This window comes from Rhinoderma darwinii, chromosome 2, assembly GCF_050947455.1.
Source record: "Rhinoderma darwinii isolate aRhiDar2 chromosome 2, aRhiDar2.hap1, whole genome shotgun sequence".
In the NCBI taxonomy this organism is placed as follows: Eukaryota; Metazoa; Chordata; class Amphibia; order Anura; family Rhinodermatidae; genus Rhinoderma; species Rhinoderma darwinii.
Window position 1 is genome coordinate 429,838,120 of NC_134688.1, and position 117,225 is coordinate 429,955,344.

At 41.0% G+C, this 117,225-nt stretch overlaps 2 protein-coding genes across 3 annotated transcripts; one reads left to right on the plus strand and one right to left on the minus strand.

Annotated features, from left to right (window-relative positions):
* The first annotated feature begins 50,582 nt into the window (after positions 1–50,582).
* TRPV3 (transient receptor potential cation channel subfamily V member 3) lies at positions 50,583–78,536 on the plus strand. Its single transcript, XM_075850877.1, has 18 exons — positions 50,583–50,617; positions 53,990–54,094; positions 58,932–59,015; positions 61,360–61,443; positions 62,855–63,006; positions 63,510–63,686; positions 64,484–64,624; positions 67,465–67,745; positions 67,863–68,039; positions 68,733–68,891; positions 70,244–70,342; positions 72,159–72,232; positions 72,782–72,947; positions 73,743–73,809; positions 74,596–74,867; positions 76,265–76,377; positions 76,735–76,814; positions 78,421–78,536. The coding sequence occupies exons 1-18, from the start codon at positions 50,583–50,585 to the stop codon at positions 78,534–78,536; spliced, it is 2,382 nt and encodes a 793-aa protein (XP_075706992.1).
* Positions 78,537–80,875: 2,339 nt separating this feature from the next.
* On the minus strand, positions 80,876–108,168 carry ASPA (aspartoacylase). Of its 2 annotated transcripts, none has more exons than XM_075854394.1 (7): positions 108,100–108,168; positions 102,922–103,162; positions 96,857–97,052; positions 95,593–95,686; positions 88,763–88,870; positions 85,948–86,057; positions 80,876–84,350 (listed from the first exon to the last, which is right to left on the minus strand). In XM_075854394.1, exons 2-7 carry the CDS (start codon positions 103,152–103,154, stop codon positions 84,153–84,155), a joined length of 939 nt encoding a protein of 312 aa, XP_075710509.1. In that variant the 5' UTR covers positions 103,155–103,162; positions 108,100–108,168; the 3' UTR covers positions 80,876–84,152. The 2 variants fall into 2 exon arrangements, with proteins under 2 accessions (XP_075710509.1, XP_075710510.1); XM_075854395.1 differs by lacking the exon at positions 108,100–108,168 and adding an exon at positions 107,488–107,878.
* Positions 108,169–117,225: the final 9,057 nt, after the last annotated feature.

Sequence of the window (117,225 nt, forward strand, 5' to 3'; positions counted from 1 at the left end):
CTAATAAACTCACATGTACCCCAAAATAGTACCATTAAACATGAAGAGTCATTCTACAAAAAAATAAGCCTTCACACCGCTCAATCGACGAAAAAATAAAAAAGTTATGGCACTCAGAATATGGCAACACAAAACAAATTTAATTTTCAACAATTAGTTTCTGCCTTGTAATAGTAGTAAAACATTAAAAAAAACAATATATATTTGTTATCGCCATAATCGTTTCGACCCACAGTATAACGTATTTTTTGTTGTTCGGTAAACTGTTTTTTTTTTCCCATTCCACCGGACAAAGAATTTTTTTCCAGTTCCCTAGTGCATTATATCATACAATAAATGGAGCCATGAAATCTTACACCTCGTCCCACAAAAATCAAGTCCTCATACGGCTTTATCGATGGAAAAATAAAAAAGTTATGGCTTTTGGAAGGTGGGGAGGAAAAAATAAATAAATTTTAATCCAAAAAATGGCTGCAGCGGGAATATTGTGGAGTGTCCGATCTGCAATGTTTCTTGCTACAGAAATGGTAAAAGGTAATTTTATTATTATAGTCATAGTCTAGCAAAAAATCTTAAATCAATAAATAAGTAGCTCAGATGTTCACCCTGATACTGAATTGTTAATATCTCATTCTGACTAAAGACTGATTGGAATAGTTATGTCCCCTAATTCCTCTGTACACAAGCTTAATGTGCCTGACTCCCAAAGGATTTCACAATTCAGTATTCTTATAGAGATCATAGGGTTAAGATCAAAGTGATTTCATTTGTGAGGCAGCTATGTCTTGACTTTATTTTAGAGACATTATTCTGTGATGGGAATGCCAGGGCTTGACTGCTGCCAGGATGTATATCCCTTCTCAGTTGTTAGCACAGTGCCAGGACAGCCTGAGTTAAACAGCCGAGTCACTTGAGACAGACTAGTTGTTGGCATACACAGCATGCCAGCTACAGCCATTTATATTGAGGTGTTAGTCAGCCAAAAAGTCTACCTCATATTGCTCAGGTCGAATCGATATCCCAAGTGGTACTAAGGTGAAAGCAGAGGAGCAGTGAAGTTTGACAATACATAAAGGGGTTGTCTGGTGAAGATAGCCCATTTTAAAACAGCCTACTAGAAACTCGAGAGTCTCTACAAAGAACATTTCTTGCTCTGGAGGACCTGGTATGTCCAAACATTACACAAACAGCACATTGCTTTCAGTTGGAACAGTGTTTTGCCAATGTTCCCCTGTGGTGGTGCTGCAGGGAAATTGAATACTTGCATACGAGATCCGTCACAGATTAGAGCTGATTGCTGGACACAATGTGATCAGAATTTTTGTTGAGGGACCATTCTAAAAAACAGACAACCCCTTTTAACAACTCTGTTAGTTATGAGGAAAAATTAAAATAATTAAATGTATTTAGTCTTGAGAAGAGAGGTCTGAGGAGGCACATGATAAATCTATATCAGTATATCAATGGCCCTAAAGAGGACTTGTCATATCTTCTGACATGGCTGTTTTAGTAAATAATTGTATTCCCAATGAAATAACAATTCTGGAGCATGTTTTCTCCACGTTTTCCGTTCCTCTGTTATTCCTCCTAGAAATGTATTTATAAACTGACTACTGGGTGTTAGCAGTTGGGGGTGTGTCCCTATACATAATGGCAATGTCCAATCAGTGCTGAGAGAGTGAGACTGTGTAGGGACACGCCCCTGTGACAAGGGAAATGGTAACACCATTTATTCATAAATTTCTTGGAGGAATAACAAAGGAACAGCACAACGCAGAGTTCTAAGAAAGTAGATTCCAGAATTGTTATTTCATGGGGAATACAAGTATTTACTTGAAAAGACATGTCAGGAGAGGTGACAAGTCTTCTTTACCAAAAACATGGTGAAAAGCTGTTCCATGTCAAATACCCTCAAAAGATAAGGGGAATCCTTCTCCAGACACGACAAGCCTTCTTTACCGTAAGAGCAGTGAATCAGTGGAATTGTCATCTCAGCAACTGGTTTTAGCAGAAACAGTTGATGGTTTCAAGAATGGCCTAGATATTTTCTTAGAACAAAATAAAATAATCGCTAATATATTGTATATGTATGCAATTTTAAATACTTCTGTGTCAAAAAAGACAAAAGTATAGTAGGTATGATACCTTTATTGGCTAACCGTATCATACCTACTATACTTTTGTCTTTTTTGACACAGAAGTTATAATGTCGGGGTAGGGAGACAGACAGGTGAGCCCTAATCTACCCGCCACTCAGTCCCTGCCTACTTGCACGGCCCGTCCTAGGCGACGGCGTACAACTGGGCGACGGTAACTACGCTCAATAAGTGCACGACAGACAAACAGACAAGTGTACACATTAGCTAAGGGAAATGGGGCAGTTGCCCACGGCAACACCGTGAGCAACAAGAGTAGTGAATGAGCCGAGTCAAACCAGGAGTGTACGAGATACCAAACGCAGAGCAGGAGAGTAGTCAGTAAAGCCAGGGTCAATATGAAGCAGAGGTCAATAGTACTAGCAGGAACAGCAGAGCCAGGAAACCAGACAGAATCACAGGCAAAGGAAGAGCAGGAAATGAAGGTATAAATAGACCGAGGCCGGGAGCTAGCTCCGTCTGGCCAGGCTGTGATAGGTTCTCCCACTCCTCAGCCTACCAGCCTGAGTGGTAGCACATTGAGTCACTCTATCAGACCTAGGAGCAGATGCAGACTGATTAACCACGGGCGTCGACACATAAGCTGTGTCTGGCAGATCCTTTATAGAAGTATTTAACATTGCATATTATTTCTAGCTAACACGGTACTACACTATTTTTTATAGTATATGTATAGAATTTTTAAGTGTTGATCGCCACTTGGTATCAGTAAGGAAATGTTTCTCTTTTACGACAGATTGGCACTTGAAGTATGGCATTATTTTTGCTTACCTCTTAATCAATCTGGAGAAGCAAAGTTATAAAATTTACCGCCACCCCTGTCCTTCACCCATCTCTTGGTTGAACTTTAGGGACATGCTACAGTATGTAACTATGAAACCACACTTTTCTCTGTATCTTGCTGATATATTAAATTATAAGAAAATAGATTACATGAAGAACATCTGAAAACACACATGATGAGACCAGATGAAAGTGGTGAGGTTGAGAACTATGAGATTGTGAAAATAAAACCACAGCAAAAACAACATGTTTAATAAGCGCTTCTTCTGTGATTGTGGCGGTGTTAATTATTCATAGAAACAGTTCTGGGAAAGTGGAGTTCTATATAAATGCTCTAGACAACGCTCTTTAGTCAGACCCACGAGTTCTTACGATACACCGATAACAGTTATATAAATGCTCTAGACAGCCGTCTTGTAGTCAGAGCCATGAGATCTCGTGAGAACTAGCGAGGTCTCGCGGCTCTGACACTGTTTACTCCATTAGCGGACACAGACAGCTCGGGGCCCCCATGTAAAAACAGTATATGGGAGCCTTTCTCTCCAATATCTTCTCATAGATAACCACCTTATGTCGATCTAATCCATCAGTAATTGTTAGCCATGTAATGTATTACCTAAGGCATTTACATGCAATCTAATAGACAGAGGAAAGCTACTATAAGGTGACGGTGGGCCCCTTACCTTCTGGGCTCCTGTGCAGATGTACAGGTTGTACTAATGGTATGTCCGCCCCTTGCCTAGAATTTCGGACTTTATTTGAATAATGTCCGTGCCACATGTAAAGTATTTTTAGAACACATTTTTTAGTAAGATGTATTTAGAAAGTAATTTATTTTTCTGGGGATAACATTTTTGTTTAAAAATAAAATCGATAGAGTGAACGTGGTGATAGGTCCTCTATATTCTTTATAGACTTTCGTTATGGAAATTAGTGATTGTCCGAGATCACAGACGTCACTGATGGGGTTCTATTCATATGAATATATGACACATCAGAGGATCACTTCATCACTCGACTGTTTATCTATCTCCTACAGACTTCAATGAACGGGGACTGCTCTCGTGTGACCTACTCTCCTCCAGGAATAATATGTTATAAAACTTAAAAGCCATTTAAGTCTTCACTTGTGCCACAACCAAACTCCTGTACGTTTTGTAGGCACATGCGCAGCGTAAGTGTAGGTGTGACAATCTGCCCGTGCTGTGCTTGTCCTGGAACCCTACAGAGGACAAGCTAGGATACATTCTTTTCTATTTACAGGCATGTTATGAGTGATTCATGAATGCATGGAGTCCTCCGCTGTCATGTATATGGGAAGGTAAAGTTCAGGAAGCATGGAACATGACCTAATAAAAACACAGAATGTTATATTTACACCCTGTCTCTGGCTGTAGATGACTATTTATCTACATATTTTAATAACATAATCACAAAATAATTAAAAATAGAATTGCGAAACCAAAAATAATTTTATGCAATGATATCTTGTAAAGTATATATATGTACCGTAGTTTCAGGTTAGTCAAGTTTAATATGTTAATTGTGTGGACAAATTGGATAAATGTAAACAATTTTTTTTTTTGCAATATGTAAATTAAGCACACAACATGGTTTTCTTAAAAGCGGCTATTTACAGAGCTCACTTCCACCACACAGCCAAAAAGCAAGATGGTTAAAGCCTCTGTCATGCAATTTTTTGCAAATCAAATTACCATGTAACCAATCTGCATGAATATTTAATCCCTGTTTTTATAAAGTGTTACTTCTTCTAAAAGGGCGCATAAAACTCAATTTTTCAGCCTCTTTGGTGATTTTGTAAGAAAATGTGCATGTAGATATAGGGATAAGCAGGACGTATGAACTCATCACATCTTAGCATTTACTTTTAGGAGGTCTTGTGCATTTAAGGCTCTTCTTGGGACAGACTTTTAGTATAAAACTTAAATTTTCATCCATTTTTATAGAAAATCTCTGTTTGATGCCAAATTGCAAGACTGTAAAGTGCCTGGCGGCATTTTAACTATGTGCCGTGTCTACTCTGAGAGGATTTACTGTAGGGTTATGTGTTTATAATATGATTTTTTTTAAGTTTTCTTTTGGACAGTAGTCAAAACTGTCCAAGCTACCAGAAGTGCAAAATGTTTATAAGCCCCTGGCAGTTAAATGGTTAAAGTTTTTTAGTTTTTTTTTTACAATTTGAATAAAGGTCCTTTTACACTAGCCCATTTTGGCTGGTACAATGAGCGCCGATCAACGAGACAACTTATTGATCGGCGCTCGTTTGCTCCTTTCACAAGGTGCTAGATAGTATGGGGACGAGCGGTCGTTACACCGATCGATCGTCCCCATACATTTCTATCATGTCGGCAGTGCGTCTCCCTGTTTACACAGGGAGATGCGCTGTCGACAATGATAATATTTTAGGAATTTAAAACTAGACAAACAGCCGATGAATGAGCGTTTGCTCGTTCATCGGCTGATTGTTGCCCTGTTTACACAGGGGAATTAACGGGAACAAGTGTTCTGTGAACGCACATTTGCCCGATAATTGACCTATGAAAAGGGGCCCTAAGTTTTCATTAGATATTTGAGCACAAAAAAAAAGCTAAAGAGAACAATGCAGAAATCTGCATAGATTAGTAAACTAAAGTACAAGCCTGATCAACAAAACATTGAGAACAGTAGCTAGTGTAACTATATAGTGTGAAGAGCACTCTAAACATGAAGGGCAAAAAAAACATCATTAGGGAAATATAAATGAATAAAGTATGTCGAAGTAAAAAAGAAAAAAACAAAATGAAAAGAAAAAGGGGAGGAAAGTAGAAGAAAGTTGTGTGTGTGTGTGTGTGTGGGGGGGGGGGGGGCGGTGTTAGGGGAAGGAGATGTGATTGATCCCCCTCCTCTACAGGCCTAAAGGAGCCTCACATCTGAAGGTGACTGATTTATGGGTCCTGAACTTTGCCAAAGTGCTGCTCCTTGCTATCAATGAAAGGATTTTTGTAACAAGGACATTTTGTAGGTCCCAAAAATGGTTTATAGTATTGGTTGCCAAAAGACTACCAAAAAAACTCAAAGAACCAGTAATTGGGGGGCCGAATCCGTGTCTGACAACCAGCTGAAAAGTACATTAGTGAGGAGTATTGTTGTCTGTTAGTCGGCTACTTGCCATAAATCATCATTGGCAGAAGTTTTCTCAGCAGTGAAGACAGGATCTCTTCACTATGCTCCTTTTCAGCTGGAAGCCAAAGTATACAGCCCCCCAAACTTTGGTTTTGGGAATTGTATAGTGGTAGCTATTAGTATGATTCAGTTTAACCATTTATGAGCATTTTACAGATGCCTTCGTTTAGAATTCCTCTGTCTTAAAGGGCATACCTCTCAACTTTCCAGTATTGCAAAGAGGGACAACTTGTTTGCTGTTATGCCACGCCTCAATCCTACCCAATCCCCGCTCATACACACCCAGTTCAGCCCACACAGTATAATGCCCCCATAGAACCCCCTACACAGCATAATGACCCCATAGTGCCTCCCACAGAGTATAATGCCCCATAGTGCCCCCCACACTGTATAATGCCCCCATAGCTGCCCCCCACACAGTATAATGCCGTCATAGTGCCCCACACACAGTATGATAGCTCATAGTGCCTCTCACACAGTATAATGCTCACAGAGATGCCTCCATACAATATAATGCTCACAGAGATGCCTCTCAGACAGTATAATGCTCACAGAGATGCCTCTCAGACAGTATAATGCTCACAGAGATGCCTCTCAGACATTATAATGCTCAAAGAGATGCCTCTCACACAGTATAATGCTCACAGAGATGCCTCCATACAGTATAATGCTCACAGAGATGCCTCTCAGACAGTATAATGCTCAAAGAGATGCATCTCACACAGTATAATGCTCACAGAGATGCCTCCATACAGTATAATGCTCACAGAGATGCCTCTCACACAGTATAATGCTCACAGAGATGCCTCCATACAGTATAATGCTCACAGAGATGCCTCTCAGACAGTATAATGCTCAAAGAGATGCGTCTCACACAGTATAATGCTCACAGAGATGCTTCCATACAGTATGATTCTCACAGAGATGCCTCTCACACAGTATAATGCTCACATAGATGCCTCCATACAGTATAATACCCACACAGATGCCCCCAAAAAGTATAATGCCCCAGTGCTGCACCCATACAGTATAATACCCCTAATAACATTTTTTATTTTTTTTAAATACTCACCTAGCCCCGTTCCCACAACAATTAGAGAAGATCCCTCTGCTCCTCCGGTCTGTGCTATTTGTGGCTTCACACAAACAGGTGTAATGACATCACTGCACTGTCTGTGCCGAGCCCCTAACGGCCGACGTTACATAGTGAATTCAGAAGTAGGGAGCAGACAGCTCACTGCTCCACCTGAAGACGTATATACTGTTTAAACTGGGACATGCCACCACCAGCCCGGGACACCATCTGGAATTCCACCATCTGGAATCCGGGACTGTCCTTCTGGATCCGGGATGGCAACTGAAAAATACCGGACTCCTATGAGGTCGTAAAAAAATATACTGGCACTGACCTTAAAAATACCGGTCAGACCGGTAGAATATCGGCCGGATGGCATCCTTAGTATGTGTGTCTGATCTTGGCCTTATAGTGAAATCCCCTTACTTTTTGAAATATTCGTCCTTTGCCTTAGTGCAGCAGCCATTTTTTTCCCTGTCTTCTCTATCAGGAAGCTCTGATTTCATTGCTTTGTTAGTGCTATTGCTTTGTACTGTGTGAATGGATGAAAGGATGCAGTATTACTCTCCACAAAAGGAGGATGTAGTATTTGTAATTTCACCCGCTGTAAATATGATATATTTTGATAAAAAATATGGGGACCATAAACTTTTAAAGCCTCTGGTTCTCACAATGGTACATTACCTGGACCATATGCAAGATATTTATTTATAGGTTACTCTACACTGATATTTTCATCAATAAAACAGGTTGTCACAATTCATAAATATAAATGGAACTCAACTACTGATGCTATCTGAATATATTTTTCAGGAAAATGCTCTCCCGGTTTCGATGTGCGATGCGACAATAGTGGTTTTGTTAAAGCTCGGGAAAATCCCAGAGGATTGTGGGTCCTACAGACCAATATCGCTCTTAACGGTAGACTAGAAAATACTAAGTTGTTAGCTAATCGTTTATGTAAAGTGATACATGATATTATACACCTAGACCAATGTGGGTTAATGCCCGGTAAGTCCACCTCTGACAATATAAGATAAGTACAGGTTGCATCGCAGATCTGATGGGGAAGCAGCAAGACTGGGCCTTGGCCTCCTTAGATGCGGCCGAGGCACTTGATTCAGTTAAATTTGGATTTGGGGATTTTTTCATTAAATCGGTATCTATGTTATATCAGTTTCCCAGGGCGCAGGTGCTGATGAATGGGCTACTGTCCCCTTCCTTCGGCCTCCATACAGGCACAAGGCAGGGGTGTCCCCTTTCGCCACTCCTTTTTGCGATTGCAATGGAACCATTGGCTCTTCAAATTAGTCAAGACGCTGCATATCTAGGCATTCGAATAGGTCCTCGTGAGGATCGCATAGGTCTATATGCGAACGACATGGCACTTTTCCTGGCTAATACCACTGCTACCCTTCCTAGGGCTATATCAATTATTAATACCTTTGGGAAATACTCGGGTCTGTTGATTAATTGGCAGAAATCTTTCTTAATGCCACTGCATAGAGATAACAGTGGTTGGAACTCGGAATTCTGCGGTTTGAAGGTGACACCTGACTTTAACCCCTTAAAGACGCAGCCTGGTTTTGGCCTTAAGGCTCAGAGCCAATTTTTAAAATCTGGAAAGAAAAAAATTTACACAGCGCCACATAGTGCAAGATAAACCTGATAGGTAGGGTAATTATAGTAATGGTAAGTAATTGCACTCACCTAAGGTAGTTTGTACTGGTAAGTACAACTTAATGAAGTAGGCATTAGTAAAAATGGTTGCAGCTTTCAATATCCAGATGCCGGCATCAAATATGTAGTGCCCCGAGAAATAGCAATTTTAAAAGGTATATGCTTTTGAAAAACACAGAACGTTTCAACACAGAATCTGCGTCTTCATCAAAGGTCTTTTTTTTTGGCCTGATGAAGATGCAGGTTCTGTGTTGAAATGCGTTGCCCTTTTTTGCAAAATTAATCTACTCATTATTATCACCCTGCTTATCCTTTCTTTTTGAGTAGCGCTTTCCTCTTATATCCATTTTTAATATATATATATATATTTTTCAAAAATATATACCTTTTAAAATTGCTATTTTTCAAATCTGACATATTTCAACTTATGTGGTAATAACTTCAGAATGCTTAAACCTATCCATGCGATTCTGAGATTGTTTTCTCGTGACACATTGGGCTTTATTTTAGTGGTAAAATGTGGTCTATATATTCTGTGTTTATTTGTGAAAAATAGCAACATTTTGAGAAAATTTGAAAAAAAAAATATATTTTTCTGACTTTAAATGCATCTGCTTGTAAGACAGAGGGTTATACCACCCAAAATAGTTAATAGTTCACATTTCCCATGTGTCTACTATATGTTGTTATCATATTTTGAACATTCTTTTTTTTTCCTAGGACGTTACACGGCTTAGAACATAAGCAGCAATTTCTCACATTTTGAATAAAATTCCAAAAGCCTTTTTTTTTTAGGTTCCAGTTCAGTTCTGAAGTGGCTTTGAGGGGCTTATATATTAGAAACTCCCATAAATCATTTTAGAAACTAGACCCCCCAAAGTATTTAAAACAGCATTTAGAAAGCTTATTAACCCTTTAGGTGTTTCACAGGAATTTAAAGCAAAGTAGAGGTAAAATTTACAAATTTCATTTTTTTTGTCTGAAAATCCTTTTTATTCAATTTTTTTTCTGTAAAACAGAAGGTTTTACCAGAGAAATGCAACCTAATATTTATTGTCCAGATTCTGCCGTCTTTAGAAACATGCCACATGTGGTTCTAGTGTGGTAATGGACTGAAGCACAAGCCTCCGAAGCAAAGGAGCACCTAGTGGATTTTGATGCTTCCTTTTTATTAGGCACCATGTCCGGTTTGAAGAGGTCTTGTGGTGCCAAAACAGTGGAAACCCCCCAAATGTGACCCTATTTGGAGAACTACACCCCTCAAGGAACTTATCGAGGGGTATAGTGGGCATTTAGATCCCACAGGTTTTTTGCTGCAATTTGTGGAATTAGGTTGTGCAATTGAAAATCAAATTTTTCCAATAAAAGGTACGAATTTTTAATTTTGACAAGGAATAAAGGAGAAAAAGCACCCCAACATTTGTAAAGCAATTTCTCCCGATTACGGCAATACCCCACATGTGGTCATACACTGCTGGTTGGACAAACAGCAGGGCTCCATGTAGATTTTGCTGGATTGGTTTCTGGGCACTATGTCGCATTTTCAGTGCTTCTGAGGTACCAGAAAAGGGGAAACCCCTTAAAAGTCACCCCATTCTAGAAACAATATGCAGTGTTAAATACTTTTGTGTCAAAAAAGACAAAAGTATTGCAGGTTTGATACTTTTATTGGCTAACCATAAAAATTATATATGCGGCTTTCAGAGCCCAAAGGCTCCTTCTTCAGGCAGTTTACAAATGAATGACTTAGAAAAAAGCACAACATTTAAGATGTATAGGGGTAATGACTTAGGAGTTAAGGGATCTGGAGTCAGTCTGATGGGGATGTGACTTGTGTCCTGTTTCGTGTTTGGTATGTGGATGGTGTTTGATGACAAGATGTTGGTACAGGTCTTACATTTTCTACTGTTGCAAGGAAAAGTGCCAGTCTCTGATGGTGATGAGAGGACACTTCTGACCAGGAGATTCCTTAGGTTTGGCGGCTGTTTGTATGCAAGGAGAGGTAAATCCGGGAATATTTCCTTCAGTTTATTGTCTTTGTTAAATATAGGTTGGAGATCAGCAGCAATTTCCCTCTAAATGTTCATTTGAGGGTTGTATATGACCACTAGTGGCACCCTGCTGTTGTCTTCCTTCTTTTTGTACTCCAGAAGATTACTCCTTGGAATTCTTGTTGCTCTGTAGATCTGATCATCTATAATTCTTGGATGGTATCCCAGTTGTAAGAATGTATTCCTCAGTGATAGCAGGTGTTGTTTTCTGTTTTCACTGTCTGAACAGATCTGTATGTACCGCAGAGCCTGGCTGTAGATTATGGATTTTTTTATGTGTCTCGGATGAAAGCTGTTCCATCTCAGATATGCTGGACGGCCTGTAGGATCATGGTAGATAGTTGTTTGTATGGTATTGTCTCATGTATATGAGACAATACTCATGTCCAGGAAATGTATTTGAGATTTTTTTTTTCCAAACTCTTTATTTGGTAAACAAGACATAACAAATCAGTAGACATTCCCACATATCGGGAGCATATATCTCTACGTAGAGCTTTGATAACATTCTCAAAAGAAAACATAGTGATAAAGGTTCATTTCTATACAGATGTTGCGAGAGTATCTCATCTTATCTAAAACATTGTTATATCAATACTGCAAATGATATTTATGAGTACAGTGTAACAATAAAATACTAACAACAAGTAAACCAAAATCTACCAAACATGGTGCAGCTATCCATAGTAAAGAGTCTATTTCTGTCCTAAACTGATGTGTCCTCCAAACTAACAGAGGGCTTTAAGCGATTTCTATGAGGTCCAACTGATCCACTGGGCTTCACATTGTGGTAATCTGTTTTCCAGAATACTAATTAATTTCTCAAATTGGTGTATTTCCTTAATTTTGTTCAGCGTCCTTGGGAATGGGATAGATAGTGATTTCCAGCTAATGGCTACCGTCCATTTGGCTGCTGATAAAATATGCGAGATTAATTTTCTATTTATTTTGGGTACATCAGGAATTTCTGCATTCAGTATCGCTGACCAAGGTGTTAATTTGATTATACCTGTAATTTAGAATTGATAAGGCGCTCAATTCGTTTCCAATGAGCCTGTACTACTGGACAGAACCACCAGATATGAGCCATAGTGCCCCTCTCCCCACAGTTTCTGAAACAAGCATCTGAACTACCTGGAAACAATTTTGCTAATTTGTCCGGAGTAAGATACCACCTCATTAGAATTTTATACGATGTTTCTTTAATATTATTCGATTGAGATACTTTAGCTGTGTTATTATATATTTGTTGCCACGAGGTCGAATCTGGTATATTTCCCAGCTCACGTTCCCAAGCCATCATATATGACGTAGGACCATTATACGTTTCACTTCTGAATTGGGAGTACAAAACTGAAATCAGCCCTTTCCCCCTTGGGGAGTCTCGACAATTAGCCTCATAGAAGGTTATACTAGTGTCGCTTGGTAAAAAGACAGATCCCAAGAGAAGATGGTGTATTTGTAGATATCTAAAATATTCCCTGAGCGGGATTTGAGAATCCTGACGTAGGGCCTCAAAAGAAAGGGATTTACCATCTTTGCACAAATTAAGTAATGAAGTGAAGCTTAATGAGGTCCACCACTGGAAGGCCTCCGGGTGTAATCCCGGCGGAAAGTCAGGATTAAGCAATAATGGTTGTAATGCGGATGGTTTAGACATAAGTTTAAACTTTTCCCGACATATAAACCAAAGTGTGAGGGAGTGTTTGATAATGCTATTTTTGATGCCAGCAATGTGAGATCTTAAAACCGGAGACCACATCAGTGCCTTTAGTGAGGATGGAGATGTAGTAAGGGATTCAAACAAAACCCATCTTACGGTGCTGGGGTCACAGTTCCATGCTGCGATCTGTGAGATTTGTGCCATGTATTTGAGATTTTGAGTAGTTGAGAGTGAGTTTGATGGTAGGATGGAACTTGTTTTTATGGAAAGATAGCAGTTCATGTTCAGAGCCTGTCCAGATTATCAACAGGTCATCAATGTACCGGAAATATGCTCGAGGTTCAGTTGCACAGGTTGATAAAAAAAACTCCTCCTCTAGTTTGGCCATGAACAGGTTAGCATACTGTGGTCATAGCGCTTCCCATACGCTGCAGATATATGCCTTTGTCAAATAAAAAATAATTGTGATGGAGTACGAACCTGATGAGTTGTAGGGCTGGCTCTGTCGCTAGATTGTACTTATGAAAAAAGTGTTGGCATGTGGCTATGCCATCCTCATGGGGGATTTTAAAATACAGAGACTCCACATCCATAGTTGCCAATGTTGTTCCCTCCGGTAGTGGACCTAGGGCTGAGAGTTTGCAGAGGACATCTGTGGTGTCCTGGGTGTAACTGGTATTAACTTTGTTTAACATTATTCTTATGTTTTTGTACTCTTGACCCTGTTGTTTTACTTTTCAATAAATCAATAAAAAAATATATATATATATAAATGGAAACTAAAAAAAACTGGCTGCTAAGATAAACCACAGATAAAGAATCAAAGTAAACACTAAGAGTATGTGTTAGGGAATTACAATTTTATAAATGATAACTTAATTTAATCTATTAGCCTGTTTATGTATACACAAAATATGCCTTGACCTAGTTAATAGTATGATAGAATACACAAAACAAATTATGTTCTGTGTGTCATGTCATCTTTGGCAAGGTATCTATCCCATTCAGTTAATGCAAGCCAATCTCATTAGGTGTGGAGGAAGCATACTTATTTAAGAAAATCTCTATCATTCCTTTTTAGGTCAACAAATGGGAGTTTACTAACAACAAATACTTTTTGTATCTCTTCTATAAAATGGAGAAATATTAGGACTCTTGTGCTTTAAAGATACACTAACTAAGTTACTGCTACTAGGTGTCTTTCTTCTTATAATCTGCTGTCCACCCCCTGTTGTCAAGCAAAATCTGTCTTTAGTTACAGAGCAGAGGAGACGGACTTCAGAAAGTGGAGGGGGTTGTTGATGCCAATGCACACTCCAGTATCTTTACAGCCTTCCTATAGTAGTCTATGAAGAGGGGAGGGAGGAGCAGGAGGAGGGAGCAGAGAACAGACACAGATGCTGCAGCCCATAAAAGTCTATGGAGAGTATAGCAGGAGCAGAGAGAGAGACTGACACTGTTGCCCATAGAAGTCTATAGAGATGGGAGGGATAGCAGGAGGAGTGAGCAGAGAGAGAGAGCGACACAGACGTTGACCATAGAAGTCTATGTGGGGGGAGGAGGGAGCAGGAGCAGAGAGAAATACAGACACGCTTAACATAGAAGTATATGCAGGGGGGCAGGAGGAAGGAACAGGAGCATAGAGAGTGAGAGAGCGAGGCAGATGCTTATGCCCATAGAAATCTATGAGGAAATGGGGGGGGGGGCAGGAGGAAAAAGCAGAATGAGAGACACAGACACAGATGCAGGCCACAGAAGTCTATGGAGAAAGGAACGAGGAGCATGGAGAGAGAGAGAGAGACACACACACACACACACACACACACACACACACACACAGGTTGCTGGTAAGTGTTATATGTCACCCCAGTTCTGGATTCTCAACTACACTGCTCATTACTGCTGTATAATCCACTCCATGTTGCTTAAAGAGGCTCTGTCACCAGATTATCAAATCCCTATCTCCTATTGCATGTGATCGGCGCTGCAATGTAGATAACAGTAAAGTTGTTTTTTTTTAAAAATGTTAATTTTTGGCCAAGTTATGAGCTATTATATATATATGCAAATGAGCTTTGAAATGGACAACTGGGCGTTTTTTTTTCGTTATGTCCAACTGGGCGTGTATTGTGTTTTTAACTGGGCGTGTTTACGTGTATGACGCTGACCAATGAATGACCAGTCTGCGTCATACACTCATCTCCATTGATTTACACAGCAGCGATCTGCAGCCACATACACAGAGATTAACGTTAATCGAGTGTCCTGATAATGAATACACATGAAATCCAGCCTGGACGTCATGTGTATTCAGAATCCTGACACTTCTGAATCTTTTCTGTGAGATTCCCGCAAGCCACGCGCAATCTCGCGAGATTACGGAGGTAAACGAGATATCGTTTCCCTTGCTGGAAATCTCAAAGAAAAGAGTCAGAAGTGTCAGGATTCTGAATACACATGACGTCCAGGCTGGATTTCATGTGTATTCATTATCAGGACACTCGATTAACATTAATCTCTGTGTATGTGGCTGCAGATCGCTGCTGTGTAAATCAATGGAGATGAGTGTATGACGCTGACTGGTCATTGATTGGTCAGCGTCATACACGTAAACACGCCCAGTTAAAAACACAATAAACGCCCAGTTGGACATAACGAAAAAAAAACAAACGCCCAATTGTCCATTTCAAAGCTCATTTGCATATATAAAATAGCTCATAACTTGGCCAAAAATGAACGTTTAAAAAAAAAGAAAAGAAACGTTACTGTTATCTACATTGCAGCGCCGATCCCATGCAATAGGAGATAGGGATTTGAGAATCTGGTGACAGAGCCTCTTTAAGTAACAATAATTAAAAGTATGGATAATAGTGGCATGTATCAGAGAATCCACATAGTAGTGCTAGACAGCAGAAAGCCACCAACTTCTTACCTCCCCCCCCCTGCAAAAAGGAACAATGTTCTTGCCCCTGGGTGGACCTCCTTGACCTCTGGGCCCCATTGCAGCTGCTGTGATTGCTATGACTATAGATACGCCCATGATGATAGCAGTTAGGCTCCACCCACTAGTTCAGAAAACACTGAGAATTAAACAGAGAGCATGCAGAGGGGAAAACTGCTAAAAATGCTTGCTACAAGTCATACAATGGGCAGAAATTTTATTATTTCTCATGTAAACACATATGACGGCTTGTTCTGAAAAGTCTCCTGTTAGGTATACTTTAAAGTGAAATTATATAATAACAGCTCTATTTCACTGCTAGTGGCCCAGATAAGGTTAGATAGTAACACGATGGTTGCCAACATCTGAAATTTTTTTCAGGGACACTAAGGGTGTGGCTTCTTTGGTGGTTGTGTCCCTTGTAGTTGGTTCTCCACATTGCCCTGAGTAGATAATGCCACACTCTTGACCCTGTAGATATTACCACACACTGCTTCCTGTAGATAATGCCACAGTGCCCACTGTACATAGTGCCACACACCCTCCCTGTAGATAGAGCAACACAGCCCCCTGTAGATGGTGCCATACACCTCCTGTAGATAGCACCACACACCCCCTGTAGATGGTGCCATACACCTCCTGTAGATAGCACCACATACCCCCTGTAGATTGTGCCATACACCCCCTGTAGATAGTGCTACACCCCTGTCCCTGTAGTCCCTGCTCCATTGGGGCTCCCTCTAGGAGTAGAATCCCCTGCCAGAGCATTGCCAATGAACTGACAGAGGATTCCTCTCCTGGAGGAGCCCCTGACGTCACTGTCCATATACAGTGAGGGTATGTTCACACGATTAACAAAATACGTCTGAAAATACGGAGCTGTTTTCAAGGGAAAACAGCTCCTGATTTTCACATGTTTTTTGAGCAACTCGCGTTTTTCGCGGCGTTTTTCGCTGTGTTTTTAAGGCCGTTTTTGGAGCTGCTTTCAATAGAGTCTATGAGAAAACGGCTCCAAAAACGTCCCACGAAGTGTCCTGCACTTCTTTTGACGAGCCGTCATTTTACGCGCCGTATTTTGACAGCGACGCGTAAAATGACAGCTAGTCTGCATAGAAAATCGTAAGACCCATTGCAAGCAATGAGCAGATGTTTGCAGACGTATTGGGGCCGTCTTTTCAGGCGTAATCCGAGGCGTAAAACGCCTCCATTACGTCTGAAAAGAGGTCGTGTGCACATACCCTTAGGGTATGCTACATATTAAAGAGATGTAATTCCTAAACCCTTCCTCAAATTAGGATCTGAATCCCTCCAAATTAAAGCTGAGAGTCTGCACTTTAAGCTCATATTGATTATATAACTATATATTCAATATGTTTTGGTAAACAGCTAAAATGCCAAAAATTGTGTCACTGTCCAAATAATTCTGGACCTAACTGTATTGACAGTGACGTCAGGGGCCACCTAAAGGAGCGGAATCCCCGACCAGAGCTCTGGTTGTGGATTCCACTCCATTAGAAGCCCATGACATCGCAGATACAATTGAATAAGGCAGTTGCCGGGACACGTCTGGGACAGTAATTTAAAAGACTGTCTCTGTAAATTCGGGACAGTTGTGGCAAATGCCGTACTGTTGACAACTATGTAACACTATACACTACACCGTGTTCCAAATTATTATGCACATTGGATTTAAGTGTCATAAACATTTAATTATTAGTTTTTCAATGAAACTCATGGATGGTATTGTGTCTTAGGGCTCTTTGGATCATTGTAATCAATCTCAGACACCTGTGATAATTAGTTTGCCAGGTGTGCCCAATCAAAGGAAAACTACTTAAGAAGGATGTTCCACATTATTAAGCAGGCCACAGGTTTCAAGCAATATGGGAAAGAAAAGCTGGCGAAAAGCGTGAAATAGTGCAATACCTTGGACAAGGTATGAAAACATTGGATATTTCAAGAAAACTTAAGCGTGATCATCGTACTGTGAAAATAATTGTGGCTGATTCAGAGCACAGACGAGTTCGTTCAGATAAGGGCATAATGAGGAAGGTTTCTGCCAGACAAATTAATAGGATTAAGAGAACAGCTGCTAAAATGCCATTGCAAAGCAGCGAACCTCAAGGTGTAGGATCCTCCAGAGGTTTGCAAGTGTGCATAAAGCTATTATTCGGCCACCCCTAAACAATGCTCACAAGCAGAAACGGTTGCAGTGGGCTCAGAAATACATGAAGGCTAATTTTCAAACCGTGTTGTTTACTAATGAGTGCCGTGCAACCCTGGATGGTCCAGATGGATGGAGTAGTGGATGGTTGGTGAATGGCCACCATGTCCCAACAAGGCTGCGACGTCAGCAAGGAGGTGGCGGAGTCATGTTTTGGGCTGGAATCATGGGGAGAGAGCTGGTAGGCCCCTTTAGGGTCCCTGACGGTGTGAAAATGACCTCTGCAAAGTACGTAGAGTTTATGACTGACCACTTTCTTCCATGGTACAAAAAGAAGAACCGTGTTTCCGTAGCAAAATTATCCTCATGCATGACAATGCACCATCTCATGCTGAAAAGAATACCTCTGTGTCATTGGCTGCTATGGGCATAAATGGAGAGAAACTCATGGTGTGGCCCCCATGTTCCCCTGACCTCAACCCTATTGAGAACCTTTGGAGCATCCTCAAGCAAAATATCTATGAGGGTGGGAGGCAGTTCACATCAAAACAGAAGCTCTGGGAGGCTATTCTGACGTCCTGCAAAGATATTCAAGCAGAAACTGTCCAAATACTCACAAATTCAATGGATGCAAGAATTGTGAAGGTGATATCAAAGAAGGGGTCCTATGTTAACATGTAACTTGGCCTGTAGAGTTTTTTTTTGATTGAAAGAGCTTTTGATTTCTGTAAATATGACCTCCTGATGCTGCAAATTCAACAAATTACCATTTTAGTTCTCTTTATAACCTTTAAAATGTTTTGATCTCTGTTGTGCATAATTTGAAACAGTGCATTTTGAGTTTTTTACTTCTAAAAAAAAATCTGTTATCATTAGGAGATTTGTTCAATAAAATTTGCATTATACTCCAACGGTTGATGGCTTGAAGATTATACTGACTGTCATTTGCATCGACTATTTAGGAAAATCAGCGAAAAATGACATTTGCGTATTAATTTGGAACACGGTGTATACACACACAGATAAGTATGCGTATTCCCTGTCACTCCTTGCTCTCTTGGGAGTATATGAAATTTCTCTGCAAATTTACTACTATTCATTTCAGCTGCCATAAGAAAAAAAACATACACTCTGCTTTACTGTCCATACATATAATGCAGGAAGGAAGTGTGTACCTCTAATATGGTCGGGAAAGTTTTATAAACAAAAAATAAATAGCTACAGCATTCAAAAAACAAAAAAAACAGACACACCTATTGTTTCTCTTCTACCAACTAATTAATGAAACTAAAATAAATTACATGACACATTCCATTTAAGCCACCAAATCAAATGTAGACAGATTACAAAAGTAAATAAAGCGTGCTGCTAGATGTGAATAAGGGCCTGTTCACATCAGCATTGGCTTTCCGTTCCGGGGTTCCGTCAGGTGAACCCCACAAAGGAAAGTCATACTGAAACCACAGCTTCCGTTTCCGTCACTATTGATATCAATGGTGAGGGAAACATTGCTAATGGTTTCCGTTCGTCACCATTCCAGCAGGTTTCCGTTTTAATGACGGAATCAATAGCGCAGTCGACTGAGCTATTGATTCCGTCGGGAAAACAGAAACCTGCCGGAATGGTGACGAACGGAAACCATTAGTAATGTTTCCCTCACCATTGATATCAATAGTGACGGAAACGGAAGCTGTGGTTTCAGTATGACTTTCCTTTGTGGGGTTCACCTGACGGAACCCCGGAACGGAAAGCCAATGCTGATGTGAACAGGCCCTTAGTTATTCCATTGAGGAATGCTACAGTCGGACTCCCCCAGCGTACAATGATTTGTACATTGCCACCTATAAAGGAGGAGCTTAACAAGGGTCATAAAGGAGATATGGAAAACAGACAGGAGACATTTACACTGGAGCAAGACTGGCCAAATTAGCTAAGATTCAAATCCCGTCTTCCCCCCACATCACAATTTCTCTGGTGTGAGCAATAGCTCTCTGCCCAGTAACGTCATTACTGCCTGCTGGGGTCCTGTATCTAAGCTTAACATGTGGTAGGCTTAGATACAGGGTCCAACAGACAGCATCACACATGGGCCCTGTATCTAAGCCTACCACATAGTAGGTTTAGATACATGGCCATGTATGATACTGTCTGCTTGGCCCTGTATCTAAGCCTACCACATGGTAGGCTTAGATACATGGCCCATGTGTGATCCTGTCTGATGGGCCCTGTATCAAAGCCTACCACATAGTAGGCTTAGATACAGGGCCCCAGCAGACAGTAGGCTTATACAGTATATGATTACTGTCTGCTGGAGTCCTGTATCTAAGCCTGCTTTGTGGTAAGCTTAGATACATGGTCTAACAGACAGTATCACACATGGGCCCTGTATATAAGCCTACCACGTGTTACTAATGGGGTTTATTTTGTGTTTGTGTTTTTTTTACAGGTTCGGTTGTTGGACTACGTCGGATTAGGGGACTACTTCGATTACGGCTTTTTTTATTTTCAATAAAATGGTTAATGAGGGTTGTGTGGGGGTTTTTAATTTCAATAAAATAACGTTTCAACGCACAGCACACGGACAAGTATCACGCTTGTCTGAATGAGCCCTAAGTCTATCATGTGTGATACTGTCTGCTGAGACAATGCATCCAACTCTATCCAGCGGTGTAGATATAGGAGCCTTAGTCTATCTCCGATATGTATGTAAAAATGTATTGATTTTTTGGGGGGAGGGGGGCAGTGTAAATATATGTCTCGGGGCTTGGGCCTCTGATCTTTTAAGCAAAGCCCCTGACTACAACACAATTGACCATCTGATATCTATAACAGAGGTAGTTACAATACCCCATGAAAGTGCCAACTACAGTGCCCTGTGCCCTCATAAGAGTTCCAGTAACTGTGTCCTCGTAGTAGTGCCACCCACAGCCCTAAGAGTTTAAGCCACAGTGCTCACATATGAGTGCCTAAGGCTCTGTTTACATCTACATTGGAGCCTCCATCGCAGATTCTGGAAAAAATGCCGGAAAAAATAGCGCAGCATGATATTTTTTCAGGTAAAATGTAGGACACCATGACGGAAACCCAACAAACCCTGTTAAAGTCAATGGGGTCCATCAGTGCATTGATCCGTCACATCATTAAATTCGGTTTTTCTACTCCTATGATGGAATAGAAAAACGGAATTCATAATGGACCTGTCATTTTTTCTGACTTGTCTGGTTTAATAAATACTTGCATTCTGCATAAAAGAACAAATCTAAAGCATCTTTCCTTAGAACTTTGCATTTTGTTGCTCCTCTGTTACACCTCTTAGAAATGTTTGAATAAATTGACAACTGGGTTTCGCCATTCTCCTTGTCAATAGAGTGTATCCCAGCACAGTCTAATACTGGCAACATTGATGGGACAGTGTCAGAGTGACTTAAGGTATGTTTGATGACTTTCGCTATCTATGACCTTCCACCCCAAATCCCAATAAGAGACCACACATGAATTTTGGTGTAAAGGCCACAGCAGCCATTTATTAAACACACACCTTTTTATGCGATAAAATAGCATAACCATAAAACATCATAAAAAACACTCCATAATAAACATCCTGCTCTATTTCCAACATTCTCCAGATAAAGGATCCTTGAAGGCACTTCAGGCATTAAATAAAAAACTCCATCCTTTCCTTGTTAGGTCTGGACTTATTGCCCTACAGCCGTGCTGCACCTGACCCGAGGGCACCAACCATCTCCAAGACCTCTCTCTCCCTTCCTGGGGACCCTGCCCATTAGGAAATATGCAATATCAGCTGGGTAACCACTCCCCAGCCCCTCCAACACTATCCAGGGTTAAACGCCCCGAGTTCTCTTTCAACAATCTCCATTGTTGATTCTCCTTCTTGCCATTACGTGCCTCCAAAGACCCCTCCTCCTACCGCCACGACAATCATGTGTGACCCCTTACACATGATTGTCCCTCCACAACTGCAAGGTTTTTTCCATGCCTTCCTTGATGTCCAGGGTCCACATATCTAGACCCACCTCGTTCAAATGAACGCCATCCGCCCTAAGGAAACCGACCTCTCTGCCCTCCAACTCTTTATGTCGCACCACAACACCACCATTGCGCGCCACAAATCTGCCAACCACCTTGTTCACCTTCGCTCTGGCTTTATTTAGACTATGGACTGAATGGGCCTGACGCCACACCTTGCGAGCCACAATATCCGACCAGACGATCAGCAATCCAGGAAAAGACGACCACAACCACAACAGATCTATCTTTACATCCCGCACCAAATCCCTGGACGACCGTATGCCTAAATCGTTGCCACCAAGGTGCACTACCAGAATATCCGGCGCCCTGTGAAAACTGGAATTTTGACAAAGACAAACCATCTGAATGAACCAACAAGGATGCCGGCCCCTCCGGCCTCACTGCAACAAACTCCCGAAAACAGTGAACCGGGCACACCCGCTACCCTGGTAACTCATACAAACGCACCACAAAACCTCTCCCCTCCTGATCTGTCTTTGATCTACGAAGCAAACAAGATAGGCAGGAGCCATCCAATTCAACATCCACGTACAATAGACCCCCTGCCACACTCTTACTGGCCGACACCAACTCCGATATCCGGAACGCCCCAAAGAACGCCAAAGAAAAAGCCAGCGTAAATAACTGCGCTTCAAACGCCGAAACACAAACATCCCGCAATAAATCGCACATTTTTACCAAAATCTCAAATGACACCAGCTTCCTATGGTCCCTAACTGCGGAACCCCTCCTGAAACCCTTCATTGCCTGCCGAACCAGAAAGGACTTAGTCACGTCCTCTTCACCTTTTTTCTTGAACCAAAACGCCAAGGCCGACAAACTCCGAGCGACCGCTGCTGCAGACGCCCCCTCACTGTACGCATTTCCTATATAATACAACAAACACGCCGACCGATCTGAAATACCTGCCTGCGCATTTTCCAACAAAGCCTCCCATACCTGCCATACCGCACTGTACCTCTGCCACGTAACCGCACTAACAGACCTTTCCACGAGCGACATCGCCATTGTCACACCACCCTCCACAGATGCTCTGGACAAGGCAGGCCATGAGACTCCGCCCCCGGCGCCAGCAGACGAAACCTGTCCCACTGTTGACGAGAAAGGGAATCAGCCACAGAATTAAGCACCCCAGGAATATGTACTGCCACAAAATGTGCATTCAACATCAAATCTCTCAAAACTAAATGTCGCAATAGTCGCACGACTGGCGGAGAATTAGCTGTCTGCGCATTAACAGCCTGAACCACACCCAGATTGTCACATACAAAACGAACTCTCCGGTCCCGCAGACAATCCCCCCACAACTCCGCAGCCACCACAATCGGGAACAGTTCCAGCAGAGCCAAGTTTCTGACGAAACCGCATTCATGCCATGCATTTGGCCAAACTCCTACACACCACTGCCCCTGGAAATAAGCCCCGAATCCACATGCACCTGATGCATCAGTATACAGCTCCAAGTCCACACTAGACACCGGCTGATATATGAGCACCGACCGCCCATTGTAGCTCTGCAAAAACTCCTCCCACGCCAACAAATCAGCTTTCAACTCCAGCGACAACCTAATAAAATGATGGGGAGAATGAACCCCTGCGGTAGCACTTGCCAATCGCCTGCAAAACACCCGCCCCATGGGCATAATCCTACAAGCGAAATTCAAATAACCCAACAAGGATTGCAAGTCCTGCAACTGGATCTTCTTCCTGCGCAGCGCACTCGCCACCAACTCTCTCAACTCCAGCAACTTATCATCAGGCAAGCGACACTCCATGTTATCTGAATCAATCATGATTCCCAAAAACTTCATGACCGTCGTGGGTCCCTCAGTTTTGTCAGGTGCCAGAGGTACCCCAAAATCCTTTGCCACTCGCTCCATAGTATGTAGCAATCCTGCACACACATAGGTACCCGGCGGCCCGATAAACAGGAAATCATCCAAATAATGCAGCGCAGATTGCACCTGCGCCTCCCGACGGACCACCCACTCCAAAAACGTGCTAAACATCTCAAAATAAGCGCAAGAAATGGAGCAACCCATCGGGAGGCAACAATCCACAAAATATTCCTCCTGCCAATAACATCCCAGCAAACAAAAACTATCCGGATGCACCGGCAATAAACGAAAAGCGGCCTCAATGTCAGTTTTCGGTAACAGTGAGCCCTTCCCGTACTTGCGAACCCAAACAACCGCCGCATCAAAGGAAGTGTAACTGACCGCGCACAAGGCCGGATCAATGCCGTCATTCACCGACTCGCCTTAGGGATAAGACAAGTGATGAATAAGGCGGAATTTATTCACCTCCTTTTTAAGAACCAAACCTAACGGGGAAACCCGCAAATTAGGAACAGGCAGGGAGGAAAACGGACCCGCCATGCGGCCCAAAGCCACCTCCTTCAGCAGCTTATCCGTAACCAGATCAGGCCACGCCAAAGCAGACGACAAATTACGGACTACCCCATCACGTCCAGCCGACGTACAAGGAATCCGAAAACCATCTGAAAAACCTAAAAACAACAGCCTCTTTCTTATTTGGATACCCCCTTAAAAACGGGAGCATCCTTTCCACCCTCACCGGCGTCGCCCTTCTTCTGCTCAGCATCTCCCTGCCTGCCCTTATGCTTCTTGAAACATCTGGACAACGCATGGGCGCCTCCGCAACCGGAGCACTCGTGCTTATACCTGCAGTCTGGGCCAAACTTGCAATGCCTATTATACTGCCAGCAACACCCCTTTCCTGAGGAACCTGACCGACCCGCTGCTGACACCTGCCCGCCGGCCGCATCCCGAAAGGGCTGCTGCCCCTGTTTTGGAGCAGACATCAGACGCATCCACAAACTGATATCCTTGTGATCCCATCGCAACGACGGGCACACCGACTTCCGCTGACGAAACTGTTCGTCATACCGCAACCACGCATTACCACCGTATACACGATACGCCTCCCCTACTGAACCCATATAACAAAACAGCGCCGAACAATTCTCCGGCGCCTTCTCACCCACCACGTTAGCCAAAATAGCGAAGGCCTGCAGCCAATTCGCGAAAGTCCGAGGAATCAAGCGATAACGCCGCCGCACCTCCTCCTCCTTCTTACGTTCATCCGGTTTCCACCTGTCCAAATTAAACTTCTCCAAAGGCAATAAAGAAAAAATCTCCACATATTCATCTTTCCAGATCTTTTCCCTAATCTCAACCTTCAAATGCGCCTCCAGCGGGCCCTCAAAACACACATATACTTCCCCTTTTGCAGCGTCAGCCAAACGCACATCCTCCACCACTTTCTTAGTCGTACTAGCCGCCGCATCAACCACTTTTTCCACCGCCACTACAGCACCCACAACCGGCGCCACTTCACTAGCAACCACAATCGCTGCCGCAGCTGCACTAGAGCTCGCCTCGCTAGCAACCGCACTCCCTGCCGCACTAGCACTCGCCTCGCTAGCAGCACCCCATACCCTCGCTGGCGACTGCTCTACACCTGGCAAAACTCTCGCAAAATATTCCTGCATCCCTCTAAACAACAAATGCATTTGTGAAATAGACAACATCCCCCCCACATCCCCCCCACACATCCCCGGCACCACATCCGTGGTAGACTCACCCGGCCGTCCCTGAGGTGATCTCCCAGCGGACGCGTCCACCACTCCGGATGAGCACGGCATCGATCTAGGTGGTCCTGGGGAGTGGTGCTCCTGCACCCCACGCTCCCCGTAGCTCCCCGACCTTCCGGTAGCTGACGTCCTAGGCCCAGCTGAACGCGGCCCGTCCACGGTCCTGCCACCCGCTGCTGGCGTGGCATAATCCGAATGACAGCCCTGCCGTCCCAGTCCTTCTGCAGGGCTGTCAAAAATGAACCTCCTTCCTGATGCTGCATGGACAGCTGACCGCTGCCCCCCCCCCCCCGTCCGAATGGGGCCCGGCGTCACTCCCAGAAGCTACGCGGGTACTTCCGGTCGCTGCCGCCGCACGCCTCCCTGCTCCAGCAGGAGGCGATCTCGCTCCCCATCTGGAGCCCGCCCGCCTCTTCCTGCGGGTCGGGCCTGGTGTCCGTACCTCAGTTTGCAGAGCTCCTCCGGCACCTGGAACATCGGCGCCGGAGAAAGCCGTCACTTCCGGTCCTGCGCGCACATCCGGTCCAGCGCGGCCATCCGGTCTTGCGCGCGCATCCGGTCTTGCGCGCGCATCCGGTCCCGCCTCCACTTCCGGTCTTGTCGTTGAAGACAGGAGGGGGGAAGATGGCCGCCGTGGCCCCCCTCCTGTCACCACCAGTCTCGCCCGCCTAATGGGATTCCTCCCAGACCTCCGCAGACCGTCGCCAGGGTGCAGCTCCGGACAAGCAGGAGGAGAAGGGGCCCCTGGAGGGGCTCCCTCGGCGCCGACGAGACTGAGGCGTTACCTCTGGGGAAGGCAACTCCGGAGGCCTGGAACGCCCGCTGCTGCGTCCCTCCACGCTCTCCACTCCAGCCGCTGGAACCGGAGGAAGAGCCCCGGCAAACAGCTGATCAAGCCAGCCAGCACCGTGCTGCATCGCTGCATCCCGGATCCTGGCCATCGTGAGCTCCATCGCCGCATCCATTACAGGTAAGTGTAAAACAGTTTTTTTTTTTTTTAAACAGTTATAGTAATAGGACAATTATTTTCTCCTGTTGTCCAGCGGGAAAGAGGGCTGCCTCTTCCCCGCATGGACTTATATACATTATACTCCACCCACCACATATAGATACATTTGCCCCATGCCCCTTTCACTTAACCCTCTAATCCCTATAAAATAGCCTCAAACGTGGTAGCCTAAAACCCCAACACCTAGTCATGCGCTCCCTTCATTACAGCTGCGCCTACATTACGTTGGGCTTACTGACAATTTATTAATTCATACATTTCCAGGGAAAACAGCACAATGCAGAATACTAAGGCAAAACTCGGCAAAAAACGGCCCGAGAACGCCTCCCATTGATTTCGGCGACATGCCCTATCTTCGGGCGCTTCCGCCTCTGACCTCCCATTGACTTCAATGGGAGGCAGAGAAAGCGTATTTCGCGCTGTTTTATGCCCGCGGCGCTCAATGGCCGCGGGCAAAAAACGGCACGAAAATCGCCGCGAAAATCGGCGTGCAGGGAGAGGAAAATCTGCCTCAATGTTCCAAACGGAATTTTGAGGCAGATATTCCTCCCCCAAAATACTCCGTGTGAACATAAGGCTGGGTTCACACAGAGTTTTTTGCAGGAGGAAAATCTGCCTCAAAATTCCGTTTGGAATTTTGAGGTAGATTTTACTCTGCCTGCAGCGTTTTTCACCCACAGCCATTGAGCGTCAGAGGAACAGATGGACAGAAAGCCGAATGGAAACTATAGCTTCCGTTTGCATTACCATTGATTTCAATGGTAATGCTTCCATTTCCGTTGGTTTCCGATTATTTCCGTTCCGTAATTTATTTATTTTTTCACGGAAACAATAGCATAGTCGACTACGCTATTGTTTCCATTAAAAAAACTGAAACTTTACGGAACGAAAACAGTTGGAAGCCAACTGCAACGGAAGCATTATCATTGAAATCAGTGGTAATGCAAACGGAAGCTATAGTTTCCATTCGGCTTTCCGTCCATCTGTTCATCTGACGGAATGGATGAACGGAAACTTCGAACAGAACCCGATGCTGATGTGAACAGGCCATTAAAGGCAATTATTGGCCAGACAAGTGTTCATAGAACGCCCGTTGCCGATAATTGCCCTTGTAAACAGGGCAGCGATCAGCAGATGAATGAGCAAACGTTCGATCATCGGCTGGTCGTATCGTTTTTAAAAAAGTGAAATATTATCGTTGTCGGCAGCACATCTCCCTGTATAAACAGGGAAACGGGCTGCCGACATGATAATAATATATGGGGACGAGCGATCGTCCCCATACATAGCTCCTTGTGACAGGAGCATACGAGCGCCGATCAACGAGCTGTCTCATTGATCGGCGCTCGTTGCACCGGACAAAATTTGCAGGTGTAATAGGGCCTTTAAAGCGACATGTCAGGAGAGGTGACAGGTCTTATTTAAAAACACAAACAATAGAAGTGTTGGAACAGCCCCTCCAAAATAAATAGATAACCAATATATTGGCTTTGGTAAAGATTATCAGCATGTCATTAGTCATAATGTATACTTATCTACTCTATGCAGTCAAAATCTGCTGGCATGTAACTTCAAAATCTGCACTGATTCCTATGGTGGCACTGCTAACATGTCACTGAATTACATTCTGTCTTATCTATATCTGTTATTATCTTTCTTTATGATATTATAGCTTACATATAGTAATATTATCTTTCTGACTAGCAGTAGAACGGTGTGAGAGTCCTATTTATCAAGATAGTGCGGATTATTGAAATTACCCATTAATAGGAAAAAACAGTTATGCCCATGGCAACTGCCTCCTCTGCCTATTTTTTTTAATTTTTTTTTGTACTTGTGATGAAACACTAGTCAGGTGAATTATGGAGCATGACTGTGTGATACTTGATTATTTCTGAATCATTTATTGGGAGAAATACATATACGGTACATATTCTCTTGGCTTTGGCAATTGGTAAAAACATGTTAATGCTCATTTGATTAATGGGAACAAAATAATTGCTTTTCACAAGAAGGAAGCTAACTGAACGTGCAAGTCGAACACCTCAAATTATATCCTAATAGTGATAATAATAGAAATTGCTGGAGGGAATATGTACTGTAATATGTTAAACTGTAATGTCCCAATGAAAACGCGCGAATCATATAAGGCAGGGGTCTTAACAAAAATCAAATGTTAAAGTCCTCTACTGGGATTAAAAAAAGTAATAATGAAAAATAAATAAACTCAACGTAAATTAATGATAAAATAATTAAAAAATAATTAAATAAATATATATGTATATATAAGAATATATATATAAAATACTGTGCAATAGTTTTAGGCAGTTGTAGAAAAAAGCTGCGAAGTAAGAATGCTTTTAAAAATAGAAGTATTCACTTTTCTTTATCGATTAACAAAATACAAATTGATTTAACAGAAGTAGAATCTAAATCAAATCAATATTTGGTATGACCACCCTTTGCCTTCAAAACAGCATTGATTCTTCTAGGTACACTTGCACAGGCTCCTTGTTCTTCTTTACACTGAAGATAGTTCTTAATAACATTGGTTGCATGTTTGGGGTCTTTGTCCTGCTGCAGAATAAATTTAGAGCCAATCAGACGCCTCCCTGATGTTATTGCACGATGGAAGCATCTGCCTGTAATTCCCAGCATTGAGGACACCATTAATCCTGACCAAATTCCAAACTCCAAACTCCATTTGCTGAAATGCAGCCCCAAACTTGCAAGGAACCTCCACCATGCTTCACTGTTGCCTGCAGATTGTCATTATTGTACTGCTGTCCAGCCCTACGGTGAACAAACTGCCGTCTGTTACAGACAAATATTTTACATTTTGACTCATCAGTCCAGAGCACCAGCTGCAATTTTTCTGCACCCCAGTTCCTATGTTTTTGTTCATAGTTGAGTCGCTTGGCCTTGTTTCCACATAAAAGGTATGACTTTTTGGCCGCAATTCTTCCATGTATACCACTTCTGGCCAGACTTCTCTGAAAAGTAGATGGTTGTACCTGGGTCCTACAGGTTTCTGCCAGTGCTGAGCTGATGGCACTGCTGGACAACTTCCGATTTTGAAGGAAAGTAAGCATGATGTGTCTTTAATCTGCTGTACTAAGTTTCCTTGGCCGACCACTGCATCTACAGCCCTCAACGTTGCCCGTTTCTTTGTGCTTCTGCAAAAAAGCTTGAATAGCACATCTTGAATCCCCAGTCTGCTTTGAAATCTTTGCCTTTGAGAGACCTTGCTGATGCAGAATAACTACTTTGTGTCTTGTTGCTGTGCTCAGTCTTGCCATGGTGGACCTGTGACATGGAACTGTCTTCCACAACCTCACCTTTGTAGCAGAGTTTGGCTGTTCCTCACCCACTTTTATGCCTCCTACACAGCAGTTTCTGTTACAGTTAATGACTGTGTTTCAACCTACATATGAAAATGATGATCATTATCACCTGTTTGGTATAATTGGTTAATCATACACCTGACTATATTCCTACAAAATCCATGACTTTACCTAGTGTACCTAGAAGAACTGATGCTGTTTTGAAGGCAAAGAGTGGTCACACCAAATATTGATTTGATTTAGATTTATTCTTTATGAATTCACTTTGCATTTTGTTAATTGATAGAAAATACAATTAACACTTCTACTATTGAAAGCATTCTTACTTTGCAGCATTTTTCCACAACTGCCTAAAACTTTTGCACAGTACTGTAAATATCTTCTAGAAGGGGTGGTGACAGGACCAAGCTCCTGAAATGAAGGGAGCTACAATGGATAGGTATGCTCAATACTTTAAAACCTAAGGGTCTGAACGTGGACTTTGCATTGGGTGGTTTAGTGTAGATCCCCCAGACACTGGTCCTCATTGGTGATATGGGTTAACATCTTTTTCCGTATATTTGACATGATGACTGCACTTTACTTGATCGATACTAATAATTCTTTTTTATTATAGATGATGTCACATCTATCTGGATATCACTCCTGTGGACTCATTGAATCACTGCTTTGTATCTCCCATATGGCTGGTTACCCTGTGATGATGTTTTACTGTACTAATTACTTTTAATTCTGGATGCTATCTAACCCTGAGTGAGTAATAAGTTGGCTAGAGCCATATATATCCCTTGTGCCTGGACCCAATGTGACACATGTGCTCTCCAACAATGCTCCTTAGGGCGGGTTCACACATGGCGGAATTGCACTTAAATTCCGCTGCGGACACTCCGCAGCGTTAATCCGCAGCGGAGCCGTTTCTACATTGACTTTCACTTTAATTTAGCAGTGTTCGTTTACACGATGCGTACAATTCCGCTGCGGAGCATAGGCTGCGGAGCGGAATTTGGTGTCCGCAGCATGCTCTGTCTGTTGCGGAGCAGTGGCGGACTCATGGCGGAATTTCTCCATTGACTTCAATGGAGATTCAAAGTTCCGCAATGAAGTCCGCAGCTGTCATGCACATGTCATGTGTGCTGCGGATGCGTCTTGCTTTTTTTACTTGACATTTCTTCATTCTGGCTGGACCTATGTATTTCTAGGTCTACAGCCAGACTGAGGAAGTCAATGGGGCTCCCGTAATGACGGGAGCGTTGCTAGGAGACGTCAGTAAATAGTCACTGTCCAGGGTGCTGAAAGAGTTACGCGATCGGCAGTAACTGTTTCTGCACCCGGGACAGTGACTACCGATCCCAATATACATGTATCTGTAAAAAAAAATGAAGTTCGTACTTACCGAGAACTCCCTGTTTCTGTCTCCAGTCCGGCCTCCCAGGATGACGTTTCAGTGTAAGTGACGGCTGCAGCCAATCACAGGCCAAGCACAGGCTGCAGCGGTCACATGGACTGGCGCGTCATCCAGGGAGGTCGGGCTGGATGCCGAAGGAGGGACGCGTCATAAAGACAACGGGCGGTAAGTATGAATTTCTTTTACTTTCACTAGGGAAAGTGCTGTCCCTTCTCTCTATCCTGCACTGATAGGGAGAAGGGAAGCACTTTTCCCGCAGTCCGCAGCAGCTAGTCCGCATCAATTTTCTGCACATTTTGTGCAGATCCGCAGCCGTAATCCGCAACCCGGATTAGGTGCGGCATTGATGCGGACAGTTGCGGAGGAATTCCGCCATGTGTGGTCATGCCCTAACTGACGCTTACTGACATGACAGGGATGTTTGGGAGTGCACTATTACACATATGGGTGGTATCCACGCATACAAGTGTCAGTGCTATCCCTCAGTGGATGGTTAATAACTGCTTCTGCGTTTTTTTTACCTCCTCTCGTACCCTTTGCTTAATTAGTGTGATCTCACTTCATTGGATTGTAGCCGCTTTGTGCCCGGGTCCCGGTGACTTAAACGCTCCTGTGCCTGCCTCCCTATACCATCCTCAGTGGATACGCATTCGTCTCATGCTATTATAATCTTTCTAGAGCTATTGGTACTCACATAATGTTGCGTCGAGGCCCTTGCCCTCTTCTTTGCCATTTTCCAAGATTGCGACCGAAGTACCTACATGCAAAGTATGCATGCGCGAATTCGCGCCACACATCCGGGATACCGTAATATTCAGCCATTCTTCCGCGCATACGCAATAGCGCTTCGTGGACGCCGCCATTGCGGCATACTGATTTTGTCTCCTCAGGTGAAATCATTTTTAACAATGCTTTTGCACTTTTATCACACAGGTGTAGGTATCAAGGGTTATTGATACTTTACACTATCTGTACGTTCCTGTTGGATATGATTACACTCAATATTGTTCGGTCACTGGTACATTTATGGCGCTCTTTTGGGAGTTCATGATAAATGTAATTTTCACATTAAGTTTGTATTTTGACAATTTCTGTACTTAATTACCAATTTTGTACGCTTTGATTGGCACCTTGTTTTATACTGCTGTGTGTTCACATGTCTTTTGCTTGAGAAAAGCTCTAGTGTACAGAGCTGAAACGTCGCACATGGGGCAATAAAGTACCCTCTTTTTTTCACTCTAACTACGGTGTGCTGCCTGTTTTTTGGATTGCTGTATTACTGGGAACTTGGTCTGTTCCCATGGGCTTGCACCCACATCTCTAAAACCGGTGCTGCTGGATCTTATGTTTTGCTATATATATATATATATATATATATATATATATATATATATATATATATATATATATATATATATATATATATAAGACATAAAAAGAGACAGCTCTCCAAAGTAATGGATGAAAAGCGGTGATGTGTTTTAATCACCCCACAGGCAGGCAACGTTTCGATACGGCTTAATGGGATCTTTGTCAAGCTTAATGTGGTCTTTATATATGTATATATATAAAGCAAAAAATAAATGTCACAAAACATAAATGTTGATAGCACCATAGCTGTACATAAAATAAAGAGAATGGAGCAGATTTGTTAATACTGTCTAAGTTTTGGACAGCGTAAATTTAGACAAGGCAGTCAGAAAATTTATCAAAGTTGCGCACACTGTCAGATAAACTTGGCACATCTAGCTAGGCACTTTTATTTTCCTTAAACCACCTATTAGTTGGTTTAGTTTGTACCAGCTATTTGTGGCAACATTTTGGCGCATTTTTGGCGCACAATGGCACATTGTAAGCCACGCCGCTATTTCTAGACCACTCCCATTTCCCTGCTAAGCCACGCCGCTTGTCGAGCATATTGAAAAAAGTGGCTTAAACAGTTAATAAATGTGGCGCACAGAATGTACGCCAGAATTCTGCCTGAATTTGAGCCAAAAGTTTGACGCATTTTGAATCGTAACTCTGCCCAAATGTGTTATTACTGAAGAATGGCACATAAAAGTAAAATGTGTGAATGCTTTTTATTTGCATCCCCCCCAAAAAATGGAAACTAAACACTGACTAAATTTGTATCTACTAAAACATGAAGCAAAATACCAAGATCTCACACAGCTACGTTAACAAAAATTAAAAAAGTTATGGCTGTTGGATTGTGGGAAGGCAAAAGTGGAAATAATAAGGTGGTATTTAAGGATAAAAATGTGCGGATGCACACTCTGGACAATACCTACTTGTGGGAAAGGAACTGTGACAATAAGCTGATCAAAAACTGTCTGAGACCTCCAGAGATCAGCTGTATTTTGTGGAGAATCCTGGCAGTAAGTGGTCAAATTCCCTGCAGCGCCACCACATGGGAAATTAGCCATCACACTGTGCCTATTTAAATCAATTGTTTGTCAGTGTAATGCAGGACAGGACAGGTCCTCCAGAGTGAGAGAAGCTCTTTGTAAGGGCAAAGCCCCACGTGGCGGAATTACTCTGGAATTTCGCTGCGGACACTCCGCAGCGTTAATCCGCAGCTGACCCATTTCTCCATTGCCTTCCACTTCTTTTTAGTAGGCTTCGTTTAGACGAGGCGGAAAATTCCGCTGCGGAGCATAGGCTGCGGTGCGGAATTTGGTGTCCGCAGCATACAATGGATGTTGCGGACCAGTGGCGGACTGGTTGCGGACTCATTGACTTCAATGGAGATTCTAAATTCCGCAATGAAGTCCGCAGCTGTCATGCACATGTTATGTGTGCTGCGGATGCGTATTGCTTTTTTAACATGACATTTCTTCATTCTGGCTGGACCTATGTATTTCTAGGTCTACAGCCAGACTGAGGAAGTCAATGGGGCTCCCGTAATTACGGGTGACTATGTGTGTGCACCCGTAATTACGGGAGCGTTGCTAGGCGACGTCAGTAAATAGTCACTGTCCAGGGTGCTGAAAGAGTTTAGCGATCGGCAGTCACTGTTTCAGCACCCTGGACAGTGACTACCGATCCCAATCTACAGCAACCTGTAAAAAAAATAGAAGTTCATACTTACCGAGAACTCCCTGCTTCTTTCTCCAGTCCGGCTTCCCAGGATGACGTTTCAGTCTAAGTGATGGCTGCAGCCAATCACAGGCTGCAGCGGTCACATGGACTGCCGCGTCATCCAGGGAGGTCGGGCTGGATGCCGAAAGAGGAATGCGTCACCAAGACAACGGCCGGTAAGTATGAAATTCTTTTACTTTCACTAGGGAAAGTGCTGTGCTCCTGCACTGATAGAGAGAAGGGAAGTACTTTCACCGCAGTCCGCAGCAGCTAGTCCGCATCAATTTACTGCACATTTTGGGCAGATCCGCCACAGAATCTGCAACGCAGATTCTGTGCGGCATTGATGCGGACTGTTGCGGAAGAAATACGCCACGTGGGGCCATGCCCTAACCGCTCTCGACTCTGACCATGAGATCAAGATCCAGAACAGAAGACCTCCGTCTATTAACTCAGAATTCCCTAATAGTGTATATGAAAATGAGTTTAGTAAACTAGGTAACCCCTTTAACTTGCAAACAAATTGCAAGCAGGCATACTGTACCCTAAAGCAAAGCGTGAACAGGGTCTTAAGATCAGAATAACATGTTGATTTACCAACTGATTTTATTACATTAGGTCATATTCACATGTTCAGGATTCTGTTAGGATTTTTACTCCCCATCTAAATCCTGACAGAATTCACTAGCAATTTTCCAGCAACAATTGTGGAGGAGTATTTCTTACTCTATTTACTAGCTAAGGAAAATATCTGTGCAAAATAATGTACGTGCTGCAGACAAAATTATGTGTATTGAGTTACAATAGTCCTCTGCAAGTTCCTCACTCTGGTGGGTGCAATGAGGAGGAACTGGGGACTCAGGACCTCTGTTCTAGTGATCAGTGGGGCTCCCAGGTGTAGGGCAGCCAGCAAGCAAACATTTAGCAGCTATCCTGTGGATATGTGAAATTTTTCAATTCCGTTAATAAACGTTTAATGCCCAAAATAGGCTTGTACTTTAGGTTCTAAAGGTGTTTTCCCATGAGGGACATTTGTGACATACCCACAGGATATGTCATACATGTCAGATAGATGTGTGTCCCTCCTCTGTGGCCCGCACCTATCTCTAGAATGGGTTCTCCTAAACCCCGTTCTATCTTTGTCTGTTCTCGCTGCCTCCCTGCCACTTCCTGGTTATATGGTCAAGAGTTACGAGAAGAGCGTAGCTCGCTAAGCTACTCTGTTTCCGTAACGCCCATAGTAGTGAAGTAGTGAACCCCTTTAATAATTTATAAAAATTATTTTTCTTAACGTCAGTTGGTAAATAAACATCTTGTGCTGTTTTTGGTGTCTCATACGCCAGTCTTAATATAAAGACCGTTGGAGTGAGATTTGCCTAATTTATTGAAAGGCGCATGCCTCTTAATAAATTAGGCACATCTGTGGCCGTCCGTGCGCCTGGTAGAAAAATCTGTGCCAGGTATTAGCTGGCGTAGATTTCCGATATAATTTACGCTAGCTTCTGGCTTAAATTATAGCAACTGTGTTGAGCTGTAACAGGTCATGCCCATTGACTAAGCCCCATCCACTATTTTTTACGCAAATTGCTACTCTTCTACACTAGAAATCTGTGGTAGAGTGTTTAATAAATCTGCCATATGATTTTATCTACTCTAGTCTTATTAGTGCAGACTATTCCAAATTCTCTAAAATGGAAATAACAACAACATGTGGTAACAGCAATGAGTTATTGTAATCATTCCTGCCTAAAATAAGAGGCTGATCAGGAATAACCGGTATTACTGCCTTGTTGTAGCTGCTCCACATCACCTGCAGTCACTTCTAGCATACGGTCTGTTCAGAAATGCACCCATGATATTGCAGTTAGGACAGATGTGTGATTCATTCTTATGGATTGTGTTTAAGAATGCGAAGACTCTTCATTAATTCCTTTATATGTGTCAGGATACACATGTGATGTACCACAGTACAGTACGTCTGTACCTGTAATCCGCACTGTACTGTACAAATGTGGAAAGCACAGTCCATCATTGTGCTGCATGTCAACTATAAGGAATAGTATGCTTCATTTAAAGAATAAACGGACCCCCAGCCTCTCAATTATAGTAATTCCAATATGTCCATGTGAACCACTAAATCACTATCAAATATCTCCATAAACATTCCCAGATGTATTGTACCTGCAATTAGTAAGCTTTTGGCAATGGAGGTACTCCCAATAGATGGAGGGATGCAAGGGTCACCTTGCTAAGGCGCCCTGCACACGACCGTGCCAGTAATCACGTTCTGTGATTACGGGCACGGCCGGCTACTGATGGGCGCCTGCATTTGCGGGCCATGCTTCCATATAAAGTATGGGAGCACGGTCTGTAAAAAGCAAAAAATAGGACATGTATTATCATTTGCGGAGCCTTTCTACGGAACGGACACCTTCCCTTAAATATACGGGAAGGTGTCCGTCGGCCATAGAAATTAATGGGTTCATAATTACGGACCGTAATTACAGACGAAATCTACAGTTGATTGCATGGGTCCTTACTCAATGGATCAAGCAAACACAACACAGTCCTAAGTCCTGAGCAAATAGTTGCGTGACTGTAGAGGGTGCAGAGGATGGCGGTAGTCACTTTATGCTCTGTGCATGCCTATCCTGCTGAGCAGCTGGAATATCAGATATAAGGCCTAATACAGACGACTGTGGTGATTTTGCAGTCCTCAAAATCACAAATCCATTGTTTGTATTTGCGGTCCATTTGTCTGCATAAAAAACTTCTGTACTGCATCCATGTGTCATCAGTATTCACGGATCCGGAACAAAAAGGAAGACTGGAATTAATGTTATCAGTTTGTCCCAACCCCCTGAGTAGGTCACATTATCCACAATTACGGACTGTAAAATGACATGTCCTGAGTTTTTACAGCCAGGACTCGCGGCCCCCACACTGATCTGTGAACATCACGGTCGTGTGCATAGGCCGTATAAATGAATAGGTCAATGTGCTATGCACAAAAGTGCAGATAGCACACGGGCAAAATACCACAGTCATGTGCAATAGGCCTTAATTACATATTGTACATTATAAAACAAATCCCCTACTGTTGTTTGAATATTAAAATTTGAAAGCATAAGGCGATGTTCTCATGTGGCACATTTTTTACGGATACTGCACTGGAAATCGAAAATACAGTATAATACATGTGAATGGAGAGAACCCTATTCATACGTACGGTGGCTGAAAAAATCTACAACATTCTGTGGATTTCTTCCGGATTTTACTTCAGATTTGACTTATTCTATTGTGAGATGTGATATCCATGGAAAAATCTAAATACAAAACCGGCATCATGCAGATATATTGCAGATTGTACCACAGATTTTCATAGGGTTCTGATGCAGACTTTATGTGAACCCGGCCTAAGCAGATTTATACCACAGATTTGCTGCGCTTTTTAAATCTCACAACCGCAACATGAGCTCAAATCTGCATCTACCCTACTGCTGGATGTGCATTATATTTATAATAAACGAGATCACATCATAACTCAACACTATTTATACAGATATATATATATATATACAGGATAATATATGTACGACCCACTTGTTTATTGATACAATGTAAGAAACGTAATGTGACTTATAGAACTTCTTGAAGCAAAATTAATTTAAAGGAATTGTCAAAGGAAAGGTATTGATTGCATATCATTAGCATATCCCGTCAATGTCCAATTGGTGGGGGTCTGACTGCTGTGGTACCCATCAATTACTAGAACAAAGTGGCAGCGGCGCTATGAAAGTGCCATGCTTCTTTGTCTCCTGTCATCTTTATTTGGCTTTCTACGGAGACTGCATTGTTGGCCATCGACTTCAATTGGCCAATCATGTGGAATCTGGAGAAATCTGAGTAAAGCCGACAGGAGACGAAGAGGCATGGCACTTTCTTAGAGCCGCTGCCACTTTGTTGTAGCAATTGATGGGTACAACAGCAGTCAAACCTTCTAGCAATCCTAGATATATGCCATCAAACTCTGTCCTAAGACAACCCTTTTAACACATTTCTGCATTGTCCTCCTTAGGGCCTGTTCACATCAGCGTTGCCTTTCCGTTGAGGGGTTACGTCTCAGCTTTCCGTTGGGGGAACCCCTCAACGGAAAGGAAAACGGAAACCTTAGCTTCCGTTTGCATCACCATTTATCTCACTGGTGACGGAAACTTTGCTAATGGTTTCTGTTTGTCACCGTTGTGAACGGGTTCCGTTGTTTTGACGGAATCAATAGCACAGTCGACTCAAGGAAGGGCAGCTCTGATGTGAACAGGACCTTAGATGTTGCAAAAATAACCATGAAATAAAATTACCACAATAAAAAATTATTTATTCAGCTCTTTACAATTTTTCTGTATAATTTTTTTCAATATTTTGGTCCCCATTTTGATCTGTGGGACAACAAACAGGCAACTTTATAGCATTTAAATTGCTCTTTCTTCAAAAGTAAAGTATATACACCCAAAATTATATATATACCCAAAAAGTTGGGAATCAGCATCTACAAAAAATACAACATAAGGGCTTATTCACACGAACGTGGTTTGCATGCGCGTCGCACGGATCTATGTTAATGAATGGGGCCGTACAGACTGTCAGTGAATTTCACGCAGCGTATGTGCGCTGCGTGAAACTCATGACATGTCCTATATTTGCCCGTGTTTCGCGCTGCACGCAGCCATTGAAGTCAATGGGTGCGTGCAAATCGCGCTCGGCACATGGAAGCACATCCGGGTGCCGCGCGTGATTCGTGCAACAGCAGTCAAATAAATGAATGAAAACAGAAAAGCACCCCGTCCTTTTCTGTTTGCAAACATACAAACAGAGTGTCATAATGATGGCGGCTGCACGAAAATCACGCAGCCACGCATCATATGCTTAGGACACACAGACCTTTTGCGCGCGCAAAACGCATACGCTCTTGTGAATCCGGCCTAATGGTGTGAATTCACCTGTAGTCCGTCGTTTTTGTACCGCAACATGTGAATTCCTGCTGTGTAAAGTGTACTGTATTGCTGCAGAGGAGATATCACCATCTCCCATCATTGAAAAAAAAAAACGCAGCAAAATCCGCACCATTTTCTGCACTAAAAACGCAGGAAATGGTGCGTTTTTTCCGCAGCGGAATTTCTGCTACTTTCTGCGGAATTGCTGCAGAAATTTTCTGCAGCAATTCCGTTACGTGTCGACAAGCCCTTACAATCTCTATATGACCAACCATAGTGGTCTACACTTTTTACCCCCAGGGCAGTTTGGCTTACTTGCTGCATGATCTGCATGACCTTCTTGTGGCATTTGTGTCGGGTTATAGAGCAGTACCACATGGAATTATTCTTAATGTTTGTGTGGACGTTGCCTGTCTGCAGATGGTACTTGACATTGGATAAGATATTGACATTATGCACCTGTTCAGACATAGTGTTCTGCTGACATTCAGAAGGTTATATTAGACCCTAAAATTGCTGTAATTTTCAACCAGTGAAACCATCAAAGAATCAATAAAGATGTATGTTAAATAAACATGTACAAAATGATGCAAACATCACTGTGGTTTATGACACACACATACCAAATAAACAGTAAGTAGAATTATAAGAACGGGATCGGGGCTTTCTCAGTGTTTCTAAAGGAAATCTTTCACCTCCGAAAAAAACCCGAAATTATAGTTGTCAGTAAATAGCGTAAAGGGTAAAAAAACTTTCAAAAAACTTCTGATATGTCATACTGACATATCAAAAGTTTTGATCGGTGTGGGTCCAAGCACTGAGACCCCCACCGTTCACTAAAAAGAAGCGGCAGAAGCGCTTGGGTGAGTGATGAGCCACTTCGTTTCTCATCTGCTTTTTTCAGAAAGTCGAGCAATTGGTGTACGGTGCTCAATAGAAAGTCTATGAGCCCGTACATTAATTGCTCGGCTTTCTAAAAAAAGACTTTTAGAAGCGAAGCGGCTCAGCGCTTCTGCCACTTCGTTTTAGCGATCGGTGGAGGTCTTAGTGCTCAGATCCCCACCAATCAGAACTTCTGACATGTCACTATGTCAGAAGTTTGTTGAACGTTTGGCTACCCTTTAAAAGACGCTGATTCAAAATCTGTAATTTTATCTTTCTTCTCACTTGCATACCCCCCTATAAGCCTGCAAATGAGTGTCCTATCCATGATATCGTCGAGCTTAGGAGTCCTCTCTATCCATCAGTATGCAGCGCACGGCCCATTTCCAGACTTACAGCGGGGTAATTCAAGTAAGTAAAAAGCTAAAACTGATTCTGAATCAGCATCTTTTAAGCTATTTACTGATTGCTGTAGTTTGGGGGGTTTTCAGTGTTGACAGATTTTCTTTAATCCTGACCTTTCATTAAAAAGTTCCTGAGACTATCATGAAAAATGACACATTACATTAGAATCTTAGTAAGCTGAGCCTGTATGACAAGAAATGGAAAGGATGCATGGGAGGAGCGTTCTCCATACTATAACGCCACATATGTTATTAATTATATCATATTTAAGCTGGCCGCTTTGTCACCTGTCTTCATTATAGAGGAATATCCTCGGGATCACTGGAAGCAATCATTTCTCATTGGGATACTTGGAAGGAATACAATTACTTCAACTTGTATGGAAACACAACCACACTAGGTAAGCTTCACAGTTGTTTCTTCTTTATGTGTACCAAGCCTGTGCTGGTTATTGCTCTTATATTTTATGAAATATTAGCTGTTGATTATGACTTTTAACTTAACATATCTGTATTACATTAGATATATTGGTATAGATATAGGGATTGTTGTATACATAGATGGATATACAGTCTGATTCTATCATTTATGGTTAGTTCTGCTCTGTCCTGTTGTTTGTACAGTTTCTATTTTTTAGTAGATGAAGGATATAATTGTCTTTATAATGATTTTTTACATAGTAGACTTTTTTTTCAAGATAGAGAGTATAAAGCTAGACGAGACAGGCAAAAACGTATCTTATTTTCTATATAGAAAATTAACATGTTAGCTTTAAAAACGAAGTTTAGTAGTAAATATCTGGCCTATCAGTAGGACCTTTTTATTTATGTATATATATATATATATATATATATATATATACTGGGCTCAGGTAAATAGCTGAATAGTGCATAGATGCTGGCACTGATGTGGGTGCAGGTGCTGCCATTTATGAGGTCACTGTCTCTGGCGTACTCTATGTGGGGACAGTGGATACAAATCATAAGGACTCTGGCTGACACTTATGACAGCTCTTTTGGCTGACAATTAAGGGGCATTGTGGCACACTGTCTTATGGGGGCAGTGCGCGGGCATATGATTATGAAAATTCTGCCACAGTGTGCATGTGCGTATATTGTTGAGTACCTTTCTTTGTTGTATTGTTTGTTCATATGAGAAGTTACTGAGGTACATGCTGCCCTTCTTTTTTTGCTAATTTGGTTTGTTTTCAAGATGGGTAGCACATGGTTTGGATAATTGACATAAAGATTAATTTGTATATAACATAAAACCAGTTTTGAGTGCATAAGGTTAAAAAAAAAATCTTCAAAATACAGATGGGGTAGTGGACTACCAAAATTTGGCTTCGTTATGGACTCTTTTACTGGCAATGGAAACCACAGATTATTTTTTTTTATATCATGTCATTTAAGGGCGGGTTCACACATAGCGGAATTTCACTTAAATTCCGCTGCGGACACTCCGCAGCGTTAATCCGCAGCGGAGCCGTTTCTCCATTGACTTTCACTTTAATTTAGCAGTGTTCGTTTACACGATGCGTACAATTCCGCTGCGGAGCATAGGCTGCGGAGCGGAATTTGGTGTCCGCAGCATGCTCTGTCTGTTGCGGAGCAGTGGCGGACTGGTTGCGGACTCATGGCGGAATTTCTCCATTGACTTCAATGGAGAGTCAAAATTCCGCAATGAAGTCCGCAGATCTTATGTGTGCTGCGGAGCGTATTGTTTTTACTACCATGACATTTCTTCATTCTGGCTGGACCTATGTATTTCTAGGTCTACAGCCAGACTGAGGAAGTCAATGGGGCTCCCGTAATGACGGGAGCGTTGCTAGGAGACGTCTGTAAATAGTCACTGTCCAGGGTGCTGAAAGAGTTACGCGATCGGCAGTAACTGTTTCTGCACCCGGGACAGTGACTACCGATCTCAATATACATGTATCTGTAAAAAAAAATATAAGTTCATACTTACCGAGAACTCCCTGCGTCTGTCTCCAGTCCGGCCTCCCAGGATGACGTTTCAGTGTAAGTGACGGCTGCAGCCAATCACAGGCCAAGCACAGGCTGCAGCGGTCACATGGACTGGAGCGTCATCCAGGGAGGTCGGGCCGGATGCCGAAAGAGGGACGCGTCACCAAGACAACGGGCGGTAAGTATGAATTTCTTTGACTTTCACTAGGGAAAGTGCTGTCCCTTCTCTCTATCCTGCACTGAATAGGGAGAAGAGAAGCACTTTTCCTGCAGTCCGCAGCGGCCAGTCCGCATCAATTTTCTGCACATTTTGTGCAGATCCGCTGCAGAATCTGCAACGCAGATTCTGTGCGGCATTGATGCGGACAGTTGCGGAGGAATTCCGCCATGTGTGGTCATGCCCTAATGCTGAGCATCTGTACAAGGTATATAGTGAACATGCTGCTCTGTTTAATGTACAAGGTATCCATATACAGATAATGCTGAGTATATACACCTACACGCGAGAAGTTTATCGCAGTCAGTCTACAACAAGCCCGACTGCTTGTTTTCTCCCGCCTGCCTAGTTCTTTTTTAGTTTAAAATGGTCAATGTCCCGATGATTTCCAGATCTAGGTCCTAAAGAAATAACCCAGAAAGCATGAGAAGAAGAATTGCGAATAGTAAAAAAAAAAAGACACTTGCTGGATTGAATGAACATATGATATAAAACAGACAAAAACGGATAAAATTGAATTGGGAATAGAACAATTGTCAGATATTTTCTCATTTGTGATAATCCTGAATCAAACATAACAGAACAGAAGCCCTCTGTATTCTTCAGCTCGCATTACATCCTAATCTCATATATCAATTATTACTCTGGGTAATACTAAAACTCTGGGTGTCCAGGGTGGACTGACAAGTCCCTGGGGCCAGGTGTACTGTAGTAATGTCATTTAACTTTAGACACTCATTTGACTAATGATTCCTATTAGACGAGGACCCCCCTAATCTGTGTATAGTAGAAGGGGGAGCCCGAATTTTGATATTGTATGAATATCACGTCGCACTTTCTAGAATTTATAAAAAGCCCTACAAATATTAGTCATTTATTCAGAAAATTAAGTCACATAAAGTAACAATATAGAAATGTATTATCATATATTTGAAAGTATCCAATTACTTCTTCTTTAGTTCCTCCTGTCTGTACACAAAGTAACACATAATGTAGCAGTAAGTGACAAAGAATAAAATAAACTTTGTCATTTGTATTTTGTATTAAAACACAAGCTGATTAGCACATGGGCATGCATGCAGGTAGACATGTGACGGAATGACTGCAAGCTAGATATGACTGGCACACGAGTGGCACTGTCAGTAATTGCCATGCTTATAAATAGGCCTTTAATTATAGTCCTGTCTGGTTTATGCACATGGCACGAGTAACCATGAAAAGGGAGATCATGGCCGATGCAGTAACATAACCGGGGGAAGTTTTCTTGTAAGGCTGGGTTCACAATGTGCGTTTTTCTTGCATTTTTAAATGCAGCCTACAGAAATGCATCTGAAAAAAGACATGAGTTTTTTTAAATGTTTCAGCTGTAATGGGTTTCCAATGTAATGGTTACGGTATTACAGCTGAAACACTTTGAAACATGCATTTTTTTGATTCTTTAGACTGTTTTTAAAAACGCAACAAAAACACACAAAGTGAACCCAGCCTCAAAGTTTTTTTTGTTTTACTTATCATGTGATATGTACTTTGTAAGGCCTAGTTCACACTGAGTATTTTGGAGGCAGAAAAAAGGCAAAAGATTTTATTTAAAAAAAAAGCATTTCCTGCCTCCCATTGTTTTCAATGGGAGAGCAGAGGCAGAACCGCGGCAAAGGACATGCCAGATTTTTTCCTCTGAGCGGCTTAAAGCCATTTGGGAAAAAAAGCAATTTTGGATGTTTTTTGGTGCTGATTCCAACGCAGTTTCCACGTCAAAATCAGTGCTGGAAAACTCTGTGTGAACTGGGCCTAACAGAATTGGGTCATGTATAAAACTAGTGCACAGGAATAACCAGTGGCTTCACCCATGACAACCAGAGGCTTGCATTGTTTTTCTAACCTCCACCTGTATAATGACAGCAGAATCTGACTAATTGGCAAAGGTGACACCATTGATGTTATTTATACATGACCCTGGTGTATTTAGTTTAAAGGGGAATTTCAATGTTATCACAATACAAAAATGGTACTATTTGAGCTATTTACATGAAGTATTTATTAGTGAATGTTCTTTTCCTTGGACTCTTAGGGTATGTGCACACACACTAATTACGTCCGTAATTAACGGACGTAATTCGGCCGCAAGTACCGGACCGAACACAGTGCAGGGAGCCGGACTCCTAGCATCGTACATAACTATGATGGTAGGAGCCCGGCTCCCTGCACTGTGTTCGGTCCGGGACTTGCGGCCGAAATACGTCCGTCAATTACGGACGTAATTAGTGTGTGTGCACATACCCTTAGGCCACGTTCATACATGGCAGAATTGCTGTTGAATTCCGCTGCGGACAGTCCATAGTGGAATTCTGCAGCAGCCATTTTTCCCACTTTTAGGAAACTTAGTTCAGACGTTGCGGAAAATAACTGCACGGAAATCAAGCTGCGGTGCAGATTTTTCCCTCCGCAGCATGCTCATTATGTTGCAGAGAAGCAGCGGAATTTCACTGCGGATTTCAGACTTTGCAATGCAAAAACTGAAATCTGTGGCAAGTCCGCTGTGATATCTGCAACGTCTGAATTACCTGTCAAATATGCAAATGTTGGTGCAGATACGTTGCGTAATTGCCCCAAATCTGCACCAACATTTGCAGCGGAAATATTCTGCCACGTGTGAACGTGGCCTTACTGTTGTCCTGATCCAAAGGGGTCATGGTACTCTCTGAGAAGTTATAACTCCTATGACACTTGGAAAATCTAACACATATCTGTATGACCAACTGGTCTAGCCAATAAGTTCTCAGCTTTCATATAGACACTGTCCCAAATTTATTATGTAGTCTACGCCACAGTGAGGTGCAACAAATTTGCGTTAAAATTTGCCATTTTTCACATATAGGTTGCACATTTTGGAAAGTTACGAGAAAATTGGATGTGGACTTCATGGAGACGTAGTTTAGGCCACATTTATTTAGAAAAATAGATACAAATGGCACAAATGTTTGCACAAATCATGCCTGCTCACGGTGTATTTTTTTTTTTCTGACTGTCAGACAGTACAAACAAATTTATTACCAAGTGTGGGCCAGGCTGCTCTATACATATACCGAACAATATATATATATATTCTGCGTGAAAGTGAGCAAAATATGTTTATGTGACTCCATTTTGTATGTGACTCTATCTGGTATGAATGTGACTCCATCTTGTATGAAAGAATTCATTTTGTGTTTGAAGGATCATCTGTTTCTTTAAAAGAAGTACATTCATGCTGGGATTCTCTGAACAATTACATGTTTTTCTGTTTCTTATCTGAGCCTGTTACAAGTATATATGTATTGACCTTGTAGCTACAGTGTTGTTATCGGGTGTTATGTTTTGTTTATAAACGCTTATGAGAAAGTTCTTTCATTAGAGTAAGCTTCCATAAGATTCCTTTCTTACCCGTGATTGGTTAACCTCAAGCCTACTCCCTTTTTGAAAGATTTTATTGTAATGAGATGTTGTCAATAAATGCAGAGAAGCATATTTTTGGGTATACAAAGCATTGTCTCTGTGTCTCTTACTTCTCTCCGATATATCGATATAAGTAATAGATTTGGATCTGGATAAGTGTACTGGACAGGTGTCAGTTGACACACCCACCCCTAAACCTTTAGTTGAATATATTTTGGCTAGGATTGCGTCAATATCTGTCTTATTTAATCTAATTGAATAAGATTATGTTTTGTACTGATATTTTTGTTTGGGTGGTGCATACACTACTTTTTGGGACTTTACATACTGAAGTGTCGGCTATTTTTAGAATTTTCTTTTTATGCTTGGTTGTCAAATAACATAGCATGGGTTCAAAGGTATCTGTACATTGGAGCTTAGAGCTGTAGCATTGATCAGGGACCATGAGCCAGGTCACAATTAAGAGTTAATGTGTCTATGGTTGAACTGCAGCAGTACAGATCTCAATCTGAGGCAGTGGCGTGGATCACTGGTGTGGTTCACTGTTTCTGCGTATTGTCCTTTATTATTATTCATTTTAGGCTCTGTTCACACTTTTGTCATGGTTTAGTTTAAAACGGAAACCACAATGCATTGTAAGTTCCGTCATACGACTGACACCAACACCCAATGTCCACCACTGACTTATAATAAGGTCTGTCGGGTTCCGTTGTGGTGTCCATTATTTTGATGCCAGGCAGCACTATTCCTTCCATCAAATCTAACGACTCTGCCGACGGAGGCTCCGAGCCCCTGACAGCAGTGTAAACATAGCTTTATACTTTTGGTCTGTATGAAGAACAATAGCGGTGTAGAGTGTAGATCTAGCCCTTTATAGCTGGAGGATAAGCATCCATTTGGGTCCAAGGTGGGTAACTTATTGTTCCCCAGTTTTTATAAAGCTCAAATTGTAAACATAGATTAAGCGACTGAAATACTGGATTCAACCTAAATCTGCCTGAATTTACTTAAGACAACATTATAGAGCTGGCTTCATCTGGCAAAAACGGAATGTCCACCCTTGAATACCAATTTGTATTTTTTATATAAACAGATAAACAAAAATTATAGTGATAGGAGCTCCCTTTATATGATGCAGAGCTATAACTCCCCTATATAGTCATAGAACTAAATTTTACAATTCCGGCTGGCTGCAATGGGGGGGGGGGGTGGTATCGGAGCTTACTGCATACAATTTATACAGGTGTATTGAACTTAATAATGAATCAGTACAAGGTAAGCTCCCCCTAGTGGTGGCTGCAAACAGCAGCAGAGAATTTGAAGCTCTGTATCAGAAAAGGTGAGCTCTGACCACTTTAAAGATATTATACAATTATCAGCACAGAATATAAATCCTAAAATGTGGACATTCACTTTAAGCCCACCAACTTTCCCCACATCCAGGGTTTACAGGGTTCTTCAACACAGTCAAATTTGAAGCAGTAATCATACATATTTACAATCATTTCTAATCATTTACCATAATTTATAATCCTACATATTTATCATAATTTATAATCCTACATATTTACCATCATTTATAATCCTACATATTTACCATTATTTATAATCCTACATATTTACCATTATTTATAATCCTACATATTTACCATCATTTATAATCCTACATATTTACCATCATTTATAATCCTACATATTTATCATCATTTATAATCCTACATATTTACCATAATTTATAATCCTACATATTTATCATCATTTATAATCCTACATATTTACCATTATTTATAATCCTACATATTAACCATCATTTATAATCCTACATATTTACCATCATTTATAATCCTACATATTTATCATCATTTATAATCCTACATATTTACCATCATTTATAATCCTACATATTTATCATCATTTATAATCCTACATATTTACCATCATTTATAATCCTACATATTTACCATCATTTATAATCCTACATATTTACCATCATTTATAATCCTACATATTTATCATCATTTATAATCCTACATATTTACCATAATTTATAATCCTACATATTTATCATCATTTATAATCCTACATATTTACCATTATTTATAATCCTACATATTAACCATCATTTATAATCCTACATATTTACCATAATTTATAATCCTACATATTTATCATCATTTATAATCCTACATATTTACCATTATTTATAATCCTACATATTAACCATCATTTATAATCCTACATATTTACCATCATTTATAATCCTACATATTTACCATCATTTATAATCCTACATATTTATCATCATTTATAATCCTACATATTTACCATCATTTATAATCCTACATATTTATCATCATTTATAATCCTACATATTTACCATCATTTATAATCCTACATATTTACCATCATTTATAATCCTACATATTAACCATCATTTATAATCCTACATATTAACCATCATTTATAATCCTACATATTAACCATCATTTATAATCCTACATATTAACCATCATTTATAATCCTACATATTTACCATCATTTATAATCCTACATATTAACCATCATTTATAATCCTACATATTTACCATCATTTATAATCCTACATATTTATCATCATTTATAATCCTACATATTTACCATCATTTATAATCCTACATATTTATCATCATTTATAATCCTACATATTTACCATCATTTATAATCCTACATATTTACCATCATTTATAATCCTACATATTTACCATCATTTATAATCCTACATATTTACCATCATTTATAATCCTACATATTTACCATCATTTATAATCCTACATATTAACCATCATTTATAATCCTACATATTAACCATCATTTATAATCCTACATATTAACCATCATTTATAATCCTACATATTTATCATCATTTATAATCCTACATATTTATCATCATTTATAATCCTACATATTTACCATAATTTATAATCCTACATATTTACCATTATTTATAATCCTACATATTTACCATTATTTATAATCCTACATATTTACCATCATTTATAATCCTACATATTTACCATCATTTATAATCCTACATATTTACTATCATTTATAATCCTACATATTTATCATCATTTATAATCCTACATATTTACCATCATTTATAATCCTACATATTTACCATCATTTATAATCCTACATATTTACCATCATTTATAATCCTACATATTAACCATCATTTATAATCCTACATATTTACCATCATTTATAATCCTACATATTTACCATCATTTATAATCCTACATATTTACCATCATTTATAATCCTACATATTAACCATCATTTATAATCCTACATATTAACCATCATTTATAATCCTACATATTTATCATCATTTATAATCCTACATATTTACCATCATTTATAATCCAACATATTTACCATCATTTATAATCCTACATATTAACCATCATTTATAATCCTACATATTTACCATCATTTATAATCCTACATATTTATCATCATTTATAATCCTACATATTAACCATCATTTATAATCCTACATATTTACCATCATTTATAATCCTACATATTTATCATCATTTATAATCCTACATATTTACCATCATTTATAATCCTACATATTTATCATCATTTATAATCCTACATATTTACCATCATTTATAATCCTACATATTAACCATCATTTATAATCCTACATATTTACCATCATTTATAATCCTACATATTAACCATCATTTATAATCCTACATATTTACCATCATTTATAATCCTACATATTAACCATCATTTATAATCCTACATATTAACCATCATTTATAATCCTACATATTTATCATCATTTATAATCCTACATATTTACCATCATTTATAATCCTACATATTAACCATCATTTATAATCCTACATATTAACCATCATTTATAATCCTACATATTTACCATCATTTATAATCCTACATATTAACCATCATTTATAATCCTACATATTTACCATCATTTATAATCCTACATATTTACCATCATTTATAATCCTACATATTAACCATCATTTATAATCCTACATATTAACCATCATTTATAATCCTACATATTTATCATCATTTATAATCCTACATATTAACCATCATTTATAATCCTACATATTTACCATCATTTATAATCATACATATTAACCATCATTTATAATCCTACATATTAACCATCATTTATAATCCTACATATTAACCATCATTTATAATCCTACATATTTATCATCATTTATAATCCTACATATTTACCATCATTTATAATCCTACATATTTACCATCATTTATAATCCTACATATTTACCATCATTTATAATCCTACATATTTACCATCATTTATAATCCTACATATTAACCATCATTTATAATCCTACATATTTACCATCATTTATAATCCTACATATTAACCATTGCTCTAAACATTTGAAGAGAAGTGAATGGTTTTGTGTAGGATTCTGTGTAACATGTCATACATTGGCCAGTCTGATCTGACGACAAAGCTGTTTACTGTCTTGTTTGTTTCTTGCTCACAATGTGACGATGATCAGGGATTTAGCAGTGACTGCATGAAACTCGAGAAACAATTAAAGGTCATAAATATTTTGATGAGTAAAACGTCTCAATATAAAAAAACCTGCAGCTCTAACTCATTTTCACATAGTTTGTCTTGGCCGTATTCACACGAGCGTGTCCGATTTGCGTCCACATAAAACAGGCTGTTTTTCATTCATATGACACTCCGTGTTGCGTCAGTGTCGTTTCCCTGTGTCATCCATTTTTCTCGTCCGTGTTTCTCCTCTGCCAGCACTTCGAGCTTTTACTTTTCATTTTTTTCTCAGCATTTTTTTTAGCAACTCATTTGTGAAAAACAGACAGCACAAGGATGTCGTCCGTGTGCTGTTCGCTTTTTGATTTTTTATGCACCCATAGACCTCAATGGGTGAGTCTGATTCACAAAAATGGACTAAACACGGAAAAAACACGGATATAAGAATAGCCCCATTGAATTGCATATGTCAGTTAATTAAACGGACGTCAGATGGAGGTGAAATGTGTTTGTTTAAATAAGGCCTTATTCTCAGATGATACTAATCCAATAAAATCATGTTGTTATGGTTATCATTGTTTTTGCTTATAAATCATGGACCTTGGTACAATTTATGATGCAATTTACTATATATTATGTGACTGAATATTATAAGGAACACATAATACTTGACTACACATGGAAGGTAGAGGTCAGTTTAAATAGTCGGCATCGCCAGTGATATAATTCAATTAAAACAAAAAGGTCTGCAGCATCTGAGGAATTGATTATGTTGTTCTGCAGCAGCTGGGACACAGAGCTGTATAATACATACTGCAGCTGCTATGTGGGGAGCATTACACGTCAGTCAGACTGATACCATACCTTCCAACATTCAATCATTGTAAAGAGGGACAACTGATGCTTTGCGCGCAATGTCATATTTTTCTCCGTTAAGCCACGCCTCTAACCCTGCCCAATCCCCGCACATACACACCCAGTACAGACTACGCGGTATTATGCTCCCATAGTACCTCCCCACAGTATAATGCTTCATAGTGCCCCAACACAGTATAATTCCCCCATAATGCCCTCCCCAGTATAATGCCCCCATAGCTGCCCCACACAGTATAATGCCCCTATATTTCCCCCACACACACTATAATGCCCCTATAGCTGCCCCCACACATAGTGCCATGCCCCCATAGTGGCCCCCACACAGTATAATGCACCTATATTGCCCCACACAGTATAATACCCCTATAGCTGCCCCACACACATTATCATGTGCCACAGTTGCCCCCACACAGTATAATGCCTACTATAGCTGCCTCCACTGTATAATGCCCCTATAGCTGCCTCCACACAGTATAATGCCCCTATAGCTGCCTCCACAGTATAATGCTCCTATAGCTGCCCCCACACAGTATAATGCCCACTATAGCTGCCTCCACAGTATAATGCCCCTATAGCTGCCCCACACAATATAATGCCCCTATAGTTGCCTCCACACAGTATAATGCCCACTATAGCTGCCTCCACAGTATAATGCCCCTATAGTTGCCTCCACAGTATAATGCCCCTATAGCTGCCCCACACAATATAATGCCCCTATAGTTGCCTCCACAGTATAATGCCCCTATAGCTGCCTCCACACAGTATAATGCCCCTATAGCTGCCTCCACAGTATAATGCTCCTATAGCTGCCCCCACACAGTATAATGCCCCTATAGTTGCCTCCACAGTATAATGCCCCTATAGCTGCCTCCACACAGTATAATGCCCCTATAGCTGCCTCCACACAGTATAATGCCCCTATAGCTGCCTCCACACAGTATAATGCCCCTATAGCTGCCTCCACAGTATAATGCCCCTATTGCTGCCTCCACATAGTCTAATGAACCCATAGTGCATAATAAAAATAATAAAATAAATACTCACCTAACGCCGTTCCCACGACAAGTGGAGGAGATCCCTTTGCTCCTCCGGTCTGTGCTCTGTGTGGCTCGGCGCAGACAGGCGCGATGATGTCACTGTATCACACCTGTCTTACATAGTTAATGATGGAGCAGGGCGCTGACAGCCATAGGACGCAGATGCAGTTGACACAGGGACAAACCACGGGCCTCCTGGGATAGCGGGATTCGCAGAATCCGGGACTGTCCGGGAGGTATTATACTGCAGGAAGAGATAAGTCGTTTTATGCAGCACTGCTCATCTCTGTACACTTCAGGTTCTGAAATTAAAATGTGACGTTTATACAAATATGATTTACAGACATGTCCATAGGAAGTTTTCATTAACGTTTACTATAATGCTATAACACAAAATATAGGCCATTCAAGAAAATATATATGTAAGTGCTGTATATATATATATATATATATATATATATATATATATATATATATATGGTTGGTCAGTCAATGACAGCAACTACAACCACTGAACCAGTCATTCTGAGAGAATTTCCTCTCTGACATTTGTTACTGTTTCATTGTTCTTCTTCCATGGCTCTTTATCTGTCATTTCTCAGACGATACAATTACAGTAAATATTACTATGGAGCAGGATGCTGCTGTGTTGCATAACACGCTGTGTACCTGGTTCTCGGTATGTTGAATGTTGTGCCAGCGGTTGCATCACTCTCAGTAATCTCTGGAATGATTTAGTCATTGTTATTTTTTTTCTGTCAAAACTGTCACAACATCAACACCAATTGTGACCAGCGTGCTCTCAACGTCTGATGCTTTTACCTGTTCTCTGTAGCTAAATCCTGCATCTGTTTTGGCTGTATTTACCTGCCACACATCAAATATACCTATATGAACTGAATTCATTGAATATATATATATATATATATATATATATATATATATATATATATATATTATAACCATTTCAAAGTTTAAATGTAAAGAAAAGTCTAATGTATTTTATCTGTCACCTAATAATGAGATGTGAAAATTTATAGTATCAAAGGTTAGAAAAATCAACTCACAGGTGTATTAGTTAGAAATGCCTAATACATCATTATTTCCCCGTAATATACAATATGTACGTTAATATACAGGCAGACATTTTCCAACTTAATTTTACAAAATAAAGTCTACATATAGTTTTATTTAAATGTAAAAAGTGAAAATATATCCAGTTTTAACTGAGGAAATAATAATAATAATAATAATAATAATATATACAATATAAACTGTATAGTCATTGACATTTATCCCATTGTATAGATTTTTATACACTGTCTCAATATCTCTTACTATTTTGTCAGTCTCTTTGTGTTTTGATGTTATGTGTCATTAAACTAATGTGTTTTTTTCCTGTTTATTACAGAAAGATGAGTAAAAACGAAGGCGTGCCACTTCTGGCCAAGGAGAGAATTCCACCAGGAACGCCACCCAGGGCACATAAACTTCTAGATAATGGGCTGAAGAAGAGGTAAGCACATAGAAATACACATCATTTCACAATTTTACTCCTGGTTTCAGCTACCTACTTCTCTAGGCAGTCACCCATCTACATTTAGGGCTCATTCAGACGAGCGTAAAACTCGTCCGTGTGCTGTGCATGGAAATCACGCGCAGCACACGGACCCATTGATTTCAATTGGGCCGTTCACACATGCAGGAGTATTCATGCAGCGAGAGTCCGCTGCGTGAAACTCACTGCATGTCCTATATTGGTGCGTTCAATGGCTGTGTGAAAACCACGCCCCGCACACGGATGCACATCCGTGTACTGTGCGAGATTCGGGTATCAATTCAATTGAAAAAAACAAATGTGCTTTGCGTGTGCGGGAAAAACACATGCCACATGCAAAGCACAGATGCAATAACGCAACCCACAAGGACCATATTTACGTGCGTTTTTTTACACGCGTGAATCTGTCACGCTCATGTGAATGTAGCCTTATTTTTACAAAAATCAGAGGGCACATTCAGACGTGGCGGAATTGCTATTGAATTCCGCTCTGGACAGTCCGCAGTGGAATTCTGCAGCAGCTGTTTTTTACATTTCTTTCTATACATTTTTAGGAAAGTTGGTTCAGACGTTGCGGAAAATAACTGTGTGGAAATTAGCCAGCGGTGCAGATTTTCCCCTCCGCAGCTTGATCTTTACATTGCGGAGAAGAAGCGGAATTTCATGGCAGATTTCAGCCTTTGCAATGCAAAAACTTGAATCTGTGGCAAGTCCACTGTGATATCTGCAATGTCTGAATTACCTGTCAAATATGCAAATGTTGGCGCAGATACGTTGCATAATTGCCCCGAATCTGCACCAACATTTGCAGCGGAAAAATTCCGCCACGTCTGAACGTGCCCTAATTATTATGGAAGTAAGAGATAGAGAAGTGTGTGTAGTCTGAGTCATTCAAACCCCATAGAAACTATCCTGTCTTCAGCTCAATGAATACTGAACCCTGAGCTGAAGACCTAAATAATCAGACAGAACAGTTGCTAGGCATGTTTTGTCTGACAACCCAGCAAATCCCCAGCAACTAATCTGTCCCCTAGGCTCGGTCTCCACGTCGTGTCAACGCTGCAGAATTTCTGCAATGGAATTCTGTGTGTAAAATCCGCAGCATTTAGAGCAGAGGCAAAGTGTGTGAGATTTAAGTAAATCTCACCCACACGCTGCGGAAAAAAATCAGCTGAGAAAAACGTTCATAAATTGACATATGGTGCATTTTTTTAAAATCCGCAGCTCGTTAGTTTATGCTGCAGAATAATTGCACTTTTGTTGGAACCTTATTTTTTTTTCAATTTAATAAATAAGTCTACACTTAACCCGCTGGTGTTTTCATAGCGACATCGCTTTTCTTCTTAGCCGTTCTCTGTGCAGCCCCAGCCACTGGGATGACGTTTCATCTCACGGGTCTGCTGCAGCCGATCACAGACTGTAGCGTTCACATGGGTTGCAGCATCATCTCAGAAGGCCGGACTGCACAGAGAACAGAGGGCAACATCAGTGAGGTAAGTATTGTTTTTTTTCCTCCAGCTCTGTTTTCCGCAGCGGCGATTCCGGACGGAAATCTGCACCACAATTTATTGAGTTTTTTTTTACCAGAATTCCCTCCAGGTTCTAGTTCGAATACGCTGCGTACTTTTACACAGAGTAACTGACCTGTGGGAACAAACCCTTATAAATGTTCATCGCACCAATAGATTGACAACAAATAGAAAACAGCCGAATCATGCCATTCCCACCTTAGACTGCATTATACAAGGGTTGTATCAGGTTAGAAAAACATGGATGCTTTTTCCTGAAACAGCGCTACTTTTATCCGTGGGCTGTGTCTGGTATTACATCTGAGCCTCATTTACTTTCTAAAAGACATTTTATGTGGGAAAATGTTTACTGCACTATTCATTATGTGCTGTCACTTTAGTGTATAGAAATTACTAAATGACTGGCACATCCGAAGTCTCGATGTGGGTTATAGAACTAAGGCCTTATTCACACAAACGTGTTTAACATCCTTGATATGCGCGTTAAAATGACGCGCGTCGCACGGACCTATGTTACTCTATGGGGCCGTTCAGACATTCCGTGATTTTCACGCAGCGTGTGTCCGCTGCGTAAAACTCACGACATGTCCTATAGTTGGCCGTTTTTGGGTGCGTGAAAATCACGCGCGGCACACAGAAGCACTTCCGTGTGTCGCGCGTGATTTGTGCAACAGTAGATCAAGAAATGACGGGAAAAATAAAACCACCTCCTTCGTTTCTTTTTCTAAACATCAAAACCGCGTGTCATAAGGATGGCATATGCGTGAAAATCACGCAGCCATGCACCAAATACAGATGACACACGGAACTGTAATGCGTGCAAAATGCTGCATTTTTTGCGCGCGCAAAATGCACGCGTTCGTGTGAATAAGGCCTAACTTATAGAATTTACCTACATTTTCACAAAAGAGAGTAAGTATTGCTATGGTTAGATTAAAGGGGTATTCCGGTTACAACAAGTTACCCCCTATCCGTAGGGTATGGGGTAACTTGCTGATCGGTGGGTGTCCGACAAAATTATGTATGTCATTTACATCAGGATGGAATTTAATATTTAATGAGTCCTCTATCTGGCTAAAAGCTATTATCAGGACCTTAACCCCTTTCTTACATGCACCATATATATACAGCGCAGTCAGGAAGTGGTTCCAGCAAACCGCAGGGTAGTTACATCATAAGCTGAGCCCGCGCCATCACTGCCCGGTGTTAGCTGTTTATTACAGTTGACATCCTGCTGTGACAGCCAGGACCAGAGCTGGCCTCCGGTCCGGCAGACTAACACCATAGATGCCGCTGTCAATAATGACCGCGACACCTGAGGGGTTTATAGCTGATCAGTACCCCTGCAACCCAATCGTAGGGGGTCCCAATGGTTGCTATGGCAACCGCAGGCCTAACAATGGACTCCTGGTCTGCCGTGTACAGAAGCCTCTGGCTTCCTGTCAGTGTATAAGTGACAGCTCTATTACAATGCACTACATAGGTAGTGCAATGTAATAGTATACCGATATATCTCTTAGTGGGACTAAAAGAAAAAAAGCTAAAAAAGTTCATAAAAATATTATCTAAAAAAAAATAAAAAAAAATATATATATATATATATATATATGTATATATAGTTTAAAGTTAAAAAAAAACAAAATCATCTTTTTTTATTAATTTAATAATGGACTCCCAAAAAATTGAATAAAAAGTGTTGAAAAAGTCGCATGCCCCCAAAATAGTGCCAATAATAATAACAGCAGCTCCCGCAAAAATAAGCCCTCATACGGCCACATGGATAGAAAAACAATAAAAAAAGTAATGGCTCTAGTAAGGCAGGGCAAATGAAAAAACATCCTGATGTGCAGGCCAAAATTACATAGCAGTCTTTTTATGGTGGCACAAGCTGGGCACAACATATTGGGCACTGAAATGGCAAATCTATTGAAAATGTATCATTTTCACTCTGCAAAATCCACTGTACACTAATTTACACCTGTAAGGTCAACACGCTCACTGCACCCCTAGATAAATGCCTTGATGGATGTAGTTTCTAAAATGGGACCACTTTTGTTTTGGTGCAATAGGGGTTTTTAAAATGCGACATGGTGTCTGCAAACTATTCTTGCAAAATCTATGCTCCGAAAGTCAAATGGCGCTCCTTCACTTCTGAGTCCTCCCATGTGTCCAAACAGCAGTTTATGAGCACATATGGGGTGTTGCTCCACTCAGAAAAAATTACTTTTCAAATTTTGGGGGGCTTTTTCTCCATTTATTCCTTGTGGAATTGAAAAGATTTTAGCTAAATCGACATGTAATTTTTCATTTTCATGGCCCAATTCTCATAAAATCTATGAAACACCTGTTGGATCAAAATGCTCAATGCACAATGATCAATGATCAATGGTAAATGATCAATTACTTGGGGGTGTAGTTTCCAAAGCGGTGTCTTTTGGGGGTGTTTCCTGTGTTTTGTCACAACAAGACTTCTTCAAACCTGACATGGTGCCTAAAATATATTTTAATAAAAAGAAGGCCCCAAAATCCACAATACTTTGAGGGGTGCATTTTTTTAAAATAGCGTGATTTGTATGGGGGTTTCTGATATATAGACCCCTCAAAGCCACCTAAGAACTGAACTGGTCCCTGAAAAAAATTGGTTTTGAAAATTTCTTGAAACTGTGAGATATTGTCTCTATAAAGACATAAAAAAGTAAATATTTTGTGTGGTATTGCTATCTGTTTTACAAGCAGATATATTTACATTTAGAAAAAAAGTGTGTTTCTTTTCTTACAAATAAACACTGAATATATCTACCAAATCTTACCACTAACATCAAACACAATGTGTCACAAGAAAACAATCCCAGAATCGTTTGGATAAGTAAAAGCACCAGAAACTTACCACCGTATAAAGTGAAACATTTCAAGATTTGAAAAATGAGGCTTTCTCAGGAAGGTCAAAACTGAATACAGCAGGGAGGGGTTAAGCAATCAAAACTACTTCATAATTGTTACATCTATTATTAGGTACGTTAATTGTGTGAATCATAAGCAACACAACTGGTTACGGTAGTAAGATTGGTTCTGCCCAAAATTATGCCACTCAAAATCAGTGTGCTTCCTTTATTAAAAAACATTTGAACTATTCAATCTCCTAGCAGATGTCCTATTCAAGCCTTTAGAATATACATATTTTTTATATTTATTTTTTTTGTCTAAAAATCGTCCTCAATGTTGTCCTTGAATCTTGAACCTTTACTAACAGAAACTTCTTTCTGCAGTGACACCACTGACTTCCCTGTTGTACCAAGTAAAACTTCGTTCCCTGTGTTTTCCAGGCCTATGGACTCAAGAATAAAGCCTTGGTGAGTACCAATATTTGGAAAGTGGTAGCAATTTTTAATTTTCAGACAAGATTTGTTGCTTAAAGTGGTTATTCTTTGTATTGATTTTGTGTGATTGTGAAAATTTTCAGACAAGATTTGTTGCTTAAAGTGGTTATTCTTTGTATTGATTTTGTGTGATTGTGAATTGGAGGCTGACTATTAATACTTACTGTTGATATATATCTTTAATTGTAGATATAGTGATGGTAAATATAATGAGGGTCATTTTTCAGTGGAAAAATCTACTTTTGTGAGAAATTATTTTGCTCCATTGTAACTGTAAAAGCATATTTTGTTGGGTTACAATAATCGCATAACCTATAATACATTATGTATTGTCTTAAAGGAGTATTCTGAATGCATTATCCACTAATATGTTAATGATATGCCTGAAGGCCACATTGGTAGATGTCCAACGACTGGGACTTTATCAGTTTGCTCGAATAATTGAGTCTTGGTGTTAATTTAGTGGAGAGATGGTCAAGCATATACTGTACAACCACCTCTCTATTGAAGTCAGGGGGAGCTTCAGTGCTCTTCTTATGAAATGTCTACTACTGATTTAGGAGATCTCCTTTTATTAAGTCAAGACTGAGTATTATTTTGGGCAGTCCAGTCTAGTAACTGTAGTAATTGATATTGTTTTATTCTCTTAAGATTTGGTAAAATATGAAGTCATCGTTGGTTCTATTTGTAACATGTCCCCATTATTTGCTTTTTATCTACTTTGAATTGAAGTAAATACTCAAGTATTCAGATATAGCGAACACAATTGGTCTGTTATGTCCAATCAGATTCCCATTTTAAGATTAAATGTGTTCTCTAATTTCAGTATTTTCTGACATGTCAATGACGTATTGGTGGTGGTTCAGCAGCTGGATCTCCAACAATGCTCCTAATGAAGGGGCTATCAAGCAGACCATGCTTAAAAGTTGTACCACATTAGCTTCATTAGTTATAACTTGTTGATTTCCATAATTCCTTGGGGCTGAACATGAAAACCCCATTTATTTTAATGGTGTGATGGTACAACACAACTGCTAGCGTTAAATGGCTGTCAAAAAGTGTTGAAAATGCGGAGACATTGACGTAGTCAAAGGAGTGGAAAGTATTTCTGGAGACGAGTAGGAGACAATTATCTGATTGAGTAAATAAGGGCATAGCTCCTTGTGACTGGCCAAGCCGGAATCTAAAACTAGCCATACAGAGAAGATAAATATCGTCTGATCCCGTCAATCATCTAATGCATATGGGGGTAGCCAAAATGTCCCCCATGTCTGCAATCAGGGGCATTGATTTTGCAGAACCCCCTCAGCAACTGTCATCCGTATAGAAACATTATCAGACATGCTGGATTTTGACATAATCCTATATCCCCCAATGTGACAAGTGCTGCTAGAGATTTTCACTAATCTGAACATGCATATTTTAAGGGGAGTTGAGGGAACTCTCATGTGTATGGCCAGCATTAGATAGTAGGAGTGGTAGAATTGTACTATTTCATATTAATACGTGATGCATTGTAGTATCCCAAACATTAAGGAATTCATTGTGTAACTTAGATCATGAGTTATTATTTATTGAACCTACTTTTGCATATTAATAATTGGAATTTACAGTATTTACGTAGTATACGTCTATGGGTGATCTTATACAAGAGCAGGACAGCGAATTAAAAAATAAATTTCTGCCATTGCTCCACATCAACAGATTGGACAATAATGTATACAAGCTTTTATTCTGCCTGGAAGAGCAAGAGCAAGCTGTCCTAATACAGAGGAAATTGTAATGGACTCACATATAGGCGAGCCACAGGGATTACTTATATTAAACATTCTGTGCGGATTTATTTCTTCATATAACATTATAGTGATCCGATCTTGTTTTTTTTCTGGCACAAAGCCCCAAATCCCCTTCATAAACACAGAGTCATGGCTAGGCTTTCCATCACCTGGGGCAAATTTTTAGTTCACTGCCCTAGCCCTGTATCTAAATGCCCTGGCCAAGGCAGAGTGGCCTGTTGTCGCCCAAACCCCCTTTCGGCACTCATCACTTGAGCCCTTCCCCTAGCTATGCCCCTGCATAGACATGAAGTTAAATGATAGAATTCTGAATGCCTGCATCCACCACTAGGGAGCGCTTCAGAGCTTACTGAATACTGTCTTATTATTGCGTTTAATGTATAACAGTATGCAGTAAACTTTTTGTGAATAGTAATGCTTTTCTAATGTTACACATTTCCTTTCCAAAAGAAATTAATCCAGTTTTACATATCATTTCTGTGGGTTGTTTGAACCTATTTATATTTTTCCACCCTAAATAGTGACAGCAGAAAGAGTGAGGATATCGATTCTCCACAAACCCCACAGGAGCTGACATCATATTTGTTAAAACAATATAATAATGGGTAAGAACATTTTATAAATGATAGAAGTTAAAATGCCACATCCATAATAATCAGTGTATTTTTTATATATCTTATTGAAATACTCTGCTCATCATGATCACAATGATCATCATAAAGTCGCCTAATAAACAGGAAATCATTTCTTATGACTTTTCCCAGCTTTTTGTTAATCTAATTATTGATGTTAATAATTTTATATATACTTGAGTTCTGAATGGTAAAGGACTCAGCACGGTTTCTCCGCTGAACATATAAACATACTTCCCAACATTTGAATCCCATATTGTGGGACATTTAAGCCCCTCCCCATTCTGTCTGGGTACACACCAAAGCTGTCTAGAAACTCCCATTTTCATGCAAATCTGCATAAGCCCCACCTCTTTGGTATACTTTCTGTGGGGCAGTCCCATAAAAATATGGGACTGTTGGGGAGTATGTGTAAATACAGATAAAGTAACAAGGCATGCTTTAAATTCCTAATATGCTGTTATGTTACTATTTATTCTCCAAGAGTTGACCCTTAGGTACCCGAGCTGTAGGTGGAGATATCCATTCACTTACGTCCTATCTATGGCCAAGAGATAAGTACATAGACTCTCTAGATCTTGGGTAACGTGACTATGGGTGAAATGTTTACATTTCTTCCATGACTAGATCCCTCAGAGGGCAGGCGCGCAGTTATTAAATTATAGTACAAGCTAGATTTTGGCTTCTTAAAGGAAAGATGTCCTGACATTTATTTTTAGAATTATTTTATGTTTTTTAAATTTATTTAAATGTTATATTTATTTAAATGTTATATTTATTTTATTTCTTTTTTGCCATAAAATGGTTTGGTTTATTATCACTTTTTTATTTTGCTGTGGGCTGCCATTTTTTATTGCATCTGTGTATTTGTCTCTTCACAACACATACACCGATGCTATACGGCAGCTACAGGGCATAGGAGAGTAGGGACAGGAGCCGACCCTATCTCCTATCCTTCTACCGTTCTACCTGTGTACTACGCATGCCCTGTGGGTGTGCAGTTCACAGTAACCCAGCATAGAAGCTGGTTTGTAGGGGAAAGCTGGCGCAGCACAGCAGGTAAAATGTGTGCACGCGTGCGTGTGTGTGTGTGTTGTGGGGGTGTAGAGGGGTGTGTTTTGCACATTTGAGGGGGTTTGTGCGGCGCGGCTGCATGTTTGGGGGGTTTGTGTGTGAGGGGTGTCATGAGTGTGTGGGGGGTGTGTGTGGTTGTGTGTGGGGGGGTTTGAGTGGAGGAGGGGTTTGTGGAGCATCTGCACTTTGGGAATTGTATAGTCTGTGTCACCTTCACTGGGGCATTTTAAAACGTCTCTAATTTAAAAGGGTCTGTTTTAATGTCAGATACCTAACACTATTATTTTTTATTGATTTTTGTTTTCTAAAGCCCTGACTCATTAAATCCGAAGAAAACTGCAAGACGACCTCCAAAAAATTTATTGTTTAAAGCTGTATCTGAAGGAGATGTGGAGTCATTAAAGAGACTTCTTCAAGAAGCAATAGATTCATCTTCTGCATTTACAGAGAAGGCGGCACAAGGTAACCATAATCTCAGCACAGAAACATTTTCTACATGCTGGGGTCGGAATCACTGCTACATTCAACAACTATTTTTTTCTATGGTCCTTTTTCATAAATACTTAAAATTGGGGGTCATTTATCACTAGTGTTTTTAGTTCTCATTGCAATGGCACTTACAACATTTCATAGATTTGCACCATCTTTAAATGGCGGAGTACTTACGTCTGGTCTGGTCTACAATGTATAGTATTTTTTGGGAACAAGTAACTGGCATAGTGGGATGTTACACATTGATGCAGGACTACCATTCCCCATTATTATAAATTTTTTTCATTAAAAAAGCGGTGTAAATAGAATATGTTGATCATCATATTCTCCGACTTACCTAAACCATTTTTCTATCTACAAAAAAGGTAAAGTAAAGGCTGTATACAACTCAGAAATATTATTTAATTGACCTATTCCTTTATGTATTTCATTTTATACCCACCCACATTCATTGCATCTTTGTTATATTATAGATTTCTTTATGTACAAATTAACATCAAAGGACACTGGGAAAACCTGTTTGATGAAGGGATTGCTGAACATAAATGACAACACCCCAGAGATTGTATGCATTCTGCTGTCATTTGCCGAGGAGAATGGATTTCTGAACAGGTTCATTAATGCTGAGTATACAGAAGAAAATTATAAAGGTAACAAGGGACATACCGATGGTATGCGGGTTAAAGGATTATAATAATGAAAAAACTGCCAAAAATAATTAATGTTATTATATGCAAAATAAAAACCTATTCTCATTAGTAAGAGTCAAGTACGTCAGGCCCCCTACTATAAGGACAATAATACATATATGTATAAGATGGAAAATCAAAGACCCCCAATGTCTAACCCACAGTCTTTTCACAACAATTTTTTTATGTTGGGATTTTGGGTTATCATCGACTATTCTGGTGTGTGACCAGGCCTACCCGCTACTCGCCAAAGAAAATGAGAAAAAAAGTTAAATAAAATAAGATAAGAATGAATGTTATAAAGATTCTTCTGTAACAGGGGAGGGAACCATTTTTTATAAGTTGTCCCTTGTGGTAGCCGCCACTTTGTTGGAATAAGTTCCATAATGGAATGGACCGTGGGCTACAACAAAATGGCTGAAATATAGTACTGGAGATATACTCCTTCCCATGATGGCCGCCTTAGGGATGGGAAGTAGGCATAAGCTTTAATCAATGTGAAAGGAAAGGTTTTGCATTGCGATAGGTGTAAATTTATACATTTCACAACCAATATTTCAGAATAGAAACCTCAAAGTAAAAGTCTGTATAAATATAAGTTTACATGTAATGACACTAGTTAAATCTTACAATAAAATGTGACTACTATTTGATAAATTAGGGGATATCAGCATAGACATTTGTTTTTGCATACTGTATGTGATAATAAATGTAGAGCAGCTTTGGGTGCTCACAAACACTTTCATTATTTTCTCCAGGTCAGACCGCGTTGAATATAGCAATTGAAAGGCGACAAAGTGACCTGGTGAAGTGTTTAATCAAGAAAGGGGCTAATATTAATGTACGGGCACAAGGGCGATTCTTTAATCCAAAGCGTAAACATGAAGGATTTTATTTTGGTAAGTTGTCATAATTTATTGGAAAAAAATTAAAGATTTCATGAACTATAAGATATTCTATTATCCTTCTATAGACGCAGCTAATATTAGTAACACAATAATACTAGTAGATTATATTTTCTCCAGGGGGTTTGTAATTGGATTGAGAATTGGCTTAAGGACCGTATCCAGAGAGTTGGGGTCAATGATTCCTACTCTGAATGGTTCCCGGTAATAAGTGGTGTACCCCAGGGTTCAGTGCTGGGACCACTATTATTCAATTTATTTATTAATGATATATAGGATGGGATTAATAGCACTATTTCTATTTTTGCAGATGACACCAAGCTATGTAATATAGTTCAGACTATGGAAGATGTTGGTAAATTCCAAGCTGATTTGGATGTACTGAGTGTTTGGGCATCCACTTGGCAAATGAGGTTTAAAGAGGCTCTGTCACCAGATTTTGCAACCCCTATCTCCTATTGCAGCAGATCGGCGCTGCAATGTAGATAAGAGTAACGTTTTGTTTTTTTCAAAAACGAGCATTTTTGGCCAAGTTATGACCATTTTTATATTTATGTAAATGAGGCTTTCTTAAGTACAACTGGGCGTGTTTAAAGTTATGTACAAGTGGGCGTGTATTGTGTATGTACATCTGGGCGTTTTTACTTCTTTTACTAGCTGGGCGTTGTGAATGGAAGTGTATGATGCTGACGAAATAGCATCATCCACTTCTCTTCGTTAACACCCAGCTTCTGGCAGTGCAGACACACAGCGTGTTCTCGAGAGATCACGCTGTGACGTCACTTCCTGCCCCAGGTCCTGCATCATGTCGGACGAGCGAGGACACATCGGCACCAGGCGACAGAGGCTACAGTTGATTCTGCAGCAGCATCGGCGTTTGCAGGTAAGTCGATGTAGCCTCTGTCGCCTGGTGCCGATGTGTCCTCGCTCGTCCGACACGATGCAGGACCTGGGGCAGGAAGTGACGTCACAGCGTGATCTCTCGAGAACACGCTGTGTGTCTGTGCACTGCCAGAAGCTGGGTGTTAACGAAGAGAAGTGGATGATGCTGATTCGTCAGCATCATACACTTCCATTCACAACGCCCAGCTAGTAAAAGAAGTAAAAACGCCCAGATGTACATACACAATACACGCCCACCTGTACATAACTTTAAACATGCCCAGTTGTACTTAAGAAAGCCTCATTTGCATAAATATAAAAATGGTCATAACTTGGCCAAAAATGCTCGTTTTTGAAAAAAACAAACGTTACTCTTATCTACATTGCAGCGCCGATCTGCTGCAATAGGAGATAGGGGTTGCAAAATCTGGTGACAGAGCCTCTTTAATGTAGATAAATGTAAAGTTATGCATCTGAGTACCAACAATCTGCATGCATCATATGTCCTAGGGGAGCTATACTGGGAGAGTCACTTGTTGAGAAGGATCTAGGTGTACTTGTAGATCATAAACTAAATAACAGCATGCAGTGTCAATCAGCTGCTTCAAAGGCCAGCAAGATATTGTTGTGTATTAAAAGAGGCATGGACTCGCGGGACAGGGATGTAATATTACCACTTTACAAAGCATTAGTGAGGCCTCATCTAGAATATGCAGTTCAGTTCTGGGCTCCGGTTCATAGAAAGGATACCCTGGAGTTGGGAAAAAATATAAAGAAGTGCAACAAAACTAATAAGGGGCATGGAGAATCTAAGTTATGAGGAAAGATTAATAGAATTAAACCTATTTAGCCTTGAAAAGAGACGACTAAGGGGGGACATGATTAACTTATATAAGTATATGAATGGCACATACAAAATATATGGTGAAATCCTGTTCCATGTAAAACCCCCTCAAAAAACAAGGAGGCACTCCCTCCGTCTGGAGAAAAAAAGGTTCAATCTGCAGAGGCGACAAGCCTTCTTTACTGTGAGAACGGTGAATCTATGGAATAGTCACCGCAGGAGCCGTCACAGCAGGGAGAGTAGATGGCTTTAAAGGCTTAGATAAATTCCTAGAACGAAAAACATCAGCTCCTATGTCAATGTGTAGAAATTTTTCCCATCTCTTGGTTGAACTTGATGGATATGTGTCTTTTTACAACCTGTACTAACTTTGTAACTATGTAACTAGTTGTGGAATAGATTTTCCAAGTTAACCAACATGTCAGTAAGACTCCAATCTCAATAAGGGCTTCCGCTTTTAAGGTGGCCATACACATTAGATGTATGTCAGCCAATTTCCGTGAACTGGCCAATTATCTAATGTGTATGGTGGTTGTCCCAACTCTAACCCGAAAGCAAATTTCAGGGGAGTGAAGGGTCAGGCATGTTGGATTCCAGTTAAGCCGCTGCCAGAGTAGACTGGCAGCGACCTTACTCCTTCTCCCGAGCCAAACAGGCATGTGTACATTGGAGTCAGTAGGAATAGCTGTCAGCCAAACGATCGTTCGGCCAACAGCTATCTGAAATAAATGGCCAGCCATGACAGATCAGTTTTCCAATGCATGCCACCGAATCTTGCTGAAGCTCATTGACCTAATATGGTCCATCAAATTTCCATTGGGTTTCTGGTGGTTTTTACTGCAGGAATAGCTTTGCAGACTGTGCTATTTTTGCTATTAAAAACACTGGAGTCCTGATGGTAAAGAACACAAAGCAAGTGTGAACATAGTCTAATCAAGGTGGCCATGTTGTCTACTTGTAAAACATATACAATCAAAACACAATATCAACATAGACATTTTATAGAGTTAAAACATTTTGTTACTACTTAACAACAAGTATATGCCAATAAAACACTGGTGTAGCTATATATAGTAGCAGATCTTAATGTCTTCTTGTGTTCCTCAAGGTGAAACACCATTAGCTCTTGCCGCATGTACCAACCAACCAGATGTGGTACAGCTCCTCATGGAGAACCACCAGACAGATGTCACCATCCAGGACTCTTTGGGCAACACAGTTCTTCATGCTTTGGTGACTGTTGCAGAGAACTCAGAAGCACAAAATGCCTTCATAATACGCATGTATGATACAATCCTACGAACCTGTAAAAACAAGTCTTTGGAAAGTATTGAGAATAAAGAAGGCCTCACTCCAATGCAATTGGCAGCTAGAACAGGAAAGACTGAGGTAACGCTATCCAAAACCAATCTATCCATGACATTCACATTCTTTTCTTTTCCTTTCATTTCTTTCTTTATGAGATGTTGCGTTGCTAAAATTGCTATATTTGATGTTTTGATCCAGATCCTTCATTACATTCTCAGCCGAGAAATAAAAGAAAAGGAAAATAGAGTTCTCTCCAGGAAGTTCACAGACTGGGCTTATGGACCTGTTTCATCTTCATTGTATGACTTGAAAGACGTCGACACTTGTTCCCGGAATTCAATACTTGAAATTGTGGTTTACAACACTGGCATTGATGTAAGTAGCAAAATTGTTAGAACAATTTTATAATAGGTAGGCAATGTGAGTCAATAACAAATGCAATACAATATAAAGAAACCTGAAACTGTAATGTTCCAAACCTTAATTTAAAATATGTATATTTACCTAAAAGGGTGGTAGGAGATTACACAATGCAAAATGGCGGCCCATTCCTTTTTTTCATGGTATTGCAGCTCAACCTCATTCAGTTAAATTAGAAAAGGCTGCAATACCAGACACAACCCTAATGAATGTTATAGAGAGCAGAAACTATCTCTGTACTGTATCACTTCTCTCATTTTACTTTTTAGAATAATATCAGTGGGGGTTTTTTTACCAACTTTTTCTGTCATTTTATCTCATGCTTTGAGACTTTCTATGAATGCAACAGTTGTGAAATGACAAATGCCATATGCATGTTTACCTTTTGAACTCCAAATCACAGTACATTTGTAAGCAATGCCTCTGTTCTGCCCGGAACCACTCCAAAAAATACCGGAAAAGCCAATTTTAAATAACATTTTGCATAATCCTGTCCCTTTTGTGGACTGTTTTTAGCAACAGTCCCTGGGAGGAATGCATGTGGCATTGCACACCCAAAGTTTCCGTGTAACCATGAACGAACACATTATATTATATGTTAAAAGAAAAGAAAAAAAACTATTGACATGGGATGATCTTATCTTGTAGAATCGTCATGAGCTGTTGGCTCTGGAACCTCTTCATACTCTTCTTCAGTTGAAATGGAAAAAGTTTGCAAGATACATGTTCTTCTTGTCTTTTCTTCTATCATTCACGTACAATGTTGTCCTTACATTAGTCTCCTACTACCGACCACGAGGAGAACAGGTACGTCATTTCAATATATTATGTCATATGTAGTCTAAGTGCTGCCTTAAAGAAGTGGTGCATCGGGACAACCCCTGACCATATGCCCTACATATGGACATCATAGAGAGGGCTCCCTTATTTGTAGACCACTCTATTAGCCTGAAAGAGAATGTCCCGCTATGGAGGGCTCGCCACAGTTATGAATTACATAGTTGCCCATTTACAGACTTTACCATCTTGTTCTCTCTTTATATTGCCTGCTTATAGTAACATCAATTATAGTTGTCAGAAAATTATAATAATTATAATAGAGCTATAAAATTCAGTTTTGACTGCTATAAAGTCCAATATTCTACTTAATCCAGTTCACATTAACATGGGTCCAATGGGATTCTCACAATGTAGAGCTGCCTTTCTGTGTCATGGACAGAACAAGGCAATCGATATTAAACTATATTTCATGAGCAAAAAAATTACTAGCTCTGAACCGTTAAAGGAAATCTGTTACCGGAACAGATCCCTTCAATTTAAAAATTTCAAATCGGGGGAAACATAATTAACATAAAGGGTGCACTTTTTGTTTTTGGGCTTCCCAAATGGGATTTCAGATGGCCATGCTCAGTGGGTGCATGAGCACCCACTGGCTTGTTTCTCATTTAGCAGATATCCTAAGGCTACATTCACACGAGCGTGGGCAAGCTTGGACGTGAAAAACTGCCGTTTTGCACATCCGAGCTGCACCCGTGCGGAACGCTTTATCACGGCTCTCCCATAGACTAGAGTCTATGGAGGGATGCGTGAAAACGCAGGAAAATAGGACATGTCCTATATTTCCACAGACCCTTCACACGCTCCATTGAAACAACGGTCATGTGAACGGCCCCATTGAAATACATGAGTCCGTGTGACGGCCGTTGTTTTAACGGCCATCACACGGACAAATTACATGCTCATCTGAATGAGCCCTAAGTTAGAGGGGTCTCTCTAAGTAGTCAAAACGTTTTCTTTTTGACCCTACAGATCTACGATTTTTGTATTTTAAGGGAAAGAAAATCACCAGTGACCATATTTTTCCCTCCATGTCACAGATAGGTACCGGGAAAACTAACACAGATTTACAGTTTGAGGGCCACACCAAACGACCTCTTATATCTTAGCTTTCTTAGATATCTGACATTAGGGGAAGAGCGGAATATGGAAATTAGCTATGGTCCCGTCTGAGTTTTTAGGTTTTGTATGAAGGCTTCATACACATCCAGTTATGTCTACATTGTATAATATTCTCCATTGATTACATTTATTATAACATAATGTAACATTTACAATGTATTTATAGAATGAACACTAACTTGTCTCTTCTACAACCACAGGCTCTGTATCCCTTAAGTCTAACATATGATCGAGGGTGGTTACAGTTGGTCGGACAAATGTTTATTATTGTTTGTGCTACATACCTAATGATCAAAGAGGTGAGTAACTAGAGAGTTATTGAACTGCATGTTATTATGGAGATGACGCACATCTTTAATTTTGTTACACTTCTCAACTATGCGCATATTTCACAGACTGATGTGACATAAACGTATCCTCCTTTATTCTAAGCCAAGCAATTAGATGGGTGTATAAACCAGTGTAAAACCGGCTTCACATTTTCATCTTTTAACAATTTGATGTTGTTTTAAATAGTTCCAAAGAAACATACAAAACTGTTAAAAAATGTTTCATTCATGAATTTGGAGAGCTTGGGGGTTTTTCAGCAGTCGGACCCCCACCGTTCAGATATTTATCACCTATACTTTGGAAAGGTGATAAATAATGATTATGGAAAAACCTTTTTAATGGGTTGTCTGAGATTACAAAAAACAGCGCCTCTCCTGTCTATGGGCTGCATCTGGTATTACAGCTCAGCCCCATTCAAGTTTTATATTGGTCTTAAAAAATGATTGTAATCAAATTGTTTCAACAACCTTCTTAATAATTACTTAGGAACATTTTTGTTAGATATAGTATACAAATTATTCCTAGAAACAATAAATAACTATAGAAATGTGATTGTAAATTATTTCTTATTATTCCTTAAGTAATGGGAATTCCACTTTAAATAATCTTCAGGCATGTCGTTGAGACTTGCAAGTCTCTGTTCATATCTGTGTTTTAACGAAAAACCAGGACAGTGCCAGATGCTGATGGACCCCTTGACTTATAATAGGGTCCACTGGGTTCCACAGTGGTGTCCATATTTTTGATGGGTAGAATAACATTACATGAAGCGCTACTCTTCCCATCAAATCTGACATAATCTGAAATTATGGGTCCAAACGCAGTCTTCGCCACAGATGTGATTAGAGCCTAAGGTGGCAACACTGGTGAAGATCTGAGCATCCAAACAAGGGCCATGTCTCAGAAGTTACCAAAATCTTCAGTGTCATTGAAAGGGCTTAAGATATTAAAGGAACACTAGGCAAACGGATACATTGTCTTATACCTAGTGCTTTGACTGAGGGGGTGGTGCATGACACAGGGGTTTTGTGTTTAGCGTTCTTCAAATCCTTGTGTCATGCACCTCTTCTTCAGGCCTTACACCAGACATAACAGATTACACTTTTTTCCGGGAGTGTTCCTTTGATAATGTACACTGAAGTCCATTTGTTCCAGGCATCAGTGGGTTTCCGGGACCCAGCCTCCAGCCAAATATTATGTCCCAACATATGTCAATAATGGGAGAGGATTGTTTAAAGTGCATCTCTCTTCTTAATATTCTTCCGTTGTTGTGATGCTAATGCTGCTTATGAATACTGCGTACTACCATTACTCAAAGTTTACGAACACGTGAGAAATTTTTGCACCAAAATTTGTCCCACAAGCACAGATAACATATATCACTAATAGGGCATTAAATTCAGGGGACCGACCCGCTTAAATATATAATGTAATGTAAAATGAATTAAAGGGTTATTATCCTCACACAAAGTGATGGCATATCGCTAGGATATTGCTGTGATGGTAATAACCCTTTAAGGAAATACTAAAATTGCCTTCACATTTACTGTGTGTATGCTTATCCATATCACATAAAAAGTCAACTGTTTAATGAGGCAAACTGAACATATATAAATACATCTTAAAGATATTTTCATGAATTTCCGAAGGTTATTCTTTTTTTTACTGCTGAATGTTCTTGTTTTAAGATTCTTTTTTAAGAAGGTCCATATTTGCTAAAGATAAAAAATATATATGCATTATAGCAAATTGATACAATATTACTGCTTTGTTTTTTTTATATAGGGTGTCGTTATATTCTTAGTGAGGCCGTCGGATCTTCGTTCAGTTCTGTCAGACGCCTGGTTTCATGTTCTCTTGTAAGTAATGAAGTCCTAATCTGTCTTAAAAAAAATCCTGTCATGGATCAATACGGCTTGAAATAAGAGCTAGTGTTCCAATTGACCATATCAGCACATAACGCGGGGTAGCTATAGGGGGTGCAAATGGAGCAGTGCGCCTGGGTCCGGGTGCCTGAGGGGTCCCAAAGGCCCCCCTGCCACATAACAAGACACTAGTATTATTGCCACATGGTAGATGTGGACCCTGTAACAGGTTTTGCATTGGGGTCCAGGAGATTGTGGTTACGCCTCTGAGCATATACCGGACGATCAATGGTTGCCCCAGGAGTATTGGGAATTCACGTGACTTATCTATAAATAATATTTTTAATATAATGCTGCATACATATAGATCTACTGTACACCACATTCAGCACTAAATGTCCTAGTATCGCTAATATAGTATAATGTCAATATGTAAAATGTAGTTTACATAGGAGACAGATGCCTATAATTTGGCTGCTAATAGGGCTGTGTAGGCGATCTTGCTTCATGATACTAAAGTGTCGATATCTGTTTCCCTTCCAGTTTCATCCAAGCAATACTGGTTATAGCGTCAGTTTTCTGTTACCTTTTTGGCGTCAAAGAATATCTGGCATTTCTTGTCTTAGCCATGGCACTTGGATGGGCAAACATGTTATATTACACAAGAGGATTTCAGTCCCTGGGCATCTACAGTGTTATGATCCAAAAGGTGAGAGTCAGAATTTCTACTCATGTGCGTGGTCAATACAGACAATTCAGTCACCTAGCGCCAAGGCTCCACCTATAATGATAAGAATAATATAAGTATAAGTTTTCAAATGCCACAAAATGCCTACTTATTACAATAAACTATGTGAACTTGCGCCAACGCCCTGCTCAACCCTTGGGCAAAATGTGTCTTCCAATGGCTTTCACACAATAAGTATCAACAGATCTTAAGATAATCCTTGATATTGGTTTTTTATTTTGTCGATAAGACAAATCTGAAAAGTAGTGCGAATTAAAATATTGCAGTTCCAGTCCGTTTTATTTTCTGACCTGTTCAACACTAATGACGGCTAGCATCGGATTTGTTGCTTGGGTCAATAGCCCTGTCTCTATTTGCACAAGTTCTTATATGCTCCAAGATGATAGAATGGCCAGCTTCTCACTATACCCATAGTGTTATTATGCCAAGGTAGAGTACACCGCTTCCCCTAGTGTAATTTGTTAGGCATCATGCACATGACCGCTTCCATTTTGCGGATCACAAAACACTACCATGAGTGAGACGGAGAATAATAGTACCTGTTCTATAATTTGCAGACAAATGGATCCGTAAAAAAACCTGGATGTATGCATGGCCCTATAGAAATAAATGGTTCAGTGTGCTATTCGCCCAAAAAAAAAAAAAGGATTAGGCACTGAAGAAAACAACGGTCGTGTTGGTCGAGTCCTTATTCTGATAATGACTATGATATAGGACCTTATTAGTAACATAATGTTGTGTATCCCTTCCTTTCAGGTCATCATGAATGATGTTCTGAAGTTCTTATTTGTGTACATTTTGTTTCTCTTTGGATTTGGAGTAGGTATGTATACTTTAGTTTGTTATATTGACAATGGTTTCTCAAGTCTTTACTCAAATAAATATGAATTTGACTAAAGAATTTAATTAAATACGGTAGATAAACAACTTACCTTGTCTGTGGTCATAGTGGGCAGTGCCTGAGTGCCAAGAAATGACAGGGGGTTCCACAGAATTCCTTACCATCCCATACATGCCCAAGGCCCAGAAGTCATTCCATAATTGGATTTGTCATCATAGCAGTATTACCAGGGATCTAACAGCATGGCCGGGTAGCAATGTTGTAGTTTGTTTCATTAAAACTTAAAAAAAAAGACCCAATGTACCGTATGTTATATAAGACTTTCCCCATTTGTTCCTCATGGGCAAAAATCCAGTGTGGGCCCACCCCTGAGTATTATCACTTTTGTGTCCAAATTCACTTTGAGTTTTTCAATTTCCACTATTAAAAGTGTGTACATTGAGCTTAATGGGCCAATAACCAGGAGTTTATACATTCATGGGCACCCAAGTATTCTGTCACATGGAGCTTTTCCTTCCTTCAATAAAATAAAAAGAAAAATGCCATGACTAATGGGGAATTAAGGTGGGGGTAATCCAAGATGGTGTCTACATTAATCTTTATCAAAAATGAAGGAAGGATTTGACTAGGCTTTAAAGAGTTCTCTACATCCAAACAATTTATAACACATGGAGACTGGAACAGAGTTTTGCTCAATAGCTGCACATGTAATAAAAGATTTTCTGGACAATGGTAGATAACACATTATTTTCTCCTTTCTTTGAACAGCTCTCGCTTCTCTCATTGAAAACTGCGCTGATGGCGATGAATGCAGCGCCTACAAGAGCTTCAGCACGGCCATTGTGGAGCTTTTCAAGCTGACCATTGGACTTGGAGATCTGGAGATGCAGCATGACTCTAAATACCCCGTCTTGTCCTTGCTCCTTCTGATTGCTTACGTTATACTGACGTTTGTGCTTCTTCTGAACATGTTAATTGCATTGATGGGAGAAACGGTGGAAAAGATTTCAAAAGAAAGTGAGAACATATGGAGAATACAGGTGTGTGTATAGCGTTCTGCTGAGTGACGTTTTACTACTTTTTTACAAACACGTCAGTTGTGATGTTTTACCGTAATAAAACCCCATGGCAAAGCATACTGAATCTAGAACATATTTTGTTTGGTATATAGTAGTTCGAATACGGGCTACAAAACTAGATTATGGGAAGAAATTAATATGCATTTAACTTCATAGCGCTTTTTGTTTTTTAACTTCCCAGTAGACATATATGAAGATGTTAACAGTACTTTAAAGGGGTCCTCCGGTTTTAGCACATAGATTATGGTTTATATAATGAAAAGTTTGTACAATTTTCTAATATAATTATAATAATTCAAGATCTCTGCTTGCTGTCATTAAGTTGGAACCTTCATTGTTTACTTCCAGTGGATAAAAATCTGTCCATGTACACACACATGGTCAGCTTGTTAGTTAGAAGACACGGCTCTGCTACACATACTGTAACGATCCCCACACCTGTGTGTCCATCACATCACCAGGACAGATTTTAATCCATTGAAAGTAAACAATGAATGTTTCTGTTGAATGACTGCAAGCGGAGATCTTGAAAACTGCAAGGAAATGATACAGAAAGTTTATTTAAAAATTGATAATGCAAAGATTAGCATTTATCTGCTGAAACTGGAACACCCATTTAAATTACAGACCTGAAACCTGCAGCAGGTCTATTCCTATGTCCTCATGACAACACTTCCAGTCTGTGGTCTGGCCTTGTTTTACCTTATCTTAGGCACTTTATGTGGATCCAGATCACCATTAACCTCAATGTTCACATCTGAGCTAGCTTTAAGGGTATGTGCACACGCTAGCTTCCTTTTACGTCTGAAAAGACAGACTGTTTTCAGGAGCAAACAGCCCATAATCTTGAGCTGCTCTTCATTGACTTCAATGAAAAACGGCTCAAATTACGTTTCAAAGTGTCCTGCACTTCTTTTGACGAGGCAGTCAATTTACGCGTCGTCGTTTGACAGCTGTCAAACGACGACGCGTAAATTACAGGTCGTCTGCACAATACGTCGGCAAACCCATTCAAATGAATGGGCAGATGTTTGCCGACGTATTGTAGCCGTATTTTCAGGCGTAAATCGAGGCATAATACGCCTCGTTTACGCCTGAAAATAGGTCGTGTGAACCCAGCCTTATAGCAGTGGCTATGTTTGTATATTGATGGATAGAGATGCGGATGATTTACGCTATTTAAGTTTTAAAGTTTACTTATTTTTAATTTCAGAATCAAAACCCTAGCTTATATAAAAGGAAAATCTCCTATATGCAAAACCAGTTTCTAGAACATGACATATATACAATGGATAATACATGTAACTACACATCTTAATAATATAATAATCATTTCTCTTTTGTTGTTGTACCTACAGAGGGCTAGGACTATAATGGAGTTTGAGAAGAGTTTACCAATGTGGTTAAAGAGTAAATTTCAGCCTGGAGAATCTTGCACCGTCTCCAAAAATGACAACAGAGCATGTCTAAGGTATCTTTTAATGGGTGACTTATTTAACTAATGTGGACAAAAAGTTTGCTGTTCTCTGCGTACCTGCAATATATCCGATCATCTGTTCCTGAATGGAAAATGCAATTATTGGTTTTTACAAAAAGTTAAAAAAATTTAAAAAAAAGACAAAATTAGGCTTCCTTCACTCACACTTTATGTATCTGGATTTTTGGGCAAAAAAATTGCATTTCAAAAAACGTTTTAAGTAAAATGGTACATGTGTTTTTTTATGACTTTTGTGGCTTTAATAGTGTTTTACTGCCTGTTAGGAGTCCTTGTATTAGTTATTGATGAGCGACACTTCATATTATTAATGGTGTATTGTCTCCTGAACAGGATAAACGAAGTAAAATGGTCAGAATGGCACAATCATGTTACCTGTATAAATGAAGAACCTGGGTTTCAAATGTATCCTGGTGAGTGCATAAGATTTTAATGCAGTGATACGCAAGCGCAAAATATGAAAACGCGCAGGGGAATAGCTTTAGGGGTGCAGTGTTAGCAGTAGCACCCGGGCCCTAGTACATGAGGAGTCCATAAGCCCTTCTGTTACATAAGAAGACACCAATATAAAATTACACGATAGGTGGGGGTCCTTTTACAGATTTGTGCCCAGAAGCTTCAATTTATATTTCTAAAAATGTAACTGCAGTTAACTTCAGAGTTCACCTCCTCCGCCTTCACATCAAGCTCAAATGGGTCTAGACAATGGGGCAATGTTTTTATGCTGTGCCCCTTCAGCTATAGTTGGATTTCCTTAGATTTCCTCTGAGAATAAAGTACCGGCCCAGAATATTGCCCATACTCCGCTCTCGGAGGAGATCTAAAGAAAGCCAACAGAAGCAGAAAGGGCACAGCTTTATTGAATTCTAGTAATCAGTGGAGGTCTTCGTGTGTGGACCCCCACCCATCACATCTCTATTACAGGTCAGAATTTATTCAAAATAGCATTGACCCTGTTACCCTGCATACGCTTAGTTATTCCAAGATTTAAAAAAAAAAAAAAACACAGAAAAACACAAAAAAAGCCCACCAGATTAATGAGAACAGATTACTACTACCGATATACATGCAGCCTCTGGCTAGGTCAATTAGACAAATAGATTATTTATTTCTAAAATAATAGATAGTCAAAGCTGACAGGCCTCAGGCATGCACACGACCGTATTATGGCTTCAGACAACCTCAGAGTTGTAAAAAGCCGCAATACGGCACCCGTAGATCTCTATGGGGCCATACTGTACATCCACATGCCTCCAATTTCATATGGAAATCGGCAGAAAAGAATCTGTGTCATGTTCCATTGGACGCTGTATTATGGAACTATTCTCCCCTAGAAGCAATGTTTCTAGGGAAAATAATTATGTAACATGGTGTTGTACGGAGAAAACATTAGACAGCAGATGGAGTGCCTTTATTTCCATAGTACTGAGCAGCAGGGGCTACATTTGAGGGCTCATTCAGACGAGTGTGTATCACGTCCGTGTGATGGCCGTTAAAACAACGGCCGTCACACGGACTCATGTATTTCAATGGGGCCAATCACATGACCGTTGTTTAAAGGGAGCGCAAAGGGTCCGTGAAAGAATAGAACATATCCTTTTTTACTGCGCGTCATGCATCCCTCCATAGACTCTAGTCTATGGGGGATCCGTGACAACGCGTCCCACAAAGGTGTACCTCGGATGTGAAAAACTGCCGTTCTTCATGTCCGCGGTTGCCGACGCTTGTCTGAATGTTAACTCTGTACAACCTCTGTGCACACAGCTCTGCTGAGTGCACGAGGCTTTATCTTTCGAACACACCTCACATGACGGGAATAAAACAATAGAGAAAAGATTTAGGGACTGTATGTCTTGTGTCAGGTGCATCATAACCAACACTATACTGAGTGAAGATTCCTTTCTTTCCACAAATAAAATACATTTTATACATTAAATAGTTTAAACTGACCATGTAATATACAGTAATGTACATAACAAACAATACAAATTAACATAACCTGATGTATTTTTCTTCAAGGAATGAGCTGTGCCAACTTGATAACCGACGATGAAGCGGATAGTTTTGAGAGAGACCGACATGTTACAATTGATTTTCGAGATTCAAAGGAGCAAACCTTCGAGACCACGGTTTAGAATGTGGGAAGAATATACAGAGGGCTCTTTCCATCTCGGACGTCCTGGGAGCCGTGGATCTAAAAGCTCCAACTAGTCCAACAGGGCATTCTTCTGGGACGTTGAACTTTGCAGCTACATAGCAATGTAGAGTAAAACATGACCTACCTCTCCTCTGGGGTATGAGCCTGCCAACTTGCAAACTGTGAAAAGTTTTTGACATAACCTGCAAATTTCCCAAAAATGTCGAAGGGGGGGGGGATACAAATTTCTGTTGCGATTGTAGCAATTGTCGTGTGGTGACGCAGAAATTTAATAGCACTATGATTATACTTGTTTACATTTCTTTTACAAAACGTTTGCACTTTATACAATTGCCTACTCATAAAGTCTTTAGTATACAATGTGCACATTCCGTTAAACTACAGATTAGTCCATGAGTCTAGTTATCCATTCCCACAGTTTATGTCACTACTCCTAGACAAACAGAGGAGATAATATTTACTTATCAATAGACATTAAACATTATTACATTTTATATATTATTTTTTCCTGGTAGCAAGACAGATTAAATTTTAGTCAAAACTCAGAATAGACGTTTTCTATTTTTTTTCGAGAAAATAGCTAATCATTTACATAAGAGTTTTTAAGTTGGCTCTCCTGACATGTCTGTTTTAGTAAATACTTGCATTCTCCATAAATTCTGGAGCATATTTTCTTAGAACTCTGTGTTGTGTTGTTCCTCTTTAAGTCCTCCTGGAAATGGATGAAAAAGAGTTACCCTTCCCCTTGTCAGTAGAAGGTGTCCCTTCACAGTCCAATCAGACACACTGACAAAAGCCAAATTAATATTTCTAAATATATAAAAAATAGAAAAATAAGAAATATAATATAAAACTTGCTACATAGCTAAAAAAATTGGTAGTGTTTAATGGTTTTGCCAATAATAGACTAATAGCACATAAGTATAAATATTTCTGTGTTTTAAAGATAAAAGTTAAAGAAGCACTCCACTTTTTTTTTTATTTTTGCAGTCTCCATTTGTACATTGGTGATTCAGGTTGGAGCTGTGGAAAAATACTTACCGATCCCGGCATCTTGCATTTCTCGGGTCCAGCGCCGCTCACGTGATCTTCCCTCGGACTTGTCCGGAGTCACTGTGCTTTTGAGTAAAGCGGAACTCAGGCTCTCAATGCATTCCTATGAGAGCCAGAACAAGGTTCCATAGGAAAGCATTGAGAGCTTGTCTTCCGCTTTTCTGAAAAGCAGCGATTCCAGACCAGGTCAGAAAGAAGAGGACGCGGCTGGCGCAGGACCCAAAAAAAGACAAGATGCGGGGATCGGTAAGTGTTTTTGCACACAGCGCCCCACTGAAACACCAATGTACAAATGGGGACTGCAATAAAATAGAAAAAATGGAGTGCTTTTTTTAAGGTCTTTTTTGGATGCGATTCACAGGTTTCCTTTGTCCTTATTAGGTCCAAGCTACGCAGGCGTTTTGTTTTTTTTGTAGCTTGATCGTGCTACTAATGTCATGAGTGATTGATAACCTTATTTGGAACATATATATGCCTATTGGACTTACTACATTTGCGATTGAGGATTACACTTCTGTGCTCAAAATCTTTCAGTGTAGATCAATGTCCCGAATTGATCGCTTAGTACTGAACAAAACTATTCTTTCTCCCCTTTTTTTTTTCTTATAATGAGGAAAGAGAATAATTGCCTGTGTAGCTTACCCTTGTCTTACTAATGGGATATGGTACTGACTTGAAGTTTGTAATGCATTTGATAGATAGAGCACATATATTTCATTGTTATTTTTTGCACTTTTACTATATGAAGTTTGTAGGTGATATTTCCTTTGATGTATTTTAAATGAAGGTTTTTTTATGATAATTTTTATTTGCATATGGATGATGTGCTGCTTAATGCTAGGATTTTGTAATCTCAGGGACGAACAAATCTAGTCCGACGACAGCAAACAGACTTAATTTCTGGTGAATACTGTTAAGTGAAGCTTTATTTGATTTTTATGTTGTGGTTATGTATTTTTATATTAAGTTATTTTATTTATATCGGAATATTTGTATAAGTTTGTATTAAGTGTACACAATTTTGGTATATTTATTATGTATTATGCTTTTTACGGTCATTGAAGTTTATGTTTAGTTCATAATTTAATCCTACCTCTAATGTCTGAATAATGGCTTCTGGGAAATAAAATGTAATATTAACAACAAGTCAATAAATTCAACTTATTTCTCTGTTAAATATATTTATTTAAAAATACATTCTTGTAATGCATTGTAAAAAAAAAAAATACAATAAAGTTATATATATATTTTATATTTTGCCAGTACTTGAGTCTGTTTTTATTGTTTCCTGATGAACTATATAAAAAGAATGTGGTTACTAATAACTTCTGCAACTTGACTTTTTTAAATAAATTGGGCAGATCTCTACTCCAGTGGATCTTGAATTTAATAATTGAATAATTTGTAATTATTAATTAAGGTACAGATGCATACATAGGAGTGAGCGAGACCAATTGCAAAGATTATAATGGCGCCCCCTGCTGGTTAACACCAACGCACTCCTAACCACCTGGGAAAGGAGGACTAGCTGTTTGTTTGACCCCATCTCTGTCCCATGATCCTTGGGTTAATTCCACACACCCTTGTTTGCTTACATTGTAGAATGTATGGAGAGGAAATCTCTACACAAGATTGTCACCGTTACTTAAAATAAAATATTTAGCCAACCTAGGCTGGGCCCCCTGCTGCATGGGCTGCATGGTTTGCCTCTATTGTACATAGGCCCTTGTTAGATATTTCTTCAGACTCCTTATTGAATCATATTTTGCCCCACTATTTAAGAAGTGGCCCCGTAGTAGAATTAGGCCTCGTTCACATGCGATGGAAATATCAATAAATGACCTGACATCAGAAATAATTACATTGCAGTGCACACTCCACACCATAAATCTGCAACTCATACGCCATATGCGAACATGGCCTTAGTCTTTGCTTTATCCTTTTTTTCTGTTTAGGATTTAGCAAAAAAACACACACATACCTAGAAAACTGTACGATAACTGCAAAGTGTGAACATGGCCTTAGAGTACCTACACATGTGCTGATACTTGTGTGGCATATGAGATTTTGAGACGGGATTTTGCTTCTTTTTTTTTTTTGGTACAGATTTGCCGCTGTGGATATCCCTGTGGATTCCTCTGGATTTACGGTGGAATTTTTCTGCAGCCAATCCAGTACGTGTGAACATAGCCCAAGGCTGACCTACGGCGTAATTTATAAAAACTAGCAGAGGGGAACTTACTGTCAAGACACAGCTTTCATCTCTAACCTGCTCTGGAAAAACGACAGATTGAAAACTGATTGAATGTTGCAGCAAAGATTTTATTTTTTCCCCCTAGATGCAGATGCAATGTTTGCATAGCAATTCTTCTAGGGGTGAATATGTAATAACCGTGTCGTAGGATGGCATCACATAACGGGGCATGGAGTGCCTAATTCTCCATAGTGCAGATCATGGACTCCTTGTGCCTCCATACAGGCTCCGTACATACAGCTCTGGTGTCATGATGCAAGGTGTGGAAGGGGGTTTTCCTTGTTCAAGGGCAGAGCCATGTAGACAAACATGGAGATAGAGGACCTGTGGTCACATGTTCTGAGCCGTGCCGGTCCTCAAGCCAACAAAGCTCACTGCTACAGTATATCATACTGTAAAGGCAATGATGGCTTTCCCTCTCCAATGCAAGCGCGAAAAGAAATAACCTGGGTGGCATTCTTGATTTATATTTTACTACGCCTTAACAGGTGAGGACACATCCAGCGTAGAATCGATTCATGCCTCATGCTCGGTATGACACTTAGGCCTTATGCACGGCCGTGATTTTCGGGTCGGCCGGCCACGGAGTGTTAGCTGCGAGCCGCCCGCAAATCGCGGACCGTGCACGCGCCTGCGGCCATTATTTTCAATGAGCCCGGACCGCAGAACACGGCCGTAATAAGGCATGCCCGTTCTTTCTGCGGTCCGGGCTCCGGGGCCATGCACGGACCATTTGTGTGCATGGCCCCATAGGAATGAATGGGGTCGCAAATCTCCCGTGGATTTTCGGGGGAATTGCGGCCGCAAAAGCACGTTCGTGTGCATGGGGCCTCAGTTACTAAAAGGTGGCTGTTCTTGCTTAACAGGGTTTAGTAAACGGGCTGCAGTCAATAGAGCAGCAGGATTGCCGTTTTGCCAGCGGGCATGACTAGGCCCTAAAGCCAGAAAGGGCCTATTGCTGTGGCGGGTGGAGTGCAGGAGCCTTCCCGCAAATGATTGCTGTGAAAGAGACAGCATTGGATGTAATGGGTGGAAGTTGCCTGGGACCTCCCCATGATTGATTTGCTGAGACAGTGGGTAGAAATTGCCTGGGGCCTCCCCACAATAGAGTCAAGAATTGCTGTAGACCAAAAAAGAAAAAGGGCCTGGAATTAAAGTAGAAGTGCCCCTGTATCGGGGAGGAGCCTGAGCTCTGTTCAAAGGAAACAAGCTGGTGACCAACCACTGCCTCATTGCATTTGTGAAACGTTTATAGTGACTGTGTCTCTCTGCCAAGTTTGTTACACCCCTCGTGACCATTAGTATATACACCACCAGTCAGTAAAGGACTAATATTTGCAGCATCTGTGCCTAATGTATTCACACAACTGTATTTTTAGCTATCCGTAAATACTGTCTGTAAATACGTATCTGTAGTCATCTGTATATATGAAAGGGTGTCCGTAAACACGGACCGTATTGAATGCGTATTTGATCCGTAAAAATGTAAAAAAAAAAAAAGAAGAGGGAGGCTGCAAATTAGGATAGCAACGTTTCAGAAAATATGGACAGTTTACGGATGCACATCCATAGCGGTCCGTATTTACGGAAGCGCCCATAGGCTGCTATGGGAGAATCTGTGGCATAATTACGGACAAGAACAGGACAGGTTCTATAATTTTTTTAGCACAGACACCCATCAGTAAAAATACCGAAAGGTGTCCGTGGCCAATAGAAATGAATGGGTCCGTAATTACTGTCTGTAATCACGGATGAAATATACAGTCATGTGTATGGGGCCTAACCCATCGCTCCTAGCCGGTACTCAGCATTACTCAGTTCGAATATATCCCTGAGAAATGTTTTTGACTCTATTCTGTAAGATAGGAGACATTTTATTACTGTCATATTGCAAAAGTGAGCGATCAGGAATGAAAATGGGGGCCATGACATAAGCAGTACCAATAGACCATGGTCAATGGATATAGTCAGGTTTTATCTTAGTGGGTAGAGTAGAGTGTGTTTTTTGTTTTATTTTTTAAATCTGGTGTTAAATCCTCCCAAGTTTAATCTAAGCCCACTGACAACAGCTATAGATGTTTTTGACCTAGAATACCGTAATTATATGGGTCCCTTACAAATTCCAGTATCTTTTAAGCTTCAAACAACTTTGGGAGATGGGGTCTGAAAACTCCCAGGAAGTAGAAAGTTCAGAGTTCTGTATAAAAGACGCATCTACTGTATTTAAAAGACCCCTAACAGTTTTCTTCAATAACTAAGACCACATGATATGACTCGGAGGAGTTGTTATATAGAGCTGCAATGGATAGATTGTGCAGTCAGTGTCACTTTCTCAGTTTTGGTAAAAGCCTGATTTTTTTCATAGTATGCCGCCTCATTCACAAATGTTGGATAAACAGTATTTTCTCCTTCATAGCAGGTAACTTTTCCATCCATTGTTATAAACATTGGGTCACCAGGATGCAGTGGTTTCCAGTCCTGATCCTGTAAAATATAGTTCAGTCAGTACAGGTAAAATGCTTAAAGGGGTTTTCCACTATAGTAACTGATGGCACATCACTAGGATATGCCATCACTTACCGATTCCTTGGCGGTCTGACCCACACCGATCTTAAAACAGCACTTCTACTTGTTCACAACATTTTTCCTGTGGTAGGAGTTGGCTATTGGAAGTCCACAGGCGACGGACGCACTGGAACAAATGGCCCTTTTCTATCCAGTGCTATACTTTACATATACACTATTTCAGGTCCGGGTCAAGAGCACACATACCATAGCGGAAACCCATGTAGCTGCTAAGAAGCCCATAGAGATGGGAAGTGCAGTTCAGTTATTGCTTTTGTCCCTTTGTGCTGTGTTAACTATGGTACGCTCGATATCCAAAGGAGAAGAAAGCCATACTTCCCTTCAACAAGGAATAGTTGAACAAATACGGAGCCCTCCTGTGGAGATACGTTTGAGTCTACATAAGGGAGGACCACATTTAAAGGCAATGTAATCCTTTGTAGTATTTTTTTTATGAAATACACAAGTTGTGTTTATACACATTATTCATAAACATAGATGCGACCGGTATTACAGTTATCTTGTGTGAGAGGCACACAAAAACCGCCGTCAGCCGAGCCGTCGTCTAGCTGACTGACATTCAGATCACTGTGGCGCTATGCAACTTCTATGTATAATGTATATATAGAAGCTGGAGCCCAAAAAGTAAAGAACATTTTTATATACTGTACATTTTTCAAATGGACATCTATTAAACACATATATTTCATATTAAAAAAGGCTACAAAGGTTTACATCGCCTTTAAACAAGATTTTCTTACTACTGTGTAAGGCCCCATGCACATGACCGTAGATTATGACCGTAACATTAATTTCTATGGCCGACGGACACCTTCCCATTTATTTACGAGATGGCGTCTGTGCCGTAGAAACCTTCTGTAAAAAAATAAGACATGTCCAATTTTTTTATTTTACGCACCATTCTCCCATACTTTATGATGGGAGCACGGTTCACAAATGCGGATGACTGTCCGCAGCCGGCCGTGCCTGTAATCACCGACCGTGATTACGTGCATGGTCGTGTGCATGGGGCCTAAGTGCTAGTAACAGAGGAGGGTCTGTGTGGCCACTTGCTCTTAGTGTTTTTTTAGGACAGAGTGACTCAGCATGGCAGGGAATGCTACACTTTAGGAGGTCATAGACCTTTATGGAGCACAGATTAAGATGTCTGGTCCGTGGTGAATGCTCTCAAGATGCGGAAGTAATAACAAGCTGTGCAATTGAGCTTATCGTTTGGATGCCCAGCACACAGAATAATAAATAGAATAAATATATTATAGACCTGTACACGTGTACCAGGAATAAACTTTAAAAAAAAAACGAAAAGAAGAAGCGTGTGGATACTTTTTAAGCCTAGTTCACACAGTGCAGATTAACCAACTGGATCCTAAATACAGGTGAAATATAATAAATATTTAGTCTTCTCTTCTTTTCATCCATTCCTGATTCTGGCTTCAAAATACTGAACAAATCTGCAATGTGCAAATGAGGCCTTAAACCATCTAGCGGAGCATACCTGTAGGCTTGGATGAATAATTGCACCGAGGTCACCACGGTCATTCCTTGGATAGTCTATTTTTTCCAGTACTCTGTGCACTTCAATACGACATGGTGGAAACTCTGTACCTGCAACATATTTATGGAAAAAAAAAGCCATCAGGCTACATAGCCAATATTAAAATGATGAAAACTACGATTAGATCTTTGCTAATATAACATTAGGTTAGAAGCTTCATAAATGCCATTTTATCTACCTGATCTGACAGCACCCTGTTGAACTATTGTTAAAAAAAAAAAAAAAAACAGACCAAAGAGCCACAGCACTTTTGTGCGGAATACCTATCATTCCCTACCCACACCTAAGGTTGTTACATTTTCCACCCAAAACTACCAGCCATCACTGTGCATTCTGGAAAGGTAAGATTTAGGACCCTTTCACACGGCAGTATTTTACATCAGTGATTGTGAGCTAAAACCAGGAGTGGGTCCAAAACACAGAAGAGGCGCAAATCTTTCCACTATACTTTTCTCTGTGTAGGTTCCACTTCTGGTTTTGGCTTCCAAATCGCGATGCAAAATACTGACTAAATACGGACATATGACAGCGGCCTTAAAGAGGCTCTGTCACCAGATTTTGCAACCCCTATCTGCTATTGCAGCAGATAGGCGCTGCAATGTAGATTACAGTAACGTTTTTATTTTAAAAAAACGAGCATTTTTGGCCAAGTTATGACCATTTTTGTAATTATGCAAATGAGGCTTGCAAAAGTCCAAGTGGGTGTGTTTAAAAGAACAAGTCCAAGTGGGCGTGTATTAGTTGCGTACATCGGGGCGTTTTTAATACTTTTACTAGCTGGGCGCTGTGAAGAGAAGTAACATCCTCTTCTCTTCAGAACGCCCAGCTTGTGACAGTGCAGATCTGTGACGTCACTCACAGGTCCTGCATCGTGACGGCCACATCGGCAGCAGAGGCTACAGTTGATTCTGCAGCAGCATCAGTGTTTGCAGGTAAGATCGACTTACCTGCAAACGCTGATGCTGCTGCAGAATCAGCTGTAGCCTCTGGTGCCGATGTGGCCGTCACGATGCAGGACCTGTGAGTGACGTCACAGATCTGCACTGTCACAAGCTGGGCGTTCTGAAGAGAAGAGGATGTTACTTCTCATCAGAGCGCCCAGCTAGTAAAAGTATTAAAAACGCCCCGATGTACGCACATAATACACACCCACTTGGACTTGTACTTTTAAACACACCCACTTGGACTTTTGCAAGCCTCATTTGCATAACTACAAAAATGGTCATAACTTGGCCAAAAATGCTCGTTTTTTTAAAATAAAAACGTTACTGTAATCTACATTGCAGCGCCTATCTGCTGCAATAGCAGATAGGGGTTGCAAAATCTGGTGACAGAGCCTCTTTAAACAACTTTCTAATGAAGTTAATGAGCCCAATAGCAGCGCTACCTGTCTGCAGGGTTTGGAATTTTGAACTCTATCATTTCCAGAGCACATGGCTTAGAGGAACGGTGCCAGCTATATTTATATGTGTAAAAAGGGGTGAGGTCTTGGAGAGTGGCTTTTACACTTAGATCCTTACTTATCAAGCCTTTTTTATCCTTTTTAGAGCACAAAGGCTTAAAATGTCTAGGAGTCGTTTTTGCCAGACATGTCAATTGGTCATCATTTCACATTATAGATCTCCCCGTGATATAAAATATATATATGGTAAAACGATGACGTGTTGCCATAAAAAAAAAAAAACTGTATAAAAAGACTCAAAATAGGAGAGAATTAAAAACTGGTTTATTTTTATTCCTAGTTGGTATTATTGGGCACAGCAGGGTGTGTGAACCATATAGACAGATATAGTAATGAGATTGCACGTAGGCCTTGTAATTGCACCCAGACTACTGGTGAATAATGTCGCATCACGTTGAATATCTACTTAAGGAGGCAAATGCGCCAAAAAGAATAGGATATTTTTTTCTCACTAGACAAAGTGCACCAAAATTTGATGCAAAAAAAAACTTTATAAAACTAAGCTTACCAAAAGGTGGTCTAAGGAAGGTAAAAGTGTCTAACATGTCTAGCGAGAAGAGCCAAATGCATCATACAGCGTGCTCTACGGTGATAGATTTGGCACATCTCCCAACTGCCTGGTCTAAGTTTTCGCAGTCTAATGTCTGAATGTGAGCGTCTCTGGCTCTCGGCTTCCCTTCCTGCAGCAATATCCCACCAATGCAAATCCCAAAAAGTAATCTTGCTCCTGACGTTCCTAGGGCTGGCCACTGCTGGCAAAGGAAGGGTAACCAATCCAAATGGAAGGTATGTAAAATTTTGCTTTTATGTAAAATTACCGGCACTTGCTAATGCTGAGAAAAATTATTACCAGCACTGGCCTCCCAGTCTTAATACCGACTGGGCTGGTGGTTTACCAGCCTGGTGAGAACCGTACCCCAAAACCAATATTACTAATCCGTGACCCTAATTATGAATTTTCAGTGCGATTTACTAGGCCAAGCGGAAGCCTGGTTTACCAGGACCTGGGGTAAATATTCAGTCTGCTGACCTAACCCTCTATCTAAATACCCTGGTAAATACAGGTTGCGTTGCTGGTGCCTCTGCCAACCTGGAACCCAACACTCCAAGCATATGCCCCACCAGCCCTCCCCTAGCGATGCCTTGTCTGGAACCACTGCTCTGATGTATACCATGTGATCGTCCAAAGTGCAGGGGCATATGTTGGGCGAATGGCTACAATGATATATAAAGCTGTATTGAATGAAGTCATTCTTTGTGCTTAGCAAGTAGTAATTCACAAATTATCTCTACCTTCATTAAAATACTGCATGAAGTCCAGTGCATACTTTACTACAGTCCTCATTTTATGTAGAATATCTGCTCGAATAACTCCTTGAGGTTGAGGTCCTACTTCTATGCCTGTGATAAAAGAACATAAAATTAAGGATCATATTACCGGACGTCTCTGGTCTATGTTCCCATAATATAGATTGCATTATAACTTCGTTCTTGAGGGCTAATCTCCTGTTTACATGTTTCTCGTTTTCGAAACCAGACAGTAATGATCGCTAACTCCCAGAATTGTACATACAAGGACTTATTCCGACCATACTGGCAATGGAAGCCATTTCATAAAGGAATGACCAACTTTCAACAATAATAAACAAAAGCTTTATAATTGATCATTTTGTTTATACCAGGCAATAATAATTACGTTCGCTTAACTTAATTTCAGCCACATTGATCATTGTGATTTATTAATTAGGGTTTGTCCACACATGACAAATTTGTTGCAGATATTTCTCTGTGGGGTTTGTAAAAATGACACGCACGCATGCTGCAGAAACAAACCATGTCACATTTATGGAACGGATTCTTCAGTCATAAATTTCTGCACCAAATCTGCCATGTGTGTACATACCCTTATTCTTTCTTCACAGTCTATCACAAAGCTGTCTTATATGGATGCAATGTGTTAATTTCTTTGTATGGACTTATACTGTTCACACAGACAGCCTAGTAAATATTTCCTCTTAAAAAAAACTATACCGGGCCAAATTAATATCTGTAGAGGTCTTCAAGCTAAACAATGCTTACCTATGCAGCACTATTGGTAATTAGATCTTTGTAAAGATAGGATCACACACACACAGTTTCGGTGCAGTTTTTTCAGAAGTAAATCCCAAAGAAATGAAATATATAAAGAAAATACTTATGTATCTACTTTTTTCGTGTCCACCCTGTGTTTAGCTAAAAACAAACAAAAAAAAAAAAAGAACGGAGCCAAAAACTGAATCAAAAGCTTGCATGGGATCCTGGCCTAAAGAAGAGCATATGGTTAGTTAAGCGAACTATTCAGGTCTCAAATTTCCCCCTATCCAAACACTTCTGATATTTTTCTACCAGTGCACTCAGGATGGCCTTACATTGAAGGTTCCCAATACAGTACCTTCTGTTGGCACCCTCAATAGTGTACGGTCATACCCTACAAATAACCATACCATACAGTGCCTAATTAACAGCATCATACATTATGGTTCCCAAATAACAGAGGCATATGTTGGCCAAATGACAATGCTATACAATGCCGCCACCACCATCCACTGCACCAATATACTGTACAGTGCCACACAATGACTAAAGTAAATTCCACCATACAGTGTTCAAAATATATATGAAAAAAAATACATTGACCAAATAACAGCTCCATACATAAAGGGATTAAATACCCTCCAGTGGCCCATCCCTAACGCTATACACACACACACAATAGTCACATGGCCATTTCCAGAACAATAAAGTTGTATGGTTGTATTCAGATGGATGCTTTTTTAACTACTGGCCATCAAAAAAATAGAACATGTTTTCTTTCTTTGGCCGTTTTCACGGCCCGACGTCCCCTATAGAAGTCAATGATTGAGTTTTTAATGGGACGTTTTTCAGAAATCCACACCTTGTGATGGTCGTAAAAAACTGATCCTGGCCCTCACAAGAGTACTATCCGGGCACATCACTACTTTAAGCACGGAGCCCGGATAAAGCCCCCAACGTCACTATCCATATATGGACAGGGATGTCAGGACTAGAGTCCCAAGGCAGAGCATCGCAAGCTCTTTGGCCAGGCTCTCCTGTCTTGTGAAAGCCCTTGACGTCACTGTCCATAAATAGACCAATAGGGAATCCCCATAGGTTTGTTTAGGGCGGCTGCCCAGGGCCCGACGCTCACGTTGGACCCATGGCCACCCAAAAAATAAAACCACGTTGCAGTTTTGTCGTGAATAGCGGTAATAAACACGACAAAGCCGCTTTGTGTATGGAGCAGGAAGCCCCCTGTGACAAGGGCCAGAAGGCCCCTACATAGGAATCAATTGGACACGGATACAATTGACAGTGCTGGCGAGGCAATGGAACAATTTCCTCCCTTCCTTGCTAGTCAGCACTTTTTGGTGATGCAGACGGCGCGATAAAATCATTGCGTCACTCTGCTAGATGAGGCCTGGTCAGAAGAGATCAGGTCTGCATCACTGGACAGGAGGATGGCGCAGTAACGAGGGCAGGTGAGTGCGGCGCTTTCTACAAGGTCGTGTAGCACTATCTACAGGGGCTGCTATCAACAGGGATCTTCATGGTGTGCACAATCTACATGGGGCATAATCTACAATGGAAATTATGAGTGGCACTTTTGACAGCGGGCACAGTGTGTGTGATGCTTTACAGTGTTTGACACAATTGTATTCAGGGTCACAGTGCATGGTACTACTTTATTCAGGGCTACAGTGTATGGTATTAGATTTAGGGGCACAGGGTATGCACCATACACTATATGTAGGGGCATAGTGTGTGGCACCATGAGAATTTTTTCTTCGTTTAAAGGGGCAGTAATTTTGGAAAAGTGAGGAGCTGAAGACATCAGAGTGGCAAATTCTGTAGAAACAGGTAGTGGCTGGGAGGAGTCGTCATGAGGACCGTATGGAGAAGAAAAAAGAGAAAAAGAACGACAAGAATGTAAGACATCACCTGTGAGTCACTGTATTGATAGAGAATCTGTCACCTCTCCTGACATGTCTATTTTAGGAAACCCTTGTATTCCACAAAGTTTTGTTTAGACCAGGACTAATAGACAAATGGGTGTTGCCATTCCCCTTATCCGGAGTATGTGTCCCTAAACAGTGTGATGTGGTCAGCGATGGTTGGAGACTGTCAGTATGTAAGGGCACAACCCTTTGACAAGTGGACTCATAACACCTATTTATCAATGCTAGCACAGAAATGCAAGAACATGGCGCTGAGGGGCGGCGGCGGTGAAGGGGGCCCAAGTTTGAGGAAGAGCCCAGGGCCAATGATCTACTTAATCTGCCTCTGAATTAGACCGTAACGTTATGGAATTGTTAATATGAGAATCCCCGACCAGAGCGTCGGCAACGCTCTGGCTAGGGATTACGCTCCTAGAGGGAGCCCCGGACATCACTATCCATATATGGACCGTGATGTCAGGGGCTCCCTTTAGGAGCGGAATTTTTGGCCACGCTCTGGCCAGGGATTCCGCTCCTGATGGAGCCCCTGACGTCACTGCCCACATATGCACAGTGACGTCATGGGCTCCCTCCAGCAGTGGAATTCCGGCATCTCAAAGCCCTTAACGTCACTGTCCATATATAATAAAGGAGAGAAGTTCCACAGCACTGGACCACCAAAGGATTGCACGCCTCTAACGATCCTCAATATTGGGCAAACAAGAATGGACAAGGAGGCAGCACTTCCAAAAATATAATAGCCTTTAATCACCCATGCAACGTTTCAGTCCAACAGGGTGATTGCGAAAGGTCCTGTTGGACTGAAACGTCACATGGGTGATTAAAGGCTGTTATATTTTTGGAAGTGCAGCCTCCTTGTCTATTCTTGACTGTCCATATATAGACCGTGACATCAGGTGCTCCTCCAGGAGCAGAATCCCTGGCAGGAGCGTCGGCAATGCTCCGACTAGGGATTCCGCTCTAAGAGGGAGCCCCAATGGCGCTATCTATAGGGTGGGGCGTGTGTGGCGCTATCTACAGGGGTGTGTGGCACTATCTGCATGGGCACTGTGGTACTACTTGGGAACTATCTACAGTGGGAACGGTGGTGTTTTCAGGAGGTTGGGACAAAAGAAAACCCCTGACAAATGAAATGTATTCATCTTTTTAACAGCCATGAAAAACAGATGGCAAACAAAGATTTAAAATGGTCAGACGGCCAAGAACCAGATGAAAATTTAAAGACACACTGATGCAAAACTGCCAAGAAATGCTGACAGTCAGTTGATCTGCTTTTAACGGCCACTTTTTTTCACTGCTACTAGTAGAATCTTTTTTCATTTAATGAAATAGAAATATTTAAAAAGGTAATTTCCCAATCTAATAGGCGGCTTGCTTGTATTGACATCTATGGCGCGGAGGGGGTCCGACGTTGGCCAGCAAACTGATGCACTATGCCCCATTGGACACCGCTATAGTAGAGCACTATTTAAACCCTAAGGGTATGTTCACAGGGCTTATTTTCAGCCATTTTTCAGGCCGGAAACCCCCCGAAAAATGGCTGAAAACACGGAGGCTGAACACCTCCAAACTTCTGCCCATTGATTTCAATGGGAAAAACGGCGTTTCGTTCCCACATGGTGGTTTTTTTATGCGCCGTTTAAAAAAACTCCCAATAAAAAAGAAGTGCATGTCACTTCTTGAGCCGTTTTTCATTGTCAATAGAAAAACAGCTCCAAAAACGTCCGTAAAAAATGCAGCAAAAAACGCTTGATGCATAAAAAACAGCTGAAAATCATGGGCTGTTTTCCTTTGTAAACAGGTCCGTATTTTAAAGACGTTTTTTGTTTGCCGAGTGAACAAACCCTTAGCGTACTAGCATTATCACCTCAAGATGAAGGTTAAAAAACACGCATCGACATGTTCCCTCTTGTGAAACTTCCATTGGCCATCATGCCAACCACAGGTAACGGATTTAATTTACCAATGAGTTTTACATTTTGGTCTCTCTCGATTGTGGATACTAGACACTTCACAGAGTTTGATAAGCCATTATTGATATACAATATTATTGGATACCTATGTGACTGGGTTTTTTGATGGTTTCACTTGAGGCTGTTTTTAACCCCTTAGTGACCAGCCTATTTTAGGCCTTAATGACTTCAGTTTTTCCATCGTCTCATTCAAAGAGCTATAACTTTTTTATTTTTGCATTGGCATAGCTGTATACAAGTCTTGTTTTTTTTGCGGGACAGGTTGTAATTTTTAATAGCACCATTTGGGGTACATATAATCATTGATTAACTGTTATTAACTTTTTTTCTTGGGGGGGGGGGGGAATAGAAAAAACCCCAGCAATTTTGCCTCTTTTTTGCGTCCTAAATTTACGTAGTTTATAGTGTGGTATAAATAACAATATATTTATTTTAATCAGCGGGTCGTTACGATTGTAACTATACCAAATTTATATCGTTTCTTTTATATATTTTACTACTTTTACACAGTAAAAAAAAATTTTTCAAAACTTGTTTTTGTGTCTGCATATTTGATGAGCTATAACTTTTTTATTTTTCAGCTGATGCAGCTGTACGAGGGCCTTTTTTTGCAGGACGACTTGTAGTTTTTATCGGTACAAATTTGGAGTACATGCGACAGAAAACAGCAATTCTTGCATTCTTTTTTTATTTTATTTTATTTTTTACAGCGTTCGCCGAGCGGGTTGAATAATGTAATAATTTTATAACTTTTCAACGGTCTGTCAAATTAAAAGTAATTATGGGTCATAAGAAAAACAAGTACATCCAAAATGTATTATTCTAGCTCATGACTATATTTACGGTGTATGGATAGATGATGGTCCAGAGCTTTGAGGGCTACTGCATGTGGAAAGCTAGTATATAGCGATATAACGTCAACACTTAGCCAAGTATAATTATGGGACCAGGTTTTATCAAAGAATAGACGTAAAACATCACGTGTGTCCCGTAAGTGACCTGGAACCCTGAGTACAAGGGGCTGGAGAAGAGAATCCAGCCATTCGGACAGCTTCTCCGTAAGGGACCCTATGTCCGACACAATAGGGCGCATGTGTAGAGGATTGACGCCTTTATGTGTTTTGGGGAGGGCACTCATGATTGGGGTTACAGGAAATTCACCCCAAATATAATCTAAACAATGGATTGTTGTGAGTAAAACAATACAGGTATTATACAGAAAGAAAGCCTATGTTCTGATATTGATAATGTACGTGGACATTCTTTTTCGGCCAAACACATGTTTAATGTATTTTAATGTTTTTTATTAGTCTTTCCATATTGCCCCTTTTTTCCTGGCTTTATGATCGCTGTCAAATTTACATTCGGTCGCAAAAAATATTTATGCATGCAACAATATTTACATAATGTCTAACATAAGCCGTTGCTTAATACAAAAACACGGAAGTGTTGCTATAGCTTCTGCTATATTCTAGTATTTTTTATATCCCACATACATATTATTGTGGTATACATGTCCTTCGGAACTTTTGGCATAATACATGTGTTAGAAAGTTGCAATGCGTTTCACAACACGTCTTACTAAGTTGCACTGCGTTCCACCTGTATTGACCGGATATAAGCTTCAGGATGCCACTATTTCATTTATGATATGTCATGAGTAAGGACACGAGCGTTGTCCGAAACGCGTAGGCAGAACTACCATTGCAACCACCCCTGTTTACTATGGAATGTTAAAACTTTTTTGGAATAAAATTTGGGGGGGGGTTTAATTTGTCCATATGTATGGAAAACTAAAGAGTGTATAATTGTTTGGCTAAGAAGTCTGTATGGTCATGATTTTTTGAGTTGGGACAATCTTTGGTCTCATAATTTCCCAATCTGGTATAGTGTATGCTACCAATTACTAATGGTTGGAACGGACTGTATTGGCAGTATACACTTAATAATTACCGATTGTATTGTCTGGTTGTATCGTTATGTATTTGGCCTCTTTTAATGAAGCCTCTCTTGGACAATTTTGATTAAATTTAGTAACACAGTTGACATATACATAGCCAGACTTTGAGAGTGTCATATAAAGTTAAGCAAGTACTTTTGGGTAAACACATTTCAGACTTTATAGATCACTTACCAATAGGATGCTTTGCTATAGAGCGAGTTGTTGCATATTTTACTCCAGGGTGTTCAATTAATAGCACAGCACAAGGCACAGGAGCCATGGACTTCTGTGGTATAAATAAAAAGGAGAACCCAGTGGAAGTCTTACAGGTAAATTCCAGAGGTTTATGTAATATGGCAGCTTAAATAAAATTTCATACCACCCCCTTCCTTCACCAAGTTCTGGTTCAATCCATCCCCCATAGTCATCATTAGAGAAGAGATCCATGTAAGATTTAGTTAGGGGCATACACAAATGAGGAAAGACCCATAAAACTTCCCACATGACACTCTCAAGCTAACATACATGGTTAGGACAGAGGACTTCAGTTCCTAGTCTTTTTCAGTCCTCATCCCTTGTAGGAGAGAACGGTGACATGGTCATTAGGCTGGTCTTCCTTCCTCCTTAAATGGAGAAGGAACTCTGTATAGGGTAATACAGCCAATAGAAAAAGGTGAGGGGGCAAATGCAAGATTCCCACCATTTCCATGGACCTGTTAAAAGCTTTATGGGATGTGTCTATGGTATGTATTACATGGTAAACAGTTATGAAGGGGAAACATCACCTTTGCTTGGGTCAAGTCACTGTAAAAGTCATGACGAAATTTTTTGGACCCATGAAAAACACAGTATTTTACATTAATTCCATTTCATCCACAGTGCTTAGATCAGGGGTCTCAAACTCTGCCGGGTAAATGGGCCGCACAGAGAAAAAAAAATGTGAAGTTGACGGGCCGCATTACTTTCAAATTTGATACATTACAAAAGTATTGTTAATCAATTAGTTCTTCGAACTACTATAATAATACTACATTACTATAATAATATCATAAACATATGTCTCACAGGACAACTAGTGCATCGGCTAGATGTTTCCAAAGTACAGCACTATACCTCCGAAGTCAGTATCAGTAGCATATACACACACACTATATATATATATATATATATATATATACACACACACACACACACACACACACACACACACACGACAAGGAGTCATACACTATTAGGGTATGTTCACACGCAGAGTCAAAAACGTCTCAAAATACGGAGCTGTTTTCAAGAGAAAACAGCTCCTGATTTTCAGACGTTTTTTGAGCCGCTCGCGATTTTCGCTGCGTTATTTACTCAGTTGACAGCGTTTGGCAGACAGCAGAATACCTAGATTGGGCAGCCCCTTTTTAGTGCCACAGAGCCCTCTGTAGACCCCTGACCTAGATGCATACTTTACCTGAATGTATTTACACATCTGTATAGAAAAATAATCTCTAGAATTCTCGAGGATCAGTGTCGCCCCCATGTGTGCAGTGGTGTTGTGTAGATCGAGTATTACATCGTATGCATCTTTACTCCCCTTTGGTCCAAATAAGGAATTGATTTTTTGTGCTTGTACAACTTCATACAGCGCTTTTCCTTCACGATCGTTACTGCAATATAAAAAGACAAAACATTTTAACATTAGAATTAGTAATCCTGAATCTGGACATGTCCTACCGGAGCATAAACCACAAATCCTTAATTCCCCACCTTCTAAATGCAGCAAAACTTATAATTGCTAGACACTGGAAGGAGAAAGACACGCCATCCACCTCAGAATGGATTGACGAGGTCTGTTCGGTACAGTCATTCGAAAAAACGAAATGGTCAATTGAACAAAACCTAGATAAACCTAGATAAATATTACAGGACTTGGGATAGATGGATAGATACCCAGAACACAGATGCTTTGTCTAACATGATGGGATAGATCACATTACAAACTTTCAAACCAAAATTAAAATTAGTGCCAGTAACGAAATAAGTATAACTTGAAGTACACGTAACTTTGTATGGAAGGTATATATGTAGCTGTTAACCCCTTAATGACCGGGCCTGAAAAGACCTTAATGACCAGCTAAATTTTTCCGTTTTTGCCTCTCTGCGTTTCAGCAGCCATAACTTTTTTATTTTTTCATTGACGTGGCTGTATGAGGCCTTGTTTTATGCGAGAGAAATAGTATTTTATTTTCCCACAGTTTGGGGGTAAAAAAAACTTTGTAGGTCCCCAGGACTGACTGCAGAGGGATTCCCCGGTGTTTGATCGCATCACTGGAATCCCGGTGATGCGATCAAAGAGGGAAATTCCCTTTGATCATGCCGCGGTCACGGACCGCGGTAATCAAAGGGTTACACAGCTGGGGTCCGAATGTTTGCCGACCCCAGCTGTGTTCAGGAGGCTGCTCTAAGATCAGGAGCTGTTAGTTACAGCTCCTGCTTAGAGGATGAGTGCTCACACGAGCGCTCATCAGCCTGATCTGCAGCGACGCCAAAATACGTCTCTGTAGATTAAGCACCTGCACCGCCTGACGTCAAAAGACAGTGGGCGGTCGGGAAGGTGTTAAGGATCTGCCAGGCACAGCTTCTGTGTATACGCCCATAGGTAATCAGTCTGCACCTGCTTCTATGTCTGTGAGACTGACTCCATCTTCCACCACTCAGGATGGCAGGCTTAGGAGTGGGAGAGCCTATCACAGCCTGGCCAGACGGAGCTAGCTCCCGCCCTCTGTCTATTTATACCTGCCTTTCCTGTTCCTCCATGTTGGTGAGTCTTCTCGTTTGGTTTCCTGGCCCTGCTGCAGCTTCTGTACTATTTGACCCTGCTTCATATGACCCTGGCTTACTGACTACTCTCCTGCTCTGCGTTTGGTACCTCGTACACTCCTGGTTTGACTCGGCTTGTTCACTACTCTCCTGCTCTGCGTTTGGTACCTCGTACACTCCTGGTTTGACTCGGCTCGTTCACCACTCTTGTTGTTCACGGTGTTGCCGTGGGCAACTGCCCCATTTCCCTTTGCTTCTGTGTACCCTTGTCTGTTTGTCTGTCGTGCACTTATTGAGCGTAGGGACCGTCGCCCAGTTGTACCCCGTCGCCTAGGGCGGGTCATTGCAAGTAGGCAGGGACTGAGTGGCGGGTAGATTAGGGCTCACTTGTCTGTTTCCCTACCCCCATCATTACAGTAGCTTTCTGATTTTAATATAATACAGCAGAGACAACTGTTAATTGTTATTTTGTTTCTTTGTATTTGCTTATGTTGTACCCCTGATCCCCATCCATTCCTTTCTGTACCCTTACCCCTCTCCCCTCCTTATTATGTCTCCAAAATTTAAATAAATAAAAAATTTACAAAAAAAGACAAAACATTTCTTGCCATTTAAAAGAGAAATATTAATCTGTTTAGTTATAGTGCTTGCTTCATACACCAAATTATATAGTCTGGGGGCAATTTCCATCTAAAAAGGCTTTATCTGTTGTGGCATAGTTTTAATATAGTACCTTATCAACTTCAGAATAGTGAACTTCAGAATAGTGCACTGTAAACACATTCTATATGTTATTTTTTAAATTTAAAAAAATCTTATGGCCCCCATACTGAAGAGATTATTTAGTGGTCACTGTACCCATCCAATGTGAGGGAATAGTGGCAGATAGGAGCGATGGATCAAGGTTATTCCCATCTGTTCTTCCACGGACACAGACCTTACCAGACAAACATTGCATGAACGATAACTATAGCTTAGATGTTAGGGAGGGAGGAGATTATGCTTGAATTTAGGTTTTTAGTGGAGTGAGACTTAGATTACTGTTGTTGCATTTTTCTCATATTAACAAAGAGATTCTTCTGTAAAGGGAATACAAATGCAGTTTAACCCTAATATGTAGCATAAAGAAAAAAAAACCTAAAACACCAAAATAAAAACGTGGTAATAGAGGGGTATTCCCATCGTCATCATTTATACCAAGCAGTGCTCGGGTCTTTCTGTAACTCCCATAGACCTCAGTGGTGAGGGCAGAGCGCAGTTCACACTGTCTCTACATTGACTTCTAAGGGGACAGCAGCCGGAATATACTGCGGCTATGCCATAAATGTTGAAAATATCCATTTAAATGATCATTACTGGGCAAAGTCTAGGTCCAATCACAGTAGACATGAAGGTCTGAAGGCGGCAGGAAGGAGAATACATACCCTACACATCTATTTAATTGGACACTAAACTTTTCAAACAACTTACGCTAATTTAATAGTATACTGGATATAGATCAACTTTGTAAGTGTACTTACTGTTAAAATTGAGTTGTTTTATCGATGAAAATTCTGTGTGAAGTTACTGCCACTAGGTTTTTCCCTTAATCTGCTATCCACCCCCTGTTATCAAGCAAAATCAGTCCCTATTTACAGAGTAGAATTGACAGATGCAGGGTGTGTCTCTTCACTGCGTACCCATAGAAGTCTATAAATGGGGGAGGGGGAGGAAAGAGACAATCTGCCAATACAAGTCTATGGAGAGGGGAGGGGAATACAGGAGCAGAGTGAAAAAGAAACACACAGACGTGCTGCAGCTTCCTGGTAAGTTTTATTTATCACCCCAGTGCTGGATTCTCAGCTATGCTGCTCATTTCTGTATATATTAGATATAGATAGGCAAGCAAAATTCTCCTTTTTTTATGTGCAGTTTATAGTAGACATAATAGCAGTTTGGCTCCGCTCATTCAGAGAAAACAGAGAGAGAGAGAGAGAGCGCATGCAGAGGGGAGAACTGTTAAAAAAAAACCGCTATTTAATGACCAGAAATAGTGTTATTTCTCATGCACACAGAAATGACAGCCTATTCTGAAAAGTCAGCTGGAAAGTTAAATACGCTTTAAAAACATAGTTTTAGCAATATCGATTAGCATTAATTCATTCACAATCAGTAACCATTAGAACCGGGAAGTCTTGGAGAATCTAAATCTCAAGCAGCTTCATTGTGGTTGATCAGCAGAGAGTCAGGCTGCGTTACGACAGACTGCTGTAGAACAGCCTGAGGTTTGCATTTGCTGGGCATTAGGCAGATTTCAGACTTTTATTAACATCTCACAATATCTTTAAAAGTACTTCAAATGTAGTTAAAATATCTAAGATCTCGATTATTTCAATTATAGTATTTCCCCGGAGTATAAAGAAGTGCTGGGTTGGGCAATCCCCGGCAGGATGAAAACTTGTGATAATGAAACAAAATAGATCCATTCAGCTCATGCCAAGAACAAACACCAGGAACAAAACGCCAGGGTGAGTAAGCACTATCCCACAGCAAAATGCCGAAATGTCACTGCACACAAAGAGAAATGTTCTGTTCCCTTGTCCTGGCAGGTCAGCGGCTAAAAAGCTGCACTGGGGACTCAGCACATTTTTACTCTTTACTACATATACAGGAACAGAGATATTCACTTATTTAAACAAAACTAAAATGATAAATATATAAAAGAAAGCAGTAAGGGGAAAAAGATAAGTTGCTTACAGGTCTATAAAACATTTATTGCAGTAACTCATTATGAGACCACACACACATATATATATAAGCTTGGAGAAAAAACAAACAAAAAAAAAGGATCTGTCAGCCCTTCTGTATTCATGTATTCCCCATGAAAAACAATTCTAGGAGCATTTTTTTAATTTGAATTACACATTATTCTGATTCCCTGTTATTCTTCCTGGAAATGTATTAATAAATTGACAACTAGACATTACTATTCCCTTGTCAGAGGGGCGTGGCCCTATACAGTATGACACTGTCCAATCAATGCTTACAATGTAGACTGTAGGGACACCCTCTATTGTCCAGAGGACATGCATTTTTAGGAGGAATAACAGAGGAGTGGAACAATGCAAAGTTCCAAGGAAAGATGTTTCAGAATTGTTATTTTAACGGAAATATAAGTATTTACTACAACAGACATGTCAGGAGAGCTGACAGATACTCTATCAGTGTACGTCATGTTTTGTGACCCTATATTAATAGATTAAGGGATTGCATAAGCAGCCATTCCATAACGTGCTAACATTATTCATGTCACTTAGAATTGGCAGATGTCTCTTCTGCTTTTTAAACAGAATAGATTCCTAATAGGGATTTGATCTTTCCACTGCTGCCTTGCTTATAAAGAGAGGCCTACGAAAGGTGAACTGTGCTTTAGAAATACTTAATTCTGGATTTGCAGGTTTAGAGGGTGATGAGAATTTTTGGGTCTCAAAATATATATTTGCTCAAAAATAAAATATTAAAGAGGGTCGGTCACCAGATTTCACAATAAAAACTGCACACGTAATTAAATAGATATTTTAGACCTGATGAGACTGATGTACTTACTGTGAAAATACATGCCAGAATGGCTGTATAATACTTTTTCAAAGTTTTCCTGCCCGATATTAAAATGAGAATTTTATGAAACCAAGTTCATGCTCAGTACTAGCTGCAGCGAGAGGCTATGCAGTGGGAGACCCGGCCTTCCAGCATCAGTTGTAGTGCGGAATTACAGATTCTAACTCTATCTGCTGCTTTCTTTTACTGCAAAGTAAGGAAAACTACAGCTTCTTAGTATGTGGGAGATTTTAGCATGGTGCGAGGGAGGAGGGACACACTTGTTAGCTCCAGGTGGGAGGTAATCGAGATAACACCATACATATACTTGGTCTTATAAAATGCTTTTTTTAATACCAGTCAGGAAAACTTTGAGAAAGGATTATACAGCTATTCTGGAATGGATTTTCAAGTACACCAGACTCATCAGGTCTAAGAGATCTATTTAATAACGTATGCAGTTTGTATTGTGGAATCTTGTGACAGATCCTCTTTAAGCTGTGCTGAGAGATCCTGATGTTGTAACTTAGGCCCCCTGCACATGGCCGTAGCCGTAATCACGGTCCGTGACTATGGGCACGGACGGCCGTGGAATGTCACATTTGCGGGCCGTGCTCCCATTATAAAGTATAGGAGCACAGTCCGTAAATAAAAAAAATAAGGAATGTCCTATTTTTTTGCAGGTCATTTCCATGGCCCGGACACCTTCCGTAAATATACGGGAAGGTGTCCGTTGGCCATAGAAATGAATGGATCAGTATTTTGATCCGCAATTATGGATCCATAATTGCGGATCAAAATTACAGTCCTGTTCATGGGCCCTCAGTCTTCCTCTTGTGGCGGAGTCCAGAAAGTAGTATTTTTAGCAATTACCAAATAGTCAGAGTTATTTAAGGCTGGAGCTACACCTAGACTTTTTTTTTTTTTGTACTGAGCAATAAATCGATGTCTCTAGTAATGCATTAGGCGAAGGCTACACACAAATAATTTATCTCCCTACAGAAAAATAAAATAAAAATAGGTCTAGCAAAGAAAAGTTTTACAGAATAGTATAGTCCCTGCCTCCCCCTCCTCCATTCTTGAATTTTACAATGTTATGTTTCAAAATGATACAAAAGAAAAAACACAGTGCTTTCTTACCTAAGACTTTGGGTATCAAAAACTCTGTTCAGGTCAGTGTCAATATATCTAACACATTTCTCCACAGCTTTTGGGTTGGTAATAAATGGTCTCACCTCCATACCCGATCTGGCAATTTCTCCTCCATGTTTTAACCAGTGTTTAACTAGTAAGATTCCGGATAACTCATTTCCATGGGTGCCCCCAAATATAGCCACCCTGCGTATGAAAGTGGGACTACTGCTTGCAGCCATGTTGACAGCTGGGATCATAGACAAAAAAAGATGTCAGTAAAGCTCAGAGAAATAATACACAGAACATTCAAAATGTTTTTAACCATTTTACATGCAGTTTGGTGGTCAATTTTTATTTAGTGCCATTTTGTACAGGCGTTTTTGAAGACCTAGAGAGAAGCCTGTGGAAAAAAAATTACAGGAAAAACTTCATACCTAGAGCATGCTGCATTTGGAAAAAAAGCTAAATGACAAACCAAAAGCTGCGTATATATATATTCTCTTTCTTATATTACACTAGCTGCAGTGTCTTTTGGGACAAAATTGCTATGAAAAAGGCCACCAAAAACATGAGTAAACGCTGTGTGTGAATCTAGTTTTAGGGAATGGCAACGGTAGAGGGTCTCATGGCAAAACCATATGCGTTTTACCAGGTACTGTGGTTTTTTATGCCTTTTTGACTACATGGTATTTACAGGCGATATGCTATAAAACTACATGTAATTACTGTGTGGACAAAAACCGCAAACATTCAGCACGCAGTCAAATTTTTTATTGAAATATTTAGGATTAGATGTCACAATAATTATTACGAGATGCAGCATTTATATTGCATCCAACTGAAAAATGTTGCACATTCGTAGTTAGCGGAAACTTTTTGCTAAGACACATACTATGTTACCCAATACAACCCTAAGGGGAACAATGTTACGTGTATTTGAGTAACATCGGGGGAGATTTATTAATACTTGTTGCCCTACCTCCCAACTTTCAAGTGTTGTAAAGAGGCACGGCAATTTTTCCCCTGTTAAGCCACGCCTCTAATCCAGCCCAATTCCCACCCATACACACACAGTTCAGCCCACACAGTGTCATGCTCCCATAGGGCCTACCCTAGTATAATGTCCCTATAGAGCCCCCACACAGCAGAATAACCCAGTGCCCCCACACAGTATAATGCCCCCGTAGCTGCCCCCCCCACAGTGCAATGCCCTATAGTGCCTCCCACATTGTATAATGCCCCATAGTGCCCCCTACACAGTATAATGCCCCCCATAGGGCACCTACACACAGTATAATGCTCCCATAGTGCTCCCCACACAATATAATGCCCCCCTAGCTGCTCCCCATACCCTGTATAATGCCTTTTTAGAGTCTAATAAAAAAACACTCACCTGACCCATCCATTCCCATGATGATTGGAGGAGATCCTTCTGCTCCTCTAGTCTGTGCGATGTGTGGCTTGGCACAGAGAGGAACGATGATGTCACTAAATCGCGCCTATCTGCCCCAAGCTGCTCACAGTTAGCTTTACGTAGTGAATGGTGGAGCAAGGATCAGACGGCTCTCTGCTGTACTATTGGGTTCGGAGGACGCAGATACAGTTTAAACCGAGACATGCCACTGGCTGCCCAAGACAGCGGTACACCGCCCGGAATCCAGGACTGTCCCACTGGATCTGGGACGGTTGGGAGGTATGTTGTGCCCTTGCACTAGATTTAATAAAATAACCTCCACTGTGTGATTTTTTTTTTCAAATAGTGCATGTAGTTCAAAATTAGTCTGGAGGAACAAACAACTGAAGTTGCTCTCAAAAACAAAAGCTACTGCTAAGTTTTATTGTGTTGTAAGCTACAATAAGAAATAAAACCGTTCCAGACAAAATTTTTGCTCACTCAGCAGTTTCTTCTTTACCATACACTACAATGGAGGGGGTGGGAGGGATGTCGCAAAAATTCAGGACATGTCATATTAATGTTCGTATTTGCGGCACAGATTCACCCATGGAAATCTATGGGACTTGTTTAAATTGCGGACAGCATAAGGGGTTGCCGCCTATGTGTCGTCCGCAATTGCGGGTACGTTGCCATGCGATTACAGGGAACTCCCCTGTTGTCGTGCTGCTAAGTGGTCATGTGATCTACTCAGGGGGTTGGGACAAACTGGTGACATGAAATCCAGCCTCCCTTTTTTTGCAACTCTGTGACTACTGATGAAACACGGATGCACTACGGAAGGTTTTTTTGTGGACAAATGGCCCGCAAATACAGACAATGAATCCGTGGTTTTGCGGACCGAAAAATCACCATGGTTGTTTGCATTAGGCCTTATAAGGCCTAATTCACAGAGTGCAGATTTGCATGAACTTTTTTTTGGGGCGAAAACCTCCAGGAGAAAATACTGCAGCAAATCTGCACTGTGTGAACAAGGTCCTAGAGCGCAGTCACATGCAGCAGATTTTGTTGCAGAAAAAGCGGTTTCATTCATCTGAAAAAAAAAAAAAGCGTTCATACTCCCCCCCCCCCCTTCTGCATGTAGCCTGGCCTCCTAAGATGACGTTGCAGGCCATGTGACACTGCAGCCTGTGATTGGCTGCAGCAGTCACATGGGATGCAATATCATCCCAGGAGGCCAGACTGGTCGAAGAAGCAGGGAGTTCTGGGTAAGTATATATTTTTTTTCCTGAGTTGCGATTTATTCTACCATATAATGTACCAGGAAACTGGAAAAAAAATTATTTGTGGAGTGGAATGCGTAAGAAAAAAAAAATTCCTGCAGTTTTTTTTTTTTATGTTGTTTACCGTGCGGTAAAAACGACATTAACTTTATTCTGCGGGCCAATACGACTACCGCGATACCAAATTTATTTAAAAAATTTATATCCAAGGGGGGAAAGAAAACCTGTACCGCACATCCACTTGCTATACTTTATCTATTGCAGCTCAGCAAAATAAAAATGTACGAACACGAGGTTCTTAGTAAACATTTGATCAAACTCTATACCCCACTTGCAACTTCACAGAGACCTATTATATATATATATTTTTTTATATTTTACTACTTTTACAAGGTAGAAACGAATTGTTAAAAATAAAATTTGCTTTGTGGCGCCATATTCAGAGAGCCATAACTTTTTTATTTTACTGTCGATGGCGGTATGAGGGCTTATTTTTGCGGGGTGAGCGGTCGTTTCTAATGGCACCATATTAGGCTACATGTGATTTTTTTCATAGCTTTTATTCCATTTTTTTGTGTCGGTTGAGGTGACCAAAAAGAGAGATTCTGGGGTTTTATTTTTTACGGTGTTCACCATGATTTTTTTTACATTGCTTGTGGGGGAAAATGAGAAGAGTTTTTTGTTTTTTTACTTTTAAAATTATTTTTTTTTACTTCTCCCCCTAAGGGTATGTTCACACGGTTTATTTTCGGCCGTTTTTCGGGGAGTAAACGGCCGAAAATTCGGAAGCAGAACGCCTCCAAATATCTGCCCATTGATTTCAATGGGAAAAATGACGTTCTGTTCCGATGGGCCGTTTTGAAAAAAACGGCCGCAAAAAAGGTCAGGTCAATCTTTGGGACTCTATAGAAAACAGCTCCAAAACGGCCGTGAAAAACACTGCGAAAATCGCGAGTGGCTTAAAAAACTTCTGAAAATCAGGAGCTGTTTTCCCTTGAAAACAGCTCCGTATTTTCAGGTTATTGAGTTTGCGTGTGAACATACCCTAAAGGACGTGAAACAGCGATCGCTTACACAATATACTGCAATACTAATGTATTGCCGTATATCGTGATTCCGACAGGCACTTATTAAGCTTTGCCTCCGGTAGGTGTACAAAGATAGCAGACCTGAGGGTCCTCATAAGGCCCCTAAGGCTGCAATGGCGACCATCGGCTCCCTGCCATCGCGTTGAAGGGGGGGGGAGGGGCGATGGAACGTCACAGAGGGCTGCTCCCCCTCATAGTAACGGCTTAGATGTTGCGGTCGCATCTAAGGGGTTAGGCCGTGTCATCTAACGGCTTAAACGAGCAGGATCCCGCTTGTCACACTGAAGTGTCGGCTGTTTCGTACAGCCGGAAAGTTTGTTCTATGGAGCAAGTTCATTCTTTTACTGTTATTGCGCGAATAACTCTTGTCCCACGGAAGTGCTTCCGTGGGGCATGCGTGATTTTCACGCACCCATTGACTTCAATGGGTGCGTGATGCGCGAAAAACGCCGACACATAGAACACGTTGCGAGTTTTACGCAGCGGACTAACGCTGCGCAAAACTCACGGACTGTCTGCACTGCCCCTTAGACTTGTTTAGGTCCGCGTGAGCCGCATGAAAACCACGCGGCCGGCACGGAAGCAAAACACGTTCGTCTAAATCCGCCCTAAAAGTGGACACCACACCACGAGCCCCAATGCACGTTTTGCGGTAGCTTTCTCAAGGGGTCCATTTAATTATGTTAAAACATTTATTATAAATTGCGAAGAATAAAACCCATAAATAACAATTGTACTTCTAATACTAAAGAAACTAAATCTAATAACATGTGAGCAGTTTATGAAGGACAGACGGTGGTATACGTACCTGCAGCAGCACATGGATCGTACACACACTTTTCCTGCTGGATTATTTATACACATTCATTTTCATTAAACATTGCTTCACAGCTTTATCTTGAAGTTCATTTCTTGCCCTTTTGTACTGGACTTTCCAAGGAGCCTTCAGACTGCTCAGCTTTTCCACTGAACAATAACTTTTTTCACAAATGAATATTGAAGAATAGTTAAATACAAACCGCACAATGACACCAACCTAATCCGAGCGTCCTCCTGAAACACAGGCACTTGAGGGTGTACACAGGGTCCTGTAACGCACTCCTGACAACAGACCGAGGCAGTTTGTACACAACTAAAAAAAACTTTGCGGCAGGACCCTTGAGGTCGAATGAAGCATCTTGGGCCTTCAGTTCCTGCTGCTGATTTTTCTCACAAAAACAAAGAAAAAAAGTAGAGGAAAGCACATCTGGTTTCACTTCCTACACCCCAGACACACAGCCCACAAGCACTGGTTTCACAGACAATCCTTGTGTCTGCTACTACATATCTGCTCTTTGTATTCTTTACCTCAATAAGCTTCACCTGGATTGACTGCTATCACTATACAGGAGATGTTCCCGATCAGAAAGCCATCACCTACCTGCTAGAAGAGTCTGAAGAAAAGGAAAGAGTCTTAGACAGTTTAGGAAAGTTCTGCAGATCAGCAAGCTCCGTGCCCTGTGACTAATCTGCCGACTAAGCGTTCTTCACTAGACTATGTGAACTTGTCTCAGGTCACCAGTCAGATCATATTCTTGTACTTGTTTAGAGTAAGGGCATGTTCACACGGCACACGTGTAAAGCAGAAAAAAGATGACGCTGATTTCAATAGAACACTGCTAAATCCAGGCGTTTGTGGAGCTGGTTGCAAAAGTTTTTTAAGCGTATTTTGAGGCGATTTTTGAAGCATTTTTTCTAGTGTAAAAAAAAAAAATCATCTTGTAAAATGTTTCAAGAAGTGACATGTCACTTCTTTTTTATGAAGCATATTTTTACGAGGCGTTTATTAATTCAGCAGCATAAAAATATGCCTCATATGAGTAGTGTTTCCTATTGAAGTCAATGGGAAGCGGTTTGTAGGCATATTTTAAGGCCAGGACCACACACAGAGTTTTGATGCAGTTTTTGGAGCCAAACACAGGAGTGGACACCAAAAAATGGAGATGCATCAGTCTTTTCTATACACCTTTTCTTTCCTTTAAAACCACTTCTGGCTTTGTGATTTTACCCTAAGGTCCAGTTCACACGTTGCGTAAATACTGCGTATTTTCCGCAACGGAATTCGTTGCGAAAAATCCACAGCAAATACAGTATCAGCAAAGTGGATGATATTGAACAAATCTCATCCACACGCTGTGTAAATACTGAGCGGAAATACCGCTCAGAAATTGACCTGCGGTGCAGAATTTTATTACACAGAATGTCAATTGTCTTTACATAAACGCTGCTTATATGTTGCGGGATTTCCCCATTGAATTCAACGGTGATGTAAATCCCACATCAAATAGCAGTTGTTCCGTTTTTTTTGGCGGCGGATTCGCAGCGATCAAGCTGCAAAAAACGGAATTCAGAAAAAAATTAAAATTAAACTTACCTAGCAGTCTGTGTTTTATCCTCCTGGGATGACGCTTCATCTCATGGGACCGCCATTCCAAACGTCATCCCAGGAGGTCGACCTGGATGAAGTCAGAGGGCTGGCCTCCTGGGATGACACTTCATCCCATGTGACTTCCGCTGCAGCCAATCACAGGCTACATTGGTCTCCTGGGATGAGACGTCATCTAAGTGCTGCAGCTTTTCGCAGCAGACATTCCGGGCGAAAAACTGCACCACAGTTTGGTGCGCTTTTTCCAAACTCCCTGCGGCGCACAGGGCGGATGCGCTGCGTGCTATTACGCAGTGTATCCGCCACGTGTGAACTCAGCCTAAGTGTATTTCAGAGTATGATACGAGCAGTTTACACTCTGAAATAAGCCTGAAGATAAGTTACGTGTGATATAACCTTAAAGAGCAAATAACCCTGTGTAAGGCCTCATTTACACGAACGTGTGCGTTTTGCACGCGCAAAAAACGCAGCGTTTTGCGCGCGTTTGTATTGCGTATGCACTGCGTATACGCAGCCTTGTTGCGTTTTAAACGCGCGCACGACTAGCGTTTGCATCGCGCGTAAAAAACGCACAGGGGATTAGTGGTACGCCAGCCTACAAATAGGCCAGCTGGCCCAACCCATGCTTGCTGGTAGAAGCATGTTTAGAACCTTATTTCCGCCTCTGCAGAAACCACCATGTGTGTTTTTCCCTTCACGTTGGAATTGCCTTGCCACCCAACTATTATGGCTTCGCCAGCGCTGGCGCGTCTGCTTCTTGTCTGGATGATCTCACGACGGTTTGGCGAGCGCCGACACATGCTGCAGGACCAAACGCCTGTAAGAAGTCGCATTTGGGTTCATCCACTTGTGGCCCAACGTACTATAAAAGGCCATTTTCATACCCTGTATGAGGACTTACGCCGGCATCCAGACAAATTTCGTGCCTTCTGCCGCATGTCTGTGGCCACATTTGACCTTCTGCTTGCGCAAACTCGCTCTGGTCTCACCTACCAGAATACCAACATGAGACGCTGCATTTCGGCCGAGGAACGGCTGCTTGTGACCTTGAGGTATGTGTGAAACTGCTAGAACTTAGTCCATGCCGCTGTCTGCTTCACCAGCCCCCCACTAACATGTGTTCTGCCTTTGTTTTTCTTTCTCGTTGTTTTCTAGATTTCTGGCCACAGGCAATAGTTATCATTCGTTGCATTTTGAATTTCTTTTGGGAGTGACCACCATTTCGTTCATTGTCATATCCACCTGTGTCGTGTTGTGGCAGAGGTTAAAGAGCACGGTCATGCCTCAGCCCACGACAGAACAGTGGCTAAGTATTTCAGAGGGATTTCTTCGAGCTACAGAATTTCCAAATTGCATTGGTGCCCTAGACAGCAAACACATTCGTGTGAGAAAGCCCCCACGCAGTGGCTCCCAATACTTTAACTACAAGCAGTATTTTTCTATGGTATTGTTAGCCTTGGCGGACACGAATTATTGTTTCAGTATTGTAGACATTGGCTCGTATGGCAGCTCCGCAGATGCACGCATATTCCGTTCATCAAGAATGGGAAAACGACTCGTGAATAGGCGATTGGCGGTGCCGGAACCTTCCATCCTCCCGGGCTCCAGCGGGCCCCCAATCCCGTATGTTATCGTGGCGGATGAGGGGTTTGCACTCACAAGGCAAGTCATGCGTCCCTTTGCCAGAAGGGGCTTGGATGACCGTCGGCGCATGTTCAATCTCCGCCTGGGCCGAGCTCGGCGATGTGTGGAATGTGCCTTTGGCATTATGTTAAACAGGTTGTTGTGTCTTTCTCTCAACAATGCAATTGTCCATGCCGAATGTCACACGTGTTATACAAGCGGGAGTAGTTCTGCATAACTTCTGCCGCATTAATGATGCTAACTTTGATGCAGAATATATCCTAACACATGCAGGCACCACTGACAATGTCCCGGTGAATCCTCTAGGCCGATCTGTCTCTTCCGGCCTTCGAGTGCGTGATACTTTTGCCGCATATTTTGAGTGCCCATCTGGACCAGCACCGTGGGGGGCTGATGACCTTTGAAGGGGTGAATGTTCTTTTGAGGCTTCACTACCCACGTGAGATGTGGCCATTTTTTTTTTGGGGTTTATTTTGGGGGTTGGGGTTGGGGTAGGGACTCGCAAAACATGAGGACCCTTGACGCGGGTTGCGAGCTTATATCTCTCAGGGTTTGAGCAGGACTTTAAACAGTTGCCGACTTACTTTCCCCATATATCCTGTTGTGCGGACTCCAGTTAGGGAAGTCCAATTGCAAGTGTACTTATTTTGCTTCGGGGCCCATGGCAGGACCTAAACTTTGCAATCCCTTTCAAGCCATGTCAAACCCCGAGAGATTAACTAAAACCTCATATCACATGGGCATGCATTGGTCCAAAAGGCCAGAAGTGTGTGAGAGTGTAGGCAAAGGAAATGTGTGGCAAACCTTGTGTTGTGTGGTATAAATGATTAATAAAACGAAATCAAACCATTAACCATGAATATTTTTATTTTCGGATTAGGACCTAACCCAAATTTTGGGCACAAAAACTTAGACACCAACATGGTGTAACGAAATACAAAATAAAAACATGATCCCACAACAAACGTGGCCAGGCATGCACCACACACAACAGTGCCGTCCAAATATATTGGCACCAACACACTCAGAGGTGTTGGTATAGTTGTCCTGGGGAGGCATATGCCTGCATTTCAGCACCACTATGGACCTGGAGCTGGGTATGTTGTTCCTCGCCAGCATAGTGGTGCTGATGTGGTGGGTGGAATGTGGGCCCTGCGAAGTGGGGAGCCATAGGGCGCATGTATGGATGCGGCCGGCCCATCTGGGGAACAGGGTGGAATTGGCCAGCCACCTGGGGCGTGGATGGCGGCATGTATGCATTTCGCCATTGCTCTATCGCCGTGAAACACATATGGGGATTGTGGGGCGGTCTGCAAGTGACGATCGACGCCTGCAGACGGCCCATACGGTCCATGGGCACCAGGCGTAGGAGGGGGACAATGCTGCGGCCGAAGGCATCATTCCCGTCCTCTTCTGCCGCTCGCCTCAGATAGTCGAGTACCCGAGTATCGACCTGGGCTGCTGTGGAGGGCTGTGGTGCACGAACACGCCGACTGCGGGCTCGCACGGGGCGCTCCTGGGCTGGAGAGGCGACCGGCCGTGCAGACTGCCCTGGTGCGGGCTCCTGGGGTGTCGGCTCGGGGCTGGGCGGCAGGACATTGGGAGCAGGAGGTTCTCCCATAGCCTCCCCCACGTCAGTCTCCTCTGCTGTGTCCTCCAAATTGTCGGTGGTTCTACAAGGAGAAAAAAACGTATGAATCCAATATCTAACATTGGCGACAACAACACGTTGGCAAACAGGACATTGGCAGACACACATTAGACTCATGCAACGGCATTAACTCTTACGTGCGCATATCCATGATGTCCTTCAAGAACATGAGCTGCTTGGTGTATATGTAGGGCTGTTTGCGAGATGACCCATCTCCGCTGCGTCCCTTGTCACCCATCTCTCGCCTAAATTGATCACGGCAGCTCCGCCACCGTGTCTTGATATCTTGGACTGTAGGATATAACAAAAACATAACACGCCATCAGAACTATAACCTCTCACTTCTAAATGAAGGGCCCTGCAGTGGCAATGACGTGGGACACGGGGAAGCACCTGCTCCACCTAAGTTTTTCGTACTAATGAGCAGAATACACATACAGGGCCCCAGGTTTACAATAGGCATGACAGGCATTTACAGAAAATGCGTGGTACTCACCCAACCGAGTGCGGTCCCGGGTTCTGGCAGTCTCCCACTCTTGCTCAAACATGTTTTTTGCCACCAACTCCCATGCGTCCTCTTTTACCGTCCTATTGTGGTACTCCTCACATCTGGTGTCCCATATAGCACGATGGTCCTGGACAAACAGGATGAGGCGCTCCACATCCATCCCGCGCGGCATGGCTGTAGAATAGATGATACGCTCCAAGAATTCTTGACTGAAGTCTCCAGGCACTGGCTAGACTTGCCCCCTCGCACTGGAAAGGCAGGCACTTCCTGGTTTGGGTTTGCTTTGTCTAGCTTTATAGATTGTTTGGCATGGACATAACAGCTCTTGCGTGATTTTCGCGCATGCAACGCATGAGCGTCCGTGTGTCATGCGTTGTTTTCACGCACCCATTGACTTCAATGGGTGCGTGTTGCGTGAAAAACGCATGATTATAGAACATGTCGTGAGTTTTACGCAACGCACTCACGCTGCGCAAAATTCACGCATCGTCTAAACTGCCCCATAGACTAATATAGGTGCGTACGACACGCGTGAAAAACACGCGCGTCGCACGCGCGTATAATACGCTCGTGTAAATGAGCCCTAAGGCCGGGTTCCCACATAGAGTAAATGCTGCCCAATTTCCGCAACAGAATTCTGTCAGGAAATTCCGCAGCATTTATAGTAGAAGCAAAGTTAATGAGATTCAGAAAATCTCATGCCCACGCTGTGGAAAAAAACGCAGAAAAGTTGTGTGGAATGTGTTCTGCAGTGCGACTTTCAAATCCGCAGCATGCCAATTTATGTTATGGGTTCTCTGCGGAGATGCTGCATATTTGGTCCATAGACTTCAATGGGGAGCAGAAATTCTGCAACAGATTTGTTTTGTTGTGATTTTTACAGCATTTATTCAGCGGAAAAGCAGTAAAAACTGCTGGTAATCCACAGGTGCACATATACTTTGCTATAATCAATATTTAACACTAAGGGCACGGCCAGACGTGGCGGAATTGCTGTGGACAGTCCGCAGTGGAATTCCCCAGCGGCCGTTTTTTACAGTTGTTTCAATACATTTTTAGGCAAGTTAGTTCAGACGTTGTGGAAAACTGACCATATTTAACCCCTCTCTCTCTTCTGCGTGTAGTCCGGCCTGTCAAGATTACTTTGCAGGCCATGTGACGCTGCAGCCTGTGATTGGCTGCAGTGGTCACATGGGATGAAACGTCATCCCAGGAGGCCGGACTACACGCAGAAGGAGGGCATTCTGGGTAAGTAGGTTGTTTTTTTTCCCTGAGCTGTGATTCCGCCACAAAAGTCGCAACGCTTGGCTTTCTGTTGCGGGTTTTGCATCCCCATTGAATTCAATGGGCAAAACCCGCAACAGAAAATCAACGAAAACGCAGCATAAATTGACATGCTGCGGATATAAAATTTCCTCACCGCAGGTCAATTTATTAATGTTTACGCTGTGGTTTTTTTCCGCAACGTGGGCATGAGGTTTTCTAAATCTCATCCACTTTGCTGCTACTGTAAATGCTGCGGAATTTACGTGCAGGTTTCCGTTGCTGAAATTTTGCATCAATTATGCTATCTGAGAACCTGACCTTAGGCCGGGTTCCCACGGGTCGGATACGCTGCGTAAAAATGATGCAGCCTATCCAACCTGGAACCCGCAGCACATTCCGACCGTAAAAACGCACCACATTGTGGTGCAGTTTTTCGGGGGGAATTTCCGCTGAGAAAAACACCAAAACTTTTATACTTAACCCTTCCTTTTCTTCGGTGCGTAGTCCGGCCTCCTAGAATGACGTTGCAGGATTGACGCTGCAGTGGTCATACGGGATGAAACATCATCCCAGGAGGCCGGACTGCAGGAGGAAGCAGGGAGTTCTGGCTAAGTATGATTTTTTTTCTTCCTGAAGTACGATTTTTGTGCGGAATCGCTGCGATTCCGCTGGAAAAGTCGTAACACTTTGCTTTCTGTTGCGGGTTTTGCATCCCCATTGAAAAGCAAGAAAACGCAGCGTAAATTAATATGCTGTGGATTTAAATTCCGCACCATAGGTCACTCATTCACTTTGCTGCTACTGTAAATGCTGCGGAATTTCCACGCCTAATTCTGTTGCGGAAATTCCCCAGAATTTCTGCTACGTGGGAACCTAGCCTTAGGGTCCATTCACACGTTGCGGTAAACTGCATGCGTTTTTACCTCAATTTAATGCATTTTTTATGCGGATGCAATTAAAAAGCAACAGCATCGAAAAGCGCACCAAATCGGGCTAAAACCGCATGCGGTTTTCAGATGCGATTTTTCTATGCAGTTCTAACCGCACCTCAACCGCAACGTGTCAGTGGAGCTTTAATTGACTTTAATTAACCCATTCTTATATGTTAGAAACTACACATGCAGTTGTTCCCTAAGGCTGGGTACACACTATGCGGTCAAAATGTGTTTTGTTGCAGCGACCACGGCAAAACCACAGCGTTTTGCTGCAAAAATTTTAGGGTTACGGGAAAAAAACACATTTTGACCACACCATGTGAACCCAGCCTATTATATTGGCAGAATTGCTCCCTTTATAAACAGTAACAAGCTGATAACAGAACAGTGACACCATTTGGAAATAAGATTATAGCCTTCTGCCCCTGGCACAACCGTCAGGTTGTCCGCTCCATACTACGAAATACACCCTTACTTAATACAACATCCGATGAAACATGAAACTTTTCCGGATTCCGTATGAAATGAAAGGCTTAGGGTATGTTCACACGACAGCGTCCGTAACGGCTGAAATTACGGGGATGTTTTCAGGAGAAAACATCCAAGTAATTTCAGCCGTAACGGCCTGTGCAGGCGCTTGAACGCCGCGTCCATTACGGACGTAATTGGCGCTGCTTTTCATTGGAGTCAATGAATAACGGCTCTAATTATGCCCCAAGAAGTGACAGGTCACTTCTTTGACGCGGGCGTCTATTTACGCGCCGTCATTTGACAGCGGCGCGTAAATATACGCCTCGTGTGAACAGACAAACGTCAGCCCATTGCTTTCAATGGGCAGATGTTTGTCAACGCTTTCAAGCTGCATTTTTCGGACGTAATTCGGGGCAAAAACGCCCGAATTACGTCCGTAATTAGTGTGTGTGAACATACCTTTATGGAGATTGGTTTCTGGTTTAACAAACGCATGTGTAAGGGCGTGTTCACATATAGCGTATATTCTGCAGCATTTTTTTTTACAAGAGAACTTGACATGCTGCAGATTGAGAATCCTCACAGCAGGTCAATTTCCGCACGTCTGTTCTGTAAATTTTTCCGCAGCATGTGGATGAGATCTGTCAAAATCTCATCCACTTTGCTGCTTCTGTAATACGCTGCGCAAATTACCACACAGAAAATCAAGTTGAAAATTCTTTAATTTGATTTGCGTCTTTTTTAGGGGGCGTTTATTACATTTCAAATTATAAGATTCAGTGAAAAATCTTTGAATCACATAATTTGGTGCAGCTCTGGCCTTACTGCTGAGTATGTGGGAAAAACTGGTAACCTCAGTGTTGAAGTACCACTAGGTGGCAGCAGAACGTCATAGTTTTTCATTAATATATACAGTAGAGTAGAGGCATGGTGTCAAAAATATTTTGCTACTAGATGGTGGCATTATTCATTTTTATAAAAATATAAGTTCTTTTATTATAAATTAAACTGAATGTTAGGTTCTAGCTAGACGGCAACTTCTGCGGCCTAATGCCTGATGTTTGAAGATTCTCAACTTATGTGATGTTTGTGTGATCTAAATGTGTTCTTCAGACATTTATGATTAGTAATTGTCACAGGATGCAGCATTTATATTGCATTCAACTGGAAAATGTTGCACATATGTAGTCAGCTGTAACTTCTTGCTGAGGCAAACATTATGTAACCAAATACAAGCCTAAGGGTATGTTCACACGTAGTCAACCAAAACGTCTGAAAATCCAGAGCTGTTTTCAAGGGAAAACAGACCCTGCTTTTCAGACGTTTTTTACCAACTCGCATTTTTACCAACTAATTTTTTTACCAACTCGTTTTTGGAGCTGTTTTCATTGGAGTCTATGAGAAAACAGCTCCAAAAACGTCTGAAAGAAGTGTCCTGCACTTCTTTTGACGAGGCTGTATTTTTACGCGTCGTCGTTTGACAGCTGTCAAACGACGACGCGTAAATAACAGGTCGTCTGCACAGTACGTCGGCAAACCCATTCAAATGAATGGGCAGATGTTTGCCGACGTATTTGAGACGTATTTCCAGACGTAAAACGAGGCATAATACGCCTCGTATACGTCTGAAATTTGGCCGTGTGAAC

What these genes read in the sequence shown, in the direction of transcription:
- TRPV3 (XM_075850877.1), top strand. Translation starts at nt 50,583, where the DNA reads ATGTCATACATTGGCCAGTCTGATCTGACGACAAA. An exon ending in CAGTCTGATCTGACGACAAA is followed by an intron (nt 50,618 to 53,989) that starts GCTGTTTACTGT and finishes TGTTTATTACAG; the next exon opens with AAAGATGAGTAAAAACGAAG. An exon ending in TGGGTTTCAAATGTATCCTG is followed by an intron (nt 76,815 to 78,420) that starts GTGAGTGCATAA and finishes TTTTTCTTCAAG; the next exon opens with GAATGAGCTGTGCCAACTTG.
- ASPA (XM_075854394.1), bottom strand. Translation starts at nt 103,154, where the DNA reads ATGGCTGCAAGCAGTAGTCCCACTTTCATACGCAGGGTGGCTATATTT. An exon ending in CATGCAGTATTTTAATGAAG is followed by an intron (nt 86,058 to 88,762) that starts GTAGAGATAATT and finishes AATATGTTGCAG; the next exon opens with GTACAGAGTTTCCACCATGT. An exon ending in TTATTCATCCAAGCCTACAG is followed by an intron (nt 84,351 to 85,947) that starts GTATGCTCCGCT and finishes TATATTTTACAG; the next exon opens with GATCAGGACTGGAAACCACT.